Below are 144,179 nucleotides of genomic sequence, written 5' to 3' on the forward strand. Positions count from 1 at the left end.
CACAGAGCTGCCTAGAGAGGAGGCTCTGGTGAGATAATACACACACTCCATTCTTGTCACCTCAGAACTGAGCTGCCTAGAGAGGAGGCTCTGGTGAGATAATACACACACTTCATTCTTGTCACCTCAGCACTGAGCTGCCTAGTGAGGAGGCTCTGGTGAGATAATACACACACTCCATTCTTGTCGCCTCAGCACTGAGCTGCCTAGAGAGGAGGCTCTGGTGAGATAATACACACACTCCATTCTTGTCACATCAGAACTGAGCTGCCTAGTGAGGAGGCTCTGGTGAGATAATACACACACTCCATTCTTGTCACCTCAGCACTGAGCTGCCTAGAGAGGAGGCTCTGGTGAGATAATACACACACTCCATTCTTGTCGCCTCAGCACAGAGCTGCCTAGAGAGGAGGCTCTGGTGAGATAATACACACACTCCATTCTTGTCACCTCAGAACTGAGCTGCCTAGAGAGGAGGCTCTGGTGAGATAATACACACACTTCATTCTTGTCACCTCAGCACTGAGCTGCCTAGTGAGGAGGCTCTGGTGAGATAATACACACACTCCATTCTTGTCGCCTCAGCACTGAGCTGCCTAGAGAGGAGGCTCTGGTGAGACAAAGGATGAGGGCATTGTTCTTCCACTGTACAAAGCACTGGTCAGACCACACTTGGAATACTGTGCTCAGTTATGGGCCCCAATATATAGAAAGGATATAAATGAGCTTGAAAAGGTACAAAGGAGGGCAACAAAATTAATAAAGGGAATGGAGGGACTGCAATACCCAGAGAGGTTGGCAAAACTAGAACTATTCAGCCTGGAAAAGAGAAGGTTGAGGGGGGACATAATAAATGTGTACAAATATGTTAGGGGACAGTATAGAGATCTTGCCCGGGATTTGTTCAAAAAGAGGGATATTACGGTAACAAGAGGACACTCACTAAGACTGGAAGAGAAAAGGTTTCAGCACCAGCATAGGAAGGGGTTCTTTACGGTAAGAGCAGTGAGAATATGGAATTCACTGAGTGAGGAGACGGTAATGTCGGATTCACTACACCAGTTCAAGCGGGGACTGGATGCATTTCTAGATACCAGGCAGATTTAAACATATACTTAAAAATAAAATAAAATAGTAGGTTGATACAGGGATTTATTCTGACTGCTGGTTTCAGAGTCGGGAGGGAATTTTTCCTCAGGTGAAGATTGGCCAAATCATTTGGGGTTTTTGCCCTCCTCTGGATCAACTTTAGCAATTACAGAACTAACAGGTCGAACTTGATGGACGCAAGTCTTTATTCGGCTTTACAAACTATGTTAATACACACACTCCATTCTTGTCACCTCAGAACTGAGCTGCCTAGTGAGGAGGCTCTGGTGAGATAATACACACACTCCATTCTTGTCACCACAGAACTGAGCTGCCTAGTGAGGAGGCTCTGGTGAGGTAATACACACTCCATTCTTGTCACCTCACTAGTGAGCCATCTAGAGAGGAGGCTCTGGTGAGATAATACACACACTCCATTCTTGTCACCTCACTAGTGAGCTGTCTAGAGCGGAGGCTCTGGTGAGATAATACACACACTCCATTCTTGTCACCTCACTAGTGATCGGTCTAGAGAGGAGGCTCTGGTGAGATAATACACACACTCCATTCTTGTCACCTCACTAGTGAGCCGTCTAGAGAGGAGGCTCTGGTGAGATAATAATACACACACTCCATTCTATTCGCCTCAGCACTGAGCAGCCAAGAGAGGAGGCTCTGGAGAGAAAATAATACACACACTCCATTCTTGTCACCTCCGAACTGAGCTGCCTAGAGAGGAGGCTCTGGTGAGCTAATACACACACTCCATTCTAGTCACCTCAGCACTAAGCTGCCTAGAGAGGAGGCTCTAGAGAGATAATACACACACTCCATTCAAGTCACCTCAGCACTGAGCTGCCTAGAGAGGAGGCTCTAGAGAGATAATACACACTCTCCATTCAAGTCACCTCAGCACTAAGCTGCCTAGAGAGGAGCCTCTGGTGAGATAATACTACAGACACTCCATTCTAGTCGCCTCACTAGTGCGCTGCCTAGAGAGGAGGCTCTGGTGAGAAAATACACACACACTCCATTCTAGTCACCTCATTAGTGAGCTGCCTAGTGAGATAATACACACACACTCCATTCTTGTCACCTCACTAGTAAGCCATCTAGAGAGGAGGCTCTGGTGAGATAATAATACACACACTCCATTCTTGTCACATCACTAGTGAGCCGTCTAGAGCGGAGGCTCTGGTGAGATAATAATACACACACTCCATTCTAGTCACCTCAGCACTGAGCAGCCTAGAGAGGAGGTTCTGGTGAGAAAATAATACACACACTCCATTCTAGTCGCCTCAGCACTGAGCTGCCTAGAGAGGAGGCTCTGGTGAGATAATACACACACTCCATTCTTGTCACATCACTAGTGAGCCGTCTAGAGCGGAGGCTCTGGTGAGATAATAATACACACACTCCATTCTAGTCACCTCAGCACTGAGCAGCCTAGAGAGGAGGCTCTGGTGAGATAATACACACACTCCATTCTTGTCACCTCAGAACTGAGCTGTCTAGAGAGGAGGCTCTGGTGAGATAATACACACACTCCATTCTTGTCACCTCAGAACTGAGCTGTCTAGAGAGGAGGCTCTGGTGAGATAATACACACACTCCATTCTAGTCACCTCAGCACTGAGCTGCCTAGAGAGGAGGCTCTGGTGAGATAATACACACACTCCATTCTAGTCACCTCAGCACTGAGCTGCCTAGAGAGGAGGCTCTGGTGAGATAATACACACACTCCATTCTTGTCACCTCAGCACTGAGCTGCCTAGAGAGGAGGCTCTGGTGAGATAATACACACACTCCATTCTAGTTGCCTCAGCACTAAGCTGCCTAGAGAGCAGGCTCTGGTGAGATAATACTACAGACACTCAATTCTAGTCGCCTCACTAGTGCGCTGCCTAGAGAGGAGGCTCTGGTGAGAAAATACACCCACACTCCATTCTAGTCGCCTCACTAGTGAGCTGCCTAGTGAGATAATACACACACACTCCATTCTTGTCACCTCACTAGTGAGCCATCTAGAGAGGAGGCTCTGGTGAGATAATACACACACTCCATTCTTGTCACATCACTAGTGAGCCGTCTAGAGCGGAGGCTCTGGTGAGATAATAATACACACACTCCATTCTAGTCGCCTCAGCACTGAGCAGCCTAGAGAGGAGGCTCTGGTGAGAAAATAATACACACACTCCATTCTAGTCGCCTCAGCACTGAGCTGCCTAGAGAGGAGGCTCTGGTGAGATAATACACACACTCCATTCTTGTCACCTCAGAACTGAGCTGCCTAGTGAGGAGGCTCTGGTGAGATAATACACACACTCCATTCTTGTCACCTCACTAGTGAGCCGTCTAGAGAGGAGGCTCTGGTGAGATAAAACACACACTCCATTCTTGTCACCTCACTAGTGAGCCATCTAGAGAGAAGGCTCTGGTGAGATAATACACACACTCCATTCTAGTCGCCTCAGCACTGAGCTGCCTAGAGAGGAGGCTCTGGTGAGATAATACACACACTCCATTCTTGTCACGTCAGAACTGAGCAGCCTAGTGAGAAGGATCTGGTGAGATAATACACACACTCCATTCTTGTCACCTCAGAACTGAGCTGCCTAGTGAGGAGGCTCTGGTGAGATAATACACACACTCCATTCTTGTCACCTCAGAACTGAGCTGCCTAGTGAGGAGGCTCTGGTGAGGTAATACACACACTCCATTCTTGTCACCTCACTAGTGAGCCGTCTAGAGAGGAGGCTCTGGTGAGATAAAACACACACTCCATTCTTGTCACCTCACTAGTGAGCCATCTAGAGAGAAGGCTCTGGTGAGATAATACACACACTCCATTCTTGTCACCTCACTAGTGAGCTGTCTAGAGAGGAGGCTCTGGTGAGATAATACACACACTCCATTCTTGTCACCTCACTAGTGAGCCGTCCAGAGAGGAGGCTCTGGTGAGATAATAATACACACACTCCATTCTTGTCACATCACTAGTGAGCCGTGTAGAGAGGAGGCTCTGGTGAGATAATAATACACACACTCCATTCTAGTCGCCTCAGCACTGAGCAGCCTAGAGAGGAGGCTCTGGTGAGAAAATAATACACACACTCCATTCAAGTCGCCTCAGCACTGAGCTGCCTAGAGAGGAGGCTCTGGTGAGATAATACACACAGTCCATTCTTGTCACCTCCGAACTGAGCTGCCTAGAGAGGAGGCTCTGGTGAGATAATACACACACTCCATTCTAGTCACCTCAGCACTGAGCTGCCTAGAGAGGAGGCTCTGGTGAGATAATACACACACACTCCATTCTAGTCACCTCAGCACTAAGCTGCCTAGAGAGGAGGCTCTGGTGAGATAATACTACAGACACTCCATTCTAGTCGCCTCACTAGTGCGCTGCTTAGAGAGGAGGCTCTGGTGAGAAAATACACAAACACTCCATTCTAGTCGCCTCACTAGTGAGCTGCCTAGTGAGATAATACACACACACTCCATTCTTGTCACCTCACTAGTGAGCCATCTAGAGAGGAGGCTCTGGTGAGATAATAATACACACACTCCATTCTTGTCACATCACTAGTGAGCCGTCTAGAGAGGAGGCTCTGGTGAGATAATAATACACACACTCCATTCTTGCCACATCACTAGTGAGCCGTGTAGAGAGGAGGCTCTGATGAGATAATAATACACACACTCCATTCTAGTCGCCTCAGCACTGAGCAGCCTAGAGAGGAGGCTCTGGTGAGAAAATAATACACACACTCCATTCTAGTCGCCTCAGCACAGAGCTGCCTAGAGAGGAGGCTCTGGTGAGATAATACACACACTCCATTCTTGTCGCCTCAGCACTGAGCTGCCTAGAGAGGAGGCTCTGGTGAGATAATACACACACTCCATTCTTGTCGCCTCAGCACTGAGCTGCCTAGAGAGGGGGCTCTGGTGAGATAATACACACACTCCATTCTTGTCACCTGAGAACTGAGCTGCCTAGTGAGGAGGCTCTGGTGAGGTAATACACACTCCATTCTTGTCACCTCACTAGTGAGCCCTCTAGAGAGGAGGCTCTGTTGAGATAATACACACACTTCGTTCTTGTCACCTCACTAGTGAGCTGTCCAGAGAGGAGGCTCTGGTGAGGTAATACACACACTCCATTCTTGTCACCTCACTAGTGAGCTGTCGAGGAGGCTCTGGTGAGATAATACACACACTCCATTCTTGTCACCTCACTAGTGAGCGGTCTAGAGAGGAGGCACTGGTGAGATAATACACACACTCCATTCTTGTCACCTCACTAGTGAGCAGTCTAGAGAGGAGGCTCTGGTGAGATAATAATACACACACTCCATTCTTGTCACATCACTAGTGAGCCGTGTAGAGAGGAGGCGCTGGTGAGATAATAATACACACACTCCATTCTAGTCGCCTCAGCACTGAGCAGCCAAGAGAGGAGGCTCTGGTGAGAAAATAATACACACACTCTATTCTTGTCACCTCCGAACTGAGCTGTCTAGAGAGGAGGCTCTGGTGAGATAATACACACACTCCATTCTTGTGCCTCAGCACTGAGGTGCCTAGAGAGGAGGCTCTGGTGAGATAATACACACACTCCATTCAAGTCACCTCAGCACTGAGCTGCCTAGAGAGGAGGCTCTAGAGAGATAATACACACACTCCATTCTAGTCACCTCAGCACTGAGCTGCCTAGAGAGGAGCCTCTGGTGAGATAATACTACAGACACTCCAATCTAGTCGCCTCACTAGTGCGCTGCCTAGAGAGGAGGCTCTGGTGAGAAAATACACACACACTCCATTCTAGTCGCCTCACTAGTGCGCTGCCTAGAGAGGAGGCTCTAGAGAGATAATACACACACTCCATTCTAGTCACCTCAGAACTGAGCTGCCTAGAGAGGAGGCTCTGGTGAGATAATACACACACTCCATTCTAGTCACCTCAGCACTGAGCTGCCTAGAGAGGAGGCTCTAGAGAGATAATACACACAATCCATTCTAGTCACCTCAGCACTAAGCTGCCTAGAGAGGAGCCTATGGTGAGATAATACTACAGACACTCCATTCTAGTCGCCTCACTAGTGAGCTGCCTAGTGAGATAATACACACACACACTCCATTCTTGTCACCTCACTAGTAAGCCATCTAGAGAGGAGGCTCTGGTGAGATAATAATACACACACTCCATTCTTGTCACATCACTAGTGAGCTGTCTAGAGAGGAGGCTCTGGTGAGATAATAATACACACACTCCATTCTAGTCGCCTCAGCACTGAGCAGCCTAGAGAGGAGGCTCTGGTGAGAAAATAATACACACACTCCATTCTAGTCGCCTCAGCACTGAGCTGCCTAGAGAGGAGGCTCTGGTGAGATAATACACACACTCCATTCTTGTCACCTCAGAACAGAGCTACCTAGACAGGAGGCTCTGGTGAGATAATACACACACTCCATTCTAGTCACCTCAGAACTGAGCTGCCTAGAGAGGAGGCTCTTGTGAGATAATACACACACTCCATTCTAGTCGCCTCAGCACTAAGCTGCCTAGAGAGGAGGCTCTGGTGAGATAATACTACAGACACTCCATTCTAGTCGCCTCACTAGTGAGCCATCTAGAGAGGAGGCTCTGGTGAGATGATAATAATACACACACTCCATTCTTGTCACATCACTAGTGAGCCGTCTAGAGAGGAGGCTCTGGTGAGATAATAATACACACACTCCATTCTTGTCGCCTCAGCACTGAGCTGCCTAGTGAGGAGGCTCTGATGAGATAATACACACACTCCATTCTTGTCACCTCAGAACTGAGCTGCCTAGTGAGGAGGCTCTGGTGAGGTAATACACACTCCATTCTTGTCACCTCACTAGTGAGCCGTCTAGAGAGGAGGCTCTGGTGAGATAATACACACACTCCATTCTTGTCACCTCACTAGTGAGCTGCCTAGAGAGGAGCCTCTGGTAAGATAATACACACACTCCATTCTTGTCACCTCACTAGTGAGCCATCTAGAGAGGAGGCTCTGGTGAGGTAATACACACTCCATTCTTGTCAACTCACTAGTGAGCCGTCTAGAGAGGAGGCTCTGGTGAGATAATACACACACTCCATTCTTGTCACCTCACTAGTGAGCTGCCTAGAGAGGAGCCTCTGGTAAGATAATACACACACTCCATTCTTGTCACCTCACTAGTGAGCCATCTAGAGAGGAGGCTCTGGTGAGATAATACACACACTCCATTCTTGTCACCTCACTAGTGAGCCATCTAGAGAGGAGGCTCTGGTGAGATAATACACACACTCCATTCTTGTCACCTCACTAGTGAGCTGTCTAGAGAGGAGGCTCTGGTGAGATAATACACAAACTCCATTCTTGTCACCTCACTAGTGAGCAGTCTAGAGAGGACGCTCTGGTGAGGTAATACACACACTTCATTCTTGTCACCTCACTAGTGAGCGGTCTAGAGAGGAGGCTCTGGTGAGATAATACACACACTCCATTCAAGTCACCTCAGCACTAAGCTGCCTAGAGAGGAGCCTCTGGTGAGATAATACTACAGACACTCCATTCTAGTCGCCTCACTAGTGCGCTGCCTAGAGAGGAGGCTCTGGTGAGAAAATACACACACACTCCATTCTAGTCGCCTCACTAGTAAGCCATCTAGAGAGGAGGCTCTGGTGAGATAATAATACAGACCCTCCATTCTTGTCACATCACTAGTGAGCCGTGTAGAGAGGAGGCTCTGGTGAGATAATAATACACACTCTCTATTCTAGTCGCCTCAGCACTGAGCTGCCTAGAGAGGAGGCTATGTTGAGATAATACACACACTCCATTCTAGTCGCCTCAGCACTAAGCTGCCTAGAGAGGAGGCTCTGGTGAGATAATACTACAGACACTCCATTCTAGTCGACTCACTAGTGCGCTGCCTAGAGAGGGGGCTCTGGTGAGAAAATACACACACACTCCATTCTAGTCGCCTCACTAGTGAGCTGCCTAGTGAGATAATACACACACACTAAATTCTTGTCACCTCACTAGTGAGCCATCTAGAGAGGAGGCTCTGGTGAGATGATAATAATACACACACTCCATTCTTGTCACATCACTAGTGAGCCGTCTAGAGAGGAGGCTCTGGTGAGATAATAATACACACACTCCATTCTAGTCGCCTCAGCACTGAGCAGCCTAGAGAGGAGGCTCTGGTGAGAAAATAATACACACACTCCATTCTAGTCGCCTCAGCACTGAGCTACCTAGTGAGGAGGCTCTGGTGAGATAATACACACACTCCATTCTTGTCACATCACTAGTGAGCCGTCTAGAGTGGAGGCTCTGGTGAGATAATACACACACTCCATCCTGGTCACCTCACTAGTGAGCGGTCTAGAGAGGAGGCTCTGGTGAAATAATACACACACTCCATTCTTGTCACCTCACTAGTGAGCCGTCTAGAGAGGAGGCTCTGGTGAGATAATACACACACTCCATTCTTGTCACCTCACTAGTGAGCCGTCTAGAGAGGAGGCTCTGGTGAGATAATACACACACTCCATTCTTGTCACCTCACTAGTGAGCGGTCTAGAGAGGAGGCTCTGGTGAAATAATACACACACTCCATTCTTGTCACCTCACTAGTGAGCCGTCTAGAGAGGAGGCTCTGGTGAGATAATACACACACTCCATTCTTGTCACCTCACTAGTGAGCGGTGTAGAGAGGAGGCTCTGGTGAGATAATACACACACTCCATTGTTGTCACCTCACTAGTGAGCTGCCTAGAGAGGAGGCTCTGGTGAGATAATACACACACTCCATTCTTGTCACCTCACTAGTGAGCGGTCTAGAGAGGAGGCTCTGGTGAGATAATACACACACTCCATTCAAGTCACCTCAGCACTAAGCTGCCTAGAGAGGAGCCTCTGGTGAGATAATACTACAGACACTCCATTCTAGTCGCCTCACTAGTGCGCTGCCTAGAGAGGAGGCTCTGGTGAGAAAATACACACACACTCCATTCTAGTCGCCTCACTAGTAAGCCATCTAGAGAGGAGGCTCTGGTGAGATAATAATACAGACCCTCCATTCTTGTCACATCACTAGTGAGCCGTGTAGAGAGGAGGCTCTGGTGAGATAATAATACACACACTCCATTCTAGTCGCCTCAGCACTGAGCAGCCTAGAGAGGAGGCTCTGGTGAGAAAATAATACACACACTCCATTCTAGTCACCTCAGCACTGAGCTGCCTAGAGAGGAGGCTCTGGTGAGATAATACACACACTCCATTCTAGTCGCCTCAGCACTAAGCTGCCTAGAGAGGAGGCTCTGGTGAGATAATACTACAGACACTCCATTCTAGTCGCCTCACTAGTGAGCTGACTAGTGAGATAATACACACACTCCATTCTTGTCACCTCACTAGTGAGCCGTCTAGAGTGGAGGCTCTGGTGAGGTAATACACACTCCATTCTTGTCACCTCACTAGTGAGCGGTCTAGGGAGTTGGCTCTGGTGAGATAATACACACATTCCATTCTTGTCACCTCACTAGTGAGCCATCTAGAGAGGAGGCTCTGGTGAGATAATACACACACTCCATTCTTGTCACCTCACTAGTGAGCGGTGTAGAGAGGAGGCTCTGGTGAGATAATACACACACTCCATTCTTGTCGCCTCACTAGTGAGCGGTGTAGAGTGGAGGCTCTGGTGAGATAATACACACACTCCATTCTTGTCGCCTCACTAGTGAGCGGTCTAGAGAGGAGGCTCTGGTGAGATAATACACACACTCCATTCTTGTCGCCTCACTAGTGAGCGGTGTAGAGTGGAGGCTCTGGTGAGATAATACACACACTCCATTCTTGTCGCCTCACTAGTGAGCGGTGTAGAGTGGAGGCTCTGGTGAGATAATACACACACTCCATTCTTGTCGCCTCACTAGTGAGCGGTCTAGAGTGGAGGCTCTGGTGAGATAATACACACACTCCATTCTTGTCGCCTCACTAGTGAGCGGTGTAGAGAGGAGGCTCTGGTGAGATAATACACACACTCCATTCTTGTCACCTCACTAGTGAGCGGTGTAGAGAGGAGCTGCTGGAAGGAGCCTCACAGTAGCGCGTAGCAGAGAGATGACATCAGCGGCCGCTAGCAATGACGTCAGGGGGAGGAAGGCGGCGGCGGCGGCTGCCCGGGCCGTGCATGTGCGCCGTAGTCCCGGCTTCCCTCTGCCTGGGAGGAGCACGGCGCAGTCCTCACACACGCCACCATTTACTATGGCCACTCACAATGTCATCGCTTGTGTGGAGAGTGAGCGCCGCTCCATAGAGATGCGCCCGAGCCAGCCCCTTCAGCCATGACCCGGAGAACCCGTGACTGCCGGGGGCGGGGTCACATGGCTGAGTGGCTAGTGAGGATCACCAGTACGAGGTATGAGGGAAAACAAAATGGAGCAAAAGATTTGAAGGTGGGGGTGATGCTAACATGAGACAGCCGGGGTGGACGAGGGCGAGCGCTGGGCGTCACAGCAGCTTGGCACTAGTGGGAAGTTTCCTCAGGGAAGTTTGGCTGGCAGATGTGTGTGGTAATGTGGGCATAGTTGTAGGAACAGCGAGCCATGCCCGCCTCACTGCCCCACAATGGTGTGTGGGAAGTTTGAGGGCGCGGGTCTGGACCTCTGCCCCATCACACTGTGCCCGGCGAGGGGACCAGATCCCTCTCCTGCTTATTGCATGTCCTTTCCAGCTGGTCAGGGTGCAGTGCCAGGGCCTGGTGGTGTGGTCACTACATCCTGGCAATAGCAGAGGGATGACTGGTGCCAGGGTGAGGGTCCTAGGAGCCACTTTCTCCCCCTTTCCAGCTGGTCAGGGTGCAGTGCCAGGGCCTGGTGGTGACCACACTGCATCCTGGCAATAGCAGAGGGATGACTGGTGCCAGGGTGAGGGTCCTAGAATCTGCTTTCTCCCCCTTTCCAGCTGGTCAGGGTGCAGTGCCAGGGCCTGGTGGTGTGGTGACTACATCCTGGCCATAGCAGAGGGACGACTGGTGCCAGGGTGAGGGGCCATAGGAGCTGCTTTCTCCCCCTTTCCAGCTGGTCAGGGTGCAGTGCCAGGGCCTGGTGGTGACCACACTACATCCTGGCCATAGCAGAGGGATGACTGGTGCCAGGGTGAGGGTCCTAGGAGCTGCTTTCTCCCCCTTTCCAGCTGGTCAGGGTGCAGTGCCAGGGCCTGGTGGTGACCACACTGCATCCTGGCAATAGCAGAGGGATGACTGGTGCCAGGGTGAGGGTCCTAGGAGCTGCTTTCTCCCCCTTTCCAGATGGTCAGGGTGCAGTGCCAGGGCCTGGTGGTGACCACACTACATCCTGGCCATAGCAGAGGGACGACTGGTGCCAGGGTGAGGGTCCTAGGAGCTGCTTTCTCCCCCTTTCCAGCTGGTCAAGGTGCAGTGCCAGGGCCTGGTGGTGTGGTTACTACATCCTGGCCATAGCAGAGGGACGACTGGTGCCAGGGTGAGGGGCCATAGGAGCTGCTTTCTCCCCCTTTCCAGCTGGTCAGGGTGCAGTGCCAGGGCCTGGTGGTGACCACACTACATCCTGGCCATAGCAGAGGGATGACTGGTGCCAGGGTGAGGGTCCTAGGAGCTGCTTTCTCCCCCTTTCCAGCTGGTCAGGGTGCAGTGCCAGGGCCTGGTGGTGACAACACTGCATCCTGGCAATAGCAGAGGGATGACTGGTGCCAGGGTGAGGGTCCTAGGAGCTGCTTTCTCCCCCTTTCCAGATGGTCAGGGTGCAGTGCCAGGGCCTGGTGGTGACCACACTACATCCTGGCCATAGCAGAGGGACGACTGGTGCCAGGGTGAGGGTCCTAGGAGCTGCTTTCTCCCCCTTTCCAGCTGGTCAAGGTGCAGTGCCAGGGCCTGGTGGTGTGGTTACTACATCCTGGCCATAGCAGAGGGACGACTTGCGCCAGTGTGAGGGTCCTAGGAGCTGCTTTCTCCCCCTTTCCAGCTGGTCAGGGTGCAGTGCCAGGGCCTGGTGGTGACCACACTACATCCTGGCCATAGCAGAGGGATGACTGGTGCCAGGGTGAGGGTCCTAGGAGATGCTTTCTCCCCCTTTCCAGATGGCCAGGGTGCAGTGCCAGGGCCTGGTGGTGTGGTCAATACATCCTGGCCATAGCAGAGGGATGACTGGTGCCAGGGTGAGGGGCCATAGGAGCCTCTTGATCCCCCTTTCCAGCTGTCACTGAGAATATTGGGAGGTGATCCTATACAGGGGTCATCAGATTTCACGCCTCGCATTCTTCTAGAATAGAGGGATCTGCCTTTCAGCCACTTTCCTCTGCTGTCTCGTCCACACTGGACCGTTCCCTATTGCATTTCTCTGCAGATTTGCAGTAAATTTCTTCCTTTACAGAGTAAAATCCAGAGGTGAAATCCGCAGCACAGGTCGTGTTCTGCTGCAGATCTTCCCCATAGCTTGTGGCTGAGATCATACACACACACAGCCGATTTTCTTGCAAAAATTTCTACCTCTGTCCACTCTATCTTCTATGAACTTGCAGAAATTCACGTTGCCAGTGAAACTATATCATTTGAACAAGTGCAATTCATTTTAGGTCGCAGAACTTCCTGCGTATTGCACTCTGCCTTGGATCTTCTGCATGCAAATGCTTGTAGGAACATCCACTGTGTATCAGTCCTGCGTGGAGATCCACAAACAGTCCTGGAAGGCAGATTACCATATGCAAGTTCATTGAAATAACAGACCGTTTCCTTTGGAAGGTCTTTTTGTCCTATGTGCTGTTTGTACGCTGTAGTGCTTTTCATTTATTTTAGGAAATGTTGTTGTTGCAAATCGCTTCTCAGATTTTGTTGTATGAGCTGTGCCTGTCTAGTGCGCACAGTGATGTACTGACCAGTGCATGCTACTTTCCCATTCAATATATACATCAGGTAGCTGGATTTGTTCACTATTGGGGCTCATGCACACGGTTGATTTTCTCAGACAAGTGCGCTGTCTGTGGTATTCATGACTAGCACTTGTACGTATATTCTATGGGTCTGTGCACTTGTCCTATTTTTCTTTCCTCAGAAAAAATCAATGACATGTCCGATTTTAATCCCAAGTGCCAGTCTATGGGTCCATGAAAAAACAATCAGACTTGGTTAGACATCCGAGTGCGGTCTGATTTTCATGGGATGACAGACTGGAGAAAGTTTTTTTTTTTTTTTTTTCTCTCCATCTCTGGGAAATGATCAGAACTAGATTCAGAATACTAACACAGTTTTTCTCGAATGTGGAGAAAAATCGTGTGATCCTACCCTTGCAAAGTGAAAATAGCAGCATGTGTGGTGTCCTGTGTCAACCTGGCCTTACAAGCTATTCTTTTGTAAAGTGGGGGAAGGGATGGCCTAGCAGCAAATCATCAGAAAGGACGTGATTCCTATCGATGCAGCAATTAGATCAATAGTAAAGATGAATGTCTACGTGGCAGCACTTACAATAATGAGGATTTGTTGATTACAATAAAACAATGTGTGACGATAGTAATCTGCCTGTTTTTAAAGTAATAATAATAATAATAATAATCTCCAACTAGAAATATCTGCATGAATATATGTGTAAAAAAGTGTTGTTGCTGTTGTGTTTTTTTTTTCTTTATACACGTAGAGGGATAGGTCAATTCTTTTTCTTTTATTAGCCAAAATGGCGCACAAATAAAATATTGAGCTATTTTGTTACGACAAGTGAATAAAGAATACTTGTGGGTCTTCTGTATCATGATGAGAACACTAACTTAAAGAGGACGTGTCAATTGACAAACAAAAATTGAGTTTAAAGGGGTATTCCCATCTCCAAGATCCTATCCCAATATGTAGTAGGTGTAGTAATAATAATACCATTAGCAAATACCTCCAATTAGAAATGTATAGTTTTTCTGATTCGCTATGTCTTTCCTCATGTGCAGGCATCGCAGTACCTTAGGTATCCATGGTTATGACCACTGATATAGGGACAGTTAGTTAGCTAGTTGCTAGTGGTCGTAACCATGGATGCCTAAGGTCCTGCGATGCTTGCACATGAGGAAAGAGACATAGCGAATCGAAAAAAACTACTACATTTCTAATTGGAGATTTGCTAATATTATTATTATTATTATTACACCTACTACATATTGGGATAGGATCTTGGAGATGGGAATACCCCTTTAAATAGATTGTAAATAAAAAAAAATAATAATTGCGGGAGGAAAACACGTGTTTTAATCTTTTTCCATTTTGCATTGCTTTGCTCGATTGCAGAGATTTTCACATTTGTTTTCGGAGAACAATAGGTGAAATCTGTTTGTCGTCCACCTGGGTGTGTCTTCAGAGTTATCTTTGGGAGAAGCACTTTCACCCCTCCCTCACAGACACTGCCAATCACTGCGCCGCTTCTTAGACTATGTGCTCACTATGCAGATTTGAAGCAGAAATTTTCTGAGCGTTTTCGTCTCTCCTTACCAGAAAAAAACACATGCGATTTTTATATGCTTTTTTTTTAAGCGTTTTTGAGCATCAATGAATGATTTTTGGAGCTAAATAAAGTTGGTGGGACATTGCTTAAGCCCTTGAATTACCATAAGAACTGGGGTGAGTGTATTGGTTCATTTAAATGATTAAAGAATGGGTCTGTTGTATTTCAAATAAAGTGTTTACACTGTATGTTTCTTTACTTTGTTTGGTCATGAAAAGGTCTGACACCTTGACTTCACCAAACAAAAGAGCTAGGTGTCAGCTAGTCCCATTCACCCAATCTTCATTAGCATTTCTATTCACATAATTTATGCGACTGCTGTGAGCTGTTTTTTTTTAGCCTGGGAATGTGCCTCAAGGCAAACATTTTCCCTGGCCATAATTAACATCTCCAGCTGGTTTGTTAGCCACTACATTCCCCGATCAGCACTCAGAAATACTTTGGACACAACATATTTTTGTTGCGTCCAAAACGCAGAGTTATAATGCTGCACTTTTGTTGTCGGTAAATGTGAATCCACCACATATGACACTTCAGTTGGTCAAAATCTGCAGCGGAGACTAGCACGTCCGCTACAGAAATTGACATGCTGTGGGTGAGGTTGGGTACGTGGCCACGGTCAGGAGCCGCTGCTGGTTTGACGCTGTGTGTTTATACAGCGTCAAACCCGCAGCGTCCAGATGTTACAGCATAGTGGATGGGATCTCTAGAAATCCCAATGTCCAATATGCGTGCATCTGAGGCTGCGAATCACCCGCGGACACTGACATGCGGTGTGTCTTTCAGGATTGCAGCATGTCAAATTCTCTTTTGGAGTTGCTAGTCTCCACAACAGAAATTTGACCACTAGAAAGTATTGAATGCTGTAAATCTGCATGGTTCAATGAACACATGTGGATTTAGCTGCGTTCAATAGAATGCAATGTTTTGGACGCAGCAAAAATTTGCGCCCAAAGTGGTGCTACGTCTGAATTATGGGCACAAAGCCTAAAATAAAAGAAAAAATTGCGTGCCCTCTCGCGTCATTTTTATAACCAGCAGAGGGAAAGCTGACCTCTGGGGGCTGATCTTAGTAGCCGCGGAAGGGGCCATTAGCCAACAGTGTTCCATGGCTATTAATATCAACCCACAGCTGTTGGTTTAGCCTTTACTGGCTAGATTACTGGGGGCCCCAGAAAAAATTTTATGTGGGGTCCCCCTATAAAATCTAGCTAGCAAAGGCTAAACTAGACAGCTACGGCCTGATATTAATAGCCATGGAAGGGGCCATGAATACTAGCCACCTCCGCGGCTATTATCACTCCTCAGCAGTCCCAGAAATGGTGCATCCATAAGATGCGCCTAATCTGATGCTTAACCTCGCTCTTCCACGCTGCCCTGTAGCGGTGGGTAATGGGGTTGGGATTTACGTCAGCCTTGTATTGGCGAATGACGTGAAGCATAGGTTAGTAATGGAGGGCGTCTATAAGACGCCCCCATTACTAACCGCGTAGTAAAATGGTCGGCGCATTTTCAATAAAAGACATGACCAGAACAAAGAATTTTAATGAAATAAAACAGACACGGTTCTACAATTTTTTTTTTTATTACACGCCTCTGCAAAGCCCTCGATCTCCTGAAAAAAACTTAAAAAAAACAAACAACAATATTCCTCACTTGTCCGCCGTCAACGACGTAATCCACGTAACGCCAAGGTCCCACGACGATTCGGTTCATTTCTACAGCTCTGACATCAGCAATCACTTATGTCACAGCTGTAGAATACAGCACTGTACACTGACAGGGGTGTAAAATCTTGGTATGTATGGCCATCCTCACCCCCCCCTTCCTGGTATGTATGGCCATCCTCACCCCCCCCCTTCCTGGTATGTATGGCCATCCTCACCCCCCCCCCCCCCTTCCTGGTATGTATGGCACTCCTCACCCCCCCCCCATCCTGGCATTTATGGCACTGCTCAACCCCCCCCCCCCATCCTGGTATGTATTGCACTTCTCATCCCCCCCCCCCCCATCCTGGTATGTATGGCACTCCTCACCCCCCCCCCCCCCATCCTGGTATGCATGGCACTCCTCACCCCCCCCATCCTTGTATGTATGGCACATCTCACCCCTCCCCCCTATCCTGTTATGTATGGCACCCCTCCCCATCCTGGTATGTATAACACCCCTCCCCCCATCCTGGTATGTATGGCACTCCTCATCGCCCAATCCTGGTATGTATGGCCCCAACACCGCACACACTGAAAAAAAAAAAACACTTATACTCCCCTTCCTTCCTCTCCTCTGCTCCATCGCTGCTGTGTCCTGTCTGCCAGCAGCTCATGTCAGCATCTGAGCAGCACATGGTGTCACAGCCATGCGCTCTCAGACGCTGATGTGAGCTGCTGCTGTTGGCATTTTCACTCTTCTCCATGCCGGCACTATGGGCGTGGAGAATAGTGAATATGCATTCTCTTTAGTAGCGGACACTGTCAGCAGGAGATGTGGCTCAGCGCTCCTCCATGCCCGCTACTAAAGAGAATGCATATTCACTCTTTTCCACGCCCATGGGCGTGGAGAAGAGGGAATATGCATTTCCCTGTAGCAGCGTGCACACGTGGTAGCTGCAGCAGCGGCTACTGCATGTACCCCGCTCCTTCGCCGCAACCCTCCCCCCACTATCCACCAACGGAATTCCTATATGATGTGCTGAAAAACTCGGCTTATACTCGAGTATATACGGTAATTCTTATGCAACCCACAATTCCAAATATAAACTGTAATCCACCACTGTGCCCCACTAACTATAAATAGCTACTTTCCCCACCTAAATTAATTAGAACCTGTACTTTTTCCCCCAATTCATTACCAGTAACACTCCGTCATCCTCAACACCCCCTCTCCCAATTCATTATATCTACATGCCTCCCTCCGCTCCAATTCATTTTGTAATGTCCTGTCTCTCTCCCACCCCCATTGCATCATCATTTACTCTCATCCACCCCAATTCATCATTATTTGTTGTCCCCCACCCTCAAATCATCATTATTTGCTCCCCCCACCCTCAATTCATTATGTGCTCTCCCCCTCCACTCCTAATTCAACATTAGCCCCATCCACCCAACCCTCCCAGTTCATCATGTGCTCTCCCCACCCCCCATTCCCAGTTCATCATGTGCTCTCCTCATCCACCCACTCCCAGTTCATCATGTGCTCTCCTCATCCACCCACTCCCAGTTCATCATGTGCTCTCCTCATCCACCCACTCCCAGTTCATCATGTGCTCTCCTCATCCACCCACTCCCAGTTCATCATGTGCTCTCCACATCCACCCACTCCCAGTTCATCATGTGCTCTCCACATCCACCCACTCCCAGTTCATCATGTGCTCTCCACATCCACCCACTCCCAGTTCATCATGTGCTCTCCTCATCCACCCAAAAAAAATTGAATTCTATAAAAAAAAAAAAAAGTTTTCATACCTCTCCTATGATCCCCTGCACGGGCAGCTCCACTTCCGCACTGGCATCAATGCCCGCGAGTATGTGATGACGTCATCGTGTAAGCGCTTCACAGAAAAGGCAGAAGGATTCCCTTGGAGCTGCGAGGCCATTCGGCCATGAGAGTGACGCGCCACCTGGGCCACGTGAGGAACCCGGAACTGGGCCTTTTTGTAGATGCTGGGGGTTGTAGTCACCATGGCGGTGACCCGGTCCCGTGGCTCAGGGTGGTCAACTGAAATGGCAGTCTGTTTGTTGTATTTTAAATGTCTGACTACGCCACCCGTGGATTGCGGCCAGAGTGAACCGCCGCTGCAGGGCAGACCGCTGAGGCTGGTGTTGTGGGGGCAGCAGAGTGTAGTACAACTCCTCACGGGAGGAGTGTAGCCTCAGGGCAGTGTATAGGGATGTTGGTGGTGATGGTGCGCGGGAGCAGCAGTAACCACACGGAGTCTGTCATGCAATTCAGGGTCTTTACTGTTGGTGGTATTAAAGGACCCGTCCGGAATACAAGTTAACAATGGAGGCCTGGTCAGTCTGAGAGCAACTGGGAAATCCCGCTGGTCAGGGGGAGTTTATAGGCCTACCGTGCTGACTTCACCCTTTCTTGGCTATCCTGCTGTAGTGTAGTGGTAGCCCACGTCCCTGAGTGTACCGTGTTGTTCTCACCCGTATGACTGGCGACTCGGGCCTTCCGTGCTTCTCACCCCTCCAGGGCAGTAGTGGTCCCTCTCGTGTGGCTGAGCCTCCGGGGTTCCTTGGGCCAGAGGACTTGAAGTCCCCTGCGTGGTGGTTTTCTGCTGCTGGGCTTATAACCCTCACAGCCTCGGACTCCAGTGTCCGGCTTAGTAAGTCTCTGGTCAGGACGAACTCTGCTAGTTCCCCTCCTGGCTTCGTGTTCCTCCTCTGCCTACAGGGACTCCTCAGCCTGCTGCTGACCTGTCCCTGTCTCTGGAAATTGTCTCTGGCTGGTCTTGACTGACTAACCCCGCCCCAGATCCAGTTTATAAAGGGCAGATTTCTCCCCTCCCTGGACTGAGGCAGGAGGTGTTGCATGCTAATTGTCCCCAACCAGGGAACCTCCCACCTGCTCTCAGACATGACATTGCTGCCACTGTGGCAACCAGACCTCGGGGTGCCACAAGAGTTCCAAGGCTGAAGCTCCCTGCGCCGAGATAAATACAGCCGGGGCGGCACGCCAGCATGCGATTGCCCGGTGAGCAGAAGCACAAGAGGGAGGGCACCAGACCGGGCCCCTGCTCTTTACTGCTGTCCACCGGGCCCCATACAGTAGTAAGCAGGGTTGTGGAGTCAGTAAGCCAAACCTCCGACTCCTAAATTTCCATGACGCCGACTCCCTCATACATGGCTCATGTTTAAGTGATAAATTTACTGTAGTAAAACGGTAACATCAGGCTATTAATCATTATTATGATACAATAATCAAGCCATTTAGATAGCTCATAAATATATATTATGTTCTAAGAGAAAAAACAAACTAAAACATCAAGCATACAGAGACAACATATACTGGACTATTGATTTATGCACAGTTTCTTGAAAGTTTAGATATGCTTTAAAGAAGTACTTACCTTAATCCTGCTTTCCTGTTCACTCCAGAATTTCTGAGATGAGTGCAGGCATTCCTTCCCTGTGTGTTTTATTTTTTTTCCCCCTTATCTGTAGAGGAGGATCTTCACTACTTAGCATGTACATAAACTGCAGCACAGATTCATCTCAGCTAAAAGTCTAGACCCTTAGATCAGGAATAGGACAGACATTTCATAACTTTCCCAAATTCTTATGAAAAAATATTCCCCACAAACTGCATTGAGCTACTGTACCCTGTTTAGTATATATTTTAGGAGTCGGAGTCAGTCCATTTTATAGTGACTCCACCAAAATGGACTCCGACTCCATGACTCCCGACTCCACAGCCCTGGCAGTAAGGACAATAATGCCCTGATGACATCTCTGGGTGAAAGTGCTTCTCATAAAGATAACTCTGAAGAAACAGGCCGTCTCCCCAGGTAACTATCTAAATCAGGGGTAGTCAATTTTCCCAAGTGGCCCCATGAGAGACCGTGACTGTTGTGGAGGACTGAACCAATAGTCTGAAATTAATTCTGCTCAGTATTAATATTAACATATTAATTATAATCACTTAATATTGAACATATATACTCTAGGAGGCTCGCGCACGCCCCCCCCTATACCGTGGAGGCCCACAAACGCCCCCCCTATGTACCGTAGGAGGCCCGCGCACGGCCGGCCCCTCCTATGTGCCGTAGGAGGCCTGCGTATGGCCAGCCCCTCCTATGTGCCGTAGGAGGCCCGCGTATGGCCGGCCCCCCCTATGTGCCATAGGAGGCCCGCGCACGGCCGGCCCCCCCTATGCGCCCTAGGAGGCCCCTGCACTGCCGCCCCCCCCTAATTGCCGTAGGAGGCCCCCGCACGGCCGCCCCTCCCCTAATTGCCGTAGGAGGTCCCCGCACGACCCGCCCCTCCTATGTGCCGTAGGAGGCCCACGCACGGCCGGCCCGCCTATGTACCGTAGGAGGCCTGCGCACGCCCCCCCCCCCTATATATCGTAAGGGTCATTCCATGTCAAGTGATCCAAATCTGAATTTTTTTTTTACCCAATGTCTTCCGATTTTTTTTTTTTTTTTTTTGAAGTGCTACTTTAATATATTACAAAAAAAAGTTTTGGATTTTTATCTTCATTAGTTCATTTTTTTTATAGATCTGGGTCATTCCCTGTCAAGTGAACCAATTAATATTACCACTATATTTTTAATTCTATTGAGAATTTGTTCTTTGGTAATACTGTGTTAGAAAATGCAAAATGTGCAGAAAAAAAATTCTATAAATTGTAGTTTTTTTAAATTAATTTTCAAAGTTGTGAAAAAATGCGAATTTCTGTGTTGCATGCCTTTTTACGTTTCTTCTTATAAATCAGTCAAGAAACAAGATAAATGGGAAAACACCATTCAGTTCAGAACAGTACAGTCTTTCAACAGATACAAGTGCTTCTCACTAAATTAGAATATCATCAAAAAGTTAATTTATTTCAGTTCTTCAATCCAAAAAGTGAAACTCATATATTATATAGAGTCATTACAAACAAAGTGATCTATTTCAAGTGTTTATTTCTGTTAATGTTGATGATTATGGCTTACAGACAATGAAAACACAAGTCATTATCTCAGTAAATTAAAATAATTAACAAAAAACACCTGCAAAGGCTTCCTACGTGTTTAAAAAATGCCTCTTAGTCTGTTTCAGTAGGCTCCACAACTACGGGGAAGGCTGCTGACTCGACAGATGTCCAGAAGGCAGTCATAACGCTAAATAACACTACCTTAGCAATTGTACCACACGCGGAACGGCATAAAAAACACAACAAAAAAGTCCTGAATTGATTGTTTTTGTTTATTCTTCCTCCCAAAAATCGGAATAGAAAGCGATCAAAAAATGTCACGTGCCCGAAAATGGTACCAATAAAAATGTCAACTTGTCTCACGAAAAACAAGCCCTTACATGACTTGGTCGGCCGAAATATGGAAAAATTATAGCTCTCAAAATATGGGGATGCAAAAAATAGTCTTTGCTAAAAGTTTTTTTAGTGTGTGACTGCTGTCAGTCATAAAAATGCAATATAAATCTGGTATCGCTGTAATCGCACCAACCAGAAGAACTAAAGTCGTCTAATCACTTATACCGCACAGTGTTAAAAAAAAGAAAACCAATTTTTCACCTTCTGTTGATTTGTTCATTCTGCGTCCCAAAGATCGCAGTAAGGCTCGGCTCACATCTATTCTGCACTGAGCGCTTACGCCGGGGTTTCTGTGTAAATATCTGAAATATTTGATTCAGATGGAAGATTCCCTGTAATGAGACACCGTGGACGCAGTCTGGCCTATGATCCCGCCGTGTCTGTCTTTTTATAAGGCGTGCCTAAAAGTGCCGGCGGCCACAGTTTTGTGAACCTCTGAAAAAAAAGACATCGCTAAACAGAGGCCAGACGGAGTCCAGAGTCACGCTGCTGCCTCATTATAGTGAATGGATCCCTCCGGCTAGGGTTAGGGTTGTGTTTAGGGTTGTGGTTGGGGTTAGAGTATTGCGGGTGCTCGAGTCCCTGCCCCGTGGATACAGCCAGAAAAACCATGCAAGGGATTGCCTGCCATACACTAGCAATCCCTGCGTGTTTTTTTTGGGTGTCTTAACAACCGTGAATCATGCAGGACGGGAACTTGAGCATGTCACTAGAGCACCTGCAATACTTGGTGCATATACGAGTACCCGATTCAAACTCAAGTAACGAGCATTTGTGCTCAAGACTAATGACAACATATTCAGTATGATGACCTAATGTTATCAAATTCTGTGTCTTACCTCTGGATTCAAAATGTTCACTATACTCCTTGATAAAATCCTTGAGGGGTGTAGTTTCCAAAATGGGATCGCTCGTGGGGGGTTTCAAAAAGTCACACACTGCTCCTTCCCTTCTGAATCCTGCCGTGTGCTCAAACAGTGGTTTTTCCCCTAACATAGGGTATCCACTTGCTCAGGAGAAATTACACAACAAATGGTATGGAGCAATTTCTCCTGTTACCCTTATGAAAATGTAAAATTGGGGGTGAACACTTGCTGGCGCGACGACAATGAATGAAACGCCGAGCACGCCAAAATACTTGGCGAGCTCCCAAGCGTGCTCGCCGAAAGAGTTAACAAGGCATACTCGCTCATCACTAGTAAATATGCAAATTGTCTCTTCAGAGAGGAAGAGAACTAGAACTCTTGTGCCACCTATTGCCACCCAGCCAAACCAGAACTTACACTTTGCACTGACGAGGGGCAGTACCCCAAAACACAGTGTCTGCAAATTGAGATTCTGGTTTGGCTTTTATCCTAAGTCATGTGACAAGGCTCTTTAAAGGGTCAATAATGACTTTTAGGATTGCTATTTCCAATAGGTGGCACTAGAGTTTGTTATCTTCCTCTCTGAAGAGACAATTTGCATATTTCCCATGGAAGCATTGCGGCTCAAAAAGTCTCCTCACCTTGACTTGCTTAGTATGTCACTCTCCGCAAGGAGAAACGTTACTTCTTAGACATTAGTAAATAGGGATTCAGAAGATGTTTAATGTGATATGAGCACTGTGATCGCAATCTGTTTCACTCGTATCACAGTAATTGTTCACTGAGCTGTGTAGCCAATTCTATCATTTGAATTACAGTCCACCGAACCACGTTTCTATAGTGAATAATATAGTCCACTGAGCTGTATATCTAATCTCATTTAATGTGATACATAGTAACATAGGTTGAATAAAGACCTAGATCCATCAGGTTCAACCTCCCTCCCCCAATTGTACTCCCTACACTAACTTACTAACTGGAACTAGGCCTCACAAATGTATTATTATTACCATTTTTTATTATTGCTGCACTATTACAATTAAAAATGTACCTGTTTTATAATTTTTTAAAGTAGTTTTATATTTTGTATTACTCTTGTGATTCTAACAATGGTATTACTAAAATCTCTATGCCTAAATCTGTTGATCCAGAAGAAGGCAAAAACTCCAGGACACATACAGCCAATTTGTGTCACAGGGGAAAAATTCCTTCTTGACCCCGAGAAAAGGCGATCAGTCCTAGAACCCTGGATCAAACCTAATTATATTACTAGTTATGTAATTACTATTACCGTACTAAATGTACTACTATAAGTGTAACATTTTGCCTAATTTAACTGTAACTCATAATGTTACCTGTATCGAGGAAATCATCCAGCCCTTTTTTGAAAGCTGTTGAGATAGTGTCTGCCATCACTACCTGTTGTGGTAAGGCATTCCACAGTCCAATTGCTCTGACTGTAAAGAACCTTTTCCTGTTCAGGTTCTGTAATCGTCTTTCTTCCACCCTTATTGAGTGCCCCCTGGTACTTAGTAATAATCTAGTTGCCCGCCTTTGAACTGACTCTAACTTCTGAATATCCTTTTCAAAATGTGGAGCCCAAAACTGAATCCCATATTCCAGATGTGGCCTCAAAAGTGATTTATTAACCCCTTTAAAGCCCATGACGTACTAATATGCATCTGTGCCCTGGGACTTAAGAGCCTGACCCGTATTAGTACGCCATGGCGATCACGCTCGCACACAGGCTGTGCGGACGCGATCGCTGCCAGGTGTCAGCTGATTGTCACAGCTGACACCCGGTACTATGTGCAGGGAGCGGTCCCGCACCGCTCACGGCACATTAACCCCCGCAATGCTGCGATCAAAGTCGATCGCAGGATTGCGGTGGCTAAGGGAGGTGATCACAATACTCACCTCCTCTTCCGGCCTCCAGTGCTGTCTGCCGCGGCTTCCAGGGTGTTGCCATGACGACCCGATGTCGTCATGACAACATTCGGGTCAGCAGACAGGAGAAAGATTTTTTTAGTCATGCACAGTGCATGACCAAACAATCTTCTCACTGTGCAGCGCTGACTGCCTGCATGGCACAGGGATGGTGCTCCATCCCTATGCTATGCAGGCGATCAGAATATAAAAAAGTGAAAGTCCCATAGTGGGACAAAGTAAAAAAGTTAAAAAACTGTAAGAAAGTGGAAAAAAAAAAAAAAATCCACCAAAAATAAAAATATAATGTACCCATCAATAAATATTATGAAAAAAAAACCAAAACAATAAAAGTACACATATTTGGTATCGCCGAATCCAGAACGACCTGACCTATAAAATTGTCCCACTAGATAACCCCTTCAGTGAACACGGTAAGAAAAAAAAAAAAAAAAAAGAAGCAAAAAACAATGCTTTATCATCTTACCGCCAAACAAAAAATGGAATAACACGCGATCAAAAAGACGAATATAAATAAAAATGGTACCGCTGAAAACGTCATCTTGTCCCGGAAAAAACAAGCTGCCATACAGCTCCATCATCCAAAAAATCAAAAAGTTATAGCTCACAGAATAAAGCGATGCAAAAAAATATTTTTTTCTATAAAATAGCTTTTATTGTGTAAAAGCGCCAAAAGATAGAAAAACGATATAAATGTGGTACCGCTGTAAACGTACTGACCCGAAGAATAAAGCTACCTTATCAATTTTACCACACGCGGAGTAGAATAAAAAAATTAAAAAAAACAATTCCTGAATTGTTGTTTTTTGTTTATTCTGCCTCCCAAAAGTTGGAATAGAAAGCGATCAAAAAATGTCACGTGCCTGAAAATGGCACTGTAACATACCTGGCGGCATCCTTGCATAGTGGTCCATCTCCCACTGTGCAAGAGCGCGCAGTTGATCTCCAGTCTAGTCTGCTAGCCTGGCTTCCCTCCATGCTGTCTGCTTGCCTCTGTGTCTGCTGCTTAAGGGCGGCGCCCGATCACTTCCTGTTTCTTGTACCTGCTGCGGGCACACCCCTTGTGCGTCCTCAGCCTATTGTTGTCTGTCACCTGGTATTTAACCCAGCTGCTCCAATGAATCCCTGCCTGAGCATTGTGTTTCATTCAGTGTGCTCTTTCACTCTGAATGTGCAAGGTCCCTTTCTGTGTTTTCTTGCTTGCCTTTCTTGTAGGCTGTATTTCCAGTCCTGTCTGAACACGCTCCTTGCCTGTTCGTTCCGCCTTCTAGGGGCCGCATACCTAGACCCGCTCCCGTATCTTGTTTGTCCTGTCTGAATACGCTCCTAGCCTGTTCCTCCCGCCTTCTAGGGGCTGCATACCTAGACCCGCTCCTGTATCTTGCTACTGTGTTGTTTCTTGCCTGAATACTCTTCTAGCCTGTTTCCTGTTTTTCTCTATGTCCGTACCTTTCCTTTTTCTGCAGAGTCTGAACTCGTACCTAACTCCTGCTCGTTGTCACTGTACTTCCGTTTGTGAGTTTGTGGTCCACTCGCTACTTCACTGCAAGTACCCTGTGGGTATCTGGTTCTGCCTTTCCCTTCCTGCCTGTTCCGTGTGTACAGAGCCCTGTCCCCCCTGCTCTGCCTTGCTCACCGCTCCGGCGGATCTAGCCTGCTCTGCCTTGCTCACCGCTCCGGCGGTTCTAGCCTGCTCTGCCTTGCTCACCGCTCCGGCGGTTCTAGCCTGCTCTGCCTTGCTCACCGCTCCGGCGGTTCTAGCCTGCTCTGCCTTGCTCACCGCTCCGGCGGTTCTAGCCTGCTCTGCCTTGCTCACCGCTCCGGCGGTTCTAGCCTGCTCTGCCTTGCTCACCGCTTCGGCGGTTCTAGCCTGCTCTGCCTTGCTCACCGCTCCGGCGGTTCTAGCCTGCTCTGCCTTGCTCACCGCTCCGGCGGTTCTAGCCTGCTCTGCCTTGCTCACCGCTTCGGCGGTTCTAGCCTGCTCTGCCTTGCTCACCGCTCCGGCGGTTCTAGCCTGCTGTACCTTTGCTCACCGCTCCGGCGGTTCTGGCCTGCTCTGACCCTTTGCTCACTGTTCCGGCAGTCTTGCTCCGCTCTGACCCTTTGCTCACTGCTCCGTCAGTCTTGCTCCGCTCTGACCCTTTGCTCACTGCTCCGGCAGTCTTGCTCCGCTCTGACCCTTTGCTCACTGCTCCGTCAGTCTTGCTCCGCTCTGACCCTTTGCTCACTGCTCCGGCAGTCTTGCTCCGCTCTGACCCTTTGCTCACTGCTCCGGCAGTCTTGCTCCGCTCTGACCCTTTGCTCACTGCTCCGGCAGTCTTGCTCCGCTCTGACCCTTTGCTCACTGCTCCGGCAGTCTCGCTCCGCTCTGACCCTTTGCTCACTGCTCCGGCAGTCTCGCTCCGCTCTGACCCTTTGCTCACTGCTCCGGCAGTCTCGCTCCGCTCTGACCCTTTGCTCACTGCTCCGGCAGTCTCGCTCCGCTCTGACCCTTTGCTCACTGCTCCGGCAGTCTCGCTCTGCTCTGACTCCTTTGCTCACCGCTCCAGGCGGCCTTGTCCTGCTCTACTCTTGCTCACCGCTCCAGGTGGCCTTGTCCTGCTCTACTCTTGCTCACCGTTCCAGGCGGCCTTGTCCTGCTCTACTCTTGCTCACCGTTCCAGGCGGCCTTGTCCTGCTCTACTCTTGCTCACTGCTCTAGGCGGCCTCGTCCTGCTCTACTCTTGCTCACCGCTCCAGGCGGCCTCGTCCTGCTCTACTCTCGCTCACCGCTCTAGGCGGTCTCGTCTTGCCCTGCTCTCGCTCACCTCTCTGGGCGGCCTCACTCTGCTGTGTTTGTCCGCCACATCTGTGGTTCTGCTTCTGAGTCCCAGTGTGTACTGGGTCCTATCCCGCCTGTGTTCCAACCTGCTAGTGCCTCCCTGTCTGCACTCTAGCCGTGCTTACCTGTACCCCCCTTCCTGCATACCCGCCTGCCTGCATACCAGTCGTGCCTGCCTATACCCACCAGTCTGTGTGCCAGCCTAACCTGTCTGTTCCTGTATTCCCCTGTGTGGGTCAACAGCCGTGTCCGGGGTCTGTCCTGGAGTAGCACCTGGTCCCTCTGCTCGGTTCCTCCTTGGTGCACTGGCGTCGTATGCCGTCGTGCGACCCTGGTCGGATCGGGTGAATACCTAGTTACGCCCCTCCAGGCATTCATTCTCCGTCACGGTCCAGTGGAATCACACGCACACGCCGCTCAGCCCAGGCGTGTGCATTACAGGCACCAATAAAAACGTCAACTCATCCCGCAAAAAACAAGCCGTCACATGACTCTGTCGGCCAAAATATGAAAAAATTATAGCTCTCAAAATATGGCGATGCAAAAACTAGATTTTACAAAATATGTGTCTTTTAGTGTGTGACAGCTGTCAATCATAAAAACCCGATATGATTCTGGTATCTCTGTAGTCGCACCGACCCGAAGAATAATGTCGTCTAATCACTTATACCGCACTGGGAACGGCGTAAAAAATAAACGCTAGGGCTGGGGTTGGGGTTAGGGTTTTTTTTTTTTTCAAAAGTAAAAAAAAAAAAAAAAAGACGATATGGCAACTAGTGTTGAACGCAAGTGCTCGCTACTTGAGTTTGCATCGGGTGCTCGGGTATGCATTGAGTATCGAGGGTGCTCGAGTCTCCGCCCCATATGCTTCGCGGCCAAAAAAAACTCGCGGTGATTGCCTGCCATGCACGAGTGATCCCCGCATGTTTTTTTGGGGGTGTCTAATAACCGTGAAACAAGCGGGCGGGGACTCGAGCATTTCACTTGAGCACCCGTGATACATGGTGCATACCTGAGTACCCGATGCAAACTCAAGTAGTGAGCACTTGCGCTCAAGACTAATGACAACTTATTCAATATGATGACCTAATGTTATCAAATTCTGTGTCGTACCTCTGGGTTCAAAATGTTCGCTATATCGCTTGATAAAATCCATGAGGGGTGTAGTTTCCAAAATGGGGTCACTTGTGGGGGGTTTCCACTATTTAGGCACATCAGGGGCTCTCCAAACGCGACATGGCATCCGCTCTCGATTCCAGACGATTTTGCGTTCAAAAAGTCACACAGTGCTCCTTCCCTTCTGAACCCTGCCGTGCGCCCAAACACTGTATTTTCCCCACATATGGGGTATTGGCTTACTCAGGAGAAATTGCACAAAAGTTTTTGGGGTCTATTTTTTCCTCTTACCCTTGTGAAAATAAAAAAATTGGGGCTAAAACATCATTTTTGTGGAAAAAGTTTGATTTTTTTATTTTCACGGCTCCATGTTATAAACTTCTGTAAAGGACTTGGGGGTTCAAGGTGCTCACCACACATCTAGATAAGTTCCCTGAGGGGTCTAGTTTCCAAAATGGTGTCACTTCCACTGTTTAGGCACATCAGGGGCATATCCGCTAATTATTCAAGCAAATTTTACAATCAAAAAGTGAAATGGTGCTCCTTCCCTTCCGAACCCTGCCGCGCGCCCAAACAGTGGTTTTCCCTCACATATGGGGTATCTGCTAACTCAGGAGAAATTGCACAACAAACTGCATAGTGCAATTTCTTCTGTTACCCTTATGAAAATGCAAAAGTGGGGCTGAAAAACATTTTTGTGGGAAAAATGTGAAAATGTTATTTTTACGGCTCAATGTTATAAACTTCTGTGAAGCACCTGGGGGTTCAAGGTGCTCACCACACATCTAGATAAGTTCCCTGAGGGGTCTAGTTTCCAAAATGGTGTCACTTATGGGGGGTTTCCACTGTTTAGGCACATCAGGGGCTCCCCAAATGCAACATGGCATCCGATAATTATTCAAGCAAATTTTACATTCAAAAAGTCAAATGGCGCCCCTTCCCTTCCGAACCCTGCCGTGCGCCCAAACAGTGGTTTTCCCCCACATATGGGGTATCTGCGTGCCCAGGAGCAATTGCAGAACAAATTTTGGGGTCCATTTTTTCCTGTTACCCCTGCGAAAATAAAAAAAAATTGGGTCTAAAGTAACATTTTTGTGAAAAATGTTAAATGTTAATTTTTTTCTTCCACGTTCCAAAAATTCCTGTGAAGCACCTGAAGGGTTAACAAAGTTCTTGAATGTGGTTTTGAGCACCTTGAGGGGTGCAGTTTTTAGAATGGTGTCACTTTTGGGTATTTTCTCTCATAAAGACCCCTCAAAGTGACTTTAAATGTGATGTGGTCCCTAAAAAATGGTTTTGTAAATTTTGTTGGAAAAATGAGAAATCGCTGGTCAACTTTTAACTTATAGCTCCCTAATAAAAAAAGATTTGGTTCCAAAATTGTGCTGATGTAAAGTAGACATGTGGGAAATGTTATTTATTAATTATTTTGTGTGACATATCTCTCTGATTTAAGGGCATAAAAATTCAAATTTTGAAAATTGCAAAATGTTCAAAATTTTCGACAAATTTCCATTTTTTTCACAAATAAACGCAAGTGATATCGAAGAAATTTTACCACTATCATGAAGTACAATATGTCACGAAAAAACAGTCTCAGAATCAGGGGGATCCGTTGAAGCGTTCCAGAGTAATTACCTCATAAAGTGACAGTGGTCAGAATTGTAAAAATTGGCCTGGTCATTAACGTGCAAACCACCTTGGGTTGTAAAGGGGTTAAGGGATAACGATACGTTGGGATCGTGGGATTTTATTTCTCTTTTTATACATCCTAAAATCTTGTTTGCTTTTGCGGCTGCTGCATGACATTGAGTACTGCTGCTCAGCTTACTTGTAACCAGAATACCCAAGTCCTTCTTCTGTTCTGTAGTCCCGAGTACACTCCCATTTAATGTGTATCCAGCAATAGGATTACTCCGTCCTAGGTGCATTACTCTACATTTATCTACATTAAACTTCATTGTTAAGTGTTTGCACATTCAGTCATGTTATCCAGATCATTCCGCAATATCGTAATGTCAAGATCAGATTTTAATATCCTACATAGTTTGGTGTCCTCAGCAAAGACTGACACTTTACTCTCAATCCCATCCCCAAGGTCATTAATAAAAAGGTTAAAAAGAATCGGTCCTAGCACAGATCCAAGCGGCACCCCATTGCTGACTATATCCCATTTAGAGAACGTCTGTGTTTTATGACAAATCTTTGTTTCCTATCATTTAGCCAATTACTTACGCATCTGCACATAGTTCCCCCAACTCCTTGCTTCTGTAGCTTCAGTTTAAGGCTGTTATGTGGTACAGTATCAAATGCCTTTGCAAAGTCCAGATAAATCACATCAGCCGCATTACCAACATCCAGATTTACACTTACCGCCTCATAGAACCCCAACATGTACATGTTGGTTAGACATGACCTATTTTTCATGAATCCGTGCTGATTATCATTTATTATATTATTCTCTGCGATACAACTCTTCAGGTCATCTCTTATGATGCCCTCAAAAACTTGGCACACTACAGATGTCAGACTTACTAGAGGGGTAGTTACCTGGATCCACCTTCTTACCTTTCTTAAATATCGGTACCACATCGGCTATCCTCCAATCCTGTGGTACTACCCCTGTTACAAGAGAGTCTAAGAATACGAGATACAGCGGTTTGTCAATTACTGAGCTCAATTCCCTCAGTATCCGTGGATGAATACCATCTGGGCTGGGGGATTTATCAATGTTTAATTTACGCAGATGCAGGCTTCTGTTTGTGTTAAACTAGTTATATCAGGTGGCGAACTTTGGTTTTTGCCCTGTTGAAAGATCCCTGGAACAGATGGTTTGTTGGTGAACTTAGATGAAAAGTGCCTGTTTAATATCTCAGCCTTTTCTTTTTCCTCTATAATTATCTTGTTATTATCATCTTTTAAGGGGCCAATACCATCTGTTTTTTTCTTTTTGGCATTGATGTATTGATGAAATTTTTAGGGATTTATTTTAATGTCGCTGGCGATTTGTTGCTCTGTAGATAACTTTGATAGCTTGATTTCTATTTTATATTTCTTATTTAGGTCTTTATACTCCTGAAATGCTATTTCTGTATTCTCGGCCTTCAAGATTTTGAACGCCCTGTTTTTGTCTTATTAAACTTTGTACTGTTTTATTTATCCATAATGGTTTCCTTTTTTTCGAAAATACACCCCCCCCCCCCCAACGCCTTTTTTGTCTTTCCTGTCATGTAGTATATCCCTCCATGTTTGTCACCCAGTTATGGCTTTCATGCAGCCAGGTTTCCGTAATACCCACCACATCATATTCCATGACCGACATAAGAGTATCCAGTTCATTAATTTTGTTTGTGAGACTTCTTGCATTTGCCAGCAAACATTTAATACCATTAGCACATTTGTTACTCCTACTCAGCTCCCTACTTTCCTTGCGTATCCCAGCCCCCCTACATCCTCTATAACCCTTGCTGTCCCACTCTCTCTGTCTACTCGATCTATCTCCTTATAAGCACGAATACCCTCCCTCCCCCCATATCCTAGTTTAAAAGCTCCTCCATCCGTCTGACCGTTTTTCCCCGCAGCATAGCTGCACCCTCCCCTTTGAGATGCAGCCCTACCCTACCCATCCCTACCGAAGAGCCTGTAGCCGACAGCGAAATCGGCCTAGTTCTCCATCTGCCTTGCCTTTGCTGCACTCCTATTTCCCTCCTTCCTAGATCAGTCCTCTTCCTGGTATCTAGGAGACTAGATTTTCATGATAAATGTCAGCAGCTACTCCCTCTAATGTTTAACCCCTTCACAACCTTGGACTTATCCATAAGTCTAGGTCGGTAGGTATTTACCCACCTTGGACTTATGAATACGTCCAGACGATTTTGTGCGCACAGAGGCTGTACGTGCGCGATCGCACCCGATGTCAGCTGATTTTGACACCTTAGAACCCTGACACCCCTGACAATTGCAGCATTTAGAGAGCAGGCAGAGGGAGGAAGCCCCCTTGGATCGGCGCCCTCGCGACTTCATCGTGGGGGCCGATCATTGCTATGGTGATCCGATTTAGTCATGACGCATTTTTGGTATCACCGGGTTTGGAACGACCCGACCTATAAAACTGTCCCACTGGTTAACCCCTTTAGTAAACCACGTAAAAACAAGGAATAAAAAATGAGGCAAAAAACAATGCTGTACCATCATACTGCCGAACAAAAGTGGAATAAAACACGATCAAAAAGGCTCATGTAAAAATGGTATAGCTGAAAATGTCATCTTGTCCCTCAAAAACAAGCCACCATTCAGCTCCATCAGAGGGAAAAAAATTATATCTCTGAGTAAAGCGATGCAAAAATAATTATTTTTTCTATAAAATAGTTTTTGTGTATAAGCGCCAAAACATAAGAAAACAATTTAAATGTGGTATGGCTGTAATCGTACTGACCCGAAGAATAAAGCTGCCTTATCAATTTTACCACATACGGAACAACATGAGAAAAAAAAAAAAAGCAACTATTCCTGAATTGCTAGTGTTTGTTCATTCTGCCTCTGAAAAATTGGAATAGAAAACAATCAAAAAATGTCATGTGCCCGAAAATCGTAACAATAAAAACGTCAACTCGTCCCGCAATAAACAAGCCCTCACTGTCACCTCCCGGCACCTGCGCAATAGATTCCTGCGGCGCAGAGCACAGAGAGAAGGGGCCGGGATGAAGCAAAGCGCGCTCTATGGGAGCAGCGCTTTGCGCATACCCGGGAGGTCAGGGAGAACAGTGCACGTCACATGGCCTGTCACAGGGCCCTGTGATATGCAGGAGAGGGGGGGAATATGATAAGTATATGGGTGGGGATTTGGGGGAATAATAAGCTCATAGGCGGGGATTGCTTGGCATCCGGGGGACGCCAAACCTGTACAAATTAGAATTGATTAAAGCTCTTTTCTCTGCAATCAGACCTCTACTATGGGCCATACAGGTAAGTATAGATTTACTTTTCTACACTCTGTATGGCCATAGTAGAGGTCTGATAACTCCAAAGTGGTGACAGATTCCCTTTAAGAGTATTTAGCTCATTCGGCAGGTGATCGTCAGCCTGTTTAGACTGCACAATTATCGGGGCAACAAGTGTTCCCAGGAATACTCATTCGCAATACTCTTGCAGTATAAGTAGTGTTGTTAAAAACACTGATTTCATAAATATCCTGCCTTCTAAATAGGCTGCCGATGAATGAGCAAAATGCTCGTTCATTGGGTGAACTGATCTTTTGTACAGCATAAAAGATCATCATTCTCTGCTGTGAATCGTCATGTGTAAACAGAGCTTGCACTGCCAAGAAAAATGGCAACATATGGCACTAAGCAATCTAGTATAAATCACTCAGTTTGCATTGTTTACTTTGGTCTGTCTGTCTAAACAGGTATTCAAACAACCGCCAGTCAGTAAACGTTTACTATTCGTCTGCCGTATCATGCCACCGGTCAGTCTGTGTTAATGGTCCCTTAGAGTATATAACCTTTAGGGTATGTGCACACGATGCAGAAATGAAGCAGAAAATTTCTGTATCATTTCTGCATCTCCCTGGCAGAAAAAACGCATGCAGATTGTGCATGCGTTTTTCCTGCGGAATACATGCGGATTCACATGCTTTTCCGCATGTGGATTGACAAGCGCTTTCCAGGCGATTTTAGCATCACTTGGAAAGTGCTTGACAACTAGGTCACACTATATAAATCCATGCAAACAGCATGGATTTATATAGTGTGACCCGAGAGAGTGTATATACTTACCTCCGATGGTCCGCGCTGTCCTGCTCAATCCATTCTCCCTCGCCGGCAACTTTGAATTGAAAGACCTGCCGACATCAGCGTCACGTGAACCGTCACATGACTCTGACGTCAGCGCAGGTCCTACAACTCACTGCAAGTGCCGGGAACCAAGCAGGAGTGGTGCGCGGGCCGACAGATGGTAAGTATATATATATTTTTTATTTTATTCTTGTTTTTACAGTTTCTATGGTACCTGGGTGTGGATGAGACTCTCCTCTACACCCGGGTACCATCCGCACATTAGAACGCGCCAATAGCGCAAGTACAGATGCAGTCTTGCGGAATTGGTGCGTTCTAATGCAAGTCAATGGCGGCGAAAACGCCGCGTTTACGCAAAATAAATTGACATGCTGCGGATTTTTGAGCGCAGCGTTTACGCTGCGGAAAAATCCGCATCATGGGCACAGCACATGCGGATTTCAATTGGGGATCATTGCTGCCCTTCTACCATGCGTTTTTAATGCGTTTCCGCAGCGTTTACGCAACTGCAAAAACGCCGCGGAAACGCATTAAATACGCATCATGTGAACTCAGCCTAACACAAGGTCAATTCTTCTAGTCAACAGGCACCCATACTCCCTGGTAAGACCTGACTCTTGTTTTGCTATAGAAAGCAAGTGACACTAATGAATGTTGCCCTCAGAACGAGGTGGTACACCATATCTCACAGTATTAGGCTATGTGCCCACGATGCAGAAATGCTGCATATTTTTTCCGCTTCTCCTTGGCAGGAAAAATGCATGCGGATTGTACATGCGTTTTTCCCGCCAGGTAGAAGCGTTTGTCAAGCGTTCTTCACATGCATTTCCTCATGTTGGTTATCAAGCGCTTTCCAAGTGATTTTAGCATCACTTGGAAAGTGCTTGACAACTTGTTCACACTATATAAATCCATGCAGCCGGCATGGATTTATAGTAGTGTGACCAAGTTAGTTAAAAAAAAAAGAATAAGAATTGTAGAAAAAAAAAAAGTTTATACTCCCCTTTCGATGTCCTCCCGGAGTTTTCTCTGCTGCGTCCGGTGTCTTGGGTGGCTCGCGGTGGTGTGAAGGACCTGCGGTGACGTTATTGAGTCATGTGACAGGTCACATGACTCAATGACGTCATGGCAGGTCCTTCACAACAGTGCAAGAGACCGGACGGAGCGGACAAAACACCGGGAGGACATCAGAAGGTGAGTATAATCTTTATTTTTTATTTTAAATTCTTTTTTTTTACAGTTTCTATGGTACCCGGGTCTGGATGAGAGTCTCCTCTCCTCCAGACCTGGGTACCATCCGCACATTGAACCGTGTGATATCCGCTTGTGCACATGTAGTGATGCGGATGTCACGCGGTCCAATGCAAGTCAATGGCAGCGATTACACTGCTTGTCCGCAAAATTAATGGACATGCTGCGAATTTTTCCGCAATGATAATCCGCAGCGGAAATTTCCGCAGCATGTGCACAGCATATGGGGATTATTATTGGGGACCATGGGGCACGTATTACCAAGCGTTTTTTAAGCGTTTTCGCTGCGGAAATTCCGCGGCAAAAACGCTTGAAAAACGCATAGTGGGCACGCAGCCTTAGGCCTCATTCACACGCTCGTGTTGCACGTATGTGATGTAACCATTTCTTTCATGGATACTGGATGTACACATTTTAACGAATGGTGTTATTCACATGTCACGGAGACATGTGGGTTTTTCTTCTAGCAGCACAGATGATGAGGGCCAATACAAGTTTATGAATCCGTGAAAAGCACGTACAGCACACTGATAGTATACGTGATCTGTCCGTGTTTTAAATGGCAAAAGATAGAAGCTTTGTAATTAATTTATTCAACCATACCTGAAAAACACTGATAGTAAAAAACAGATACATGGACCATACACGGATGACACACTGATCCAAAATCACTGATGACACCAGTACCATTATTTCAAGTACGTGTTTAAACACGGACATGTGAATGAGACCTTATACAATGGAGCTAGTCTGACGTGTTCAGTCAGGAGAGTGGATCATCTCAGATGGACAAATCCTACAGACCTGGTCTATTGTACCAGATATAGGTTTACTTTCTGTCTCCTGTGTAGAAGCATTGTAATATAATGTTTGGCGAGAAGTCGGATAAATGTTCGGCACGTGGATAAAAAGTAAAAAAAAGTCTTTATTAAACAAAATCCAACATATGAAAATGGACAAAATGCTTTTCTGATGCCATTGGAACACACTTGTATGTTCTTAGTCGTAGTGTTTGGTGATTTAAAATGCGGCTATGGCTATTAGAGATGAGCGGTGTTCGACTAGAACTGTTCACCAATCTCAAATTCGAGCTGTTTTGGGCGGTGTTCGAGTTGTTCGACGAACCCGAACGATTTGCAAAAAATTCGGCTGTTCGAGGTTATGTTCGATAACTGTTCGTGCACCAAAAGCGTGTCCTGCATGTATGGCGCTATTTTGAGCACCAATCATGCAGGGATTGCCTGCCACTCACTGTAATGCCACAGCCATGGTGGTTGTGGCATTACAGTGATTGCCCAAATCGATGGGAACAGTGCCAACAGTGAAACATGAAAAGCGGCAATTCAGCTGCGGCATACATCGGTACCCGACAATTTAGAACAGAAAGAATAGAGCATCACACATAGATTAGATAGATAGAAACATGTCAGTCACATATATATGAAGTACAGTGACAGTGTTGCTTACTGTACTTGTCATTTAGTGTAAAGGATTTATTAAAAAAAATAATAGTGTTTTCATGCACTGTCTCTTTAAAAAAGCCGGCCGGCAATTCAGCAGCGGTACCCGACAATTTAGAATAGAAAGAATAGAGACTCACACATAGATTAGATAGATAGAAACATGTCAGTCACATATATGAAGTACAGTGACAGTGTTGCTTACTGTACTTGTCATTTAGTGTAAAGGATTTATTAAAAAAAATAATAGTGTTTTCATGCACTGTCTCTTTAAAAAAGCCGGCCGGCAATTCAGCAGCGGTACCCGACAATTTAGAATAGAAGGAATAGAGAATCACACATAGATTAGATAGATAGAAACATGTCAGTCACATATATATGAAGTACAGTGACAGTGTTGCTTACTGTACTTGTCATTTAGTGTTAAAATAAAGGATTTATTAAAAAAAAAATTGGCGTGGGGGTCCCCATAATTTTAGGCTCTAGCGGAGGTTAAGCAGACGGCTGGGGCAGATGTTTGAAGCCTGGGAGGGGGGTAATACCCATGGAGCTTCCCAGGCTACTAATATCAGCCCCCAGCTGAATACCTAGCCTTTACTAGCTATTAAAATGGGGGACCCGCCCAAAAAAAATGACGTGGGGTCTCCCCTATTTTAATAGCTAGCAAAGGCTAGGCAGACAGCTGGGGGCTGATATTAATAGCCCAGGAAGGGTGCCATGAATATTGGCCCCCTCCCAGGCTAGAAACACCAGCCGTCAGCCGCCCCAGAACTGGCGCATCCATAGGATGCGCTAATTCTGGCACTTAGCCTCGCTCTTCCGACTGCCCTGTAGCGGTGGCAGTGGGGTAATAGGGCTGGGGTTGATGTCAGCTTATAATGCCAGCTGACATCAAGCCCAGGTTAGTAATGAGAGGCGTCTATAAGACACCCCCATTACTAATCCCATAGTCAAAGTTAAAAGAAAACACAAGCACCCAGAATAAACTCCTTTAATTGAAATAAAGACACATTCCTTTATTGTTCTAAATTAAACCATACTTACCACCACGCCCATTCCAGCTGAAGCCAACGATCTCCTGCAATAAAAGTAAAATAATAAAGCAACATCATCCTTACCTTTCCATGGTTCCCACGACAGCTTCAGCTCTGCTACATCGAGATGACAGGCTGGACCGCAGCAGAACGCTGCCATCCAGCTTGCCATGCCGCGGACACTGAGAAGCGCAGGCATGCTTGCGCTCCTCAGTGTCTCGCTGTGACGGCATAAAGATGAGACGAGTTCATGTCCAATGAACTCAGCTCACCTCATGCACGTCACTGACAGCGTGGGAGAATTCTCCTGCACTCAGCGCTACAGCGTGAGAATTTTCCCACGCTGTCAGTGACGTGCATGAGGTGAGCTCATTCATGTCCAATGATCTCAGCTCACCTCATGCATGTCACTGACAGCGTGGGAGAATTCTTGCGCTGTAGCGCTGAGTGCAGGAGAATTTTCCCACGCTGTCAGTGACGTGCATGAGGTGAGCTGAGATCATTGGACATGAACTCGTCTCATCTTTATGCCGTCACAGCGAGACACTGAGGAGCGCAAGCATGCCTGCCCTTCTCAGTGTCTGCGGGATGATAGGCTGGATGGCAGCGTTCTGCTGCGGTCCAGCCTGTCATCTCGATGTAGCAGAGCTGAAGCTGTCGTGGGAACCATGGAAAGGTAAGGATGAGGTTGCTTTATTATTTTACTTTTATTGCAGAAGACATTGGCTTCAGCTGGAATGGGCGTGACGGTAAGTATGGTTTAATTTAGAACAATAAAGAATTGTGTGTTTATTTCAATTAAAGGACTTTATTCTGGGTGTTGTGTTTTTTTTAAATACTTTACTAGAAATTCATGGCGGTCATGTCTAATATTGGCGTGACCCCATGAATTTCGGGCTTAGGGCCAGCTGATAATGCCAAGCTGGCCCTAACCCCTTTATTACCCAGTGAGCCACCGCACCAGGGCCCTGGATGAGTTGGGTACAGCGCCAGAAGATGGCGCTTCTATGAACGCGCCATTTTCCGGGGTGGCTGCGGACTGCAATTTGCAGCGGGGGGGACCCAGAAAGCTTGGGCCTCCCTGCGCTGCAGATTCCAGCCCCCAGCTGCCTAGTTGTACCTGGCTGGACACAAAAATAGGGCGAAGCCCCACGTATTTTTTTTTTAATTATTTCATGAAATTCATGAAATAATTAAGAAAAAAAGGGCTTCCCTATATTGTTGTGCCCAACCAGGTACAAATAGGCAGCTGTGGTTGGGGGCAGCCCGTTCCTGCCTGCTGTACCTGGCTGGACACAAATATAGTGCGAAGCCCCACGTCAATTTTTTTTTTAATTATTTCATGAAACTAGATGGTGGCCCGATTCTAACGCATCGGGTATTCTAGAATATGTATGCGGCAGACCCGGCGCAATCAGCAGAGCGGTGTTTAAATTTGGCGCCAAAATCGCTGACTGGTCGCGGCCAGCAACCTCGACCAATCAGCAAAGCGGTGTTGAAATTTGGCGACTATATCGCTGATTGGTCACGGCCGGCAGTCGCGACCAATCAGCAAAGCGGTGTTTAAATTTTGCGCCAATAATGCTGATTGGTTGCGGTTGCGACCAATCAGCAAAGCGGTGTTTAAATTTGATGCCAATAACGGTGATTGGTCACGACCGCGACCATTCAGCAGGGCGGTGTTTAAATTTGGCGACAACAATGTTGATTAGTCGCGGCCAGCAGTCGCGACCAATCAGCAGAGCGGGGTTTAAATTTGGCGCCAATAATGCTGATTGGTCGCAATCGCCAGCCGCGACCAATCAGCAGAGCGGTGTTTCAATTTGGCGCCAAAATCGCTGATTGATCGCGGCCGGCAACCGTGACCCATCAGCAGAGCGGGGTTTAAATTTGGCGCCAATGCTGCTGATTGGTTGCGGACGGCGACCGCGATCAATCAGCAGAGCGGTGTTTAAATTTGGCGCCAATAATGCTGATTAGTCGCGGCCAGCATCCGTGACCAATTAGCAGAGCGGGGTTTAAATTTGGCGCCAATCTCGCTGATTGGTCGCGGCCGCTATTTAAATGTGGCACCCAAATCGGTGATTGGTCGCGGGCAGTTTCCGCGACCAATCAGCAGAGCGGTGTTTAACTTTAGCGCCAAGATCACTGATTGGTCGCGTGCGGAGAGCGCGACCAATCAGCGAATCGCATTGGTGAGGACCGGGGAGCGCCGCTGCCTGGTCGGATACTTCCGCTGCGAGAAGCCGGGAGATGAGCGACTGCTCGCAGCAGATGTATCCCTACCGCAGCGCCGCTCCCCGGTCCTCCCTTGACACCCTAGCCGCTGATCTCCCCACAGTATCCGCATGGTGTTACAAAGATCCGGACATTTGTGCTAAAAATCGCTGATTGGTCGCTGGCGCTGCCCGCGACCAATCACCGATTTGGGCGCCAAATTTAAATATCGGCCGCAACCAATCACCGATCTTGGCTCCACATTTAAACACCGCTGTGCTGATTGGTCGCCGACGCTGGGCGCGACCAATCACCGATTTTGGCGCCACATTTAAATAGCGTCCGCGACCAATCAGTACAGCGGTGATTGGTCGCGGCCGATATTTAAATTTGGCGCCCAAATCGGTGATTGGTCGCGGGCAGCGCCAGCGACCAATCAGCAATTTTTAACACAAATGTCCGGACCTTTGTAACACCATGCGGATACTGTGGGGACATCAGCGGCTAGGGTGTGAAGGGAGGACCGGGGAGCGGCGCTGCGGGTCGGGATACTTCTGCTCCGAGCGCCCGCTCATGTCCCGGGTTCTCGCAGCGGAAGTATCCGCACAGGCAGCGCCGCTGACATCCATGCGGCTAGGGCGTGAAGGGAGGACCGGGGAGCGGCGCTGACATCCAATTGGTCGCGGCCGCTATTTAAATGTGCCGCGCAAATCGGTGATTGGTCGCCGTCTTGACCGCGACCAATCACTGATCTTGCCGCCAAAGTTAAACACTACTGTGCTGATTGGTCGCGGACGCTGCCCGCGACCAATCACCGACTTGTGCGCCAAATTTAAATATCAACCTCATGCACGTCACTGACAGCGTGGGAAAATTCTCCTGCACTCAGCGCTTCAGCGTGAGAATTCTCCCACGCTGTCAGTGACGTGCATGAGGTGAGCTGAGATCATTGGACATGACCTTGGCTCATCTTTATGCCGTCACAGCCAGACACTGAGGAGCGCAAGCAAGCCTGTTCTTCTCAGTGTCTGCGGGATGACAGGCTGGATGGCAGCGTTCTGCTGCGGTCCAGCCTGTCATCTCGATGTAGCAGAGCTGAAGCTGTCCTGGGAACCATGGAAAGGTAAGGATGATGTTGGTTTATTATTTTACTTTTATTGCAGGAGATCGTTGGCTTCAGCTGGAATGGGCGTGGTGGTAAGTATGGTTTAATTTAGAACAATAAAGAATTGTGTGTTTATTTCAATTAAAGGACTGGGTGTTTGTGTTTTTTTTTAACTTTGACTATGGGGTTAGTAATGGGGGTGTCTTATAGACGCCTCTCCGTTACTAACCTGGGCTTGATGTCAGCTGGCATTATAAGCTGACATCAACCCCAACCCTATTACCCCACTGCCACCGCTACAGGGCAGTGGGAAGAGCGAGGCTAAGTGCCAGATTTGGCGCATCCTACGGATGCGCCATTTCTGGGACTGCTGGTGTTTCTAGCCTGGGAGGGGGCCAATATTCATGGCACCCTTCCTGAGCTATTAATATCAGCCCCCAGCTGTCTGCCTAGCCTTTGCTAGCTATTAAAATAGGGGGGACCCCACGTCATTTTTTGGGGGGGGTCCCCCATTTTAATAGCTAGTAAAGGCTAGGTATTCAGCTGGGGGCTGATATTAGTAGCCTGGGAAGCTCCATGGGTATTACCCCCTTCCCAGGCTTCAAACATCTGCCCCAGCCGTCTGCTTAACCTCCGCTAGAGACTAAAATTACGGGGAACCCCACGCCAATTTTTTTTTTAATAAATCCTTTATTTTAACACTAAATGACAAGTACAGTGATCAACACTATCACTGTACTTCTTATATATGTGACTGACATGTTTCTACCTATCTAATCTATGTGTGATGCTCTATCTTTCTGTTATAAATTGTCGGGTACAGATGCTGAATTGCCGGCCGGCTTTTTTAAAGAGACAGTGCATGAAAACACTATTATTTTTTTAAATAAATCCTTTACACTAAATGACAAGTACAGTAACCAACACTGTCACTGTACTTATTATATATGTGATTGGCATGTTTATATCTATCTATCTATGTGTGATGCTCTATTCTTTCTGTTATAAATTGTCGGGTACAGATGCTGAATTGCCGGCCGGCTTTTTTAAAGAGACGGTGCACGAAAACACTTATTTTTTTTAATAAATCCTTTACACTAAATGACAAGTACAGTAACCAACACTGTCACTGTACTTCTTATATGTGTGACTGACATGTTTCTATCTATCTAATCTATGTGTGATGCTCTATTCCTTCTTGTCTAAATTGTCGGGTACCGGTGTATGCCGCTGCTGAATTGCCGGCCGGCTTTTTTAAAGAGAGTGTCTTCTGAGCAGTTTGTCAGCTTTTGGACACCTTTGAAGGTGTTTTCTATGTGTTTCTATGTGTTTTTGTTTGCCTGCCATTGGTTTTAACGGTGTTCGACGAACAGTTCCTCGAACATCCCGGTGTTCGACGAACCGAACCGAACCCGAACACTACGGGGGTGGCTCAACACTAATGGCTATCACAGACTTTTGTTCTGACCACAACTTTATTGTGATGGAGAAAGCGGTCACTTTGGGAATGATATGTAAGCTAGGAAATTACTGTAGAATGATTGACATGTCTTTTAAAGTGGGGAGAAACCTTTATGTGTAAAATGAGTATTTTGTTTGTTTTATTGTAGGTGATTAATACAAAGAAGAAGATGTCGACAGAATGCCTAATGAACCCAGATTTCCTCATAGAATTCATTGAAATGTACCGGTCTCTTCCCTGCTTGTGGAAAGTTAAGTCCTCCGATTATTCCAACAGACAGAAAAAGACAGAAGCCTATGAAAAATTACTAAGTCTTTGTAAGTCAGTTTGTCCCTCAGCGACTGTAGAACTTGTTAAACATAAGATTGCAAATTTGCGAACAGTGTTCAAAAAAGAATTAAAGAAAGTGGAGTCATCGATACAGTCTGGCGCCTCTGGTGATGAAGTGTATATACCCCGGCTCTGGTACTTTGATCTTCTGAAATTTACTATAGACCAAGAAGTTCAACCACAGCCACAACCTGTATACCACTATCCGGAAGCATACGATGTGCGACAAGAAGAAGAAAACACAGATGACAGCCTAGAAAGTGCTGGGGAATGTGCAAACTTCTCCCAGGTAGGTGGCATCTTTTTTACTTTTGTTATGGTTCCATTTAATTGTATGGAGCAGGTTCTCAAGGGAAAAAATAACCTTTTTCCTTAGAACAATACAGAATCATTAACTTTTTCTATCTACCCCCTTTAGAAACTATGGACGATGTGATCGCTAGAATAAAACGTCTGTGGCACTCTCTCCAATGCTTTGCTTGTTTTGACATGATGGCTTTACGCTAAAAATATATAAATAAATGTATTAGTAAATCTTAAATTAAAGGAGTAGCCAATGCTTGGTAATTATTAATTAGGTACCTAGATTCCACCATTTTCCAGCAGTAAAAAAGTGTCAATTTCCAGAGCTACAAAGGTAACAACTGGAGATCAATTTATTTGTGTGGAACTGAATGTTACTCAAACATAAAGAACATCCACAATTTTAAGAATACAGATTTTTGTAAACTTTCTTTACTCTGAACCAAAGTGAGTTTAAAAGCCAGTTAACTGACGGCCAGCAAATGTTTAAAAAAAACAAAGCAACCTTATACTCACCTTACCGCTCACCTGGTATCGCTGTTTAGTCCTTGGACACACATGATCTTTTTCCCATTGCAATCTGCATCTCCTGGCCTGTTCACTCTAGGCCAGGATTTCTGGCTATGACCAGGCCTCAGAGGTCTCGGCGTTTTGTTCGGCATGATGTCACGGACATGCAGCACTCGGTGACCTCTGTGGTTGATGATACGACAGCAGAAAGCTCTGCTTATTGCCCACCGTCCTGTGCTCCTTGCTTTTGTTCTGCTGTCATAGTTCTGGCCCGTTTACTCTTGGTTGGTACTTCTAACCGCGACTAGACCTTGGATGTGAGAGGCACAGTGACCTCCAAGGGCTGGTTGAGGCCAGAGGTCCCGGGCTAGAATGAACAGGCCAGGCGATGTGGCTTGCGATGGGGAAAAGAGGTGCCTCCGAGGACCCAGCCGGCAGGCATCGAGCAGTGCAGGGGTTGCACAGATGAATGTGTTATTTTATGCTTTGGGGCCTGAAGAGACCACATAACAAAATAAGGGACGACATTCAATTTGTGGATAATATGTTCTCTGCAAATCGAATTACCCTGGAAAATTTGCGCAATTTGGTGAATTCAAATTTTTGCCAGATCTTATCACTCGTAACAACCAATGTGGCGACAGCATAGACTTTGGGTACAACTTTTATCGTCAGATTTACTAATATTAGGCTATGTGCCCACGATGCAGAAATGCTCCGGATTTTTCCTGAGCGTTTCTGCATCTCCCTGGCAGAAAAAACGCATGCGGATTGTACATGCGGATTGTACATGCGTTTTTCCTACCAGGGACATGCGGATGTGAAGCGTTCTTCACTTGCATTTCCGCATGCGGGTTGACAAGCGCTTTCCAAGCGATTTTAGCATCACTTGGAAAGTGCTTGACAACTTGGTCACACTATATAAATCCATGCAAACAGCATGGATTTATATAGTGTGACCTTAAAGAATGGTTAAAAATAAAAAAAAAAAAATATTATACTTGCCTTCTGATGGCCCCCGCATTCTTGCTTCGCTTCGTCCTGGCTGCCGGCAGATCCCGGTACACTGCACTGAAGGACCTGCCATCACATGACTATGACGTCAGCGCAAGTCCTTCAGTCCACCGCGAGCTGCTGGCAAGGGAGGACGAGCGCAGCGGGGGCCATCAGAAGGTAAGTATAACATTTATTTTTTATTTTATTCTTTTTTTCACAGGTTCTATGGTACCCGGGTCCGGAGGAGAGTCTCCTGTCCTCCACACCCGGGTACCATCCGCACATTGAAACGCATGGAATCCACATGTACAGATCCAGTGATGCGGATTCCATGCGTTCCAATGCAAGTCAATGGCGGAGAAAATGCAGCACTTCCGCAAAATAATTGGTAGTGCTGCGTTTTTTTCCGCAATGATAATCCGCAGCGGAAATTTCACATGTGGATTATCATTGGGGAACATAGCAGGCCTTCTACCAAGCGTTTTTTAAGCGTTTCTGCAGCGTTTTTGCCGCTGCGGAAACGCTTAAAAAACGCATCGTGCGCACACAGCCTTACAATGATATATTTTTATTGAAAATGTAATAAAGTTTACACACCAGAAGGTAGTGTAAAAAAACTATATTTTACATTAAGTAATAGGCGGCATTGTCTTGCAGCTGGTCGGAACTGCACTCTTTTCCATGCTGTTAAGAGGCAGCTTTCCCTCTGCGCAAGGCAGAAGTGCAGGGGGACTGAAGCGGGTCTGATTAAGTGATCCGGAGTGGCGCAGTATGGAGCCAGCAAGTGGCACCCCCCCTTGTCTAGGTAACTGGCCACTGTGAGACTGTAGCGTGGCTGGTAACTTAGATAACAAACTGTACACAATAGAATTAATAGAAACCTGTCACCTGTTAAAATGCTTTTTACCTGCAGATATAGGGTTACTCTGCAGGTAAATGGCATTATAATGTTTCCGGGCCAAGAAACTGAAACTGCGACTTCCGGGAGAAACTGAACTTCTTTCCTCCCGGGAGCCACTGGCTTTGAGTCATGGGAACATGCACGGAGTGGCTTCAATCACCGCTTACAGCACTGTTCACTATACTGTGAGCGATGGCTGTAAGCTCACCCTGGCACTTTGCTCTACAGCCTGCTCTGCACAGATGCGCTGTACTGCAAGCTATCAATCATGGGGACGAAACTTGCTTAAAGTGTCACTTACATTGTAGTGAATGGCGAGGTGAGGGATTATTGTAATTGCTCCCTGCACCACCCCCATAACTGAAAGCTGGTGGCTCCCAGAGGGAAATAAGACATTGTAACGCTATTTACCTAAGTGTTAACCCAATATCTGCAGGTAAGTAGCGTTTTCCAAGACAACAGATTCCCTCTAAGAATGGAGAGATTATTAGGTAAGTTGCAAAGGTGCTTTTTTTTTTTTTTTTTTTTTTTTACAAGCACTTTGCAATTTAACCAGTTATGAAGATGTGGAGAGTGCCAAGCCGGCATAAGAAGATTTATAAGCCATGGGAAATGTAATTATCCTTTTCAGAAAGGAATAAGACTAGAATAGGTGCCACTAGAGTTCTAGTCCTCTTCCTCTCTAAAGAGGATGTTTGCATATTGTTATACAATAAAACAAATGGTATGCAGAGGCCAAAAGAACACACTTTATTGGACATTTCTTTAGTGGACGCAGGAAACCATGGGTAAAGTGTACTGCCACCAGGAAGCTGACACTAATAACGCATCTTAAAGAGAAAAAAAAAAGTTGTCTCCTCCCCAATGACAATTATATTATTCAATTTAGCTTAGTGTCACAATATTCTGACATTTTCCTTCGGGTGTTAGACCATCAAATTCCTTTCTCAGTCAGACTGTCTAGCTGCACACTGAAAAGACGGTACTCCGGCCCCCAAAAGGAATAAAGCCAAAACACTAACAAAATAGCGACCGTGTACACTTTGTATTAAATTAATGTACAGGTGCCCAAATACACTGTACAAATATGCTATGTAGCCAATATACAAACATACAGTGGTGTGAAAAACTGTTTGCCCCTTTCTTTCTTCTTTTGCATGTTTGTCACACTTAAATGTTTCAGATCACAAAACAAATTTAAATATTTGACAAAGCTAACACAAGTATCACAAAATGCAGTTTCTAAATTAAGTTCTTTATTACACAGAGTATTCTCCCAAAAGTGTTGGCGATCATCAATATATTTTCTGGCGAAACTGAGACGAGCTTTATGTTCTTATTGCTCAGCAGTGGTTTCCATCTTGGAACTCTGCCATGCTTGCCATTTTTGCCCAGTCTCTCTTATGGTGGAGTCATGAACACTGACCTTAACTGAGGCAAGTGAGGTCTGCAGTTCTTTGGATGTTGTTGTGGGGTCTTTGTAACCTCTTGGATGAGTCGTTGCTGCGCTCTCGGGGTAATTTTGGTCAGCTGGCCATTCCTGGGAAGTTTCACCACTGTTCCATGTTTTCGCCCTTTGTGGATACTGGCTCTCACTGTGGTTCGCTAGCTTTAGAAATGGCTTTTATAACCTTTTCCAGACTGATAGATCTCAATTACTTCTCATTTGTGCCTGATTTTCTTTGGATCGCAGCATAATGTGTAGCTTTTGAGGATCTTTTGGTCTACTTCACTTTGTCAGGCAGGTCCTATTTAAGTGATTTCTTGATTGAGAACAGATGAGGCAGTAATCAGGCCTGTGTGTGCATAGTGAAATTGAACTCCGCTTCTCAAAGATGTGATAAACCACAGTTAATTTATGTTTTAATAGGGAAAGGACGGCAATCACTTTTTCACACAGGGCCCTGTAGGTTTGGATTTCTTTTTCCCTTACTAAAAAAGACCTTCATTTAAAAACTGCATTTTGTGTTTACTTGAGTTATCTTCGTCTAATATTTAAATTTGTTTTGTGATCTGAAACAGTTAAGTGTGACAAACATGCAAAAGAATAAGAAATCAGGAAGGGGGCAAACACTTTTTCACACCACTGTACATGCACACTATGTCAGCACACTGCAATTAATGAATACATGAACCCCAAAATTGCTGTAAATGTAAAAAGTGTAAAGTACTTAAGCATTTTTTGACCAAAGAGCGCAAAAGTCCTCCACCCACATCAAGCTGCACCTAAATATGGATGGTCCCTATCACTAATGTCATGCCTATCCATTTGCCAAACCAGTCCCCATCTGAATGGGGAAGTGAAAGAAAATCAAGTGTATCTCGCAATTAAAACCTTGTCTGGAAAGGATGTGTAGATATTTAGGTACTCTAGTCTTGTCCTAGGTGAGTCAGAACAGCGAGCTCGGACGCCTCAGTAGGACGCACCTCTCTCAAGTGAGCCAGACAGGTCTCTGACCACTTCCTTGAGTGAGTCAGACCTACCAACAAAGCCCTCTTGGTTTGGCTAAGTCACAAGACTTCTGGAGCGTTTCTATATTTTCCAGACAGAATTCTTTCCTCTGGAAGAGACCTCTCAGCTTGGTGTATTCTTCAAGCAGTCCAGGTAGCCCTACTTCAGGTTTTTCTGATGGAGGAGGATAGCTCCCTTCTGATTTCTGATTCAGACTTTTAGCGGGGACTTTTCCTCTAATATCAGAAGCAGGGCCAACTGCCTCACTCAGTATTTTTCACCTTTCAGTGAGGGCTGCTGGTGAATTACCTCCTTTAGGCTTCTACAGCCAGTAAGAATCCTTTGTTTGTCGCTACTTAGACTATAGATCAGATGCACCAGGATTGACACTTCCAGAAGCCCTAGGGTCGAGTCTCCTCGTATCCACTTGACGGTCTGACCTTCTATCTAATGGGCTTAATTTTTCAGGGAGTTCCCAGATTTTCTGATCTCATAAATGCACCATTCCTGGGTAGAGTGCCATTTTAGCCTGTTGAAGCCTCCCTTTGAGGCAGTTTGCTCAGTTGTGTGGTTCAGCCCTCATGGTCTCTCTGTCTCCAAGGCGATCTCCACCTTATCTTAGTCTTTTCTTCCTGGAGTTAAAGCAGGTTGTCCAGGCAATCAACTTTTGCTGTATTACCTGTACCGCCAGCGCATTTGGAGTTGTTAGGTTCCCAACGGCCTTTTATAGAGTTTCCTTCAGCAGGTGACCAGTTCATAGTGCTGTTCAAGGCCATTCCATATTCCAAAGGAATCTTAGTTTTCGATGACCGGGCACGGTTCTTTTTTTCCTCATTTTGGACTGAAAACTTTGAATTTTTGCTGTTCTCATGGTTCTTCAGGTTGGGGCCAGAATTCTCGTTCTTTGTTGCAGATGGCCTGGTACCACCCTTAGCCTCCAGATTGACCTTTCCCATGGTCTCTGCTTCCACCTAACTTTGTTGTTTATTTTACCCTTGTGACTATTCAGGCTGCAGTTCTTAAGGCTAGATGGTACAATTTTATATTGATTACTTTGTTTATTCACTGTAATATAATTTTTGTACCTTGACCAATTGTTTCTATTGGTGTTTGGGCGCACGGTAGGGATCAGAAGGGAAAGAGCACCATTTGACTTTTGGAGCGCAAAATTGTCTGGAATAGATCGTGGATGCTACGTCACATTTTCAGAGCTCCTGATGTGCCTAAACAGTGGAAAACCCCAACAAGTGAATACATTTTGAAAACTACACCCCTCAAGGAATTTATCCAGAGGTGTGGTAAGCACCTTGAACACGGAGGTGTTTCACAGAATTTTTTAACGTTGAGGCGTAAACATAGAAAAAAAATCACATTTTCCCCTAAAAATATTGCTTTAGCCCCAAGTTTTTTTTTATTTTCACAAGGCTAACAGGAGAAAATGGACAATATAATTTGTTGTGTAATTTCTCCTGAGTACACTGATACCACATACAGGTGCATCTCACTGAATTAGAATATCATCAAAAAGTTAATTTATTTCAGTTCTTCAATGCAAAAAGTGAAACTCATATTATATAGAGTCATTACAAACACAGTGATCTATTTCAAGTGTTTATTTCTGTTAATGTTGATGATTATGGCTTACAGCCAATGAAAACACAAAAGTCATTATCTCAGTAAATTTGTTAACAAACAACACCTGCAAAGGCTTCCTACATGTTTAAAAAGGTCCCTTAGTCTGTTTCAGTAGGCTCCACAATCATGGGGAAGACTGCTGACTTGACAGATGTCCAGAAGGCTGTCATTGACACACTCCACAAGGAGGGTAAGCCACAAAAGGTCATTGCTAAAGAAGCTGGCTGTTCACAGAGAACTGTATCCAAGATATTAACGGAAAGTTGAGTGGAAAGAAAAAGTGTGGTAGAAAAAGGTGCACAAGCAACCGGGATAACCGCAGCCTTGAAAGGATTGTTACGAAAAGGCCATTCAAAAATTTGGGGGACATTCACAAGGAGTGGACTGCTGCTGGAGACATTGCTTCAAGAGCCACCACACACAGACGTATCCAGGACATGGGCTACAAGTGTCGCATTCCTTGTGTCAAGCCACTCATGACCAATAGACAACACCAGAAGCGTCTTACCTGGGCCAAGAAGAAGAAGACCTGGACTGTTGCCCAGTGGTCAAAGGTATTGTTTTCAGATGAAAATACATTTTGCATTACATTTGGAAATCAAGGTCCCAGAGTCTGGAGGAAGAGTGGAGAGGCCACAATCCAAGCTGCTTGAGGTCTAGTGTGAAGTTTCCACAATCAGTGATATATTGGGGAGCCATGTCATCTGCTGGTGTAGGTCCACTGTGTTGTATCAAGACCAAAGTAAGCGCAGCCGTCTACCAGGAAATTTTAGAGCACTTCATGCTTCCCTCTGCCGACAAGCTTTTTGGAGATGGAAATTTCATTCTCTAGCAAAAACAGTATCACTGTGCTTGATTGGCCAGCAAACTCGCCTGACCTTAATTCCATAGAGAATCTATGGGGTATTGTCAAGAGGAAGATGAGAGACACCAGACCCAACAATGCAGTCAAGAGCTGAAGGCTGCTATCAAAGGAACCTGGGCTTCCATAACACAGCAGTGCCACAGGCTGATCGCCTCCATGCCACACCGCATTGATGCAGTAATTGATGCAAAAGGAGCCCCGACCAAGTATTGAGGGCATTTACTGAACATACATTTCAGTAGGCCAACATTTTGGATTTTAAAAATCATATTTCAAGCAGATTGTTATAATGTATTCTAATTTACTGAGATAATGACTTTTGTGTTTTCATTGGCTGTAAGCCATAATCATCAACATTAACAGAAATAAACACTTGAGATAGATCACTCTGTAATGACTATATATAATACATGAGTTTCACTTTTTGTATTGAAGAACTGAAATAAATTAACTTTTTGATGATATTCTAATTTAGTGAGATGCACCTGTATGTGGTGGAAAACAAGTCTTTGGGCACATGACTGAAAAGGAGCACCAACTGAATTCTGGGGCACATTTTTTGGCTGGAATAGAATGTGGATGCCATGTCACATTTGAAAAGCCCTTGACATGCCAAAACAGCAGAAACCCCCAAAAATGACCCCATTTTGGGATCTACTCCTCTTGAAGAATTCATCTCCGGGTGTAATGAGCATTTTTAACCCTCAGACGCTTCACAGAATTCTATAACATTGGGCTGAGTCAATGGAAAATTACTTTTTTTTTTCCACTAAAATGTTGCTTTGGCCCTAAATTTTTAAAAGGGATAATGGGAGCAAATGAACTCTATAATTTGTTACACAATTTCTCCTCAGTACGCCAATACCCCATATGTGGTCGAAAACTACTTTTGAGGCACAGTGCGAAGCTCAGAAGGGGAGGAGTGCCATATTGTAGTGCACATTTTGCCGTTATGGTTTGCAGGTGCCATGACTCAATGAGAGAGCCCCTAAAGTGTGAGAACAGCAGAATCCCCCCATAAGTGATTCCATTTTTATAAACTACACCTCTCAATGAATTCATGCAGTGATCATATTGACACCACAGGGTGTCACAGAATTTCATACCATAGGGCAATGAAGAAAAAAATTACATTTTTACCACCAAAATATTGTTTCAGCCCCTGATTTTACATTTTCACACGAGAAAATGAGTAAAAATGACACCAAAATGTGTCATACATTTTCTGCTGAACGTGGCTAATACACCATATGTGTCTGTACAGTAATGCTTAGCCACAGAGTTAGGCTATGTGCCCACGATGCAGAAATGCTCCGGATTTTTCCTGAGTGTTTCTGCATCTCCCTGGCAGAAAAAACGCATGCGGATTGTACATGCGGATTGTACATGCGTTTTCCTGCCAGGGACATGCGGATGTGAAGCGTTCTTCACATGCATTTCTGCATGCGGGTTGTCAAGCTCTTTCCAGGCGATTTTAGCATCACTTGGAAAGTGCTTGATAACTTGGTCACACTATATAAATCCATGCAACCAGCATGGATTTATATAGTGTGACCGAAAGAATGGTAAAAAATAAAAATTACTTACCTGCTGATGGCCCCTGGTGTCCTTGTCTCGGCTTGCCGGCAACTTGCGGTAGAAAAGGACCTGCCTACGTCAGCGGTCGCGTGACCCATCACATGACTAAATGACGTCACCGCAGGTCCTTTTAGTCTACCGCGAGCTGCCTTCAAGCCGAGATAAGGACACCGGGGGCCATCAGAAGGTAAGTATAATATTTATTTTTTATTTTATTCTTTTTTTTACAGGTACTATGGTACCTGGGTCCGGAGGAGAGTCTCCTGTCCTCCACACCCGGGTACCATCCGCACATTGAAACGCATGGAATCCACATGTACAGATCCAGTGATGCAGATGACATTTTTTCCAATGGAAGTCAATGGCGGCGAAACCGCAGCGCTTCCACAAAATAATTGGTTGTGCTGCGGATTTTTCCGCAATAATAATCCGCAGCGGAAATTTCCGCAGCATGTGCACAGCACACGCGGATTATCGTTGGGGAACATGGCAGACCTTCTACCATGCGTTTCTTAATCGTTTCTGCAGCGGAATTGCCGCTGCGCAAATGCTTAAAAAACGCATAGTGGGCACACAGCCTAAGACTTTGGAGGGACGGAGCGCTATTTTCCTCTTAGAGAACACATTACTGTAGAATAGTTTGCGACTCCATATACTGAGCTCCCAAGTGCCGGAAGAGCAGAATCCCCATTTTGGAAGTTATACCCCTCTGGGAATTTATCTACAGGTCTAATGACTATTTTGACTCCATGGGTGTTTTCCATAAACAAGCAGCAGTGGATGTTGCTGAGTGAACATTGCAAATCTGACATTGTAGTACCCAGCTCATGCTTCTGGAGACACGCACCCATAAATTAAGTGGGTTCTCATCACTACAGAAATGTCAAACGTGGATACTAAATGTGGTTTAAGCACACTGGGGCTCAGAAGGGAGTGGGGGGAATTGAGAGTTCAGAATTCGCAGTATTTCTTTTGGGGGGTGAGGAGCAATAGCACTTTTCCAGAGCCTTTGTGCTACCAGTAACGTGGAAGTCCCCCTTTATTTCCATTGACACATCTGAGTGTGGACTTTTCTTGTGGGTTGAGTTGAAGCTTTTGTTTGGAACATTTTACATAACATTTGAAACTACATTTATCCTGCGCTCTACGCTGAGCATTTACATCAAGGTTTCCATCTAAATCTCAGAATGACATGATTCACATGAAACCCCTGAGGGATCAGTTTACTATAATGAAGCCGCAGATTTACTATTGACTCAATCTGGCCTCTGTTCAGCTTTGTCCTTTTTTTCCAGAGTGGCACAAAACTCTGGTAGACCGCGCTTTTATGCACCCTTAAAAATACGGACACCGCCGAATCATAGGCCAGACGGCGTCCACAGTACCTCCATCTGCCGCATTATAGGGAATCTTCCACTGAGGGTTCCGTCTGAATCATGTATTTCAGAGATTTACACGGAAACCCCAGTGTAAGCGCTGAGCAAAGAGCGCAGGATAAATGTGAGCTGAGCCATACTGCGATCTTTGGAAGACAAAATGAAAAAAACAACAGCAGGTCAAGAATTGGTTTGATTTATTTTTTACACCGTTCCTCATGCAGTATGAGTAATTAAATGACTTTATTCTTCGGGACGGTGTGATTACAACTATACCAGATTTATATCAGTATAGTAAAAGCCGCTTTTTTTTTTTTTTCTGCGTCGCCATATTTTGAGAGCTATAATTTTTCTATATTTCTGCTGACAAAGTCATGTGAGGGCTTGTTTTTTTGCCACAAAGAGTTAATGTTTTTATTGGTGCCAATTTATGACCCATGACAGCACCAGGAGAGAGGGAATTCGCCCTTCAAGGACAGGAAACCTGCAGGTATAAAAGGGCGGCACCTCTCTCACGCATCAGTTGGTTTCCTGTCCTTGTCAACCTCTTGCAGGGACGCAGCCGGGGCGCACCTGGATGACACAACCGGGCCGCGCCGGATAGTAGTGAGTCCCTTAAATCCCTTTCCAAGGAAGAAGTCCATAGGGGGAAGAAGATTAAAAAAGCTAGCCAGTGGTCCCCAGGGTTAGACCTGTTTAGTGCGTCCAATAAGGATAATGACTACTCCGAATCCTCCTCAGACGATAACACAGGTCGTCTCTGTTTCCCTGAAAAACTGTCGGATAAACTGATAAAGGCAGTGAGGATTACGATGGGGATAGTAGAGTCCAAGCCCAAAAGATTGGTTCAGGACATTACATTTGGAGGCTTTGACCAAAATAGGCATTGGTCTTTTCCGATAAATGATAAGATTTGCACCTTAATACAGAGAGCATGGAGAAAACCCGAAGAATGGCTCCCCTCCCCCGTCATTCAAGAGTAGATATCCCTTTGATCAGCCTTCCTTGTCAAACTGGGACAAGGCCCCAAAACTTGATGTGGCTGTAGCATTTGCTTCTAGAAGAACCTCTCTCCCCTTTGAGGATATGGGGAATTTAAATGACCCCCTCGACAAAAATGCACATACCTTTCTTAAAGGTACATTGGAGACATCAGCTGGAGCCCTAAAACCGGCAGTGGCTGCTACATGTACAGCCAGATCCTTAATGATCTGAGTGGACCCTCTGGAAACTCTGTTAAAAGATAAAACATCTAGGGACCGCATCCTGGCCACTGTCCCGCTTATGCGAGGGGCTGCAGCTTTTTTGTCAGACTCCTCAGTGGACTCAGTTCGTTTGCAGCCCTTTCAAACTCAGCCCCTAGGGTCTTTTGATTTAAATTCTGGCTGGGGGGCATCCAGACTAAATCAAGGTTGTGTGCCATTACTTTTGAGGAGGAATACCTGTTTGCCTATCTTTATATGAAGTTTTGGAGAAGGCTGGCGACACCAAGAAGAGATTTCCTAGGTTGTTCATCCCAACCTACAAGCGATACTTCAGAAAAAAAGAAGGTTCGCCAGAAGGAAGCCCTCCAGAGTTCAGGACAATTGAGAAGACCGGAAGTGGAAAGGTAGAGGTTTCATGTTCGGAACCTCCTCCCAGGATTCCTAAAAACCAAGCCAATGACTTCCAACCCAGGTGAGAGGGGAGGCTTTCATCTTTCTTCCCAGCCTGGGCAGAAATATCAGGGAGTAGTTGGATTCTTGGCCTGACAAGATTTGGGCTGAAAATGGAGCTCCGCTCAATCCCGCAGGGAAGGTTTATGGTAACCACCTCTCGGTCTTCAACGGCAGAACAACTAGCCTGGAGGCCGAAGTCTCACAGGTAGTGCAGGAAGCTGTCCTATTGGAGGGTCCCGTGTTAGAAAGAGGGAAGGGGTTTTATTCCCCTTTCTTTCTGATTAAAAAAACGGATGGCTCCTTTAGGACATTAATAAATAAATATGAAGGGCCTTAATAAATTGTTAAGAATCCTTCCTTTCAAAATGGAATCTCTAAGATCTGCAATAAAATTTTTCCAAATTGCTTCATAGCGGTTTTAGATCTGAAGGATGCTTACTACCATGTGCCCATACATGTAGAACACCAACAGTACCTCAAAGTTGCGGTGGCCATTGGGGGGAGTAGTCAGACACTTCCAGTTTAAAGCCGTCTCATTCAACCTCGCTATTGCCCCTCATGTCTTCACCAAAGTGATTACAGAGGTCATGGCCCATCTCCAGAAGAAAGATTTGTATGGATTGTCCCGTATTTGGATGATTTTCTAGAAGTAGGTAATTCTACCCAGCTGGAGAGGGTAATGATCACTTTAGAATGTTTAGGTTAGCTATTGAAACTTAAAAGGTCTAGGTTGCATCTCCTAAAAGTACAGGAATTTCTGGGGCTTCTGCTGGACTCAGAGGTGCAGGAGTGTCGTCTCCCTGGCGGTAAATAGAAAACATCCAATGTCAGGTGTTAAGGGCCTTGCAATTCCCCACCATGTCTCTCAAAAGTGCTATGTCCCTTCTAGGTTCTCTGATATTCTGCATTCTGGCAGTCCTGTGGGCCCAGTTTCATACTAGAGCCTTACAATGGGATGTGTTAGGAAACAACATCTTCCTTAGAGGGCACCTGAAAGGAAGGATGATGCTATCCCTGACGTCTAAACAGTCCATCCCTCGGTGGCTGGATATCACTAATCTGTCCAGAGGGGTTCCCTGGGTGAATAAAATCTCACAGGTGGTCACCACGGATGCAAACCTCAGGGGTTGGGGGGCTCATCTGGAAGACGTATTAATTCAGGGGATTTGGTCAGATGACGCAATAGTTTTTTCATCAAACTTGAAGCAATTGCTTGCAGTTGAGTTGGCAATAAGAAGACCCCTTGTGTCCCTACAGGGTCGTCATGTCAGGATCCTCTTCGACATTCAGGTGACAGTGGCCTACATAAACCTCCAGGGGGTAACACAATCCAGACACTTAATCCAGGTGACAGATCGCTTGTTCCAACTAGCGCAAAGTCATCTGTCTTTGACTGCTGTTCACATAAGAGGAAAGGAAAACATCAGAACTGACTTCTTAAGCCGCAATCTACTAAAGCAAGGAGAGTGGGAATTGGATCAATCCATCTTCAGCCAAATAGTGCAGATGTGAGACTGTCCAGACATGGATCGCTTTGCCACCATGTTGAACATGAAGGTAAAAAAATTCTGTTGTCTGAATCCCAAAGGGGGTACATGCCTTCTTAGTTCCATGGAGATTCAACCTGGCTTACGCCTTTCCTCCAATAGCCCTGATCCCGATGGTGGTAAGGAAGATCAGAGAAGACCAAGCAAGGATTATTCTTGACCATGGTTCTCATGGTTGTGGACAATGTCTGTCACTGACCAGTGGGTCCTCCCGGAGGTTTCGAACCTCCTTTTTCAGGGACCAATCTATGATGCATGAGTAACCAACCTTCATTTGACAGTGGAATTTGAGAGGGTGCTGTTAATGGAAAAAGGTTTATTTTCTAATCTGGTCGTCACCCTGCTTCAAAATAGGCAGATATCCACAACCAGAATTTATAACAGAACATGTAGAAAATTTCTAATTTTCTCGGAGGCAAAGATTGAGAAGGGGGCTTCAGTAGTTCATATTCAGGAGTCTCTGCAGAAGGGTCTCGGACTAAGCCTATCCACCAGCATCCTCAAAGTCCGGTGTCTGCTCTGAGGCCCTATATATCTGTGATCTAGCACGGAATTATTGGGTAGCTAGATTTATTAGTGTTTTATCTAGATCCAGACCCAACTTAAAATAAAAAATAGTACCTTGGGATTTAAACCTAGTCTTAGCGGTTTATGACAGAGTTACCATTCGAGCCCATCAATTAAGCATCTGTTAAAGTTTTCTCCCTTAAAACAGCCCTGCTGGAAGCTTTAACATCGGCCCATAGGGACATTAAGGCCCTTTCCAGGGTTCCGCCATTCACTCAGTTTCTAGAGGACACTGTAATTTTAAATCCGGATCCATCCTGCCTAACTAAAGTAGCGTTTCATAGGTTACAGGAGCTAGTTCTTCCTTCTTTCTGCTCTAGTCCAAATAATAAGATGGAAGAGAAGCTTCATATGCTAGAAGTTAGAAGATGTTTACTGAAGTACCTGTCTGTTACTGACTCCTGGAAGAGGTATTTTTGTTTGTCCGTGTCCTTCCAGGGACCCAGGAAGGGGCTTAAAGCTTCAAAATACACAATAGGTAGGAGGATTAGGGAGACCATTTCTTTAGCTTATTCAGCAAGTGGCAAAGTAATTCCAGAAGATCTGAAGGCTCACTCTACAAGGGCCGTGGCAACCTCCTGGGCGGAGAGATCGGACGTCTCAATCGAGCAGATCTGTAAGGCGGCAACCTGGTTTTCTCCTTTCACCTTTTATAAGCATTATAGATTGGATATAGGTTCCTCTTCTGACCTCGCCTTTGGAAGAAGGGTGCTCCAGGCTGTGGTCCCTACCTAAATTCTCACTTTCTCTGTAATTCTCTTGTGGTGCGGTCATGGGTGATCGATAAAGTCTTAATTACTTACTAGTAACGGAATTTTTCGGAACCCATGACAGCACCCTTTTATTCCCTCCCGTCATGTGTGGCAGAGCACTTCTTCTACTAGTGTATAAGTTCATGTTATGATTGTGATTTGTAATAAAATTTGTGTTTTTTGCAATAACCATTGGAGGTGCTCTGTAATCCAACTGATGCATGGGAGAGGTGCTGCCCTTTTATGCCTGTAGGTTTCCTGTCCTTCAAGGGTGGATCTTCTCTCTCGTGGTGCTGTCATGGGTTCTGAAAAATCCCGTTACCGGTAAGTAACTAAGACTTTCGAGCACATACCAATTTTTAATCGCTTTCTATTCCAACTTTTGGGGGGACAGAATAAGCAAAAAACAGCAATCCAGAAAATGTGGGTTTTTTTTCTTTTTTTTTTAAATATCTGCCTTTCACCATGTGGTAAAAGTGATAAGGCTGCTTTATTCTTTGAGTCTCTTATTTACGTTTGACTTTTTGATCAACTTTTTTGTGCAGTATGATGAAAAAGCATGGTTTTTATAGCCAATTTTTTCATTTTTTACAGTGTTCACAGAAGGGGTTAACTAGTGTAACAGTTTTATAGATCAGGTCATTCCTGACACAGCGATACCTAATTTTTGTACTTTATTAGTTTATATTTTTTATTTTGCATATATACCTATTTAACTTTTATTACTCTGATCTGACCAGAACTGCCATGCATTACACCTGTTAGTGCTGCAATAATAATAATATTTTTATTTATATAGCGCCAACATATTCCGCAGCGCTTTACAATTCAGACAATTTACAGACATTATGGGCACTGTCCCCATTGGGGCTCACAATCTACATTCCCTATCAGTATGTCTTTGGAGTGTGCGAGGAAACCAGAGACCCGGAAGAAACCCACTCAAACACTGGGAGAACATACAAACTCCTTGCAGATGTTGCCCTTGGTGGGATTTGAATCCAGGACCCCAGTGCTGCAAGGCTGCAGTGCTAACCACTGAGCCACTGTGTTGCACCAACAGAACGCTTTTTAGACCGTACTCCTGGCTTGGTCTAAGCAGGCCAGTGTAGCTTGCAGACCCAGAGGTCGTCATGACAACTATAGTCAGCCTTCAATGGTCGCAGAGGTTGCGATCACGTTGTAGAGGGAAGCCTCTGAAATGCTGCAATCGATACTGATTACGGCATTTAAGGGGTTGGAACAGCCGGGGATGGTGCGGGCATGACCCCTGGCTGTGACTGCCGGGGCTCGGCTATTGTGCGGGCACAGCTCCTGTGCCCCACATGAGCGCCATGATGTAATTGTGCATTGTGACGAACCTGCTCCTCGCCACCCCGCCTGATGTCCCTATTAAATCACTGGGATCATGTGGTAGGGTCTCTTCACTTGCACCAATGTGAGGTTTCGCACCCCCTGGGGACACGTAAGGTCAGTTTGGCACAGTTTTCCACAGACACCCCCTGTCTACATGGGTCCAGGTAGGCACAGGGAGTGAGAGGCTGTGGCCCACGCTGTCGCTGATGGGTCCCCACACTCGCTCACTACTAAGAAACCCCTTTCACTATCACCAGTGAAACAGAACCTTATCAGCCTGGTAGAACTGCCACCCGTTCCTCGTTAGAGATAAGCCCAGTCCTTTAACAGGATTATATCGGGCCAGAAACCAGTCCCAGTAGTGTGGAAAGTTAAAACCAAAATTATGGATGTGTGGATTCGTAGAACGAGATAAAAGAGCAGCCCAAGGTTAAATTCTGTATTTAATCCCCTTAAGGGCACACTAAACAATACACTATTTACGCGACGGTTATACATATACAATGGTAAGATATGCAAATACAAATAGCGGTAGTACAAGGTATGCAAAACATAATGGTCAATTACCAGGGCCTGGCTTGCCTGCTAGGGGCTGCCACATGGGAGGCTTGTGGTCCCCTCTGTTTTTAACTTGAACAAACATGTGTTGTTGTGACCTCCATGGTGAAAAAGTACTGGGCCATGCTTCACACAAGCATTTAAAGGGGTTGTCCACTACTAGGACAACCCTTTCTTAAACTAAATGTTCAGCCCCGATAAAATAATAAGGCTTATACTCACCTCCTGTGCTGGCTCCGTACCTCCCAGACTTCCTGTTCATGTTCAGTTTGTCCGAAGGCAGGGACAGTGACGCCAGCGCTGATTGGGCATCACGTGTCATTCCACCACTTCACAGCCCTGGTACCGCGGGTTCCGATACCACTGGAACGGAGCTGGCACTGGAGGTGAGTGTAAGTATTATTATTATATTGGGGCCGAACATTTGTTTAAGACGGGGTTGTCCTAGAAGTGGACAACCACTTTAATCCCTTGGTGTCACTCCCCTTCTGCCCCTTAGGCTTGACCCAAATCCCCTCCCTTTGTATCTAGCAGCTAAAAACTTCAAAGCCTGAGATGGGTCATAACTCCTTAATGGACGGTGCTAGGGAGGCTGTTTTGGTGCCATCGGGTCCGGCCAGGCACCTACTACGCATTGAGACCAAACACAGCTTTGCTACCTGGCTTTTACTAGCTGTTCTATGTATTTCCATACACCTGGGTGCTAGAACGGGTCGAGACCTAAGCGGGAGTTCACCATGTTCAGGGGATCTCTAAAATGTAACCGGTGTGTGTCTAGGACGTACGATAAGTCTATATTCTCCTTATGAAATCCTAATTGTCTGAACAAAGCAGTTAGATCGCATAGCTTTCATACACAGGGGGTCTTCCTGTAGAAGTTTGGATAATAGCTAGCTGGTGAGAGTGTCAATTCCTTCTTTGAAGCTGAGCCAGGTGTCTTGTTACAGCTGCACATGCTGAAAGAGGATTGTAGCTGCCATCAGATCTCCCATCACTCTTCATATACGTCATGGGTTGGGAACCCCTTCCTGACCATAAAGCACAGGTACATCAAAGGTCGTGAAGGGGTTAATGGCCACAGTGTGAATGTGCACCTACTCATTACAATTATACCAACAGGTGTGGCAGTACATTTTTTCTGTTTTAATTCTTTGCATGTATAGGGGCGTGTCCACTCCCCCTTCCCCCGTTATTTTTTGGCTGGGCATCTTGTCAATATAGCTTTCCATTGAACAACTTGTCGAGGTGGGATGACTTTTAAGCTTAGTTGATTAGTTGACACTATTTCGATCAAAAAAGTACCCTATGTTATGTTCATGTACTTCTGCTGGTATATTGCATGGTCTGTCCCTTCTTACTTCTTCTTCCTTCTTTCTACTACTTCCTTCTTTCTTCTTCTTACCTCCTTCTGATTTCTTCTCCTCCCATTTGACCCAGGCATTTTTAACCCCTTCATCCCGAGCCTGTTTTTACCGTAATGACCGGGCCAAATTTTACAATTCTGACCACTATCACTTTGAGTTAATAACTCTGGAACGCTTCAATGGATCCCACTGATTCTGAGATTGTTTTTCATGACATATTGTACTTCCTGATTGTGGTAAAATTTCTTTGATATAACTTGCGTTTATATGTGAAAAAAATGGAAATATGGCGAAAATTTGTAAAATTTTGCAATTTTCAAACTTTCAATTTTTATGCCCTTAAATCAGAAAGAGATGTCAAACTAAATAGTTAATAAATAACATTTCTCACATGACTACTTTACATCAACACAATTTTGGAAACATAATTTTTTTTTTGTTAGGGAGCTATAAGGGTTAAAGTTGACCAGCGATTTCTCATTTTTACAACAAAATTTACAAATCCATTCTTTTTTTAGGGACCACATCACATTTGAAGTGACTTTGAAGGGTCTATATGACAGAATATACCCAAAAGTAACACCTTTCTAAAAACTGCACCCTTCAAGGTGCTCAAAGCCACATTCAAGAAGTTTATTAACCCTTCAGGTGCTTCACAGAAATTAATGGAATGTGGAAGTAAAAAAACATTTGACTTTTTTTTCACAAAAAATTTACTTTTAGACCCAAATTTTTCAATTTTCAGAGAGGTAAGAGGAGAAAATAGACCCCAAAATTTGTTGTGCAATTTCTCCTGAGCTTGCCGATACCCCATATGTAGAGGAAAAAACACTGTTTGGGCGCAAGACAGGCCGCGAAAGGGAGGAAGTGCATTTGACTTTTTGAATGCAAACTTTGCTGGAATAATTAGCGGGCGACATGTCGCGTTTGGAGAGCGCTTGAAATGCCTAAACAGTGGAAACCCCCCACAAGTATTACTACTTTGGATACTAGATCCCTAAGGGAACTTACCTAGAGATGTGGTGAGCACCTTAAACCCCCAAGTGCTCCACAGAAGTTTAGAACGTAGAGCCGTAAAAAAAAAAAAAAAAACAATATTCTAACATTTTTTTAGCCCAAAATTTTGGTAACGGGAGAAAATGGACCCCAAAATTTGTTGTGCAATTTCTCCTGAGCATGCAGATACCCCATATGTGGGAGAAAACTATTGTTTGGGCGCACGGCAGGGCTCCAAAAGGAAAGAGTGACGTTTTAGAACGCAGACTTTGATGGAATGGTCTTCGGGTGTTATATTGCGTTTGGAGAGCCCCTGATGTACCTAAACAGTGGAAAACCCCCACAAGTGACAAGCGCAGGATAAATGTGAGCCAAGCCTTACTGAGATCTTTGGGAGGCAGAATAAATAAATCAACAGCATGTGAAGAATTGGTTTTATTTATTTCTTACGCCATTTCTCGTGCGATATAAGTGATTAGATGACTTTATTCTTCGGGTCTGTGCGATTACAACGATACCAAATATATAGCGGGTTTTTATGTTTGGCTTTTTATTGCAAAAACTAGTTTTTGCATCGCCATATTTTGAGAGCTATAATTTTTCCAGACTTCGGTCGACAGTCACGTAACGAGTTTACGTTTTTATTGGTACCATTTTCGGGCATGTGACATTTTTTGATCGCTTTCTATTCGGATTTTTGGGAGGCAGAATAAACCAAAACCAGCAATTCAGACATTGTTTTTTTTTTTTAAGCCGTTCCACGTGTGACAAAATTGATAAGGCAGGTTTATTCTTCAGGTCAGTATGATTACAGCGATACTAAATTGATATAGTTTTTTTATGTTTTGGCGCTTTTACACAATAAAAACTTTCATATAAAAAAATTAATTAGTTTTACATTGCTTTATTCTGAGAGCTATAACTTTTTTATTTTTCCGCTCATAGAGCTGTGTGGCGGCTTGTTTTTTGCGGGACATGATGACTTTTTCAGAGATACCTTTTCTTATATACATTCGTCTTTTTTATCGTGCTTTATTCCACTTTTTGTTCGGCAGTATGATGATAAAACATCGTTTTTTGCCTCATTTTTTTGCGGTGTTCACTGAAGGGGTTAACTAGTGGGACAGTTTTATAGGTCAGGTCCTTCTGGATGCGGCGCTACCAAATATGTGTGCTTTTTTTCATGAATAAATATTTTTATCCATAAATATACTTCATACACTTCTATGGAAAAAAAAGGTGCACATATTTGGTATCGCTACATCCAGAATGACCTGACCTATAAAACTGTGTATATTTAAATATGTGTATGTATAAATATTTATTTTATTATTATTTTGTGATAAATAAAAAATTATATGCGGTATTTGTTTTTACTTTTTCTTGCTTTTTTACTTTGTCCCACTCTGTCACTTTTTTCAGCCTGATTGCTTATAAAGCATAGGGATGCAGGAGCATAAACTGTCAGTACTGCACTGACCAACAATCCTGCTACATCATGCTCTGAGCATGATCTAGCAATTTTCCTAGCTCTGGTGACCCGGATGTCGTTATGGCAATGATTGGGCCCCGCGATGATGTCGCTAGGTTTCCTATCCAAAGGCAGAGGAGCTTTCTTCCCTCTGCCTGCTTGCTAAATGCTGAAATCGCAGCATTTAGGGGGTTAAATTGCCGGGAGCGGTGTGGGCACTGCTCTTGGCACTGAGTCCCGGGTGTCAGCTGTCCGAATCAGCTGACACGCAGCGGCGATTGCCCATGCACAGCCCCCTGTGCTCGGGCAATTGCCATGACACATACTGCGTTGGTCAGGAAGTCCTTCCCGAAAATTTACGTGTATATATTCTGAAAATGTCGGGGAGGGGTTCTGCCTATTTTTGCTCTCAGTTCAGTTTTTAGAACATGTGGAAGGTGAGGGATTTTTTTTAGCTCCTTTAACTTGGTGGTGGTGGTGCTGTGTGGCGGTCATTGTTGCTGTGTTTGTGGGGTGGCGTGGCCTGGGCCATGGGGGCTCAGCTTCCCAGCATGGTTGCTGTTGTGGGGTAATGAATTGCTCGTCCTGCTTGTGCACTACCACACCTTTACTATCAGAGACCCACCTTTCTGCACGGTGCCGCATCTTTACAGTCAGGGACCCACCGAGAGGTTCACTGTGACGTGGCAGTGAGCTTCATTCACTCTGATCAGTTTGTTGCACTAAGAACCTCATGATCAATTTTGTAAATGTTTGCTTAGCTGCAATAGATGATTGTATAAGTTTTGGATGTACGGTCTGTGTCTTTCACTACACCTATGGTACATTAAATGGTCTGTCCTTTCTTTTTTTTGTTTTACTTGGACCAGCACTCCCCCAATTTGGCCCAGACGTTTTTATTTAGCAGAAGACTGCAAGAGGGGTCCGCCTATTTTTGCTCTCTATTCACAGTCTGAAAACATGGAAGGTGAGTTGTTTTTTTAGCTCCTTTCATTTTATGTTGGTCTTCTGTGGCGGCCATTGCTGCTGTGCTTGTAGGGTGCTGTGGCCCTGGGTCATGGAGGCTCAGCCTTGCTGCACTGATGCCGTGGGCCACCAGTTCACTCACCCTGTTGGTGTACTATTGGTGCAATGGTGGTTGGCGCACGGCGATGCACCTTCTGGGTCAGGGACACACTGAGAATTTCACTGACCTGCCGTGGGCTTAATTCGGTCTGATCAGAATTTTAAACTAATGTTCAGTTTTGTGAATTTTTCCTTAGCTACTATAGATATGTGTACATTTTGGATGTACTGCACATGTTGTTTTCTACAGTTATAGTATTTACCAGGGCATGGTAAACTCAGGGCCACTGCATTGGCCCCAGTGGACATGTGGGACCTCAATCTGGTATTGGATCTCCTTCAGTCATATCCTTTCGTGCCAATCAGAGCTATCTTGCTGCTCTGGCTTTCTGGCAAGGTGGTATTTTTCTTTAAGCAATCTCTTCCATTTGGCGAATCTTTGAAAGGTGGCTCTCACCTGTCAATCTCCTCTGGGACAGGGTGGTCTTACGTCTGGCACCCTTCTTTCTCCCTAACTGGTTATCCTCCTTGCACCTTAATGAATAGATTGCTCTCTTTCCTTATGCGTTCCACCTCTCCTCTCCCAGAGAGGTTCTTTCACAATTTGACGTTGTCATAGCTGTGCAGCCCTACCTGCCTTGTCATCCCGGTAGGCCTTAGCAGAGTTGTTACTGACAATGATATCTGGTTTTGATCTGCCTTTGCAGAAGATTGGGCTAAGCCAGGGCACCAATTGCTAGGCACGGCTCATTGCAAACGAGCAATAGTAGCCTTTTGGGTCATATGCCCCTTGGCATCTTTTCTTCTACTTTGTTGTAGCCCTCTTTGCGGGACACAGCATTCTCTTTTGTTTGGGCAGTCTTTGGTTTAGTTATCCAGGCAGTCAAAATGCAATCTATTGATGAAGCTGACTTTTTTTTTTCCTTTTAAGATGTATTCTTAGTGGCCTCTGCCTTGTGGCAGTAAACTTCACCCATGGTTTATTGGGTCCTCCAATGAAGGCTATGAGAAAGCGATTTTACTGTGAGTACCAAAAATCCTGTTGATTGGCTTCTATCTAGTGAAGTCAGGAAAAGCTTCCAACTAGAAGTCTTACTGCATTACAACCATGCATTACTAAATCTCAATAGATTGCCGTTTTAAAACTTACATGTTCTAAGTGGACTAGGACATTTCTGCTAAACGGCTTGTGCCTGGACTATCCCTAGAATGCCTAGAGGAGTGTATGATGCGGGCTTTATATACCCTGTGTGGTGCCAACTCAGGAGAAAAGACATTAGTGAATCTCCAGGGCTTTCTCTTGGGTAACTACAGTAGGAATATATAGAGCTTCACTGTTCTAGACAAAGTTTTATAATCTGTCAATTTTCCTGATTTCCCTGAATATTATACATATGTATATATGCATTATAATATATATTGTTTTTTTTACTTACAATGGCATTCTTGTAGGTCACTAAATATTCTCAGACTTGTGTAGCTATCCTTCTCTTCCGCCCTGCCCTGACAACAGGGCATCACTGGTGACGTCATATTTATTGACAGTCGGCTCCCAGTCAGCTGTCAATCAACATGATGTTGGTAGTGACGCCCTGTCAACAGAGCAAAAGAAAAGAAACTGCTCTGTCAACATGAAGCAGGAGAATCGCTTCCAGGAGAGATCGTCGCACCCCGGAACAGGCAGGTAGTTAGCAACTACCTGCCGATAGCAGCTTCGCTAAATAGCTAAAAAAAAGTCCAGGATAACCCCTTTTTTAAAGAAATCTGTCAGCAGGTTTTGTTATTTAATCCAACAGCAGTACAAGGAAGGCACAGAGACCCTGATTCCAGCGATCTATCACTTAGTTTATTCAGTGCAGCAGTTATGTTATCGACAGTTTTCTCTGCTGCAGTCCTAGCAGAGCTCAGTTATAAGCTGTGTAAAACTCTGCCCACATCACAGATTTCTGTGCACATTGCAGTGACAGAAAGCTGCCAATCCATGCTGAGGGTGTAGCTGGACTGGGTTGCATGAGGTCTGTAGTAATCTGCTGATAAAACACCAATTATAAAACACAGCACAGTAAGTGACATATCACTGTAATTGCTGCTCTCGGATTACATAACAAAGACCTGATGACAGAAACAACCATTTAAAAATGTCTTTACCCTAACAATGAGAGCTATAAGATTTATATAAATTGATGAATCAAAGCCATAGACTTTGTATACTTTGAGAAGTCTAAAATAAAAGTGTTTATGCCGTTTCTGGCGTAAAAAACATTTAAAAAAATGCAACATTTTTGCGCAGTGTGGATTTCTACAGAAATACTGACTTTTTGGTGTTTTCACAACAGTTTAGGAGTTTAAGGCTGATCCACCTAAATGGGTGGTGCTGGAGAGGAGACAAGGCTTGGCTAGGCCTGTCAAATGCTTCAACAGCAGTGATAGGCGAACCCGAACACTAAAGTTTGGGGTCCGTACCGAACACCTACTGTTCGGGCACAGACCCCGAACACCTACTGTCCGGGTGTTTCCCGTGCTGTAATCTACGTGACAGCGCAGGACACACAGGCTATGATCGGTGGTACATGGTTACTGCGATCAGAGCGCTTTGGGATCATGCTGACAGATGTCAGCGAGATCCCACAGCTGTGACAGTGACCCGCAGTAAAAAGCTTACCACGGGTTATAGGTGCGGGCTGATGGTACTACCACCATCAGCCGGCGCCTGCTGCCATAGGAAATAGCGAGCCCAAGCGCCTCTGAATGGGAGCAGTAGTCTCTCATCCGCTGGCGCCTGGGCTGAAAGTAAAAAAAAAAAAAAAAAAAAATGTTCAAATTAATAAAAAAAAAATTCAAATAAAAAAAAAACAAAATAAACACATTACACTTACCTACACCTTGTCCCCGATGTTCTCCTCCCCTGCAAAAAACAAACAAACCACCATATAGTCACCTTACACCTAGTCCCTGAAGCCATTGTCCCCTGTAATAAAGGTAAAATAATAAACCAACCTCATCCTCGCCTGTCCGCCGTAGTCCATATATCGAGGGTCCCACGTCGATCTCATGAATGGAACGACCACATTGTGAAATGTGACCGCTCTATTAAGCAGCCGGCGATACCCTGACAGGAGCTCGATTGCTCCAGTCAGTGTACTGCTTGAGCTGCCGGGAGTGAGGTCAGATGAGTTCATCATGAACTCGTGTGACCTCACTTACGGCTGTACTGCTGCATGGGAATTTCTCACTCAGCAGTAGTGCTGTAAGTAAGGTCACACGAGTTAATCAGCTAATGAACTTGTGTGACCTCTCTGCCGGCAGCTCAGCCTGTACACTGACACAGGAGTGATTACACTCCTGTGTCAGTGTATAGCCTGCTGTCCTCTAGAACAGTCACATCAGAACAGTCACATCAGTGACTGTTCTAGAGGTGACCCAGATCGCCGTGGGACAATCTGGAGTGTCATCGCGTCGGACAGGTGAGGGATATGTTTTTTTTTATTTTATTTTTATTAATTAGGAATCAAATAAAATTGTGTGTGCTTTTTATTTCAAATAATTGACTTTTTTCTGGCCGCCCGTGTCTGTATTTTTCCAATTTTACTATAGAATTAATAATGGGGGCGTCTTATAGACGCCGCTCCATTACTAACCTGGGCTTCATGTCAGCCGCCAATACAAGGCTGACATGAACACCAACCCTATTACCCCACTCGCCACCTCTACACGGCAGTGGGAAGAGCGGAGGCTAAGCGCCAGATTTGGTGCATTTTATGGATGCAGCTTTTCTGGGGCAGCTGAGAGCTGATATTATTAGCCTCGGAGGGGGTTAGTATCCATGGCCCCTTCCCTGGCTATTAATATCAGCCTACAGCTGTCTGTTTAGCCTTTACTGGTTAGATTTTATAGGGGGACCCTATGTCAATTTTTTTCTGGGGGCCCCCTGTAAACTACGTATCTATCTAGCAGTCTAGCTATCATCTATATATCTATTACTTATCTATATAACTATCCATCTACCGATAGACTGATAGATATATGGAGAGATAGATATATGGAAATTGTAGTGCGGCAGTGTTCACACTGTGCAGTAATGAGGCAGTGACCCAAGGAAAGTCCAACTTAACGGCTTTATTCAGCAAAAACTAACACAGTGAAGGCAGCTTTATCCTCCGGATCGCACCCGGGTTGTCAACAATAGTCCATACAACAACAACCGTTGCCGGGGGCGATTGCTCCACTGTTTCACTCCAAGGTATGTCAGAAGCTTGGCCGTCCTGGGCTCTGTCTTCCCTTCACACAGGCCTCTATAGCACAGAGCCTCCAGCTCTGCAGTCGGAAAAACCACAGACTCACACACCCAAACCTTTGCTGCAGGTTTTAAACAGGAATCTGTGGGCATGAGCCACCTGCAAGACCAGGGCTGGAAGGAGTGGACCGCCCCACTGACATCCCTGTAGTTCACGCCCAAGAATAAAAGCCCATTCAAGGTTTTACCAAATCTGCCTTGGACAACTAGTTTGACCAAGTCCAAACTTACTTTTATTCTGCTCTGCAATCACAGCTATTTCTGTGACTGCAATGCACTCCAGCGTGTTTAATATGCCTCTATGCACATTCTAGGAGAAACATACCGTCCCTCGCATATGATTCCCGTCACTGCCTCACATATAATCCACCCGCCCCCCATTCAAACTTGTGGGGTTCAACACTTGTCACCAAACAGGGTGCCCGTGACAGGGTATCTGCATTTCCCTGCGACTTCCCAGCCCGGATGTTCCACTGAAAAATTGAAATTTATTAGGGACAGGAACCATCTGGTGACCCGAGCATTCCTCTCCTTTGCGTTTCTCATCCAGACGAGGGACAAATGGTCCGTAATTAAGCGAAACTGTCGTCCGAGCAAATAATAGCGTAGGGACTCCAAGGCCCACTTAATTGCCAAGCACTCCTTCTCCACTACACTATAATTTTTCTCTGCCAGGTTAAGTTTCCTGCTCAAGTAGGTGACCGGATGTTCTTCTCCGTTCACATCTTGCGAAAGTACCGCACCTAGGTCTACCTCTGAGGCATCAGTTTGCACAATGAAGTTTTTCTTGAAGTTGGGGCTGATGAGGACTGGCTGTCCACACACCAACTTCATGGACTGGAACGCTTCCTCTGCTTGAGGGTTCCACCGTACCATTACCGACTTCTTACCTTTTAACAGATCGGTCAGGGGCGCAGTTCTCCCAGCAAAGTTAGGTATAACTCGTCAGTAGTACCCAACAATGTTGAGGAACGCTCTCGCTGGTTTAGTACTCACAGGCTTTGGCCAGTTTTGAATTGCCTCGATCTTGTTTGGCCGTGGTTATCAAACCCCAAATAATCATGTACCGGGCTTCCTCGAGACCTATCGCACATTTTTTTGGGTTCACTGTCGGGCCCGCTACTCTGAGCGAATCCACTACTGCTTGTACCAGGGACAAGTGGGTCTGCCTATCAGTACTAAATATGCGGACGTGTACTTCTGATGGGGCTCCAAAACTTTGTCAATCAGACTCTGGAATGTAGCCGGGGCCCCATGTAACCCAAAAGGCAAGACGACATAGTGATAGAGACCCTCCGGTGTTATAAAGGCGATCTTCTCCTTCGCCGATTCTGTCAGAGGCACCTGCCAGTAACCCTTGGTCAGATCAAGCAGGGTGAAGTACTGGGCCTGCCCCAGTCCCTCAATCAGCTCGTCCACCCTGGGCATTGAATAAAGGTCAAATTTTGACACCTCATTCAATTTTTGTAAGTCGTTAAAAAAACGTAACGATTCGTCCGGCGTCGGAATCAGCACAATGGGGCTAGCCCACTCACTCCTGGATTCCTCAATTACTCCTAGTTTGAGCATTTGTTTTACTTCTGCTGCAATGGCTTGCCTCCGGGCTTCGGAAACACGGTACGGTTTCATTCGCACCGTCACCCAAGGCTCGGTGAAAATGTCATGTTGAAGACTGAGGTGCGACCGGGCAGTTCGGAGAATACATCCCCATTCTGCTGCACTAATTTCCGAGCCTCCCGCCGCTGATATTTAGTGAGAGAATCACTTATTTTTACCTCTCCTCCGGCCTCCTCCCGGGCCGATGTCGGAGGGTCCACAGATGATACGACCGGAGTCGCCTCCGTAACCATACATTCCCGGTCTTTCCTGGCTGTAAGCAAATTGACATGGTTCGGGTTTCCTCTTCCCGGTCTGGTATACTCTATAATTTACCTCCCCCACCTTTTCCCCGACTTCATATGTCCCTTGCCACTTGGCCAAGAGCTTACACTCTGCAGTGGGCACTAATACCAATACCCGATCCCCTTCTTTAAAGGACCTGACTGTGGCCCTTTTATAATATGTGCGACTCTGCGCTCCCTGGGCATCCATTAGATGCTCTTTTACTATAGCCATGACCGCCGTGATCTGATCGTGCATTTTTGCTATGTGCTCAATTACACTCTTATGCAGAGTCTGCTCCTGTTACCACGTCTCTTTGGCTACGTCCAGCAGACCCCTGGGATGCCTGCCGTACAGTAGCTCAAAGGGTGAGAACCCCGTGGAAGTCTGTGGTACCGCACGGATGGCAATCATCAAATAGGGCAGTAACATGTCCCAATAATGCCCATCCTTGAAAACCACCTTTTTTAGCATGGACTTGAGAGTTTTATTAAATCGCTCGCCTAGCCCGTCGGTCTGTGGATGGTACACCGACATGCGCAACTGTTTTATTTTCAGCAGGTTACACAGTTCCTTCGTCACCTTGGACATAAAACGAGTACCCTGATCTGTAAGGAGCTCCTTAGGCAGCCCAAGGCGACAGAACATGGCAAACAGCTCCTGTGCAATAAGTTTAGCCAAGGTGTGGCGTAGCGCAGTGGTCCCCAACCTTTTTTGCACCAGGGACCGGCTTGAAGCAAGATCATTTTTCCATGGCCCAGCAAGGAGGGGGTGGGGTGGGCGGAGCTTTGGTCATATGGGGGCGGGGTAATGGAGGGATTTGGAGTTTAGTGCATACTTATCATATAGTGTAGACCAGGTCCCCGCCAGGAGCTATGCCAGGAGCCCCACATAATGTGCTGTGCCAGGAGCCGCATCACTGAGGCCCCATCACGCCCTGCAGCAGGACAGGGCAGCTGTCCTGACAGCTGCTGTTCAGCTGCATTTACTTCATCCCAGGGGCGGACACAGACTGTAGTGGGCCCCTGTGCAAGAAATTTTTGGGGGCCCCCCCCGCCCTTCATAAGGCAACAAAGTTATGTAAACATAACCCCCCCATGTGCATCTCTCACCCCCCCATGCATCTCTCATCCCCCTCCGTGCATCTCTCATCCCCCTCCGTGCATCTCTCATCCCCCTCCGTGCATCTCTCATCCCCCTCCGTGCATCTCTCATCCCCCTCCGTGCATCTCTCATCCCCCTCCGTGCATCTCTCATCCCCCTCCGTGCATCTCTCATCCCCCTCCGTGCATCTCTCATCCCCCTCCGTGCATCTCTCATCCACCCCCCGTGCATCTCTCATCCCCCCCGTGCATCTCTCATCCCCCCCGTGCATCTCTCATCCACCCCCCGTGCATCTCTCATCCACCCCCCGTGCATCTCTCATCCCCCCCGTGCATCTCTCATCCCCCCCGTGCATCTCTCACCCCCCCGTGCATCTCTCATCTCTCCCCTCCCTCCCATGTGCATCTCTCATCTCTCCCCTCCCCCCATGTGGATCTCTCATCTCTCCCCTCCCCCATGTGCATCTCTCATCTCTCCCCTCCCCCCCATGTGGATCTCTCATCTCTCCCCTCCCCCATGTGCATCTCTCATCTCTCCCCTCCCCCCATGTGCATCTCCCATTCCCCCCACTCCTAGTTAATTGTATTTAAAAAAAAATAAAACTTGTTATACTTACCCCCATGCGATCCCTGCAGAATCCTGGCGCTCGTCCAAATCGCTGACACCAGGTTCTCCTGACTTCCGGCCATGTGACGGCGCCGTCACATGACCGGAAGTCAGGGGAATCATGAAGGTGCTGCCGCAGCAGCGCAGCGCTAAGATGTCCCGGACCCGGCGCTTAGCATGCGGCCGGGGGCCCCATGAGGAGAGAGACGCACAAGAGGGGGGCTCCGAGGGGGCTCCTACCGGCCGGGCCCCATACTGCAGTCAGGGCAGTCATGCCCTGATGGCGGCCCTGCTGGAGGCTGGAGGGGCCCCCTCTCCCCGCGGACCGGCTGAAAAACCCCAACGGCCCGGTCCTGGTCCGCGGACCGGCGGTTGGGGACCTCTGGCATAGCGGAATGGCTTCTGGGTAACGGGTTGCATAATCGACGACCACAAGTATGTGTTGGTGGCCACGAGCGGACTTTACAATGGGCCCCACCAAATCCATCGTAACCCGTTCAAAAGGTACCTCTGTAACTGGCAGAGGTACCAATGAGCTCCGGAAGCTTGATGTGGGTGTGGTCAGCTGACTCACAATACCTCTCTACGTCAGCGTAAATCCCAGGCCAAAAGAACCGCTGCAAGATACAATCTTGCGTCTTTTTAACCCCTAAATGCCCCCCCCCCCCCAGCAGGTGTATGTGGGCCATCTCGAGTACCGCCCGACGGTGTGAATGTGGCACTACTACTTGTTCAACGACCCCATCCCGGATCTTGTCAACCCTATAGAGTGCATCTTGGTTGACCGCGTGGAAAGACAGTCTCTGCACCCGGTTGCTGAGCTACCCCATTTACCTCTATTATCCTTTCCCGTGCCCGGGTCAGGGTAGGATCCTGTAGCTGAGCTGTCCCAAACGCTCTAGGGGAAACCTATCAGGTTCACACTCTGTCCCTAGGTTGGCGACCCCTACGGCAGGTATCCCTGACGCGCGATCATCAGGTTTCCGCACCCAGACACATCTTTATTCTGGGAGGGTTAATCTTTCTCTCCCACAAGGACCAAAACAGTGGCAAATCTCTTCCCAGCACAGTCCCGTAAGGAAGAGTCCCTACCACTCCAACCACATGTTTAACCTCTCCGCACTGAGTGGAAAAGGTTACCTCTGCCGTCGGATACTCGCGAAGTTCGCCATGAATGCATATGACCCCGACCTTCCCACCAGTGGGTTCCAACCCAGAGATCTATGACTCTAGGCTCCCTGAGTCCAAGAGAGCCACAGCTCGATGTCCATTGACGCGCACCTGGCACAGATGGGGTTCACCCATGGGACTGACAGGGTCCGCATACATAGACATCCTGCGGTTAAACCCACAGTCCATGGGTTCAACAGTCAGGGGGCAGTTGGCAACCACATGCCCTGGCCCTTGAGACCGATTTAGGGGAAATTGGTCTCCTACCACCCTCACTCCGGGGTACCCCCTCAGCATGGGCTTGGTTCTTACTGTCCCTAGCAGAGGGACGTGACCCTTTCCCAGGCTCCGGGGCTTGCAGGGGCCGACGTGCCATTTGCATTGGGGCAGAGTCCCGTACAAGGTCCTGGGTGGCTGTATACAGCTCAATCAGGTAACCACCTGGTCCAGGTGACCCGGGTCCTCTTGCCTCACCCAACGCTGTATGGCTGCTAACGGAGTTCTCACCAGCCGGTCCACCACCACCCTCTCTACCATTTGGGCTAGGCTCAAGGTATCAGGCTGGAGCCACTTTTTGACCAACCGTAACAAGTTATATCCCTGAGACCTAGCGGGTCAGGACTCCGCAAAGGACCACTGGTACACGCGTTGGGCTCGCACATAAGTATTAACCCCCAATTGGGCAAGGATCTCACCTTTCAGCTTCTCGTAGTCCTGGGCATCCTCTCGACTGAGGTCAAAGTAGGCCTTCTGAACGTCGCCCATCAGAAACGGAGTCACCACTTCAGCCCACTGATTGGCCGGCAGGCACTCTCGCCCCGCTGTGCGTTCAAAGACTGTGAGGAAGGCCTCCATGTGTCCACACTGTGCAGTAATGAGGCAGTGACCCAAGGAAAGTCCAACTTAAATGGCTTTATTCAGCAAAAACTCACACAGTGAAGGGATTCAGAAGGAATGGCGGTGATGGTAAGTAGAGTTTAATTAAGAATATTAAAGGAGTCTATGTGGTTATTTCAAATAAAATATTTTATGTTGGGTGTGGGTGTATTTTTATTTTTTTTTAAGATTTCACTTTCACTATGGGGTTAGTAATGGGGGTGTCTTATAGGCGCCTCTCTATTACTAACCTGGGCTTGATGTCAGCTGGCATTATAAGCTGACATCAACCTCAGGCCTATAACCCCACTCATCACCATTACACGACAGTGGACAGAGCGAGTCTAAGTGCCAGAATTGGTGCATCTTATGGATGCGCTATTTCTGGGGCAGCTGAGGGCTGGTGTTTGTAGTCTGGGAGGGGGCCAATATTCATGGCCCCTTCCTAGGCTATTAATATCAGCCCCCAGCTGTTTGCCTAGCCTTTGCTGGCTGGTAAAATAGGGGGAACCCCACTTCAATTTTTTTGGGGGATCCCCCATTTTAATAGCTAGTAAAGGCTAAGTATACAGCTGGGGGCTGATATTAGTAGCCTGGGAAGCTCCATGGGTATTACCCCCTTCCCAGGCTAAAAACATCAGCCCCAGTTGTCCGCTTTCCTTCTGCTGGTTAATAAAATTACGGGGTACCCCACACCATTTTTTTTTACAGAAATGTAATCCTTTATTAATACATTACATGAACTGTACGGTACATACGCAAAGCACTGATTGATTATATATCTCACATATTTATATCTATCTGTATATCTATCTATATATCTAGCTATCCATATATCTATCTATTTATCTATTCATTTATCTATCCATATACTATCTGTCTAGCTATATATCTATCCATATATCTAGCTATCTATTTATCTATGTATCTATTTGTCTATCTATCCATATATGTATATCTATCTATTATCTATCCTATCTAATTATCTACTGTATCTATCTGTATATATCTATCAATCTATCCATATATCCATTCATATATCTATTGATCTATTATCTATTTATCTATCAATCAATCTATGTATCGATCTGTCTATTATCTATTTATCCATATATCTATCTATTATCTATCAGTAGATAGATGAGTAATAGACAGGCTGCTAGATAGACAGGCTGCTAGATAGATAAAAGATTAATAGATAGATGGATAATAGATAGATACATAGTTTACAGGGGGACCCCTGAAAAAAATTGACATAGGGTTCCCCTATAAAATCTAACCAGGAAAGGTTAAACAGACAGCTGTGGGCTGTTATTAATAGCCAGGAAAGGGGTCATGGATACTAGCGCCCTCCGAGGTTAATATCAACTCTCAGCTGCCCCTTAAAAGGCGCTTCCATAAGATGCGCCAAATTTGGCGATTAGCCTCCGCTCTTCCCATTGTCGTGTAGCGGTGGCGAGTGGGGTAATAGGGTTGGGGTTAATGTCCTTGTATTGGCGGTTGACATGAAGCCCAGGTTAGTAATGGATCGGCGTCTATAAGACGCCCCCATTACTAATTCTATTGTAAATTTGGAGAAATAAAGACACAGCCAGAAAAAAAGTCCTTTATTTGAAATAGAAAGCACACACAATTTTATTTGATTTTTAATTTACAAAAATAATAAAAAAACATCCCTCACCTGTCTGACGCAATGACACTCCAGATTGTCCCACTGCGATCTGGGTCACCTCTAGAACAGTCACTGATGTGACCGTTCTAGAGGACTGCAGGTTATACACTGACACAGGAGTGTAGTCAGGTGTGTACAGGCTGAGCTGCTGGCAGAGAGGTCAGAGAAATTCCCACGCAGACTGCCGTAAGTGAGGTCACACGAGTTCATGATGAACTCATCTGACCTCACTCCCGGCAGCTCAGGCAGTGCACTGACTGTAGCGATCGCGCTCCTGTCAGGGTATCGCCGGCTGCTGAATAGAGCGGTCACATTTCACAATGTGGCCTTTCTATTCATGAGATTGACATGGGACCCTCTCTATATGGACTACGGCGGACAGGTGAGGATGAGGTTGGTTTATAATTTTACCTTTATTACAGGGGACAATGGCTTCGGGGACTAGGTGTAGGGTGACTATTTCGTGGTTGTTGTTTTTTTGCAGGGGAAGAGAACATCGGGGACAAGGTGTAGGCAAGTGTAATGTGTTTTTTTCTTTGTATTTGAATATTTTTTTTCATTAATTTTAACTTATTTTTTTACTTTCACTCCAGGCACCGGCGGATGAGAGACTACTGCTCCCATCCAGCGGCGCCTGGGCTTGCTATATCCTATGGCAGCTGGCGCCGGCTGATGATGGCTGGCGCCTATGACCCATGGTAAGCTTTTTACCGCGGGTCACTGTCATATCTGTGTGATCATGCTGACATTTGTCTGCATGATCCCACAGCGCTCTGACTGAGGTAAGCATGTACCGCTGCTCAGAGCCCGTGTTTCCTGCACTGTCATGCAAATGACAGCACAGGAAACCAGGTATGTTCGGCTCCTCCATTCATATGAATGGGGTCCGTGTTGGGGTTCAGGTACTGTTCTGGTACCCGAATCCGAACTTTTAGAAAACTGTTTGGCGTTCGGGTCAATTAGCCGAACCTGAACAGTCACGGGTTCGTCCATCATTATTTAACAGTTGCTGCATCTGTAACAAGGTCACTGGTCAAATTCTCCAAATTCATTAAACTAAGCTTAATTTCTGTCGTGCTTGAATTCCTGATGCCTGGATCGCTTCTATTTAGGTACCCTCATGATCACTCTTCCTGTTCTGTGCTCTTTAAGTTGAAGTTAGTCCTTTCATTTAGGTTTTGGGGAGGAGAACCTATACCAAGCACTCCAAAAACCAGGGCATTTGCACTAGTTTTTATCAATTTCTTCCTGCTTCATTTTGTAGATCTAAATTGCTTCCAGTTTAAAGGGGTTGTCCAGTACTTGTACTTTAGATTACCCCCCCCAATGTATCCCCCTGGGGCCCCTAAGGATTTTTGTACTTAGCTTACGTTGCAGATACTGCCTGTGAGCGGTGCTTTCACTGGCCTCTCAAAGGCATCACGTGACCCCCGGCTGCAGCCGGCTCTGACATCCGCTGATGTCACGACAAGTGTCATTGGGAAAGCGCGTGGTGGATGCTGGGTGTGATGCAGGGGGTAACCCCTCCCACAACCCAGCAGCCACCAAGGCGACCCCAGTTCTGATAGCGCCACTCACAGGCAGAAAGAGCAACGTAAGGTATTTGCAAAAATCCTTAGGGTCCCCAGGGGTATACATTGGGGGTGGGGGGGTGGGTAATATAAAGTAATGGACAACTTCTTTAAGGCTCACATCCAAGCTCCTGTTGTAGCCATAATACACTGATGTGGATGTTGGTTTGGTCCACAAGATGTTCCTATGACAAGGAGGAATTGCCGTAATACTGGAGGGCAACATTATCATGAGAATACAAAACCAACAGAGAAGCTGTCACCTTGCACAAAAAGTATTATTGTACAGCTTCCACACTTCTCATTACTGAATGGACAGCATTTTTGAAGTTTTTCTTTAATTTTTTACACATTGTAATGATCCATATAATCGAAAATTCAGTTTTATTTAATGTTAAAAAGAAGGCAATATTATAATTCATAGTATATTTTTGTAGGTAATTGTTGCAAAGAAGAAAATGTCTGCAGAGATATTTATGAACCCTGATTTCTTAAAAGAATTTATTGAATTGTACCGATCTTTTCCTTGCTTGTGGAAAGTGAAATGCGCAGATTATTCCAACAGACAGAAAAAAGCCGAAGCATATGAAACACTGGTAAATCTCTGTAAGACTGTTTGCCCCGCAGCGACTGTAGAGCTTGTTAAACATAAGATTTCTAATTTAAGAACAGTGTTCAAAAGGCAACTAAAGAAAATGGAGTCTTCAAGAACATCTGGTGCATCCGATGATGACGTGTATATACCACGCTTATGGTACTTTGACCTTCTCAAATTTACAATTGATCAGGACGAGCAAATACAGTGTGTATTCAACTATCCTGAGACATATGACGTGCGGCCAGAGGAGGAAAACACAGATGACAGCCTAGAGAGTGCTGGGGAAAATACAAACATAGCCCAGGTATGACGTTGCTGAATTTTGTCACAGAACATTCGGGTAACCTGTGTCAGTACAAACTGTGCTTTAGGGATCAGTTGAGATGAACAATTTGATTTAGCTATCTCACGCATGGTCAGTCACTCTGTGGGCTGGATCAAAGCTGGCTCCGTGACAGCTTGCTATTACAGTTACCAGACCACAAAGAGCTGTTGGCAGTCATTTTCCAGCTGTCATCCAACATTTTCAGTACTGACTGCTTCCATTTGAATAGATTAGTGTTGATGTTGGAATTGTGTTTATCCCATGTACTTAATAATCGCCCTTTACTAAGACTTTCTGCTATATTGCTGTGGGTACAGTTCTCTGAAGCAACATAAACCATATGTCTGCATTACACAAAACTGAAGCACGCATTTATTATCCACTTTTTCATTAGTTGTTATGGAGGTGTTCACTTGTATTGACTATTGGATCACGTTTACTACATTTATACTTTGTGGTAAACTGTTCTGGATTAAATAGACAGTGGGGCTCCTTTCTCAACCTTCCACATTGTCTCTAGTGAACACCTGCTTTCTATAATGAAACTGACAATTAGTTGTTACTACTATTCCCCTTTTCAAAGTGCTAAATCCTTGCTTATAGTATCATACTGTGTAAGGACACGTCCTCTTGGTGAAAGGGTCAATCAATAGTCAATTCAAACTCCGCAACACTGACTCTTAGTGGGTTACAAGTGTTTGGTAAAACAGACATTTCAGGGTGTAGGTTTTTTATAAATTCAGTAGTTTGCAGGAAAACGCCTTCTGATTGTAGTTGTTTTACTTGTTCATCCATCTCAGACTGCTATGATGTCTTATTCTGCTACTGCAGAGATTTTTGATGCAACATCTTTGCCTCTAATTAAACCAGACCACTGAATAGGCCAGGCTGCTAAAGAGCCTGCATTACAATTCAGACCTCGGAGCAGGCCTCTAAATAAGGGCTCCCCAACTCCAGTCCTCAAGGCCCACCAACAGGTCGGGTGATGGAATTATCACCTGTGCAATACTAAGGAAATCCTGAAAACATCACCTGTCGGTGGCCTTGAGGACTGGAGTTGGGGACCCCTGCTCTAAATAAATTGTGACCACCAGACCAATCCGCTAAAAAAAAAAAAAAACACTGACTAGGTTATATGAATGTTGTACAAATTCAGATCCAGATCCCTATGTCAATTCTGATTCAAAACCTTATCCATGACTAGCAAATGGATTTGGACCATAGACCAGACTAAATGCAGATACCACACCACACCCATGAAACATACAGATTCCCTAACCTACTACAGACACCAGATCCCTAAGACTGTGACAAAACTGCAATATGCTCCTAAACTTTGAGGAACAAAGCTGCCTAAACTGCCCATGCTTATTTATTATGCTGTGCTTATATAGCGCCATCATATTCCACATATTTACAGACATTATCTTCACTATCCCCATTGGGGCTCACAATCTAAGTCTTTGGAGTGTAGGAGGAAACGAGTACCCAGAGGAAATCCACGCAAACACAGGGAGAACATACAAACTCCTTGCAGATGTTGTCCTTGGGGGGATTTGAACCCAAGACCCCAGCACTGCAAGGATGCAGGACTAATTACCAAGGCATGAAGGCTATGCCTGAATAATTGTAAGCAGATTATTACAAATACAGATGGCCCACAGTGACTAATGGAGTGAACTGCACCTAAATAGATGTGTGGAAGAGCACCTCACCATGCACAGTTCTTATCAATAATAAGAAAAAAGTTGACAAAACTTGAGAGTCATTGTATACATGTGAACAGAGCCCATTAACACCATTTGACCATCTAGTTGAGACATAGTTTAGCATAGTTTTCCTTTGTGCTCTAAAAGGGACACACTTTAGACATACGTTTAGCTCCTATAGTATTTCACATTATATGTATTTGTTTTTCATTTAATTTGCTATCCAAATGAATGACATTGGCCTAAATTCCAGTTACTTCAATCGCTAATAAAACGTCTCAATTTTAGCCAGAAGGACCAAAAAAAGTAAAGTTGGAGCTTGTTTTCTTTTGGATATGGAGGAACTCCACTTTTAAAGTAGGTTTCTAAATGATAACTTCTGTTTGACGCCAGATTACAAAGTAGAGACAAATGTAATGTAAATAATTAAAAAAATATTGTGCAAACTTATTTTGGTATCTTTTTTCTGTCTCATCCCCATGAAATTGTGCTAATTTACTGCACATTATACCCTTTGCACTGAATGTCCACATCTCCGGTTAATTTAGTCTGCGGATTTATTAAAATCTCATTCACAATTCCGATATTATGAGAGTATGTGCACAAATTGAGTATTTGCAGCAGATTTTTCTGTACCAAAAACCAGCGTGTTGGCAGGAAAATGATGCGTTAAATACATGTTTTTACGTGAGTTTTTGATTTTAAATTGCATTTTCACATTTATTTGAATTGGTGAAAAATACTGCAAAGGAGTTGAAAGAATTGACATGCTGCAAAAATGCTGTGGTTGAAATCCGCATGGAAAAAATAAGCTGCATGAAATGTAAGATCTCATTCATTTTTTTACCCTTAAATATCACGTGAAAAAAAAAACTGCTTGCGAACAAGGCCAAATTATGTAAAAGATTTTCCAATTGGAAATGCACTGCAAGAGATCTGCCAGTTTACCCTATGCCCAAAGCTGTTTCATATTTTTGAATTCGACATTTTACATGGTTCAGATGCCTCACAATAGGTTCCAATTGTTCTAACGTGCCTCTTTGGTGTATGGGATAGACCTATGTACAAAGTACAATCGCACAAAAAAAAATATTTTGTAGCATAAAATGGTGGTGTGTAGACAAAAATTAATGCGAGGAAGTACTTGATTATGTGAGATAACCGTTCTGGCATTTTATAAAAAGTGTGCATGACTTCTATGCAAATTGCAGCCATGTCGTGGCAGGAATTTTTTTTTTTTTCACTTTCATTTGTTTTTATTACTTGTTAAATGTATATATCATAGGGTTTATTGTAGTAGGGATGATGTACCTTATTATCCTTCTAGTCTGTGACATTTCAGTGCAATAGCAGAAGAGAGTTGGGCGATATGTGTAGTATAAGTTTGCATTCACACATTCGTGTGGCACATCCTTGTGCTGTCCCTTTTTTTTTTTCTAGGGCCACACACGTAATTCTAATTACATGGATTATAGACACATTGGTTTTACAAACAGATCTGTATCTCTGAAACCGTGAGACTCAGAGCATGTCCTATTCTCATCCATTGTGCGGACCAGACACGTCCATTAAACTCTATAAGAATCCTTCTAAAACAGATTAAACAATGAAGGCATACTTTGTACTTCAGTTTTCCATCTGAGTTTCATCCGTTTTAGCTGTCTGAACTTTTATTATCCATTTGACTCTAAGAAATGGATCAGTTAAAAAGCGGATGAAACTAGAACGGAGCTTTGGAACGGAGCTCTGAAGTACAAAGAATGTCTTCCGTATCCGATCTGTTTTACAGGGATACCCATAGATTTTAACGGCTGAGTCTGATCTACAATACCGATGAGAATGGGACATGTTATAAGTCTCACAGATCGGAAATTGATATATGGATCAATAAGCTCTGAGTCAGTGTACTATTTTGAGGAAAAAAAATGGATAGCACTAGGAGGTATCATTGATGTGTGAATGTGGCCTATTACTAAACACTCATTCTTACTCAATCTTTTTAATGAAACTGGTTGTCAAAGATCACAGCCGGCGGGGGGTGGGGTCATGCTGAACCCACCATGTGGTTATCTTTTTGTCACAAACTGCCCTCTGCTGCCCACTATCGTCAGGACAATTACCCAATTGCCCACTTAATCGTGCACATGTCAGCTGATTTATACAGCTGAAATGTGCCCGCAAGAGCCTCGGTTGGAATTGCGACCCACCCACGGCTGTTAAGTAGTTAAATCTCTAACAGCGGCATTTAACAGTGCCACGCCGGAAGCACGTCACTTACCCCGCCCATCGGTGACCCCATCACATAATCGCGGGTCACCGATGGGTTGGTATGATAACCCGGGGTCTGCAGCAGACCCCTGTGGTTGTCATGGCCAGATTGCTATGAGCCTCGCCCAGTGGTCGGCGCTCATAGCAAGTGATCAAATCTGTTACATACAGGTGATCTGCTCATCGCCTGTATGTAGCAAAGCTGATCAGTCTCCCATGGAAACTATTGAAGCAGGCAGTAAGTAAAAAAAAAAAAAAAAATGTTTTTAAAAATATTTAAAAAAAAAATATATATATATAAAAGTTTAAATCACCCCCCTTTCGCCCCATTCAAAATAAAACAATAAAAATCAGACATACACATATTTGATATCGCCACGTTCAGAATCGCCCGATCTATCAATATAAAACAAGAATTAATCCGATCGGTAAACGGCGTAACAAGAAAAAAATTCTAAACCCCAGAATTACGTTTTTTTGGTCGCCGCAACATTGCAATAAAATTCAATAATGGGCGATCAAAACATCGGATCTACCCCAAAATGGTATCAATAAAAACGTCAGTTCGGCACACAACCAGCCCTCACCCAGCCCCAGATCCCGAAAAATGGAGACGCTACGGGTCTTGGAAAATGGCGCCTTTTTTTTTTTGTGTGTGTGCAAACTTTGGATTTTTTTTCCACTATTTAAATAAAAAAAGAATCTAAGTCTACGAACTCAAAAATACCTAGAGAATAATAATGGCAGATCAGTTTTAGCATTCAATGAACGTGGTAAAAAAAAAAACAGCAACTGTGGAATTGCACTTTTTTGCAATTTCACTGCACTTGGATTTTTTTTTCCAGTACACGATATGGTAAAATCAGTGATGCCATTCAAAAGTACAACTCGTCCTGCAAAAAATAAGCCCTCACATGGCCATATTGACCGAAAAATAAAAGAAATATGGCTCTGAGAACAAGGGGAGTAAAAAACGAAATTGTAAAATAGGAAAATGCTCCGGTCATTAAGGGGTTAAGGGAGGAGGCCGCAGGCTGTTGCCACTAATAGGCTGGTTATTGGAGGACTAACAGTGAGCGTATGGTATATACACCTCCGATTCCAACGCCTGGAATATATATATACCCCCGTACGGTCTTTGCTAACTCAACAATAACTCAAGAAAGATTATTAGCTGCCACCACCAATCATTTATAGGCCGATTGTACGCGTGGTTTCAAGTAGGGTGTGATTTACAGAACAAAAGGAACAGAACTATTAAATTTTATATTTAATCCAGAATGATAGGCAGTGTTTATAAAATAATATACAAAAGATTTTACAATGGGGACAAAACAATACAGCATATACATTTACACAAAATAAAGAGGATTAACAAAAGAAAAGCACTAAACCTGACTTCACTACAATGACTTCAGAGATTAGCGGGTGGAAGCCATCCGACTGAAAAACGTGGCTCAAGCCTACATTGCGATGTATCTTCCGGCATTAGACACAGACCATAATTTGCCTTGTGTTTTTATCCGCACCTAAGTTACACCCTCACTCCTCCGCTTGATGACTCATAACAGGGCTAGTCATGGGATGTGGCTTCAGGTCCAGAAAATTATGATATTCCCAACATCCACGATATCTTCACTCCTGACGATCACAGGCATTAGACATCACAGTCATATTTTTTATCGGGATTTTACCTTTCCTTAGCTGACAACAGCTATGCCATGCTTCCTATCTGGCCACTATTGATTTGCGGCTGATTGACAGGTCTCACAGTTAGGGGAAGAATATGCATATTTTTTCATAGGAGTCCTGAAGTTGAAAATGTATGTCCCATCAATATTGGATCAATATTAACCCCAATATTCATAACTGTACATTGGAGACACAAATTCTGGGGAAGTTCTTTCATCATAGCAGCTGATCCTGGAGAAGATCCTACTTCTCCTTTTATCAAACAAACCCCAGACTTCATGTCTATTCCCAGCAAATATACCAGTTTAAATTACCTATCCACACCAGGGAGTCTGAGCTTCAAAAGGAGTTTTAATTAGTTTTGTCACTTCTTAGCTAATTTGCATGGATTTCCTTTCTGCCACATATGTCAACTGTGTAATTCTATTTCAAGGTAGGTTGTAGATTGTAAGCTCTTTCTCCTACTGGAGATTGATTTACAGATTTTTTTTATATTTTATATGACAATGGGGGTTTAATATTTTTTGGGTGTGTTTTAAAGGGATTTTGTCACCCCAAAGAAATGCAAGCTAAACATCTTATAAAGGTACAGTTGTGCTCAAAAGTTTACACACCCCGGCAGAATTTTTCCTTTCTTGGCCTTCTTTCAGACAATATGAATGATAACCATGAGTGGAGAAAAAGGTTTTTTGTTATTGGTTGGGTGAAGCCATTTATTGTCAAACTACTGTATTTTCTCTTTTCTCTTTTTAAATCTTAATGACAGCCAAAAACATCCAAATGAACCTGATCTCCCCAGAGTGGCTCAATGATATTGAGGTCAGGAGACTGAGATGGCCACTCCATAACCTTCACTTTGTTCTGCTGTAGCCAATGACAGGTCGACTTGGCCTTGTGTTTTGGATCGTTGTCATGTTGGAAAGTCCAAGTACGTCCCATGCACAGCTTCTGGGCTGATGAGTGCAAATTTGCCTCTAGTATTTGCTGATAACGTGCTGCATTCATCTTTCCTTCAACTTTTACCAAGTTTCTTGTGCCTTTGTAGCTCACACATCCCCAAAACATCAGCGATCCACCTCCGTGCTTTACTGTAGGAACGGTGTTCCTTTCATCATAGGCATTGTTGACCTCTCTCCAAATGTAACATTTATGGTTGTGGCCAAAAAGATCAATTTTGGTCTCATCACTCCAAATTACCTTGTTCCAGAAGCTTTGAAGCTTGTCTCTGTGCTGTTTGGCGTATTGTAGGCGAGATACTTTGTGGCATTTGCGCAGTAATGGCTTTCTTCTGGAGACTCGACCATGCAGCCCATTTTTCTTCAAGTGCCTTCTTATTATTATGCATCTTGAAACAGCCACACCGCTAGTTTTCAGAGAGTCCTGAATTTCAGCTGATCTTATTTGTGGGTTTTTCTTTGCATCCTGAACAATTTTCCTGGTAGTTTTGGCCGAAATTTTTGTTGGTCTACCTGTCCGTGGTTTGGTTTTTACAGAGCCCCTGATTTTCCATTTTTTAATCACAGTTTGAACACTGCTGACTGGCATTATCAATTCCTTGGATATTTTTTTGTATCCCTTTCCTGTGTTACAGTGGTGGCCAAAAGTATTGGCACCCCTGCAATTCTGTCAGATAATACTCAGTTTCTTCCTGAAAATGATTGCAAAAATTCTTTGGTATTATTATCTTCATTTAATTTGTCTTCAATGAAAAAATACACCTAACAGCTTCTCTAATTCGTGTAATTAACAGCACCTGTAACTTACCTGTGGCACCTAACAGGTGTTGGCAATAACTAAATCACACTTGCAGCCAGTTAACATGGATTAAAGTTGACTCAACCTCTGTCCTGTGTCCTTGTGTGTACCACATTGAGCATGGAGAAAAGAAAGAAGACCAAAGAACTGTCTGAGGACTTGAGAAACCAAACTGTGAGGAAGCATGAGCAATCTCAAGGCTACAAGTCCATCTCCAAAGACCTGAATGTTCCTGTGTCTTCCGTGCGCAGAGTCATCAAGAAGTTTAAAGCCCATGGCACTGTGGCTAACCTCCCTAGATGTGTACGGAAAAGAAAAATTGACGAGAGATTTCAACGCAAGATTGTGCGGATGGTGGATAAAGAACCTCGACTAACATCCAAACAAGTTCAAGCTGCCCTGCAGTCCGAGGGTACAACAGTGTCAACCCGTACTATCCGTCGGCGTCTGAATGAAAAGGGACTGTATGGTAGGATACCCAGGAAGACCCCACTTCTTACCCCGAGACATAAAAAAGCCAGGCTGGAGTTTGCCAAAACTTACCTGAGAAAGCCTAAAACGTTTTGGAAGAATGTTCTCTGGTCAGATGAGACAAAAGTAGAGCTTTTTGGGAAAAAGCATCAACATAGAGTGTACAGGAAAAAAAAAGAGGCATTCAAAGAAAAGAACACGGTCCCTACAGTCAAACATGGCGGAGGTTCCCTGATGTTTTGGGGTTGCTTTGCTGCCTCTGGCACTGGACTGCTTGACCGTGTGCATGGCATTATGAAGTCTGAAGACTACCAACAAATTTTGCAGCATAATGTAGGGCCCAGTGTGAGAGAGAAAGCACTGGAGACTTCTAAGGTGGCCAGCCATGAGTCCAGACCTGAATCCCATAGAACACCTGTGGAGAGATCTCAAAATGGCAGTTTGGAGAAGGCACCCTTCAAATATCAGGGACCTGGAGCAGTTTGCCAAAGAAGAATGGTCTATAATTCCAGCAGAGCATTGTAAGAAACTCATTGATGGTTACCGGAAGCGGTTGTTCGCAGTTATTTTGGCAAAAGGTTGTGCAACCAAGTATTAGGCTGAGGGTGCCAATACTTTTGTCTGGCCCATTTTTGGAGTTTTGTGTGAAATGATCAATGATTTGATTTTTGCTTCATTCTCTTTTTGTGTTTTTTCCTTGCAAGCAAATTAAATGAAGATAATAATACCAAATAATTTGTGATTGCAATAATTTTCAGGAACAAACTGAGTATTATCTGACAGAATTGCAGGGGTGCCAATACTTTTGGCCACCACTGTATACAGTTCAACTACCTTTTCCCATAGATCTGTTGACAATTCTTTTGCTTTCCCCATGACTCACAATCCAGAAACATCAGTGGCTGGATGAAAGATGCAAGAGTCTGTCTGGATCCCAGAAACTCACTCAGCTTTTATGCACACACACTGATTACAAGTAAACAGGTCACAGTTGAGGTTGTTACCTTTAGTAGCCATTCAAACCCATTTGTGTCAAATTCTGTGCATGTTATCAGGCTAAAATCACCAGGGTATGTGAACTTTTGATCAGGGTCATTTGGATGTTTTTGGTTGTCATTAAGACTTAAAAAGAGAAAACACAGTAGTTTGACAATAAATGTCTTCACCCAACCAATAACCATGAGTGGAGAAAAGTTTTTTTGTTATCATTCATATTGTCTGAAAGAAGGCCAAGAAAGGAAAAATTCTGCTGGGGTATGTAAACTTTTGAGCACAACTGTATCTAAGGGACTTAACCCCATTAAAAAAAAAAAAAAAAAAGTGATACCTGCAATATAGATTTTAGTGAATAAGTTGCCAGAAAAAAAAAATCGCATGCAAATAAGGGGGCTTTGGTGCACCCTTTGAGTGGCCAAGGGCATGGTGCACTGTTACACCCCCTTAATATGCATATTAAGCTCTTTGTTATCTTGATTGATCTCTGCACGGATATTGCAGGAGCGCAGCCACGCTCAGTGCCAGTGTGCCTCTCTTCATTGGCTCATGTCTGCAATACAGTACTGAGCAGTGGACTGTGACAGGAGCCAGTGATGAGCACGCATACTCACGCTGTGAGTATTTTGGTAAATAAAGTATAAAAAAGTTTCCCTAAAAGCCATCACCAAAATCCTTTTCTTTTGATGTGAAATGTTCCAACTTGCTCAAGATATTTATCTGACTATTACTATTTTGATATTAGCAGGAAGCACACTATATTTGGGTACTCAGTGTGTGAGATTTTTTTTTTAATATGTTGTAACAGTGTGCATGTAAATGTAGATGTACAGCTAATGATACCGGAATTACTTGTTACATACAGACTAATATCTCCATATGTTTGCACTATACATTATGAAATTGGTCATGAAAATAAGCAAGATTGCAATTGAATTGCTTTTTCTATCTGCTGTGGCGCTTCTGCTATGAGAACTTATATCCTACATAGTGTACAGCTTGTTTCCAAGGAGACCATCCACCAGTATGCTCAGTGGATACATTCCAGGCAAGAGTTAGGCCATGTGCACATGTTCGGTATTTGGTCAGTATTTTAAATAAGTATTTATAAGGCAAAACCAGGAGTGGGTGAAAAATGCAGAAGTGGTGCACATCTTTCTGTTATACTTTTCCTGATCGTTCCACTCCTGATTTTGGCTTAGAAATACTGATGTAAAATACTGACAAAATACTGAACATGTTAACATGGCCTTAAAGGGGTTTTCCCATCTCAAAGATCATATCCCAATTTGTAGTTGGTATAATAATATTAGCAAATAGCTCCAATTAGAAATGCAGTATAGTTCTACTGATTAGCTATGTCGCTTACTCCATTTACAGGGCATTGTAGTAGCTTAGATATCTATGGTTACGGCCACTAACAACAAACTGCCGCTATGTGAGTGGACGAAACCATGGATATTTAAGCTACTGCAATGCCCTGCAATTGGAGTAATCAACATGGCTAATCAGAAGAACTATTCAACATTTGTCTTTGGAGCTATTTGCTAATGTTATTATTATCATTACACCTACTACATATTGAGATAGGATCTTGAAGATGGGAATGCCCGTTTAACTCTCTCCAGTTCATTGATTTCCATACTGCAGCTGCTTATCTCCCCTTCTCTCTCAGCTCCTGATGGGTTATTAGTCCTGCAAAATAACAATCCTGCAGCCCCCACCAATGGCAATTTTCACAGTATTTGTCCTGTCCATTGCTCACTAGAGCCATATGCTTGTTCCAGTGCAGTGTTATGTTTATATACGAATATAGTGACAGTGACTGAAGACTTATCAGAACAAGCCCCTGATAAATTTGTAATGTGTCACAGTAGTAATTAGAAGTTCAGTGGTAGAAGAAAGCTACAGACTCAGAACGGTCACTCAGAGAGTACTCGCTCCCCCAGAACCAAAGGCAGTGAAAGGCTAGAGACCTGCTGCGCGCAAGCCACAACTCGAGAATAACTGCTTATAGCAAACATTTTTCTTTTGTCTTACTCCTTGACAATCGATTTGTAACAATTTTCTTTTCTATTTTTTTTTTAGGTTTGTATTCGTAGTCCACCCCAAGAAATCATTGAAATACAACACCACCAACAGAAGCAGCAGCAGGCACCCACTCCAGTGCCAAGCCAGAAAAAGCGAAAGCCTGTCAACGATGATCTAAGTCGACAACTGCTTTCTGAGGCTGCAGCCGTTTTAAACCAAAAAGAAGATGAATTTGATGCATTTGGTGTCACGGTTGCTGCAAAGTTGCGCAAAATGGATGACAAGCAAAGACTATTATCAGAAGTTCTTATAACTGATATTTTGTTCAAGGGGATGATGAAGAAACTCACGGAAGAATCTAGCATTTCGCTCTTTCAAATGCCACATTATGCCTGTCAGCCACCCAGTTGCTCTAACTCTATTGACTATAGTATTCAGCATCAGGCAATGACTTCTCCTCGGCAAGATTATGTTTCCATTAATCATGAATATAGCTGTAGTCCTACACGGATGAGGGCAAATCAGTCCTTTTGTATGTCTCCACTGCCCAACTCACATGTAATAGAACCCTCCCAGTATAAAGAAGAACATTTGTAACACTATGACATTTAACACTTTTTAGTGTTTTTATTGGGACACTACAATTAAAGCTGTTCCTTTATTAGGAAATAATTTAATTTGTTTTTATTATGAACTTGGCATTTTCTGTTTTATATTAAATTTTATAATTATTATGGCTTTTTATATAGTTTCTTAAAAACAAAATCTGGTTCTATCAAAGAAGATTTGCACGAAAACGTAATTTTCATTTGTGAACTAACCAAAGTTGCCATGGAGAAAGTTTTAATGGGGCAAGAGGTATTCGAGAGCAATTATAACCTTGTACTACCACATATACTTTTGCAGTGATGACTGTGTACAAAAGGATGAATTGAGTTTCTGCTCGCACTACAAACACAAATACACTGCCTAGCTTCAACTAAATTGACTATCACAGCAGTAACCACTTTGTGTGCTGCTAACATAAGTTCTCTAAAGCCAAAACACAAAGGACCCAAGTCATAATTGCAGTTACACCTGTTTTTTTGTCTAGTTTTTCGAGTTTTTTACCTGTTTTTCATTTTGCATATTTTGTGTTCACCTTATTTTTATGGGAATCTGTCACCAGGTTTTCCTACCCCATCTGAGAGCAGGATAATGCAGGGCAGAGGAACTGATTCCATCGATGTGTCACTTACTAGGCTTCGTGTTGTAGGTTCAATAAAATCTGAGTTTTATCATCAGGAGACTAGTTGTCACGTGTCATGTAGTCCACCTGCTATGTGCAATTCGCCCCCCACCACTGATTGACCGCTTTCTGTGTACACAGTACATTGACAGAAGGCTGATAATCAGTGGTGTGTGCCATGTTAAACAGAGCTCCGCATTCGAAGAACAAGTAGATCTGCAGCAGAGAAAACCATTATTTTATCAAAACTGCACTAAGCTGCTCCGCAAGTAATCCATCGCTGGAATCTGTTTCTCTGCCCCAACATCATGCTGCTGTCAAATAACATCAAAAACTTGGTGACAGGTTATTTTTAATGTTTGCCACTTTGGGTGGAGTTTTTATTTTCTACATGTTTTTGACAGATTTATCGGTTTCAACTTTTTAAAAAAGTTTTATGTACACGAGACATTTTATGTACATACAGTAAGTTATTTCAGTGCAAATTTGCACCATCAAGCGAAATGTGCAACTGTTTGCACTACAAAAGTTGCAAAATGGGTCAATGACAAAAATACAGAAACGTAAAATAAATTCATATGATGAATTGGGCCCATAATGTATCATTTACTCACCGCTATATTTCTGTTTAGCCCTTATGTAGGTAAAGAAGTGCAAGTGCAGGACAAGTCCTTAAGAAAAAGATGTATTTATCAAGCCTACTTAATTGTAATCCAAACTTTCCCTGCTGCTTCAGGAATAATTTCAATCCTTGCTGGTAAATTGGAAGCATTATTCTTCCTGTCAGGCCAGCTTTAACTGACTCCCCTTTTTTCTTTTAGATAGCCAACTAGTTCAGCCATCCTTAGTCTACTATGTACGACCACCTTTAGGCCTCATTCAGACTTCTACTGTCCTACTTTCATCAGTGTTTGGATGCAAAAGATTATACTGACAGGATAGCACAGGATCATAAATGATTCTTGTAAAGCGCACCTGTCAGCAGGATTATGTGCAGTAAACCACATACACTGTCACGTGGACGCCGTTACACTGAGTAATATGATACCTTTTGTTGATGAAATCCATCCAGTGGTTCTTTTATAATCTTTATTTTCATTTCTGACATAATGAGATGCTCGTGCTTCTGGGCGGCCTTTTGGGAGGGACTTTATCTGGTGCTCTACTTATGTATTCCTATATATGGCTTCTGACAGATCACTGTGCCTTCAGTGACCTGCCTCCTGTTTTATATATTGCCTGTGTATTTGTGGTAGAAATCAAGAAAAGTTGCCTGCAGCAAAATGGCCCCGCTGCCCGCCCATGAGCAATAGCATCTCTCGGTTGCCGAGAGATACTACTGCACAAGCGCAGCCAGCGGCGCCATATTGCTGCAGGCAAATTTCTTGTTCCTCCAGTAAAATGGCTTCTGACGACCTATTCTTCACCTGCTGTTGATTTGTTCATTCAGCCTCCCAAAGATTGCAGTAAGGCTTGACTCACATTTATCCTGCACACTACGCTGAGCGCTTACACGGGGGTTTCCGTGTAAATCTCTGAAATATGTGATTCAAACGGAACCCCCGGCGGAAGATTCCCTTTAATGAGGCAGATGGAGGCACTGTAAACGCGTCTGACCTGTGTCTGTCTTCTGGCTATTAGGGGCTCTGTATATGGAGTCTGCAAACTATTCTACGATAAGTTGTTCTCCAAGAATCAATCCTTCCGTTTCGAGCCTCACCCTATGGCTAAGCAGTACAGCCAATTATGATGTATTTCCAAGTTCAACAGAAATTGTGTGACAAATTTTGGAGGCATTTTTCCTGTGTGACAATGTAAAATCTGGGGCTAAAACAAAATTTTTGTGGTAAAAATGTAATTCTTTTTCTTCACTTCCCAATGGTATAAGGCTCTGTGACACACCTGCGGTATTAATATGATCACTGCACCACTAGAAGAATTTATTGAGAGGTGTAGTTTTTAAAATGGGGTCACTTATGAGGAGTTCTGTGGTTCTGGCACCTCAGAGGCTCTGCCAATGTGACATGGCACACTGACACCAGTCCAGCAAAATGTGCACTACAACACTACAATATGGCGCTCCTTCCCTTCTGAGCTTTGCACTGTGCCTCAAAAATAGTTTTCGACCACATATGAGGTATAGGCGTACTCAGGAGACATTGAACAACGCATTTTCTCCTATTCTCCCTTTTGAAAATTGAAAACTTAGGCCCAAAGTAATATTTTATTGGAGAAAACGATAATTTTCCATCGACTCATCCAAATGTTATACAATTCTGGGAATCGCTTGAGGGTTAAAAATGCTCACTACACCACTAGATGCATTTCTCAAGGGTATAGCTTCCAAAATAGGGTCACTGTTTAGGAAGATCAGGGGCTCTGCAAACGTGACATGGGGTCCGCTATCTATTCCAGCTAATTTTGCGTTCCAAAAGTCAATCGTGCTCCTGTTCCGAGCCTGCCGTGAGCTCAAACAGTAGTTTTTCACCACATATTGGGAATCTGCTTACTTAGGAGAAATTGCACAACAAATTGCATGGTCTATTTTCTCCTGTTACCCTTGTGAAACTGAAACATTTTGGGCTAAAACAGCATTTTTTGTGGGAAAAAATTAGATTTTTTTTTTATTTTCACGGCTCAAAGTTATATAATTCCGTGACGAACCGGGGGGTTTAGGCTGTGTGCCCACGATGCGTTTTTCAAGCGTTTTTGCTGCGGAATTTGTGCAGCGTAAACGCTTGGGAAACGCTTTGAAATCCGTCCCTCATGGCCCCCAATGACAATCTGCACTTTCAATGCCCATGCTGCGGATTTTTCTGCAACGTTTTTGATGTGCGAAAAAATCCGCAGCATGTCCATTGCCTTCTCAATGCATTAAAAAACGCAAGGCAATCAAGCCTGTCAAAACGCTTGAAAAACACGTGTCAAAATCCACACGTGTTTTTCCGGGCAAGGAGATGCAGAAATGAAGCGGAAATTTTCTGCATCGTGGGCACATAGTCTTAGGGTATGTGCCCACGATGCGCAATTGAAGCGGAAATTTCCGCTTCATTTCCGCATGTCCTTTTTCCTTGAAAACGCATGCGGAATTTGGCATGCTTTTTTTCGCACGTAATTCGCGCGTTTTGCACATGCAGAATTGCCTTGCGTTTTCTACTGCATTGTAGATGGCAATTCCGCATGCGTAAACACACATCAAAAACGCTGCAGAGAATTCCGCAGCATGGGCATTACAATTGCGGAATGCCATAGGGGACCATGGCTGAAGGCTAACATGCGTTTACGCTGCGGAAATTTCCGCACAAAATACGCATGAAATACGCATCGTGGGCACATACCCTTAAGGTGCTCACCACACCTCTAGCTAAATTCCTTGAAAGGTCTAGTTTACAAAATGGGGTCACCTGGAGGTTTCAACTGTTTAGGCACACCAGGGACTCTCCAAATGCGACATGACATCGATTCTCGATTCCATCCAATTTTGCATTCGAAAAGTCAATTGACGCTCCTTCCCTTCTGAGCCTTGCCATGTGCCCAAACATTAGTTTTCCTCCGCATATGGGTATTGGCGTACTCAGGAGAAATTGCACAACAAAGTTTGAGGTCCATCTTCCAAAATTTTTGGGCTAAAGTAAAATTTTCTGTCAAATAGGCTCCTCAAAGTCACTTTAAATGTGATATGGTCCCTAAAAAAAACTATGGTTTTGTTGGAAAAATTAGAAATTACTGATCAGCTTTTAACCCTTCTAACTTACTAACAAAAAATGTTTAAAAATGATGCAAATGTAAAGTAGTCATGTGGTAAATGTTATTTATTAACTATTTTGTGTGATATCACTCTCTGGTTTAAGGGCATAAAAATTAAATGTTTGAAAAGTCATGTCAAACAAATTTTATCACTATCATGAAGTACAATATGTCCCAAAAAATATTCTCAGAATTACTGAGATCCCTTGAAATGTTTCAGGGCTATCACCTCATAAAGTGACACTAGTCAGAATTAAAAATATTTGCCTTGTCAGCTTGGGTATGAAGGGATTAACATAAAGTGTCAAGGATGACGCAAAGGACACCAATCACACATCCCACCGCTGCCTCCAGTATGTCAAGCATAAGGATAAGAGCTGAGAGTTCACGCAGATCCCACCACCGCCACTAATTTGGTGGGGGACGCAATTCCACTGCCTCCAATCGGAAAGACAATTACACAATTGACTGATGAGTGATGGATGAGGACGCAGCTGCTTCCACTACAAGGCCAGTTATTGGGGAACTCAATAAAGTGTATGGTATATACACCTTAGATTCAAATGCATGGGATATATCCCGTTATGGTCACTGCAACTCCACAATAACAAAAAGAACTACTAGCTGCCACCACCAATCGTTTATTTCAGGACGATTGAACACCCATTACAGATGGCATATGGCTTCAGGGGTGCTGTTTACAGAGCTATTAAATTTTATATATTTAATCAGGAAAGGTAAGCAATATTTATAAAAAAATATATATACACAGAAAAATGTCAACAAAACAATACGGTATATACAATTAAAAAATAATGAAAGAGAAGTACTAAACCGGAATGGCTCTTTAGGAAGAGAAGCGCCCAGATTAGGAAAGTTGAACACTCTCACAGGGAACTATGTCTTCCAGAATGAACGATGACAGACACCCAAACTCTCATTTTTATTAGGTCAAGATTATGCCCACATACCTCCCTTGTTGAGTCTGGGCTGTGCTAGGTCTTTTAGCAGATTATGAAATCCCCAACTTACGGGATATCTTCGCCCCTGAAGACCCTAGGTAGGATATATTGTCGTCATGATTCCTATTGCTATTATACCTTTCTATAGTGATGAAACATGATGTGTTTCATCTCTATAGCCTTTGGACCAATGTTAAGTTGGAGGGATTAGAATAGCCTTACAGTAATGTGAGTGAATGTGTTATGTTTGTCCCTTTTGCTATGACGCCAAAAATATATCTATAAATATCGGCTCAATGGAAACTCCAATATTCATCACTTACCACTGGCTCCAAAAAGTCTGGGTATCCGTGCTTTGAACAGAGGAAGCTCTTGGTTTGGAAATGAACATCTCTGCCTCTACGTAAACGAATTCCAGTCTGGGTGACTGGTTCCCAGTGCAAATCTGTTGTAATTACCTCGTCACTTCGGGAGGTCACCACTTCAATGGAGGTTGAAGTGTCAGCACTCTCTCAATTCTTCGGTTATAATTATTTTCTTACTTCCCCAGTTATAATTAATCCCATATGTTCAATATGAGGGTGTTATGTCCCCTCTCTGGAGATGTCTTTATGGATTTTAATTTTTCTCTATATACAAAGTACTACATTGATATCAGTCCCATACACATTACAGGAAAAACATGGGTAAAGGTCTCGGGACTTGAGTTAGAACTGGACAGGTGGTGCTATCACTATATGAAACACTAAGAAACACTGCAACAGCGCCTGGGCAAGTGTAAGTGTATTGTAGTTCTAACGTCACTCATCAGATGTAGTCCTGCTTAAAATATGTTTTACTAGCCAGCAAAAATCAGGCACTTGTCCAAATGCTGCCTGCACTGGGCACACTAGAGGTAGGCAGTGTCCGGTACATAATGGGTCTAAGGCAGGGATGTCAAACTCAAACACACAGAGGGCCAAAATTAAAAACTTGAACAAAGTAGTGGACCAACCGGTATCTATCATATAACCGACCAAGCGTCCCTCTGTCTGAAGCCTCTATAGACTGCGCATGCGCGGCGCACCGTCTGGCTCCGGACAGAAGAACGCATGGAGCCGTTACAGGTAAGAGGAGTGTATGGTGCTGGAGATTGCGGTATGCGTAGACACTGAACGCATACCGCGATCTCCGGCGCCATACTTACCTGACCGGGAGGAGCATTGCCGCAGCGCCTCTCTTCTGGCTGGATATTTAGTAAATAACCTGGCACTCAAATAGACTTGAAGATTTTTTTAAAGAAATAATTGTTTAATGATAATGTAGTACAGTAAGCAGACGTTTCGGTCCCAAGGACCTTCATCGGTGTACTACGACAGAAAATAACAAAAAATAAGTGTCACATAGACAATTGTAAACATGCAGCGTATTGCATAAATAGCATAGACATAGTAAAAAATCAAAATAAATGGTCATGGATATATAGCATAGGGTTAACAACAAGGGGAAACGGATGGGAGAGAGGGAGAGGATGGGGCAGGAAATTAAATGAAACAGAAATGTAATGGAACCTACCAGAAAATGTAGATCTAATGGATGAGGCAGAAGCCTGGATGGGGTGAACTGAGAAAAGAATAGAGTGTGAGCCTCTGTGGAGATCATGCATGAAGGTAAAGGAGGAAAAGAAAGAGAAACTTTACCTGTAGGGTATAGTAACCACATGTAGCTGTAATGGAGGTAGAACGCGGTGTCCACCGCTAGTCCAAGGCTGTGGGTGTATGTGGAGATAGAGGGGTTTATATGTGGCAAGAGGGTGGGTGTTAAGGGGGCCAAGAGCCAATCATTGGTGACAGTGGAGTGAATGGGAGCGATAGGAGCCGCGCCGCAGGACCTGAAGACCGGAAATGACGTCAGCCAGGTCCTGAAGCCTGCTTGCCGCTCACGTGACCGGAAGTGACGCGTAGTTGCGTTCCACTGTGTGGTTCAGGGAGAGATGCAGAGAGAAGATCCAGCTAGAGGATGCAGGAGGGGTGGGAGCAGGAATAGGAACTTCATTGGGATGATGTCTAGGGAAAACAAAAACGAGTATAAGTATATTGTATAGTTAGGTACATCAATGTATAAACTAGAATAGGAACAATTAAATCTCCAGATATGAAATCACAAGGGACATGTAACATTACATATAGGCAAAATACATATGAAGGTGGTCAAGAAGTGACCAGCCTGTACATAATAACACGATGTAGAAAAGAAGAGTATATAATGAAATAAACATTTGGCTATTGATTGAATCAGCAAAAAAAACAATTATATATAATAATGGTAAAAGGACAAAAACAGGGTATTCAAATGAATGAACAGAGATCATATTCTCTGTTGAGACCTTTCGGGGACAGGGACTGTAGCTCATGTATCCAGTATGCTTCTCTGAATTTCAATAAACGAACACGATCCCCCCCGCGTCTTGGGGGGGCAACTTGTTCTATGACCTGGAATTTGAGCTGCGATACTGAGTGTCCTGCTGATGCAAAATGTGCCGGGATGGGTAGGAGCAGATTTTTACAGCTTATAGTGGACTTATGTTTTGAGATTCTGTCTTTGATGCATTGGGTCGTTTCGCCAATGTATGTAAGACCACAGGGACATATGATAATGCAAATGACGTAAGAAGAGTTACAGGTGAAGTTATCTTTGATCTTGTATTGTTTCCCTGATTGTGGATGACGAAAAGTGCTGCCTCTAATGATGTTATTACACTGGTAACACTGGAGACATGGAAAAGTCCCCATTCTTGGTGTGGATAAAAATCTTTGTCGAGGTCTGGTGTTCGTGGTGCCAATATCGGCATGTACCAGTCGGTCACGGATGTTAGGTGCCCTTTTATTGCAGGGTAAGAAGGGGACTTTGAAACCGGGGACGGAGGGGTACGCCTTTTGGAGTATGTTCCAGTGTTGTCTGATTTTCCTGTGTAGTATGAAAGCCATGGGGTGGTAGGTATGTACAAATGGGATGCGGTTATTGGAGGGGTAGCGGGGCGGAGTGGTTCCCTCCAACGCTTTAGATAGAGTGTCCACTGGGTACCCTCTATCCACAAATTTATTCTGCATCTCATGTAGTCTCTGGCTTTGGATGGCAGGGTTGCTGACTATACTTTGAACACGACGAAATTGTGACTTGGGAACCGAAGAGAATATGGATCTGGGGTGTGAACTAGAGAAATGTAGAAGACCATTTCTGTCGGTGGGTTTAACGTAAAGGTCAGATGAGAGATAGCCAGACCCATCTTTGATGATGGTCGTTTCTAGGAAATTGATAGATTCTTTATTAGACGTGATGGTAAACCGAAGGCCCTCCCAGGCTGAATTGAGTGATTCAAAGAATTCTGTAATGGTTTCAGGGGGCCCCCTCCATATGCAAAAAATATCGTCAATGTAGCGTTTCCAGGCCACAGAATGGGTCTGGAAGAGTGGATGGATGTATATCACCTCCTCCTCAAATGCAGCCATGTAGCAATTTGCATATGGGGGTGCCACAATGACGTTCCAATTCTTCTCCCACCCCTCCTGCATCCTCTAGCTGGATCTTCTCTCTGCATCTCTCCCTGAACACACTGAACCGCACAGTGAACCGCAATTTTTTTTTTTGCTGATTCAATCAATAGCCAAATGTTTATTTCATTATATACTCTTCTTTTCTACATCGTGTTATTATGTACAGGCTGGTCACTTCTTGACCACCTTCATATGTATTTTGCCTAGATTCATAATGTTACATGTCCCTTGTGATTTCATATCTGGAGATTTAATCGTTCCTATTCTAGTTTATACATTGATGTACCTAACTATACAATATACTTATACTCGTTTTTGTTTTCCCTAGACATCATCCCAATGATGTTCCTATTCCTGCTCCCACCCCTCCTGCATCCTCTAGCTGGATCTTCTCTCTGCATCTCTCCCTGAACCACACAGTGGAACGCAACTGCGTGTCACTTCCGGTCACGTGACCGGCAAGCAGGCTTCAGGACCTGGCTGACGTCATTTCCGGTCTTCAGGTCCTGCTTCGCGGCTCCTATCGCTCCCATTCACTCCACTGTCACCAATGATTGGCTCTTGGCCCCCTTAACACCCACCCTCTTGCCACATATAAACCCCTCTATCTCCACATACACCCACAGCCTTGGACTAGCGGTGGTTACTATACCCAACAGGTAAAGTTTCTCTTTCTTTTCCTCCTTTACCTTCATGCATGATCTCCACAGAGGCTCACACTCTATTCTTTTCTCAGTTCACCCCATCCAGGCTTCTGTCTCATCCATTAGATCTACATTTTCTGGTAGGTTCCATTACATTTCTATTTCATTTCATTCCCTGCCCCATCCTCTCCCTCTCTCCCATCCGTTTCCCCTTGTTGTTAACCCTATGCTATATATCCATGACCATTTATTTTGATTTTTTACTATGTCTATGCTATTTATGCAATACGCTGCATGTTTACAATTGTCTATGTGACACTTATTTTTTGTTATTTTCTGTCGTAGTACACCGATGAAGGTCCTTGGTACCGAAACTTCTGCTTAATGTACTACATTATCATTAAACAATTATTTCTTTAAAAAAATCTTCAAGTCTATTTGAGTGCCAGGTTATTTACTAAATATTACGTCGTGCTTGCAACCCTACCTGAGCACCTCACTACTCCAGGAGTGCGGTAGTTTCTCTATTCTCTTCTAGCTGGAGACCGGGGGCGAAGTGAAGACGTCGGAATCGGCGCATGCTCATAGCGCCATCTGGCGCCATTTACTGAAGACACATTTGCAGTGTGTCTTCAGCAAAATGGTGCCAGACACTGTGGTGCTCTGGCTCCGCACTCCCCCCCCGGCCTCCGGCAGATCAGGACACTGCAGCGCTGTAGCGCAGGGAAGAAAGGTGAGTATAAGTGTTTATTTTTTTTGTAGGGGGTACCATACATACCAGAATTGAGGGATGAGGGGTCACACATACCAGGATTGGGGGGATGAGGGGACCATTCATACCAGGATTGGGAGTGAGGGGACCATTCATACCAGGATTGGGGGATGAGGGGACCATGCATGCCAGGATTGGGGAATGAGAGTTACCATGCATATCAGGATTGCGGGATGAGGGGTACCATACATACCAGGATTGGGGGATGAGGGGTACCATACATACCAGGATTGGAGGGTGAGGGGACCATGCATACCAGGATTGGGGATGAGGGGACCATGCATACCAGGATTGAGGGATGAGGGGGCCATGTATACCAGGATTGTGAGATGAGGGGTACCATACATACCAGAATTGGGGGGGATGAGGGTTACCATACATACCAGGACTGGGGGATGAAGGGGGCCATGCATACCATTATAGGGGGTGAGGGGACCACACATACCAGGATTAGGAGTGAGGGGACCATGCATACCAGGATTGGGGGATGAGGGGTACCATGCATACCAGGATTGGGGGATGAGGGGTACCATACATACCAGGATTGGGGGATGAGGGGGCCATACATACCAGGATTAGGGATGAGAAATCCATGCATACTTGGATGAGGAATTGGGTACCATACATATCAGGATTGGGGAATGGGGAGTGCCATGCATGCCAGGATTGAGGGATGAGGGGGCCACGTATACCAGGATTGGGAGATGAGGGGTACCATACATACCAGAATTGGGGGATGAGGCGTACCATACTTACCAGGACTGGGGGATGAAGGGGGCCATGCATACCATTATAGGGGGTGAGGAGACCACACATACCAGGATTGGGGGATGAGGGGGCCATGCATACCAGGATTGGGGATGAGGGGACCATGCATACCAGGATTGGGAGTGAGGGGACCATGCATACCAGAATTGGGAGTGAGGGTACCACGCATACCAGGATTGGGGGATGAGGGGTACCACACATACCAGGATTGGGGAATGAGGGGTACCATGCATACCAGGATTGGGGGCTGAGGGGTACCATGCATACCAGGATTGGGGGATGAGGAGTACCATGCATACCAGGATGGGGGGTTGAGGGGTACCATGCATACAAGGATTGGGGGATGAGGGGGCCATACATACCAGGAGGGGATGAGAAAGCCATGCATACTAGGATGAGGGATTGGGTACCATACATACCAGGATTGGGGGATGGGGAGTGCCATGCATACCAGGATTGGGGGATGAGGGGGGCCATACATGCCAGGATTGGGATGAGGGGTGCCATGTATATCAAATTTGGGATGAGGGGTGCCATGCATACCAGGATGAGAGATGGGGTGCCAGGCATACCAGGATTGAGATGAGGAGTGCCCTGTATACCAGATTTGAAATGAGGGGTGCCATGCATACCAGGATTGGGGATAGGGGGTGCCATGCATAGTAGGATTGGGGATGGTGGGGTGCCATGCACACCAGGATAGGGGGAAGATGGATGCCATGCATACCAGGATTGAGGGGTGAGGGGTACCATGCATACCAGGATTGAGGGGTGAGGGGTACCATGCATACCAGGATTGGGGGATGAGGGGTACCATGCATACCAGGATAGGAATCTGGGGGCGCCATGCATACCAGGATTCGGATGAGGGGCCATGCATACCAGGATAGGGATGAGTGGTACCATGTATACCAGGAAAGGGATGAGGGGTACCATACACACCAGGATTGAGGGTGAGGGGTGCCATGTGTACCAGGATTGGGGGTGAGGGGTGCCATGCATACCAGGATTGAGGGTGAGGGGTGCCATGCGTACCAGGATTGAGGGTAAGGGGTGCCATGCGTACCAGCCTTGCGGGTGAGGGGTGCCATGCATACCAGGATTGAGGGTGAGGGGTGCCATGCATACCAGGATAGGGATGAGGTGTGCCATGCATACCAGGATAGGAATGAGGGCAGCACATAACAGGATGGAGGAACAGGATTGGGGAGCACTAATACCAGGATGGGGGCAGCACAAATACCAGGATGGGGGCAGCGCATACCAGCATGGGAGACCATATACCAATAAAAATGCTCGCCACCTGGGCATAGAACAGGCTCAATAGCTAGTACTGTAAAATGGCCCCACATAGTCCTCCATACAGAATAATGGGCCTCGCATAATCCTCCATACAGAATAACCACCTTGCTGGCCAGATTTAGCCCACGGGCCAGAGTTTGACATGTCTGGTCTAAGTGCAACTTGTGCTGCATTGATAAAGACTGTGATTCCTGCACAACACACACTGCCTGTCTATACACATACATTACATTTTACACATCTAATTACACACACACATTACTGACTTGTGCTGCCACAATCCATACAGTAGCATTCAAAATAATAGCAGTGTGTTCAAAAACATGAGTTAAGCACAAAATCTTTATACTAGTTTTTATTTTCATACATTGGGAGCATTGCACACTGTTCTCTAATTCAAAACATGACAAGAAATATATACAGTATAGACCAAAAGTTTGGACACACCTTCTCATTTAAAGATTTTTCTGTATTTTTATGACTATGAAAATTGTACATTCACACTGAAGGCATCAAAACTATGAATTAACACATGTGGAATTATATACTTAACAAAAAAGTGTGAAACAACTGAAAATATGTCTTATATTCTAGGTTCTTCAAAGTAGCCACCTTTTGCTTTGATGACTGCTTTGCACACTCTTGGCATTCTCTTGATGAGCTTCAAGAGGTAGTCACCGGAAATGGTTTTCACTTCACAGGTGTGCCCTGTCAGGTTTAATAAGTGGGATTTCTTGCCTTATAAATGGGGTTGGGACCATCAGTTGTGTTGTGCAGAAGTCTGGTGGATACACAGCTGATAGTCCTACTGAATAAACTGTTAGCTGCTTTTTTCTTGCCATAATACAAATTCTAAGTAAAGAAAAACGAGTGCCCATCATTACTTTAAGAAATGAAGGTCAGTCAGTCCGAAAAATTTGGAAAACTTTGAAAGTGTCCCCAAGTGCAGTTGCAAAAACCATCAAGCGCTACAAAGAAACTGGCTCACATGAGGACCGCCCCAGGAAAGGAAGACCAAGAGTCACCTCTGCTTCTGAGGATACGTTTATTCGAGTCACCAGCCTCAGAAATCGCAGGTTAACAGCAGCTCAGATTAGAGACCAGGTCAATGCCACACAGAGTTCTAGCAGCAGACACATCTCTTCAACAACTGTTAAAAGGAGACTTTGTACAGCAGGCCTTCATGCTAAAATAGCTGCTGGGAAACCACTGCTAAGGACAGGCAACAAGCAGAAGAGACTTGTTTGGGCTAAAGAACACAAGGAATGGACATTAGACCAGTGGAAATCTGTGCTTTGGTCTGATGAGTCCAAATTTGAGATCTTTGGTTCCAACCACCGTGTCTTTGTGCGACGCAGAAAAGGTGAACGGATGGACTCAACATGCCTGGTTCCCACCGTGAAGCATGGAGGAGGAGGTGTGATGGTGTGGGGGTGCTTTGCTGGTGACACTGTTGGGGATTTATTCAAAATTGAAGGCATACTGAACCAGCATGGCTACCACAGCATCTTGCAGCGGCATGCTATTCCATCTGGTTTGCGTTTAATTGGACCATCATTTATTTTTCCACAGGACAATGTCTGTGCTGTGCTCAGCAGGGCTCCCTCTTTACTTACAGTAGTGTTCAAAATAGTAGTAGTCCAATATGACTAACCAGATTAATCACTGTTTTTGGTATAAATTATATCACCACATGTCAAACAATTTAACAGTTGGTGAAGTAGATACTAAGTAAACCAAAAGACTCAGCATGTTTTTGAGTCTGTGTATTTGAATAATTAATTGAAAGAGGGTGTGTTCAAAATAATAGCAGTGTGAAGTTTAATTAGTGAGGTCAATCATTCTGTGAGGAAACAGGTGTGAATCAGGTAGCCCTTATTTAAGAGTGAAGCCAGCACATGTTGTACATGCATTTCTGCTTGAAAGCCTGAGAAGTATGGATCATTCGAGACATTGTTCAGAAGAACAGCATACTTTGATTAAAACGTTAATTGGAGAGGGTAAAACTTATAAAGAAGTGCAGACAATGATGGGCTGTTCAGGTAAAATGATCTTCAATGCTTTAAAATGGAAAGAAAAACCAGAGAGACGTGGAAGATAACAGAAGACTACCATTCGAATGGATCGAAGAATAGCCATAATGACAAAGGCTCAGCCAATGATCAGCTCCAGAATGACAGTCTCAAGTTACCTGTGAGTACTGTGACAGTTAGAAGATGCCTGTGTGAAGCTAATCTCTTAGCAAGAAGTCCCCGCAAAGTCCCACTGTTAAAAAAGATATGTACTGAATCGGATACAGTTTGCCAAAGAGCATATCAGCCGGCCTAAAGACAATTGGAGAAACATTTTGTGGACTGATGAAAGTAAAATTGTTCTTTTTGGGTCCAAGGGCCTTAGACAGTTCGTCATCAACCCCCAAACTCTGCATTCAAGCCACAGGACACTCTGAAGACAGTGAAGCATTCTCAATAAGTTTGATGTGTCACATGACCCTCTTCCCATTGAAAAAAATAAAGTTGGATCCAAAATGGCCGACTTCAAAATGGCCGCCATGGTCACCATCAATCTGGAAAAGTTTTCCCCCTCCCATATACTAATGTGCCACAAACAGGAAGTTGATATCACCAACCATTCCCATTTAATTTTGGTGTATCCATATAAATGGCCCACCCTGTAGAATAGATTTTTTGCAGCTGCACGCAGTGTAAGGCAATAATCCCTAGCTGGATCCGTGCAATACGCTATCCATACTGCGATAGCTCACCCGTACATAAATTTCAGATAAGAGAGGTAATATTGTAGAATAAAAAATACATTTTAACCTGCTCCGAAGAGGTGGTTTTGGTACATTGCAGCACCAAACTGTGGAGGAAGGCAAGCAACCCTGCCTGCTTTGATGAATTTCTAATTACAGATCACCATGAAAAATTATGAATTGGTCAATAAGTGCATGGAAAAAATCAATCAAGTTATACACTGTGGAAGATATGTATGTGACCAGAATGAACACTCATTTCCAGCTGATGATAACTAGCACCTGTCCCTATTGTAAAAGCAGCTAACAGCGGTATCAATAGGGAATGGAATTTTTTTTTCAGCAGAAGCACGCAGTATAAGGCAATTATCCCTGGCTGGATCCATGTAATACGCTATCCATACTGCGAAACCTCACCGATACACAAATTTCAGATAAGAAAGGTAATATTGTAGAATAAAACATAGATTTTAACTGTCTTTGAAGAGGTTTTTCTGGTACGTTGCAGCTCCAAACTATGGATGAACACAAGCAACCCTGCCTGCTTTGATGAATTTCTGAGTGCAGACTGTATTAAAAAACATGAATCTGTCAATGATTTGTTGAAAAAACAATCAAGTTATGTACTGTTATAGAGATGTATGCGACCAAAATGAACACTCATTTCCAGCTGAAGATACCTAGCGCCTATTGAAAAAGCAACTAACAGCAGTAGTAATACGGAATAGAATAGATCTTTTTTTTTAAGTTGTAGCAGCAAAGGGTATAAGGCAATAATCCCTGGCTGGATCCATGTAATACGCTATCCCTCACCCGTACATGAATTTCAGATAAGAGAGTTAATATTGTAGAATATAGAACCGATTTGAATTGGTCTTCCCATTATTAAGGAGTAAGTCTCCTATATTGTTATTGAGTATGCAGTAAGTACAAGGGCTGCCAAAAATGAGGACGAACTCCAATACCAATTTGAAGAGATGAAGTGAAGGGTCTCAGAAAAATTGTAGTGAAAATTATTAAGGAGTGGGTCTCCTATACTGTTATTGCGTATGCAGCAAGTTCAAGGGTTGCCAAAAATTAGGATGCACTACAGTCCCCCTTTGAAGAGACGTATTGGAGAGCCTCAGTCAAAACTTTTTTTATTTGTATTGAAAATTATTAAGGAGTGGGTCTCCTAGACTGGTAATGCCCATGCAGTAAGTGCATGGGGTGTAAAACATTTACCCCTGGGGTGGGTGTTGCATGATGGTCACCCTAGTGATATGGTGGTGGAGGATGAGGAGATGGAGGAGGATGACATAACATAAACAAAATCCTGAAGCATGTACCCATGTCTGGGTGTGAAAGGGTGCATGGGAATAGACCTTCCAAAAAAAAAACCACCGGATTTGAGTTTATGTTCCGCTGCTATCATCGACCACAAATCCCTGTCGATTTAAAAAAAATGTTTTTAATGAGAAATAAATACATTTTTAATAAAAAATAAAAACATTTCAAAAGTCAGATGACTGTCAAATGGTCGCACAACACGTTTCTGCTCGTAAGAGCCTTCATCAGGTGCATTCTACTATACAACTTAGAAACTTTATAAACCCATTGCCATTCATTAGAAGGCAGGATGTTCTCCGCTCATAGTTCATTTAGAACAGCTGATGGCCTCTCCGGGTAATATACACACCTACCATTGTATTTTCCCCCGTGTCACTCAGCACACAATATCTTCACTAACAGAGCAACACCTACTTTAAAAAATCATCACATATATAAAATATATATTTAATAACTGACACAAATCTATTTGCAGCCATATAGTGTGTTTTAACGGCATAGAGGACCCGCAGTATATATGAATTAATTCTAAATTAATCTAGAGAAATTATATAGTATTTTATCCATAATATACTCATCTCCTAGTGTCAGAATCATTTATATCTTTAACCCTACTAAAGGCTAAATAGTTTATATCCATTGTATCATGTATTCATTCTCATATGGATTGTTCTTATGTAAAATGAGTGGATGTAATAAGAAAGGGTATTTGTACTATCTTTGCTGAACCGAAATAAAGTGTATTTCTCGTCTTAACTTTGAACCTGTCCGAAAACCCCCCCTATTTTTCCACACTAGGGGACAAGAGGGTGCACTCGAGATCATATATAGAGTATTAGGAGAGGCGCTGTGAACAACGACTCCTATCTTATTCTACATTCCCTGGGGTGGGCACCTGTTTGGATGCTATGTTCCCTTTGACAACCAGCACCACCCCACGTCTCCACGAATTGGGGGGTACAACAGACACGTTGGGAGTGGGATGGAATGAATCAATTGTTCTGAGCCTAAACCCAGAACAGCCAAGATTCAAGTTGATTTAAGGTATAATATAAATGTTTTTTTTCTCCTTTCTTATTGAGAAGAGGGGAGAGAACCACTAATTCCGCTTTATTTAATCTATTCCTTCTTTCTACAAAAAAATGGAAAAAAAAATGAAAAAAAAGTTAAATATTTTTCAAAAAAATTAATGAAAAAAAAAAAATAAAATTATTTCTTCCCCTTGGCCCATAAATTCCCATAATTACACATCATTATGTTCCCTAAGGTTATTTTCATATATTTGCAGATTATCTCCCATATTTATATACCATATTTTTCAAACTATATAAGACGCACTTTTTTCCTCCAAAATTTTGGAGGAAAGTGAGGGGTGCTTCTTATAGTCCTAACTGTGCCCCATACTAGTGAATAGTCACTGCTCCCCATGCACACAATCCTGTCGTGGGGAGCAGTGACAATTCCAGCAGACCATCTCACAGTGTGAGGGCGCATGGCAGTAACTCCATGCTCGGCTCACATGGTGAGATCCCTGCCGGCAGCAGAGTGGGATGCAGCGCTGAAGAAGAGATAATTGTTTATTTTTGTGTGCTGCGTGATGGGGATCAAGGAGTGCCAAGCATACCAGGATGGGGATCAGGGGTGCCATGCCTACCAGAATGAGGATCAGGGGTGCCATGCATACCAGGATGGGGATCAGGGGTGCCATGCATACCAGGATGAGGGATAAGGGGTGTCATTGCCATACATACCAGGAAGAGGGATGAAGGGTGCCATACATTCCAGGATAAGGGATGCCATGCATACCAAGAGAGGGGTACCATGCATACCAGGAAGAGGGATGAGGGGTTCCATGCATACCAAGATGAGGGGGGCCATCCAAACCAGGTTTAGGAGTGCCATGCATACCAGGATGAGGGGGGCATGCATACGTGGATGAGGGGTGCCATGCATACCAGGATGAGTGGTGCCATGCATACCAGGATGAGGGGTGCCATGCATACCAGGATGAGGGGTGCCTAGCATACCAGGATGGGGATCAAGGGGTGCCATGCAGACCAGGATGGGAATAAAGGGGTGCCATGCATACCAGGATGGGGGATTGGAGTGCCATGCATACCAGGATGGGGATGAGGGGTGCCATGCATACCAGGATGGTGGATTGGAGTGCCATGCATACCAGGATGCGGGTTGGAGTGCTATGCATAGCAAGATGGAGGATTGGAGTGCCATGCATACCAGGATGGGGATGAGGGGTGCCAAGCATATCTGGATGGGGATGAGGGGTACCATGCATATCAGGATGGAGATGAGGACTGCCATGCATATGGGGATGGGGGCCATGTATAACAGGAAGAAGGTGGCCATATATACCAGGATGGGGGATATTAACAGAATTGGGGGACATTACCCCTATAACAGTGTCATCAGCAGACCCCCTCCCCCTTAACAGTGCATCATGACCACATTTTTTGCTTAAATTTTTTTCTATTTTCCTCCTCTAAAACCTAAGTGCGTCTTATGGTCTGGTGCGTCTTATAGCCCGAAAAATACGGTACCTTCAATATCAAAAATGCACTATGTGAAAACAAACCTATAGCGTTTCCAAGACAAGGATGACATTATTAGAGCCACAAGGAGATGGTTCATGTTGAACCAAATCTACCTGTGGTTGTAAGTGGAGTCCAAGACAAACTATATAGTTGAATAAATATGGTCCTTATAAGACCATTATTATAATTCATAAAAAATGTCTGATTCTATACTGTTCCGATGGAAGATTGTTTTGAAGGTTTTACACCATTTCAACTGTCTCATTCAAACCATCTGGATATAAAATACCCAATCGATAAATCCAATAGGATTCCTTGGGATTAAGTGCCCCTCTTCTGTTTCTAGTATTTAACGGAATCTCTTCTAAAGGAGTGACAATTACCAAATTGAAATCCTTATTATGAAACAATGTGATATGCTTGGAACTCCGCAACGTTTGAGTGGTACGTCCCACATAATTTAATCCACAGCTACATGTAACCACATAAATTACATATATTCAGAACCACACGTGAACTCTAGTGTTGGTTTGAGAACAAAAGTGGAGTTCCTTGCTTTTAGGGGATTATCTCTGCAATTGATAATTCTGCAGCAATAGCATTTATTATTCCCACATTTAAAAACTCCCACTCTCTCTTTGATTTTACTGTGTGATACTGATCTTTTTATCCATAGTTCTTAATTGACTGGTTGCTATATTGTTCTTCAATGTTTTGCCTCTTTTAAAGACAATATTAGGTCTTGATGGAACCAAATCTTTCAAGATAGGATCCTTTTTGACTAAATACCAGTATTTATTCAGAATACTATGGACACTCTGATTACCCCTATTGTACATTGTAATGAAACTGTGTTTCCAATCGAGTCTATTGTTTTCCATATTCTTCGGTATCTTTTTTACCAGACAATCATTCTGTGTGAGCATAAGATTATTTTGATAGGCAGATGTAACCAAGGTCTCTGGGTATCCTTTTTCTTTAAACCTCAACATCAAAATGTTTTACTGCTCCTTATAATCTATTAGTGAAGTGCAATTGCATCTGATGAGATGAAATTGACTAGAGGGAATGTTCTTTTTCCACTTTGGATAGTGCGCGTAGGAAAAATCAAGATAACCATTTGTATCCACTGGTTTGAAGTGTGTTCTACTTTGGATCATTTGTTCCTGTATATATAATTCTAGATTTAGAAATACAATTTTGGCGCTTGATACATTACTAGTGAAAGTAAGACTCAAATTGTTTTTATTCATCCACAAATGACAATGCTTCCTCGGTTGTGCCTTTCCAGATTATACTTAAATCGTCAATGTATCTCCGATAATAGCGGATGCGCTTTGTGTATTCAGGAGCTGACAGTTGCGATATGGACTCGAATTGCCCCATAAACAGGTTTGCAAAACTGGGTGAGACCCGAGTCCCCATCGCGGTCCCGTACCACTGAAGATAGAGTATCTCCTGGAATGAAAATAAGTTATGTTCCAAAATAAAACGTAAGCCTTTTAGCAAAAAGTTGTTTTGTTTAATTAATATGGTGGTATTCATTGATAAAAAGTGGTCTATTGATTGAAGACCTAAATTGTGTTCTATATTCGAGTACAACGCGCAGACGTCCAAAGTAAGAAAAACAAAATCCGTTTCCCATAATATGTCTCTGGTCTCCAATATAAGCTGTGTGGAATCTTTGAGGTAGGATGGTAGATTCACAACATAGTTCTGTAGAAAGAGATCTATATAATGAAATAATGAACTGGTTAAAGACCCAATCCCAGATATAAAGGGCTTTCCTGGAGGATTTTTACTGTCTTTGTGAATTTTGGGTAGATGTTAAAAAATAGCTAAATTTGGACTATTATTTGTCAAAAAACATTTCTCTTTTTTATTTAATATTTGCATTTGGTAGGCTTCACTTATCATAGTATTATATTCTTTCTTATAACGATCTGTAGGATCTGATGACATGATCATATAGTATTTTGTGTCAGAAAGAATTCTTAAGGCTTCTTTAATATATTCCTCTCGATCTTGCACAACCACCCCCCCTTGTCAGCCTGTCTGATAACAATTCCATTTTTATTTTGTAAACGCTTTATAGCTAAAATTTATTTTTTACATAAATTGGGAACACCTCCTTCAAACTTGTTGATACTTTCAAATTCCTCCATTACTAGGGAATAAAATGTTCCCAAATAATGGCCTCTATGGTGAAGGGGATAGTATTGAGACTTCGGTGCAACTTCCTGGTGCATATACTGATCTGCATTGAGTAATGTAAATCTTATTACCGTATTTTTCGGACTATAAGACGCACCGGACCATAAGACGCACCCCAAATTTTGAGGTGGAAAATAGGAAAAAAAATATTTTTTATAAGATGGGGTCCGTCTTATAGTCTGATTAGGTATCTTACCTGGGGGGGTGGTGGAGCAGGATCGCAGGTCCCTCCGTTCCCTGCCTCAGGAACCCGGCAGCAGCAGAAGAGGTGAGATGCCTGTGTCTGGTTGGGGCCTGTGGACTGGCCTGGCCTCTGGCCTGGCCTGGGGCCTGTGGACTGGGGCCTGTGAGCGGCGTCCGGCGGTGAAGCAGAGGAGTCGGGGCCTGTGACGGGCTGTGAGCGGCTTCCGGCGGTGAGGCCGAGGAGCCAGAGCCTGTGCCGGGCTGTGAGCGGCGTCCGGCGGTGAGGCAGAGGAGCCGGGGCCTCTGCCGGGCTGTGAGTGGTTTCCGGCGATGTGACAGAACAGCGTGTGTGGTTTCCGGGGCCTGAGGCTGTGATCTACAGGAAGATGGCCGCCGGAGCTCCGGGTCGCCGCATGCTCCGGCGGCCATTTTCCCGAGGATCACGGCCTCGGGAAGATGGCCGCGGCCACCGGAAGCCGCACACGCTGCTCTGCCGCACCACCGGACACCGCTCACAGCCCGGCAGAGGCCCCGGCTCCTCAGCCTCACTGCCGGACGCCACTCACAGCCCGGCACAGGCCCCGGCTCCTCTGCTTCACCACCCGACACCAGCACAGGTACAGGCCCCGGCTCCAGCCGCATCTCACCTCTGCCGCCGCCGGCGGACCCTGCGATCCCCGCTCCACCATCACCGGTAAAGTACCGCTCGGACCATAAGACGCAACACCCATTTTCCTTCCAAATTTTGGGGAAAAAAAGTGCGTCTTATGGTCCGAAAAATACGGTACATCCCTGCTGAACAAGAGATATTTATGGATTGCAGTATCAGGTCAGAACATGATGTAGACATAGAACCTGATTCACAAACACTGATACAAGAGATTTTCTCCAAGTTTGAAAGTAATATGAAGATTGAAATGCAACATGCAATAGATGCAGATTTTCTCGAGTTATATATAGCAAACAATCAGGTTCCCAAAGGTTTACAATACCTACAAAACACAACTGTACAGTCATGGCCAAAAATTTTGAGAATGACACCAAAATTATATTTTCACATGATCTGCTGGCCTCTGGTTTTTATTAGTGTTTGTCTGATGTTTATATCACATACAGAAATATAATTGCAATCATATTATGAGTACCAATAGGTTATATTGACAGTTAGAATGAGTTAATGCAGCAAGTCAATATTTGCAGTGTTGCCCCTTCTTCTTCAAGACCTCTGTAATTCTCCCTGGCATGCTCTCAATCAACTTTTGGACCAAATCCTGACTGATAGCAGTCCATTCTTGCATAATCAATGCTTGCATTTTGCCAGAATTTGTTGGTTTTTGTTTGTCCACCCGTCTCTTGATGATTGACCACAAGTTCTCAATGGGATTAAGATCTGGGGAGTTTCCAGGCCATGGACCCAAAATCTCTATGTTTTGTTCCATGAGCCATTTAGTTATCACCTTTGCTTTATGGCAAGGTGCTCCATCATGCTGGAAAAGGCATTGTTGGGCGCCAAACTGCTCTTGGACGGTTGGGAGAAGTTGCTCTTGGAGGACATTCTGGTACCATTCTTTATTCATGGCTGTGTTTTTAGGCAAGACTGTGAGTGAGCCGATTCCCTTGGCTGAGAAGCAACCCCACACATGAATGGTTTCAGGATGCTTTACAGTTGGCATGAGACAAGACTGGTGGTAGCGCTCACCTCTTCTTCTCCGAATAAGCTGTTTTCCAGATGTCCCAAACAATCGAAAAGGGGATTCATCAGAGAAAATGACTTTGCCCCAGTCCTCAGCAGTCCACTCCCTGTACCTTTTGCAGAATATCAGTCGGCCCCTGATGTTTTTTCTGGAGAGAAGTGGCTTCTTTGCTGCCCTCCTTGAAACCAGCCCTTGCTGAAAGAGTCTCCGCCTCACAGTGCGTGCAGAAGCACTCACACCAGCCTGCTGCCATTCCTGAGCAAGCTCGGCACTGCTGGTAGTCCGATCCCGCAGCTGAAACAGTTTTAAGATACGGTCCTGGCGCTTGCTGGTCTTTCTTGGGCGCCCTGGAGCCTTTTTGACAACAATGGAAGCTCTCTCCTTGAAGTTCTTGATGATGCGATAGATTGTTGACTGAGGTGCAATCTTTGTAGCTGCGATACTCTTCCCTGTTAGGCCATTTTTGTGCAGTGCAATGATGGCTGCACGTGTTTCTTTAGAGATAACCATGGTTAACTGAAGAGAAACAATGATACCAAGAACCAGCCTCCTTTTAAAGTGTCCAGTGATGTCATTCTTACTTAATCATGACTGATTGATCGCCAGCCCTGTCCTCATCAACACCCACACCTGTGTTAATGGATCAATCACTAAAACGATGTTAGCTGCTCCTTTTAAGGCAGGACTGCAATGATGTTGAAATGTGTTTTGGGGGTTAAAGTTCATTTTCTAGGCAAATATTGACTTTGCAAGTACAGTAATTGCTGTTAAGCTGATCACTCTTTGACATTCAGGAGTATATGCAAATTGCCATTACAAAAAATGAAGCAGTAAACTTTGGAAAAATTACTATTTGTCTCATTCTCAATACTTTTGGCCATGACTGTAGAGTCATAAAAAGATCCAAACATTAACCGTTTTAGAAATAGTCATGATTTTATTAAACACTAATCATACAAACATGATAATAAAAGAACTGTGCTCATTTAAGCAACAGTACAAGAGAAAAATTCCTCATGAATATTTAGAACAAGATCCAGATGTAGGCTCACAAACAACATGTGAAAAAAAGGAGGAGGCAAAAACGGATCACGGATCCGTGTGTACCTGACACTAGTCCCGAGTCACAGGTGTGCATGAAAATGTAAATCATGCACATATGGGGTTATAGTAAATCTTATATATTATATATAAGGCAAGAAATATCCTGCTACAGTAATCAACCCCATGACTCAGGGATTATATATCCAAGTCACAGATCCGACCTCAATAAATATGCATAAGAATGTATAGTTGTAATGATTAATAATCAAAAATGCAAACATAACAGCATGGTAATTACCTGCCCTGTGTAATTGCACCGCTTGGTTCAGTGCCCCTACGCACGTTTCGGTGCTCACAGCACCTTCTTCAAGGGGTCATTCCCCCCTTGTATAGATGTTCTAAAAAAATATACCTCCTTTCCTTTTTATAAGGAGATGAATAATAAGGTATCGTGGTTTTTAAAAAAGTTTGAAAAAGATTTGATAAAAAAGAACAAAAATTCCAACAAGATCAGTCCTACATCGGGTTTAGGACTAAATCTAGAGACCCCAAAGATTTTAAAAAACATACAGGGACTAGATATAACAATCTCCCTCACAATCATTATCAAGGACCAGCCACACAATATTCCAAATACATGAGGTCTTCGCAAAATGGGTTCAATTAGTCTTCTCATCCCCCTAGAAGATATTCCAATTCGGGAGATGTGCGCACTCACACTTTTCACATTCCTCTCATGTTCCACACCCACACAATGTGAACAAGTGCAACAACGATTCCAAAACAACTGTCAATGTGGAACAACCCACTATCAAAACATCCGTGATATCGAAACCTCAACCCCAGTCATCCTATACAGTTTCACTGCAACCCATTCTTCATAAACCCAATGTAAATGCTGTTTCCAATCCCAATTTACTGTCTCTAAATATGTTCCACAATGTAGATATGCCAATACCTTCTAGCTCTAGTTGTATATCTCCAATTAATCTCAGCAACATTTCAATTTATGAGAATTCTGACAGTTGACTGTCACAAATCACAGTGGTTGCAACCACACCAATAGTCCCTCCCCTGCCATCTCATAACAATTCCTCCTCATCTTCCACATCTATTTCTAGTACCTTGTTTGACATTTCTTTTTTAGGGTTGGGACCCACACATCCCCCCTATCATAAATCACGACCACCACCCCATGTATTCAGCAATTCCTTCCACCCCCACCTCAGTCTCACACAATCAAAGAGTATTTTTTCCCCTTGAAACCATCCCACAGCAAAAAAATAAAAGAACATTGTGAGGAAAACGAGGAGGAAACAGTCATCTGAAATGCACTCCTGCAAAAAAGTCTCCAAACCTTAAAAATGTTTAATTTATCCCGGTACATTTTAGAGGAAGATGAGATCAACCTCTTGAGTAAGGGATTAAATGTTTGCCCAACTCAATCAGCAAATGAATTCCAGTTATTTTTGGATCTCAATAGATTTGTACATAAATTGACTTTAGAGAGACATTTCCAGATAGAAAAGGCGAAAAATAGGAAAGAATCCTCATTTCTCGATGTGGATCAGTATATGCACCAGGAAGTGGCACCAAAGTCTCAATACTATCCCCTTCACCATAGAGGCCATTATTTGGGTACATTTTACTCCCTAGTAATGGAGGGATTTGAAAGTATCAACAAGTTTAAAGGAGGTGTTCCCAATTTATTTAAAAAAAAAAATCTTAGCTATAAAGCATTTACAAAATAGCAATGGAATTGTTATCTGACAGGCTGACAAGGGAGGGGGGATGGTTGTGCAAGATCGAGAGGAATAGTATATTAAAGAAGCCTTAAGGCTATGTGCCCATGATGCAGAAATGCTCCGGATTTTTTCCTGAGCATTTCTGCATCTCCCTGGCAGAAAAAACGCATGCGGATTGTACATGCGGATTGTACATGCGGATTGTACATGCGGATTGTACATGCGGATTGTACATGCGGATTGTACATGTGGATTATACATGTGTTTTTCTTGCCAGGGACATGCGGATGTGAAGCGTTCTTCACATGCATTTTCACATGCGGGTTGACAAGCGCTTTCCAAGCGATTTTAGCATCACTTGGAAAGTGCTTGACAACTTGGTCACACTATATAAATCCATGCAAACAGCATGGATTTATATAGTGTGACCGAAAGAATGGTAAAAAATAAATCTATACTTACCTTCCGATGGCCTCCGCAGTCTTTATTCGATCCGTCCTGGCTTGCCGGCAGCTCGCAGTACACTGAAGGACCTGCCGTCACATGACTAAATAACGTCAGTGCAGGTCCTTCAGTCCACCGCGATCTGCCGGCAAGCGAAGACAAGCACACCGGGGGCCATCAGAAGGTAAGTATAATATTTATTTTTTATTTTATTCTTTTTTTTACAGGTTCTATGGTACCCGGGTCCGGAGGAGAGTCTCCTGTCCTCCACACCCGGGTACCATCCGCACATTGAAAAGCATGGAATGCGCATCTACATATACAGTGATGCGCATTCCATGCGTTCCAATGAAAGTCAATGGCGGCAAAAACGCAGCGCTTCCGCAAAATAATTGGTAGTGCTGCGTTTTTTTCCGCAATGATAATCCGCAGCGGAAATTTCCGCAGCATGTGCAAAGCACATGCGGATTATCATTGGGGAACATGGCAGGCCTTCTACCATGCGTTTTTTAAGCATTTCTGCAGCGTTTTTGCCGCTGCGGAAACGTTGAAAAAACGCATCGTGGGCACACAGCCTTAAGGGAAGCCTACAACCTGGTTAGAGTCAGAGAAGGGGATGAATGGAAAACAGCGTTCAATACCCTGGAAGGACATTTCAAGAGTCTGGTTATGCGTTTTAGTTTGACCAATGCACCTGCGGTATTCCAGCATTTCATAAATGATATTTTCCATCATTTGGTGGGGAGGATTGTGGTGGTCTATCTGGATGATATTTTGGTTTACTCACCTGATTTTGAGACTCATCAGGGGCATGTTAGGCAGGTGCTCCCGATATTAAGAGATAACAAACTTTATGCCAAACTAGAAAAATGTGTTTTTGCTGTTCAGGAGTTGCAGTTTTTGGGGTACTTGTTGTCATCTTCGGATTTTCGGATGGATTCGCAGAAGATCTGTGCAGTCCTTGACTGGGAACATCCAGAGAACCTGAAGGCTCTACAACGTTTTCTGGGCTTTTCTAATTGCTACCGGAAATTCATCGAAAATTACTTTGTTATTGTGAAACCCCTTACTGACATGACTAAGAAGGGGTCTGATTTTTCCAAATGGTTGGATGCTTCCCTCCATGCATTTTCTTCCTTAAAGAATCATTTTGCCATTGAACCTATGCTAAGTTAACCCGATGTTTCTCAATCCTTTATTGTGGAGGTAGATGCGTCGGATGTCGGGGTTGTTGTCTCATGGTTCGTCCCTTGGTAAATGGCGTCCATGCGCCTTCTTTACTAAAAAATTGTCTTCGGCTGAGAGAAGTTATGACGTGGGTAATAGGGAACTATTGGCGATCAAATTGGCGTTCCAGGAATGGCGACATTGGTTGGAGGGGGCTGTCCATCCTATTACTGTTATTACTGACCATAATAAACTGTCATATCTCCAGTCAGCTAAACGTCTCAACCCTAGGCAAGCCAGATGGTCCCTGTTTTTCACTAGGTTCAATTTTGTTGTCACTTTTCGTCCTGGAGTCAAAAATGTCAAGGCTGATGCTATGTACTGGAGCTTCCCTGGTGGTGGTGATCATGAGAACCCTGCCCCGATGTTACAGAAAGGGGTAGCCATTTCGGCACTTGATCCTGAACTGGAGGGTGAGGTGTTGGAGGCACAGGGGGACGCCCCTGCCTTCTGCCCTTCAGGAAAGTTATTTGTACCATCTAATCTGCGCCCCAAAGTAATTAAAGAACATTATAACTCTGTGCTTGCTGGGAATCCAGGTGGTAAAGCAACTGCGGACCTCTTCTCTCGTCGTTTTTGGTGGGTGGTGTTGCATCGGGATGTAATTGAACACGTAGCTGCTTGTAGTATTTGCGCTCTTTCTAAGGTTTCACATACCTGTCCGTCTGGTACTCTTCTTCCGCTACTTATCCCTAGTAGGCCATGGACACAATTGTCCATGGATTTTATTACTGACCTACCGGTTTCTGCAGGAGAAACGGTGGTTTTGGTGGTAATAGATAGGTTCAGTAAAATGGCTCATTTTGTCGCATTGCCTGCACTTCCAAATGCCAAGATACTTGCTCAGGTGTTCATAAATGAGATCGTGAAGCTTCACGCGCTTCCCTCCGATGTGGTGTCAGATCGGGTGACCCAGTTTGTTTCCAAGTTCTGGAAGGCATTCTGTTCTCGATTGGGGGTTCAGCTGTCCTTTTCCTCTGCCTTCCACCCTCAGTCGAATGGACAGATTGAGCGTGTCAATCAGAATTTGGAGACCTACCTCAGGTGTTTTGTTTCCGAAAATCAGGAGGATTGAGTAACCTACCTACTGCTCGGAGAATTTGCCATAATCATCGTCAAGAATCAACTGGCAGGTCACTGTTCTTCGGTGCATACGGTTATCACCCAGAGTTTGGTATCTTTAGTGGGGGAGGAGCTTCAGGAGTTCAGAAGGAGGAACGGTTTGCTTCATCAAAGCCGGGTGTGCCAAGTAATTTAAAGATCATGGGAGACAGGTATAAACTTATGGCTGACAGAAAACGCTTGCCAGGTCCGGACCTGAATGTGAATGACTTTGTGTGGTTGTCTACCAGGAATATAAAATTAAAAGTTCCGTCTTGGAAGCTGGGACCTAGGTTTATTGGTCCCTATAAAATAACCGCCATCATTAACCCAGCAGCGTTTCGTCTTGAACTTCCTCAGGCCCATAAAGTCCACAACGCGTTCCATAGGTCCTTACTTAAAAAAATATGTGGAACCTCTTGAGCCCTCGCCTCTACCACCGGCCTCTGTATAGGTTGATGGTAATCTGGTGTTCCAGATTTTGAGGATTGTAGATTCTCGTCTTCTCGTCTCCAATGTTGTTCTCTACAATACTTGGTGACTGGAAAGGCTATGGTCCAGAGGAGAGGATGTGGGTTTCAGCGTCAGAGGTGAACGCTCCCAGATTGGTTCGGTCATTCCACACCTCTTTTCCTGAGAAACCCGGTCCTGAGTGTCTGGAGGCCACTCGTGGAGGGGGGGTCCTGTCACGGGTGTGTCAGAGGTGACAGAAAGTCGCCTTGCAGTTGGTTGCAGGAGATCTCTACGTTTGGTATACAGACATCTTCTTAGAGGCTGGTTGTGTCTAGGTCCCAGCGGCTACCTCCCTCTGGCTAATTAGCTCCCTGGCCTGGGTGTATAAATACCTGGTGTGTTTGAGAGGGAGGTGCCAGCGATATTCATTACTACTTGTGAGGCTTTTGCAAGAGCAGTACTTTGTCATCTCTGGAGCTTGAGGCCATGTGCGCATTTGTCTGTAGTCATCTAAAGCAAAGCAATCCCCCCCTGTTTGTCTATCCTTGTTGTCTATAGCGTTTAGTGGAGATCAACTAGTGCTCATCTCCTCCCTTCCCTAGCCTTAGCCATATGCCAGGGAATGTCAGGGCGAGGCACGAGTGCGGCGATTGGTGAAGAGCCAAAGAGCCAATATAGGAACGGTAGTTGAGACAGGGTGACATTAGACCAGTCTAGGAGGTCTCCACTTCCCCCTTTCCCTAGTGTCTGGGCTCCCTTTCCCTCTTCCCTCTGTGTTGCACTAAGTTTTTCCCACACCTGGCGTGACAGGGATAGGTAGCGGAAGAAGAATACCAGACGGACGGGTATGCAAAACCTTAGAAGGCGCGCAAATACTACAAGCAGCTGCATGTTCAATCACATCCTGATGCAACCATGACCACCAAAAAGAGGAGGTCTGCGGTTGCCTTACCACCTGGATTCCCAGCAAGCACAGAGTTATGATGTTCTCTAATTACTTTGCGACGCAGATCAAATGGTACAAATAACTTTCCCCCTGTGGCTCCAACACCTCACCCTCCAGTTTACATGATTACTCCTTTCTGTAATATCGGGGCAGGGTTCTCATGGTCACTACCACCATTTTCTAGTTTGGCATAAAGTTTGTTGATGGAAAATATCATTTATGAAATGCTGGAATACCGCAGGTGCATGGATCAAACTAAAAGGCATAACCAGACTTTCGAAATGTCCTTCCGGGGTATTGAACACTTTTTTCCATTCATCCCCTTCTCTGATTCTAACCAGCTTGTAGGCTCCCCTTAAATCCAACTTGGAGAATACCTTAGTTCTCACAACCTGGCTGAACAAATCAGGAATCAGAGGAAGAGGGTATGGATCACGGATGGTAATTAGATTTAATTCCCGGAAATCTAAACAGGGACGTAGACCGCCATCTTTTTTCTTCACAAAGAAGAACCCTGCTGCCACGGTCGAACATGAGGGTCTGATATGTCCCTTCTCCAGACTTTCCACAATGAAATCCTTCATGGCTTGTCTCTCAGGGCCAGAAAGATTATACAGTCTGGATTTCGATAGTTTAGCTCTGGGGGTCAGGTTAATAGGACAGTCATAAGCACAATGAGGAGGCAAATCCTGACACCCTATCTCAGAAAAAACATCCTCAAAACCAGACAGATAAAGCAGGTAAAATTTCCGTAGAGACAGTAGCAAGGGAAATTTCTAAACAGTTCTCATGGCAGTAATCTCCCCATTGAATAATCTCCCCAGCTTGCCAATTTGCCAGTCCATCAGCGGATTATGTTTAACAAGCCAAGGCAGGGGCGGACACTGACTGCTTGGGGCCCCTGTGCAAGAAATGCTATGGCGACAAAGCTACAGGTGTATATATAGCCACACACAGATATATACCTCTTACATGGCCTCCATTATTATGTATATTGCCGTCCCTTATTATACAGTGCCCTCTCTTGTTATGTACAGCACCGTCCTTTACATATCGGATAATATAGCAACCTGTTTTTATTACATACCGTCCTCTCTTGTTAGATATATAATGCAAAGACGGCTGATGGAACAAGGGAAAGCTTCTTTTCTAATAGGGGAGCTGAAGGATTGGTCTTCTGGTCACCGGCTGCTCCATCAGCCATCATTTTATATCTAACAAGAGAGGACAATGTAATAAAAGAGGGCGCTGTGACTGACAAAAATAACAAGAATACGCTATGTAAGGGACAGCACTGTACATAACAGCAGAGGAAGCTATATAATAAGAGCCATATATAAATAGAGAGGATGGTAGGTAATAAGGGAGGGTGTTATACATAATAAAAGAGGAAACTATGTAACTAAGGACGGCGCTATGCATAATAAGTGAGTACACTATATACTAAGGGAGTATGCTATACATAATACGGCTACATTCCTGCATCTGTGTGCAGTGTCGGTTTGCTGCCTGCTTTTACAGATGCATTGAGCATGTGCTATGCTGATCCTCAAAATCGGATAAGAACAGGACATTCTCTGACCCTCTTAGATCTCATTCTCAGATCCGTGATTTTCATGGATGTGTGAATGGATCTATAAAACTCTACGAGTCCATGGACCATCCGATAAAAAAATCTGACAGCACACGGACATTTCACACAAATGTGAGAATGTGGCCTAAGGGATTATACAGATACCATTATCCAAGTCACACAGTGCAGATACAGAATAATATTTACATCCAGACACTTACCGCTGACGTCTCATCTGATCAGAGTCAGTTTCTGCTGCTTCTTCTCCATCTGGTCAGACCTTCATGTCGACATCTCCCAGCCATGACTTGTCTTGTCACGATAATCTCCAGCCTAGAAAATATCAAAGTCACATATATTGTATATACACGTGTCTTCCCCACACTGCGCCCCTGAATACAGATATGTAACCCCCATTAATATACTATTAGCCACTTAGTAATCAAAATATAAAGTGATAAGCAGCACTGTGCCCCCCATTAACTATAATCTCCACCGGCCAATAATATAAATTATTCAGTCTCTGTGACTCTTCCCAATTAACTGTAAGGCTATGTGCACACGGAAAATATACAAGGCTTTGCAGTACAAGCAAAGTGAGACCCCCATCATTTCTCTCTCCCAAAACCCTCATCATTGCTCTCTCCCAGCACCACCATCATTACTCTCTCCCAGCACCCCCGTCATTGCTCTCTCCCAGCACCCCTGTCATTGCTCTCTCCCAGCACCCCCATCATTACTCTTTTCCAGCACTCTCATCATTGCTCTCTTCCAGAAACCCTGTCATTGCTCTCTCCCAGCACCCCCATCATTGTGCTCTCCCAGCACCCCCATCATTGCTCTCTTCCAGCACCCTCATCATTGCTCTCTCCCAGCACCTACATCATTGCTCTCTCCCAGCACCCCCATCATTTCTCTCTCCCACCACCCCCGTCATTTTTCTCTCCCACCACCCACCATCATTGGTCTCTCCCAGCACCCTCGTCATTGCTCTCTCCCAGCAGGCCCATCATTGACCTCTCACAGCACCTCCATCATTGCTCTCTTCCACCACCCCCATCATTGCTCTCTCCCAGCACCCTGTCATTGCTCTCTCCCAGCACCCCCATCATTGCTCTCTCACAGCACCACCGGCCAATAATATAAATTATTCAGTCTCTGTGACCCTCCCCAATTAACTGTAAGGCTATGTGCACACAGACAATATACAAGGCTTTACAGTACAAGCAAAGTGAGACCTCCATCATTGCTCTCTCCCAAAACCCTCATCATTGCTCTCTCCCAGCACCCCCATCATTACTCTCTCATAGCACCCCCATCATTGCTCTGTCCCAGCACCCTCATCATTTTTCTCTCCCAGCACCTCCGTCATTGCTTTCTCCCAGCACCCCTGTCATTGCTCTCTCCCAGCACCACCATCATTGCTCTTTTCCAGCACCCCCATCATTGCTCTGTCCCAGCACTTCCATCATTGCTCTCTTCCAGCAACCCCGTCATTGCTCTCTCCCAGTACCCCCATCATTGTGTTCTCCCAGCACCCCCATCATTTCTCTCTTCCAGCACCCTCGTCATTGTTCTCTCCCAGCACCTCCATCATTGCTTTCTCCCAGCACCCCCATTATTTCTCTCTCCCACCACCCCCGTCATTGTTTTCTCCCACCACCCACTTTCATTGGTCTCTCCCAGCACCCTCGTCATTGCTCTCTCCCAGCACCCCCATCATTGACCTCTCACAGCACCTCCATCATTGCTCTCTTCCACCACCCCTGTCATTGCTCTCTCCCAGCACCCCATCATTGCTCTCTCCCAGCACGCCCATCATTGCTCTCTCACAGCACCTCCATCATTGCTCTCTCCCAGCACCTTCATCATTGCTATCTCCCAGCACCCCCATTATTGCTCTGTCCCAGCACCCCCAACATTGCTCTGTCCCAGCACCCCCATCCTCATCATTGCTCTCCCATTCCCCACCATCCCATCATTGCTCTCCCCATCCACGTCCCCATCACTGCTCTCCCCATCATTGCTCTCCACAGCCCCAGCATTGCTCTCCCCAGCCCCAGAATTGCTCTCCCCTGCCCCAGCATTGCTCTCCCCAGCCCCAGCAATGCTCTCCCCAGCCCCAGCATTGCTCTCCCCAGCCTTCCCTCATTACCCTCCCCGCATTGCCCTCCCCAGCTTCCCCTCATTGTTCTCCCCAGCCTCCCCTCATTGCTCTCCCCAGTCTCCCCTCATTGCTCTCCCCAGGCTCCTCTCATTGCTCTCCCCAGCCTCCCCTCATTACTCTCCCCAGCCCTTCATTGCTGTCCCCAGCCTCCTCTCCTTGATCTCCCCAGGCTACTCTCATTGCTCTCCCCAGACCCGTTCATTCTGCTGTTCCTTTCCCCAGCTTCAGTTAAAAAAATAAAAAAACACAAGTTACCTCAGCTCACTCCCCTGCAGCATCCTCCTCATCTCCGGTAACTTTCTCCCTGACACACAGACTCGTGCTGAATGATGACGTCATCAAGCAGCGCGGGTCTTTGTCAGGGAGGAAGCGCCGGGCAGCCAGGAAGGAGAGGTGAGGATGGGTCCCTGCAGCACTGCTGCCATTTTCCTCCTGATGGCAGGGGAGCTGCAGGGATCGCTCCATGCCTGCCGCATATTATGAGGGCAATCTGGCCATGGGCCCCCCCAGAGTCAGGAGCTCCGAGAAGCAGGTCAGATTGCCCTCATAATCAGATACTCAGCAAGGGCCCCCTGCACCGCTAGGCCCCGGTGCAGTTGCACCAACTGCACCGGCGGTAGGTCCGCCCCTGAGCCAAGGTATACCCAAGACAATCGGTGTGGGAAGATTGTCCAGAACATAGCAAGGAATTAGTTCACAATGAACTGACCCCACTGTCAGTTTTACATTATGTACAATTTGAGTAAATGCTTTCTGTGCAAGTGGCGCCGAGTCAATGGCAAAGATGGAAATAGGTTCAGCTAAATCACAACAAGCAAGACCATGAGTTTTCACAAACTCGGCATCAACCATGCTGACTCCGGCTCCACTGTCAACAAACACAGAAATTTTCTCGATTTTGCTCTCTAGCACCACCTCAGCTGTCATGACAAAGTGGGAACTGCAGTTTGGCCACAAATGCACCCCTTGTTTATCCAACTCCAGACTACCAAGAGTTAATCGAGTCTCCTTTTGCTTAGGAATTGAGGGACAGGTCCCAACAAAATGTCCCTTTTTCCCACAAAAAATAACACACCTTTTTTCTTGCATATCTCTGGGGAGATGTATGATGTAGAGACACCCCCTAACTGCATGGGTTCCTCCACCTCCACCAGTACTGGTTCACCCCCAGACCGCTCCCCTGCAGAGGTACACAACCCCAACAAGAAGGTCCCGGAGAAGGTGGTCTCACCCGTCTGTCCCGAAGGCGTCTATCAAGATGTATGGCCAAAGACATGGCAGCCTCCAAGGACTGAGGGGTTTCATATACTGCCAAGGCATCTTTCAACCTTTCAGTAAGCCCCTCACAAAATTGACTCCTAAGGGCTGAGTCATCCATTTGTAATCCGTTGCCCATCTACGGAATTCCAAACTGTACGTTTCTGCTGACCGATTCCCCCGCTGAAGACGACGTAGCCTAGACTCAGTGAAGGCGACTCGGTCAGAGTCATCATAGATGAGGGCCAGAGATCTGAAAAAACCCTCCACAGACTGGAGACAAACCGAGTCCTGCGGTAACGAAAACGCCCATGACTGAGGATCTCCCTGCAGTAGAGTGATCACAATACTAACCCGTTGCTCATTACGAGAGGAGTAAGGATGAAGTTTGAAATACAATTTGCATGCCTCCTTAAATACAAAAAACTTGTCTCTACCTCCTGATACCCTGTCTGGGAGGGCAACCTTGGGTTCAGGCTGGACAGGCCTACCTGCAGAGACCCCCACATTGGCGACCTGTAGCCGCTGATGCTGCTGCTCTATCTCACCGAGGAGGCCATTCACCTCCAGAGACAGCCTGTGCAGCTGCTCTGCACGCTCTGCAACTGAACTCATACCAAGGGAGAAAGGAAAAAAAAAGGTGCACACCCAAAAAGACACAGAAAAAAAAATGTCAGTTTTTTTTTTTTTCTCTTTTCAAAATTTGCTTGTACAATGTCATGCCAGGTGTGGGAAAGACTTAGTGCAACACAGAGGGAAGAGGGAAAGGGAGCCCAGACACTAGGGAAAGGGGGAAGTGGAGACCTCCTAGACTGGTCTAATGTCACCCTGTCTCACAGAGTGACCTGTTAAGCAAGTCAGGTGAGTTCTAGTCCTCTTCCTCTCTGAAGAGACAATTTGCATATTTCCAAGAGGAGCATTGCAGCTTGAGTTTCTGGTATTGGTTTTTATCCTAAGTCATGTGATAAGGCTCGTTAAAGGATCACTATTGACTTTTAGGATTGCTACTTCCTGTAGGTGGCACTAGAGTTCTAGTCCTCTTTCTCTCTGAAGAGACAATAGGCATATTTCCCAGAGGAGCATTGCGGCTTTAAAAGTCTCCTCACCTGACGTGCTTAACACGTCACTCTCTGCAAGGAGAAATATTACCCCTAGATACCGGTCTGACGCCTCTCATCCAGTCAAACCAGAACTCACACTTTGCACTGACGAGGGGCAGTACCCTGAAACACAGTGTCTGCAAATTGAGTTTCTGGTATTGGATTTTATCCTAAGTCAGTCATGTGATAAGGCTCGTTAAAGGGTCACTATTGACTTTTAGGATTGCTACTTCCTGTAGGTGGCGCTAGAGTTCTAGTCGTCTTCCTCTCTGAAGAGACAATGTGAAAAAAAAGTTAAATGTTTATTTTTTTCCTTCCACATTGCTTCAGTGCCTGTGAAGCACCTGAAGGGTTAATAAACTTCTTGAATGTGGTTTTGAGCACCTTAAGGGGTGCAGTTTTTAGAGTGGTGTCACTTTTGGGTATTTTCTTTCACATAACCCCTTCAAATGTGATGTGGTCCCTAAAAAAATGTTTTTGTAAATTTAGTTGGAAAAATGAGAAATCGCTGGTCAACTTTTATATTCAAATATTTTTTTATTACATTTTCAAGTAGAATGAAAAAAAATATATATAGATTTCATACAAACAGTACATATATATATATGTGCTGATCAACTTTTAAAGCTTATAACTTTCTAAGAAAAAAAGATTGTGCTGCTGTAAAGTAGACATGTGGGAAATATTATTTATTAACTATTTTGTGTGACATATCTCTCTGATTTAAGGGCATAAAAGTTCAAAGTTTGAAAATTGTGAAATTTTTGCTAAAATTCTGATTTTTTCACAAATAAACGCAAGTCTTATCGAAAAACTTTACCAGTATCATGAAGTACAATATGTCACGAAAAAACAATCTCAGAATCAGTGGGATCCATTGAAGCGTTCCAGAGGTATTACCTCATAAAGTGACAGTGGTCAAATTTAAAAAATGAGTCCTGGCCATTAACCTACAAAATGGCTCGATCTTTAAGGGGTTAAATGGAGTTTAATATTTTGCAGCTTGCAAAAAATGTCAGGATTATTACCGCAGTAATATTTGATCAAGTCTGATGACCAATTTTTTTATGCAATGCCGGTATAGTGATGCTGTTGGTCAGCGACCAAGTGTGGATATGTTTTTAATGCACAACTGTCATACTTTAAATGAAAGTAAACAAAGAATTCTATGAATAGTTTTGAGGAATAGAATCGAGTTAACATGTAACCTCAAAAAAATATATACTTTATTAGATAAAGTTAAAAATGGACTAACCAACAAATATCAAAACTGTGAACACATAGAGAACACCGTCGGGTCACCTGGTTCCTATACACAATAGGTAGTGAGATCTAAGTTTACGGATAACATACCATGTCCCATTCCTACATGCAGATAACAATCTCACAGTTTGAAGTTCAAAGAAAATCAGTAATTATTATTATTTATTTATATAGCACCATTGATTCCATGGTGCTGTACATGAGAAGGGGTTACATACAAAATAAAGATATCACTTACAGTAAATGAACTAACAATGATAGACTGGTACAGGGGGAAGAGGACCCTGCCCTTGCGGGCTTACATGCTACAGGATGATGGGGAAGATGACAGTAGGTGTTGGGTTGCAGCAGCTCCGGTGTTGGTGAGGCGCAGGTCCGGTGTTGGTAAGGCAGCAGTGGTGTTGAGGAAGCAGCGGGGTCATTGCAGGCTGTAGGCTTTCGTGAACAGATAGGTTTTTGTGTTCCGTCTGAAGGATACGAGTATGGTGGATAGTCGGACTTGTTGAGGCACAGAATTCCAGAGGATGGGGGATATTCGGGAGAAGTCTTGAAGGCGACTGGGTAATCAGAGTGGATCCTAGGTAAAGATGGCAATGTGGGCCCCCGCTCTTCGGCGGCTCTCCCTCGCTAGCCCTGGATGGCCCTGCTACTATGTTGCATCACAATCCAATGCAACCTCCTCATATAAAATTAGAATAGATGAAGGAAGACTTATCTCAGATGAATAGCATAGATGTAGATCCCATAACTTGCCTTATCAGTAAGCCTTAACGCGTTTCCCCATATTCTGGTTCCTCAGGAGGCAGATAGATGTGTGGTATATCTACAGGGATATCTGTTACAGCCAGATAATTTCTCCGTATTGATAGCTCGCCGAGGAGCGGGGGCGCCACATCGCCATCTTTACATAGGGTGCCAACCTCCGCCGCCAGGCAAGGAATATCTTATAGCCTTTTTTTCATGGGGCCTTGCTAGTCTGGATAGGGATTTATAGACTTATCTGTGTATGTTTTTATATTTTGCACTATATCACTTTTTTGCACTTAGTCACCTTATTTTACCTGAGGACACTAAATACCTGTTGATCGGGATCCACTCTGATTAGTGATTTTCTTTGAGAGTCAAACAGTGAGATTGTTATCTGCATATAGGAATGGGACATGGTATGTTATCCATAAACTTAGATCTCACTATCTATTGTGTATAGGAACCAGGTAACCCAACAGTGTTCTCTGTGTGTTCACAGTTTGGCTATTTGTTGGTTAGTCCGTTTTTAACTTTATCTAATAAAGTATATATTTTATTTTTGAGGTTACTTGTTACTCGATACTTTAAATGAAATATAATATTTCTCAGCACCCCAAAAAATTCAGGATTATTACGCTAGTAATATTTGACCACCTGAGATGATGGACAAGTTTCTCTGCTTTCACAATACAGCAATGCTATTCAAATCAGCCAAATCTGGCTGTATGATGCCAATAAGCACATGGAGCTGTAAAAATGGTGTATTATATTGCTTTTCACCAAAATTATCAGGATTAAGAGCAAAAAGAATATTATTAGCCCTGATATCTAGGGCTGTGGATATGAATTCCAACAGCAGAACGAACGTGCAATGGACCCTATTCTGTACTATACTAGAAAATATAAGTGCCATGTCCAAACTATCTGTTGACAATCTTCAATCCATAAATGTACAAATGGAAAAACAAGTAGTGACTTTGGTTAAAATTATACATGAGACCCAAATTAGTAAATATAATAGAGGTCTTAAGGACACTTAAATCTGGGAACTATATGAGTAGAACACCCTCGACATCATCAATCACATCCACGAGTGACACCTTCAATACATCTTCTTATATAATGCAAACAAGATTTGGAACGAGACCGAAGCAAAATCGGGAAACACGTCAATTTTCTTACAAACATATTTTTCACCAGAAAGGAATAAACAAAATATGAAGGTAATCAATCTTAGCTCACAAGTTCTCCCGAACATAGATCTACAAGTGTTGATGAAGGGCGTGACCTTTACTCCAAGCTCCAATTTTGATAAGTTTACAGCTGTCAAAGATTTACAAATCTTTGCACTTGCATTTCTTTTAAAAAACATTTTCATGACAATTTTCTTCATGACATGTTTCCCACAGAGACGGAGCAGAAAGCTCTAAGGGATTTGGAAGAATTAGCGATTGAACATGAAGCACCAGAGGGTGGTAAGATTTCTTCCTTAATTTTGCCTAAATCCAAGAAATTCCCTGCTTTATCCACATGTTTCCATGTGGATTTATTTGTAGAAATAGTCTCCAAAGATTTTGAAAACATCTCAAATAAAATATCCCATGATAATCTCACTAGAGATAAGTGTTTGTTCTTACAAAAGATAAAAAAATCTTCAATACGTGGTAATAAGGTCTGCTGATAAAGGCGGAAATGTTGTAATTTGCCCGTATATGAGGCAGAGGCGTTTTGTCAACTCAAACATGGCAAATGTTACAGAAAACTTTCTTTTAAACCCTCTAGCAATTTTTATTCCAAATTTGACAATTGGCTCAAAACAGCAGAAAATAATGACATCATTACCAAAGCATTACGTTCTGCTCTCAAAGTGTTGGAAAGATACAGAAAAATAAAGAGATACCACCCAGGGAGACCAATACTATCAGGAACATGCTGATAGATTTATTGATAACAAGTTCCATCCTTTGGTTGAATACCTCCCCTCTTTTAAAATGGATACTTGTGAATTCTTGAGGAAAATTGACGGTTGCATATAGGTGTGGATACTTTGCTTGTAACATGTGTTGTTGAATCTTTTTATAGCAATATTCAGCACACAGATGGTATATAAGCCACTCATTTTTTTCTACAAACTTCCAACTATTCTGCAGCAATGATTTCATTTATTTTACAGGTATTGGAATTCACCCTTTCCCACAATTTTTTCATTTGTTAGTGGTCCTTCTTCCTGCATCTCCAAGGAACAATGATGGGCACCTCCTTCGCCCCATCATTTGCCAACCTGTTCCTGGGCCTGTGGGAGAGGGACCTATTCCTGTCGGATCGGAATTCTTTTTTGGACTCGGTACATCAATGATATCTTTATGATGTGGCAGGGTTTTGCTGATGCTTTGTCTTATTTCATGTTGAGCTTGAACAATAATGATTACAATATCCATCTGACGTATCATGCTGATCCATCTTCTATTGAATTCTTAAATGTCAATATCAAGTAGGATTCATCCAATATGCTTCAAAGTGATATTTATCTTAAATCGACATGTGTGATTACTCCATGCATCTTCGGCACATCCGTCTTTTATGATTAACTCAATTTCAACTAGCCAATTTCTTAGATTAAGACAGATACGCTCTTCAGACATTGATTTAAAAATAAGTTTTCAGGAATGTGGCTATAGCCGTCACTCAATTAACAGGGCTTACCATAGAGCAAAATGCACCTCATGTCTTGAATTGCTGTACTCCACTAAAAAAAAACAGCAATAATAATTCAGTGCGTTTCATCACCAAATTTCATTCTCAGGCAGCTGCAATGAGACAATGTTTGGCAATGTCTTGGCCAATCCTGCTAACCGATCCTATATTGATGACTATCTTCCAGAAAAACCACAGATCAAACCTTTGTGATTGGCTGGTCAGGAGTCATTACCTTGCGGATGCTCCAACTACGTTTTTGGCTAGATAATTGTGTGGCATGTCCCAATGTGGAACCTGCCAACACTTTTTTGGACTCAAAGGGACTGAAGACATTCCACATAACCCAACTAATCTCGTATCTGACTACAGCAGTAATGTGTTACGCTACTTGTCTTTGCCTGAAAATATATATTGGACTTACCACGAGACAACTCAAAGCACGGGTTCATGAGCATGTTTTAGGCATCCAAGCAGCACAAAGTGAAAAGGATATTTCTGTATTGAAGACAATTCCAAGGCACTTTAAAACACATCATAACTGTGATGCCTCCCTCTTTAAAGTCCATGGCATTGCTAAAATCACTACTAGAGGTGGAAACATTAGTCAAGCATTGGCCCAATGTGAGACCAAGTGGATATGGACCCTCAATACTGTTCATCCCCTTGATCTCAACGAAAATATTAGTTATGCCCCCTTTCTCTGATCACCACATGTAATATTCTTTTATTGCTATGTAATTAATGTTATGTAATAATTTTAGTGTTTTTAATCATGTTTTATTAATGTGTGTCTCCATTCAACATGTACATTTTAACTTTTCTCTTCTTTTCTTTTATTTATATAGTGATCTGTAAATCACTGTTTTATGTGGTCTGGATATTGTTCCCCCTGCTTTTTTCATCGAGAGTCTTCAATCTTCATTGAAACGGACCTGCAATGCAGTCTTTTCCGTCCCTTCCCCCTTGCCCTCTACCTCCCTTTCATCCCTATTTCCCATTAACCCTTTTACATTATTTGTTCATTATTTATTTTTATTTTTTATTTTTACTGTCACTTTTCACATTATTACAGATCAATTTATATGCACTTTTTATCAAATTTATTTCATCACTATTACTTTACTTGTATACACAATTTGAAATATTATGTATCTGTGGTTTTCATTTTCACTTTTATCATTCAATTTAATAATTCTCATTTTGTTTATGTGGTTATTATTCACAATATTACCACCAACTTGACACCTCTCACTTACTCTTTTCATTATTTCCTGATTTATTATATTTTGAATTGTTATTTACATTCATAGGATGTAGGGGGCTATTAATATCATTATGACGTTATATCTTTATTATATTGTATGTATAACTTATTGTTTCTAGTCTTTTTCTATTATAGTTTATTTATATTACATAGCAGCTTTGATTAGGTTAAATACCCATATTAATATTTTCACTATCCGTATATACAGTTATATGAAAAAGTTTGGGCACCCCTATTAATCTTAAGCTTAATGTTTTATAAAAATTGGTGTTTTTGCTACAGCTATTTCAGTTTGATCTATGTAATAACTGTTGGACACAGTAATGTTTCTGCCTTGAAATGAGGTTTATTGTACTAACAGAAAATGTGCAATCCGCATTCAAACAAAATTTGACAGGTGCATAAGTATGGGCACCTCACCAGAAAAGTGACATTAATATTTAGTAGATCCTCCTTTTGCAAAAATAACAGCCTCTAGTCGCTTCCTGTAGCTTTTAATGAGTTCCTGGATCCTGGATGAAGGTATTTTTGACCATTCCTCTTTACAAAACAATTCCAGTTCAGTAAAGTTTGATGGTCGCCGAGCATGGACTGCCCTCTTCAAATGATCCCACAGATGTTCAATGATATTCAGGTCTGGGGACTGGGATGGCCATTCCAGAACATTGTAATTGTTCCTCTGCATGAATGCCTGAGTAGATTTGGAGCGGTGTTTTGGATCATTGTCTTGCTGAAAGATCCATCCCCTGCGTAACTTCAACTTTATTACTGATTCTTGAACATTATTGTCAAGAATCTGCTGATACTGAGTGGAATCCATGCATCCCTCAACTTTAACAAGATTCCCGGTGCCGGCATTGGCCACACAGCCCCAAAGCATGATGGAACCTCCACCAAATTTTACTGTGGGTAGCAAGTGTTTTTCTTGGAATGCCGTGTTTTTTTGCCGCCATGCATAACGCCTTTTTGTATGACCAAACAACTCAATCTTGGCTTCATCAGTCCACAGGACCTTCTTCCAAAAATAAATTGGCTTCTCCAAATGTGCTTTTGCATACTTCAGCCGACTCTGTTTGTGGCGTGCTTGCAGAAACGGCTTCTTTCACATCATTCTCCCATACAGCTTCTCCTTGTGCAAAGTGCGTTGTATAGTTGACCGATGCACAGTGACACTATCTGCAGCAAGTTGATGCTGCAGCTCTCTGGAGGTGGTCTGAGGATTGTCATTGACTGATCTCACCATTCTTCTTCTCTGCCTTTCTGATGTTTTTCTTGGCCTGCCACTTCTGGCCTTAACAAGAACTGTCCCTGTGTTCTTCCATTTCTTCCATTTCCTTACTATGTTCCTCACAGTGGAAACTGACAGGTTAAATCTCTGAGACAGCTTTTTGTATCCTTCCCCTGAACAACTATGTTGAATAATCTTTGTTTTCAGATCATTTGACAGTTGTTTTGAGGAGCCCATGATGCCACTCTTCAGAGGAGATTCAAACAGGAGAACAACTTGCAAGTGGCCACTTTAAGTAGCTCTTCTCATGATTGCATACACCTGGCTACGAAGTTCAAAGCTCAATGAGGTTACAAAACCAAAAAAAGTGCTTTAGTAAGTCAGTAAAAAGTAGGTAGGAGTATTTAAAACAAGAAAATGATAAGGATGCCCATACTTATGCACCTGTCAAATTTTGTTTGAATGCAGATTGCACATTTTCTGTTAGTACAATAAACCTCATTTCAAGGCAGAAACATTACTGTGTCCAACAGTTATTACATATATCAAACTGAAATAGCTGTTGCAAAAACACCAATTTTTATAAAACATTAAGCTTAAGATTAATAGGGGTGCTCAAACTTTTTTTTTGTATAACCATACAGAGACTATCAACAATTTACTATCTGGTGCTGTTAATACAGGACAATTTCACTGGTCTGGTGAGTTTCTATGTGCGAATACCTTTTTTAATAATCCATGTACGAGGAATAGGCAGTAGACATGCACGTTCTGGGTCCCGTGCTTTCCTCAAAACTGTATCTTTATGTCCCCCATGACGCCCGACCACATGATCACTCACGAGGAAACACAGGGGTTACATGATGTGGTTGCCGTGGTTGTTTCAGGACACTCATGTGCATCATGCGTCGTTCCACGTTTCCTCCTCAAACATTAGTTGATGGAGACACACCTCCATGGTTGATTGGCTACAGTCAGCCTTTTAATCCTCAGCCTTTCCAGATGATGCCACTGCCTGACAAATGCAAAAGCCAAAATGCGTGTTGGGGTGGATGCCATTCAGAAGTGGGATCTATATACAATTTATAGTGAGTACAATCTGTATATGTATGGGATAATGCACTAGCACTTTACAGCTCTAATAAATGATGTTACATATGACCTGTATTCGATACATGATGATGCACTAGCACGGCTAAAAAATGAAATCAAATCTTCACACTTACACAGTAATACTCTCCTACCCATATAGGATATCTATCAATAATGTTTGTTTCACTAGCACTTTATTACAATTGTTTGGATTCAAGAGTGTGATGTGACTCTTTATAGGGATGCAACTCTGCCTATTTACTGGTGCATTTTTAGATATGTGTATGATTTATATCCATGCATAATTGTAACATACCTGGTGGCGGGCTTGCATGGTGCACCATCTCTCACTATGCAAGATCGCAAACTTGATCTTCAGTCCAGTCTGCTAGCCTGGCTTCTATTCATGCTATCTGTTTGTCTCTGTTCTGACTGCTTAGGGCGGCTGCCCGGTTACTTCCTGTTTCTTGTAGCTGCTATGGGCACACCCCTAATGCGTCCTCAGCCTATTGCTTTCTGTCACTGGATATTTAAACCAGCTCCACCTGGAAGCTGGCGCCTGAGCAACTTTAACATTCAGTGTGCTCCTTGACTCTGAATGTGCCAGGTCCTGTTCTGTTCTTGCCTGTCTGCCAACCTGGGGGCTGTATTCCCAGGCCTGTCTGAACTATCTCCTAGCCTGTTGTCTGTCCGCCTTCCTGGAGGCTGTATTTCCAGGCCAGTCTGAACACGCTCCTAGCCTGTTCGTCCTGCCTTCTGGGGGCCACATACCCAGACCCGCTCCTGTATCTCGCTGGAGTGTCAGTTCCTGTCTGAACACCCAGTTCCTCTCTGAACACTCTCCTAGTCTGTTACCTGTTTTTCTCTATGTCCGTACCTTCCCTTTTTCTGCAGAGTCTGAACCTGCACCTAACTCCTACTCGTTGTCGCTGTACTTCCGTTCGTGAGTTTAGAGTCCACTCGCTACTTCATTGCAAGTATATTGTGTCTATCTGGTTCTGCCTTTCCCTTCCAGTCTGTTCCATGTGAACAGAGCCCTGTCCCCTCTGCTCTGCCTTGCTCACTGCTCTGAAGGTTCCTGCCTGCTCTGCCTTGCTCACTGCTCTGGCGGTTTCTGCCCGCTCTGCCTTGCTCACCGCTCTGGCAGTTTCTCTCTGCTCTGCCTTGCTCACCGCTCCGGCGGTTCCTGCCTGCTCTGCCTTGCTCACCGCTCCAGCGGTTCCTGCCTTCTCTGCCTTGCTCACCGCTCCGGCGGTTCCTGCCCGCTCTGCCTTGCTCACCCTTCCGGCGGTTCCTGCCCGCTCTGCCTTGTTCACCGCTCCGGCGGTTCCTGCCTGCTCTGCCTTGCTCACCGCTCCGGCGGTTCCTGCCTGCTCTGCCTTACCGCTCCGGCGGTTCCTGCCTGCTCTGCCTTGCTCACTGCTCCGGCGGTTCCTGCCTGCTCTGCCTTGCTCACTGCTCCGGCGGTTCCTGCCTGCTCTGCCTTGCTCACCGCTCCGGCGGTTCCTGCCTGCTCTGCTTGCTCAGCGCTCCAGCGGTACCTCTCTGCTCCGCCTTTCCCACCGCTCCAGCGGTTCCTCTCTGCTCTGCTTGTCTACCGCATCTGCGGTTCTGTTCCTGAATCCCAGTCTGTACTGGACCCTTTCCAGCCTGTGCTCCAACCTGCTAGTACCTCCCCGTCTGCACGCCAGCCGTACTTGTCAGTACCCTCCTGTCTGCATACCAGCCGTGCCTGCCAGTATCCTCCTGTCTGCACTCCAGCCGTGCCTGCCAGTGCCCACCTGTCTGCATGCCAGCCGTGCCTGCCAGTACCCACCTGTCTGTGTGCCAGCCTAACCTGCCTGTTCCTGTATTCCCCGGTGTGGGTCAACAGCCGTGTCCGGGGTCTGGCCTGGAGTAGCACCTGGTCCCTCTGCTCAGTTCCTCCCTGGTGCACGGCGTCGTTAGCCGTCGTGCGACCTTGGTCGGATCAGGTAGATACTTACTTACGCCCCTCCAGGCACTCTCCGGTTCATGGCACAGTGGAATCACTAAATCACGCACACGCCAGTCAGCCCGGCGTGTGCATAACAATAATGAAGCACTAGCACACTTTCTTAAATAATAGTGATCAGCCACTACATTTATGTGCAGAGATGCACATCTATTTGAAAAAATACAGACACATAATTTTTGATGCACTAGCACTTTATTTTTATATCAGTTTGTATATATGACATAGTACAATAGGTAATGTGTGGTATGATCCATTATAATGTGCAAGCTATATGTGTTTTTTATTTCATTTTCCCTTATTGTGTGTCCCCTGTTTGAATTAATTTTAATATTGTCTTCTTTGTAATCCTCTGTTTTCACCTGGTCATTAATAAAGATTTATGATATTTCATATCACTTGAATTATTTGGGCTTTCTGGTCGAACTTTTTTGTCTTTTTCTGATAGGGCCTGCAAGCAGTGTTTTGAAGTTGGCTAGATTGCTGGTTCTGGCCTGCTAAAGTACCCCTGTGCTTTTCCCGTGCTGCAGAGGCAAAGCTGTCACTGCTTGCAGCCTAGGAAAGCTCAAGTTCAGATCAGCAGCTCAATGATGCAGTTGGTTTGAACTGTCAATCTTCAGGGGTGCACTTCTCACAGCAAAGAAAATAGCTGAGAGCCTGGAGTGATGCTCTCCTGAATATATGACATTACCTCAGCCATTTAATGATCAGCCAATTTTTTTAGTTTTTCACTCTTGTTTTTCAGCAGCTATAACCTTTTTATTTTTTCAAAGCTGTATGAGGCTTTGTTTTTGGTAGGACATATTGTATTCTTTTTAGCACTATTTTGGGGTACCTATAAATTACTGGGTAATTTATATAGTTTTGTGATGCAAATATGGAAAACATGCACGTTTTGGATGTTTCATTTGTTTATATTTTTCTACTATTTACATTTCACACCAAATAACCTATTGTATGAATACTACTGGTTATTACCATACTAACGTAGGTTGAATAAAGACCTAGGTCCATCCAGTTCAACCTTTCTCCCCCAATTGTACTCCCTACACTAACACACTAATTTACTGGGACTTGGCCTCACAAATGTATTATTACTATTTTTATTATTGCTGCACTATTACAATTAAAAATGAAACCATTTATAATTTTTTTATTAGTTGTATATTTTGTATTACTCTTGTGATTCTAATAATGGTATTACTAAAATCCCTATACCTAAATCTGTTGATCCAGAAGAAGGCAAAAACCCCAGGACACATTCAGCCAATTTGCATCACGGGGAAAAATTCCTTCTTGACCCCGAGAAAAGGCGATCAGTCCTAGAACCCTGGATCAAAACTAATTATGGTACTAGTTATGTAATTACTATTACTATATTAAATGTACTGTAATAGGTGTAATATTTTATCTAATTTAACTGTAGCCCACAATGTTATGTGTATCGAGGAAATAATCCAGCCCTTTTTAGAAAGCTGATATAGTGTCTGCCATTACTACCTCTTGTGGTAGGGAATTCCACAGCCCAACTGCACTAACTGTAAAGAACCCTTTCCTGTTTAGGTGACGGAATTGCCTTTCTTCCACCCGTAATGAGTGCCCCCTGGTCCTTAACATAGTCTTTGGAAGGAATAAGTCATGTGCTAGTCCTTTGTACTGACCACACATGTAAATGAGATCCCCTCTGAGGCGTCGTTTTTCTAGGCTAAACAGACCATCATGAGGATTCCTAATATGTGTAGATATGTTATGACATGCATCTATTAAAATATGTAATAAAATGTATTTCCTAAGAAAAAAAAATCTGATATACAGTGGCTTGCGAAAGTATTCACCCCATTGGCATTTTTTGTGTTTTGCTACCTCACTAACTGGAATTTCACTGTTTTTTTTTGAAGGTTTTCATCAGTTCATGTAAGGAACATGCCTACAACTGTGAACATTTAGTTTTCTTTTTATTGTGAAGCAAACAACAAATAGGACAAAATAACTGAAAACGTCAGTGTGCATAACTATTCACTCCCCTAAAGTCAGTACTTTGTAGAGCCTCCTTTTGCGGCAATTACAGCTGCAAGTCGCTTTCATTAAGTCTCTATGAGCTTTCCACATCTTACCACTCAGATTTTTGCCCATTCCTCAAGGCAAAATTGCTCCAGCTCCTTCAAGTTACATGGTTTCCTCTGATGAATAGCAATCTTCAAATCTGACCACAGATTCTCAGTTGGATTAAGATCTGGGCTTTGACGAAGCCACTCCAAAACATTTACACGTTTCCCCTTAAACCACTCGAGTGTTGCTTCAGCAGTATGCTTTGGGTCATTGTCTTGTTAGAAGGTGAACCTCCATCCCAGTCTCAAATCACTGACTGACTGAAACAGGTTTAGCTCAAGAATATCCCTGTATTTCTCACCATCCATCTTCCCCTCAACTCGGACCATTTTCCCTTCCCCTGCTGCCGAAAAGCATCCCCACAGCAAAATGCCGCCACCACCATGCTTCACTGAGGGGATTCCCTACTTGCCCAGGCTGAGAGTTTTGGTGGGCGGCCCGCTCTAGGCAGGCTTGTTGTGGTACCATGTTCTTTACATTTGATGATAATGAATCTGATGGTGCTCTGGTGGATCATCAGAAATTGGGATATTTTTTTTATAACCCAACACTGACTTGTACTTCTCAACAGCTTTGTCAACTTTGTCTCCTTGTTTGGAGATCTCCCTTGGTCTTCATGGTCTTGTTTAGTTAGTGGTGCCTCTTGCTTAACACCTTCACCACTTTGCGATTTTCCGTTTTTGCGTTTCTAATTTTTGCTCCCCTTCTCCCAAAAGCCATAACTTTTTTATTTTTCCATCAGTATGGCCATGTGAGGGCTTGTTTTTTGCAGGACAAGTTGTACTTGTATTTGGTATTTGGTGTTGGTGGTGTGTGGCGGCCATTGTTGCTGTGACTTTGTGCTTGTGAGGAGGTGCGATCTGGAGTCTTAGGGACTCAGTCTTGCTGCATGGCTGCTGTGAGGCACCAGGCTGCCCGCATTGCTGGTGCATTGGCGCTCCTTTAAGACAGATAAAGTTAGGGACCCACTAAGAGGTTTGCCGTGACGTGGCAGTGGGCTCTATACAGTCTGATCAGAATGTTAAAGTAAGAACTTCATGTTCTATTATATATATTTTTGCCGAGAGGCATTAGATCAATGTATGATTTTTTGGAGGTGTGGTCCATGCTTTTTTGCATTGTACTTTTAAACGACACCATTAATTTTACCATATAGTGTACTGGAATGCATGAAAAAAATCCAAGTACAATGAAATTGCAAAAAACTGCAATTCCACAATTGTTTTATTTTTGTTTTTTTTACCATGTTCACTAAATGCTAAAATGAACCTGCCATTATGATTCTCCAGGTCAGTAAGAGTATGCAGAGTATGCAATATCAAAAATGTGTAGGTCCTTTTTATTTAAGTGGTAAAAAGAAAATCCAAAGTTTGTAAAAGAAAAAATGGTGCCATTTTCCGAGACTCATAGCGTCTCCATTTTTCGGGATCTGGGGCTGGGTGGAAGCTTATTTTTTGCGTGCCGTGCTGATGTTTTTGTTGATACCATTCTGGGGTAGATACCATATTTTCATCGCCTGTCATTGCATTGTATTGCAATGTTGCAGCAAACAAACGTAATTCTGGCGTTTTGATTTTTTTTCTCATTACGCCGTTTACTGATCGGATTAATTTACTTTATATCTTGATAGATCGGACATTTCTGAACATAGCGATACCAAATGTGTATTTTTTATTTATTTATTTTTTTATTATTTTGAATGGGGCAACAGGTCGTGATTTGAACTTTTATACTTTTTTATATTTTTTAAAACATTTCTTTTTACTTTTTACTATCTTCAATAGTTCCCTTAGGAGACTTGAAGCTGCGATCTTCCGATCGCTTGTGCTACATATAGCAGGGCTTCAGCCCTGCTATGTGTAGTAGAAATTATAATATCCTATGAACGCTGGCCACGGGCCGGTGTTTAAAAGACATCTGCAATAACAAGCACGGGGGTCTTCTGCAGACCCCCAGCCGTCATGCCAGCTTATCTGCACGCCTCGATCATGTGACAGGGGCACCGATGGGTGGGTCTTATGACGTGGTTCCAGCACACTTGAGTTAAATGCCGCTGTGAGTAATTTACCAAGCTAGCAGCAGCAGGTGGATCAAATCAGCTGTCATGTGCCAGGAAAGATGCGGGCTCCAGCGATGAGCATCAAAGGGAGGGACATGACCTTTGACGTATCTACGGTTGGATGTAAAAGTTTGGGCACCCCTGGTCAAAATTACTGTTATTGTGAACAGTTAAACAAGTTGAAGATGAAATTATCTCTAAAAGGCCTAAAGTTAAATATGACACATTTCCTTTGTATTTTAGGCTATATACAGTCATATGAAAAAGTTTGGGCACCCCTATTAATCTTAAGCTTAATGTTCTATAAAAATTGGTGTTTTTGCAACAGCTATTTCAGTTTGATATATGTAATAACTGTTGGATACAGTAATGTTTCTGCCTTGAAATGAGGTTCATTGTACTAACAGAAAATGTGCAATCTGCATTCAAACAAAATTTGACAGGTGCATAAGTATGGGCACCTCACCAGAAAAGTGACATTAATAGTTAGTAGATCCCCCTTTTGCAAAAATAACAGCCTCTAGTCGCTTCCTGTAGCTTTTAATGAGTTCCTGGATCCTGGATGAAGGTATTTTTGACCATTCCTCTTTACAAAACAATTCCAGTTCAGTTAAGTTTGATGGTCGCCGAGCATGGACAGCCCTCTTCAAATGATCCCACAGATGTTCAATGATATTCAGGTCTGGGGACTGGGATGGCCATTCCAGAACATTGTAGTTGTTCCTCTGCATGAATGCCTGAGTAGATTTGGAGCGGTGTTTTGGATCATTGTCTTGCTGAAAGATCCATCCACTTTGTAACTTCATATTTATCACTGATTCTTGAACACTATTGTCAAGAATCTGCTGATACTGAGTGGAATCCATGCGTCCCTCAACTTTAACAAGATTCCCAGTGCCAGCATTGACCACACAGCCCCAAAGCATGATGGAACCTCCACCAAATTTTACTGTGGGTAGCAAGTGTTTTTCTTGGAATGCTGTGTTTTTTTGCCACCATGCATAACGCCTTTTTGTATGACCAAATAACTCAATCTTGATTTCATCAGTCCACAGGACCTTCTTCCAAAAAGAAATTGGCTTCTCCAAATGTGCTTTTGCATACCTCAGCCAACTCTGTTTGTGGCGTGCTTGCAGAAACGGCTTCTTTCGCATCACTCTCCCATACAGCTTCTCCTTGTGCAAAGTGCCTTGTATAGTTGACCGATGCTCACTGACACCATCTGCAGCAAGTTGATGCTGCAGCTCTCTGGAGGTGGTCTGAGGATTGTCCTTGACTGATCTCACCATTCTTCTTCTCTGCCTTTCTGATGTTTTTCTTGGCCTGCCACTTCTGGCCTTAACAAGAACTGTCCCTGTGTTCTTCCATTTCCTTACTATGTTCCTCACAGTGGAAACTGACAGGTTAAATCTCTGAGACAGCTTTTTGTATGCTTCCCCTGAACAACTATGTTGAATAATCTTTGTTTTCAGATCATTTGACAGTTGTTTTGAGGAGCACATGATGCCACTCTTCAGAGGAGATTCAAACAGGAGAAAAACTTGCAAGTGGCCACTTTAAGTAGCTTTTCTCATGATTGCATACACCTGGCTATAAAGTTCAAAGCTCCATGAGGTTACAAAACCAAAAAAGTGCTTTAGTAAGTCAGTAAAAAGTAGGTAGGAGTATTTAAAACAAGAAAATGATAAGGGTGCCCATACTTATGCACCTTTCAAATTTTGTTTGAATGCAGATTGCACATTTTCTGTTAGTACAATAAACCTCATTTCAAGGCAGAAACATTACTGTGTCCAACAGTTATTACATATATCAAACTGAAATAGCTGTTGCAAAAACACCAATTTTTATAAAACATTAAGCTTAAGATTAATAGGGGTGCCCAAACTTTTTCATATGACTGTATATATATATATATATATATATATATTAGTCATTTTTTACATTTTAAAAATTACAAAAAGGAAGATGGGTCGATGCAAAAGTTTGGGCATTCTTGGAGATTTGTGTGCTCAGATAACTTTGACCTTAATTATCTCAGACCTTAATTAGCCTGTTAGAGTTATTGTTTAGGGCTTGTTCACTATCATCGTTAGGAAAGGCCAGGTGATGCAAATTTTCCAGCTTTATAAAAACCTAAAAACCCTTCCTCCTCTAACCTTGTGTCAAAGCAGCCATGGGTTATTTTAAGCACCTGACTAGCACTCTGAAAATGAAAATGGTGGGGGCTCACAAAGTAGGAGAAGGCTAAAAGAAGATAGCAAAGCGTTTAAGCATTTTCAAGTTGCACTTTTTTCAATTTGAAATGTAATTAAGAAATGGAAGTTAACAGGAACAGTAGAGGTCAACATAAGGTCTGGAAGACCAAGCAAAATTTCATTGCGAGCTGCTCGTAGGATTGCTAGAGAGGCAAATCAGAACCCCTACTTGACTGCAAAAGACCTTCAGAAAGATTTAGCAGACTCTAGAGTTGTTGTACATTGTTCTGCTGTTCCGATACACCTGCACAAATATAGCCTTCATGAAAGAGCCATTAGAAGAGATGAACGAACAGTAAAGTTCGGGGTCCATACTGAACACCTACTGTTCGGGCATGGACCGCTTCCTCAGGAAGTCCGTGTTACTGTTCGGGTTTGGGTGATTCACGTGCTGTCATCTGCGTGACAATGCGGGAAACAGGGTCTCTGGTCAGAGCACTGCGGGATCATGCTGTCAGATGCCAGTGTGATCCCACAGCTGTGACTGAGACCAGCGGTAAAAAGATTACTGTGGGTTACAGGCGTTGGCGAATTAGACTACTACTCTCATCAGCCGACGCCTGCTGTCACTGTTAACAGTGAGCATAGCATAGGTGCCGCTGATGGGTGTATTCATCAGCCAGCATCTGTACTTAAACTAAAAAAATGTTTAAATAAATACATATTGAAATAAAAATCACATTATATTCATCTAC

At 44.3% G+C, this 144,179-nt stretch overlaps 1 protein-coding gene across 2 annotated transcripts; it reads left to right on the forward strand.

The window, feature by feature from the left end:
* Positions 1–10,241: 10,241 nt before the first annotated feature.
* LOC141258247 (uncharacterized) lies at positions 10,242–90,771 on the forward strand. Of its 2 annotated transcripts, XM_073673261.1 has the most exons (5): positions 10,242–10,539; positions 42,890–43,360; positions 78,633–79,097; positions 81,116–81,184; positions 90,095–90,771. In XM_073673261.1, the coding sequence occupies exons 2-5, from the start codon at positions 42,911–42,913 to the stop codon at positions 90,632–90,634; spliced, it is 1,524 nt and encodes a 507-aa protein (XP_073529362.1). In that variant the 5' UTR covers positions 10,242–10,539; positions 42,890–42,910; the 3' UTR covers positions 90,635–90,771. The 2 variants fall into 2 exon arrangements, with proteins under 2 accessions (XP_073529362.1, XP_073529363.1); XM_073673262.1 differs by lacking the exon at positions 81,116–81,184.
* Positions 90,772–144,179: the final 53,408 nt, after the last annotated feature.

This window comes from Phyllobates terribilis, unplaced genomic scaffold, assembly GCF_046119375.1.
Source record: "Phyllobates terribilis strain yellow unplaced genomic scaffold, ASM4611937v1 Scaffold_3__8_contigs__length_932513732, whole genome shotgun sequence".
NCBI classification, from domain to species: Eukaryota; Metazoa; Chordata; class Amphibia; order Anura; family Dendrobatidae; genus Phyllobates; species Phyllobates terribilis.

Bases quoted from the DNA above. Each gene is read 5' to 3' on its own strand.
- LOC141258247 (XM_073673261.1), top strand. From the start codon at position 42,911: ATGTCGACAGAATGCCTAATGAACCCAGATTTCCTCATAGAATTCATT. The intron at 43,361-78,632 runs GTAGGTGGCATC...ATATTTTTGTAG, and splicing joins AATGTGCAAACTTCTCCCAG to GTAATTGTTGCAAAGAAGAA. The intron at 81,185-90,094 runs GTAGGTTTCTAA...TTTTTTTTTTAG, and splicing joins GGAGGAACTCCACTTTTAAA to GTTTGTATTCGTAGTCCACC.